The 121,896-nt window shown below is 42.2% G+C and overlaps 3 protein-coding genes across 3 annotated transcripts; 1 reads left to right on the top strand and 2 right to left on the bottom strand.

Annotated features, from left to right (window-relative positions):
* Positions 1 to 46,683: 46,683 nt before the first annotated feature.
* LOC145341178 (extracellular calcium-sensing receptor-like) lies at positions 46,684 to 68,356 on the top strand. Its single transcript, XM_080186100.1, has 6 exons — positions 46,684 to 46,823; positions 51,580 to 51,865; positions 56,866 to 57,672; positions 60,605 to 60,832; positions 62,020 to 62,143; positions 67,440 to 68,356. Exons 1-6 carry the CDS (start codon positions 46,798 to 46,800, stop codon positions 68,354 to 68,356), a joined length of 2,388 nt encoding a protein of 795 aa, XP_080042226.1. The 5' UTR covers positions 46,684 to 46,797.
* An 8,903-nt stretch (positions 68,357 to 77,259) lies between these two features.
* On the bottom strand, positions 77,260 to 92,900 carry LOC145341287 (extracellular calcium-sensing receptor-like). Its single transcript, XM_080186210.1, has 6 exons — positions 92,764 to 92,900; positions 85,917 to 86,208; positions 83,928 to 84,764; positions 83,405 to 83,632; positions 79,424 to 79,547; positions 77,260 to 78,161 (listed from the first exon to the last, which is right to left on the bottom strand). The coding sequence occupies exons 2-6, from the start codon at positions 86,172 to 86,174 to the stop codon at positions 77,260 to 77,262; spliced, it is 2,349 nt and encodes a 782-aa protein (XP_080042336.1). The 5' UTR covers positions 86,175 to 86,208; positions 92,764 to 92,900.
* A 10,348-nt stretch (positions 92,901 to 103,248) lies between these two features.
* Positions 103,249 to 115,683, bottom strand: LOC145341180 (extracellular calcium-sensing receptor-like). The gene is made up of 5 exons (XM_080186102.1): positions 115,399 to 115,683; positions 107,613 to 108,449; positions 107,085 to 107,312; positions 106,264 to 106,387; positions 103,249 to 104,156 (listed from the first exon to the last, which is right to left on the bottom strand). Exons 1-5 carry the CDS (start codon positions 115,654 to 115,656, stop codon positions 103,249 to 103,251), a joined length of 2,355 nt encoding a protein of 784 aa, XP_080042228.1. The 5' UTR covers positions 115,657 to 115,683.
* Between the last annotated feature and the right edge of the window lie 6,213 nt (positions 115,684 to 121,896).

The following is a 121,896-nucleotide window of genomic DNA, read 5'->3' on the forward strand; positions in this document are numbered from 1 at the left end:
TTTTCTTTGTTTTATTTATTTTATTTAAATGATTTATTTTCATCCAGTTTAAAATGTTGAGTTTGAATGAAAGAGAAATGTTGCAGAATGAATGTTGGAAGCTTCCACGTGTGACTGAGTGTTTAATAAAGTGGTTGTGTACATGTTTTTGTTGTTGTTCGTTTTAATGTTCTTCTCTTAATTGTGATTTTAAAATAATGGGTTTGATACAGAGTTTAAATAATAATTGGAAATTTGATTGGATTAAATTGATTTTTTTTTAATTCTTTGACCTTTCAACATAATCAAAGGCCATGATTATGCTGTGGTGATATAGGATATGTATATATAATATGTATGTAGAAAGTAATTTTGATTTTTTTCTGGAAAGGAGAGTGAAATTTTAAAATCAAGGTACATAAATTGGAGTTTGAAATAACAAATTTGAATTTTGAACGATCTAGGATTCAAATTGTGACAAGAAAGGATTTAAAATTTACAGGGAACCATGTGCTCCTTTCTTTTCCTTGAAGAAACCATGACATCATCAGACTTGAATGTGTTTTGTTTCTTGTATTTTCTTAACTTTCAGAGATTTCACCATTTCTGTTCCTAATTTGGTGAATAAGAATTTATATACATTGGGGATCGTGAATTTTATTTTCATTTTTGTTTTTAACTCGACAGAAATTTCGAGCCCAAGACCAAATTAACTCATTTGGCTCCAAGCCAAATTTTTTTTTTTTTGCATTTTGTTTTAAATAGATGGCTCGTGAATAACAAGTCTGGCAACTTCAAGATTTTATATCACAACCGGGTGATGAATGAGATCTGAAGAGTTTGGCTCATTCCGATTTTTTTAATTGTTACCTTTTTAATTAAAGTGATTGGTTTTAAGCATTATAATTTCTGACATTTAATTGATTGAGTAAGTTGAGTGCATAAAACAAGCAACTCATAAATGGGGAGGTACCTAAATTCTAAAGGGGTAAATAAGATTAATGTGGATAAATAATGGTTTATGTTGTTAGCATTTGAATCTGGAATAATTTTACAAAGTTTGTTTGTTTTGTGAGTTTTTTATATTGATTAATGTTATGTAAGATAATGCACATGTTCACATATAAAGTCCGTTTGATTCAATATACCTAAATGCTAATAAGTTGGGAGATAATTTTCTGTGAAAAATTAAGGGCTCTGGAGAGTGTCAATGGCATTACAACATATGACAGGATTTCTCCTAGTGTTCATTTATGTAAGGTTATGGAAGATAAAATGCTTAGAAGAGGGACAAATAAACAATTTGTGTAAATCATGTTTTTCATAAATAAAAATTGGTTGAAGTGATGGAGGAGTTTCTTCTGTAAGTTGTTAAACTGTTAGAAAATATTTTGAACAACTTCATACTTGTACTTTGGGAACATTGGGTTAATCAAGCTGTAAAAGAGTACGGCATGTGCACAAGTTTTCCTATAAATTTATACCAATTGTATTGGATTCCACTAAAATACGTTTACCAGATCGGTATCCCGGTCAACTTTGGATTTTTTTATTTTATTTAACAGAGAGTTTGTTAAATCAAGAAGTGACAAATGAGGCGTAAGAATAATTTTCTGGTTTAAGGTCACTAGGGGAGGTCGTTAACGAATGATTTAAAGCTGCTATAAAGAGGTAATGTTCACAGTTAATACTGTTGATTTTCAAATCTGGACATTAAAACTCAAAAGTTAATCAGGCCAATTAAGACAATTTAAATTGCACAATGAAAGTTAAACATCCAGATACAGACATTATTAAAGTAGATACTGTTTAGTGTTTAATTTGTAAGATGGCAAGGAAAAATGATGCAACAGTTGCATATCAAATGTTGTTATTAAATAAAAATATTGTTAATTGTAAATAAACATTTGTAGCATGTTAATAGTTTGGCTGGATTTTGATACGACCTGGGTTGAGAAAGAGTTTGGTCACGGTCTGTGATCCATTTCACTATACACCCCAGCACTAGGAGGAGGGGATGTGGACAGAGAAAGAATGGCTACAACAATGATTTAACAACAATAATGGCAATAGTGACTGAAAATGGCTATTCTGGTTGAAAGCTAAGCATGCTGGGAATTTTGGTCAACTTTAAAACCAGATTCAAGTTTTAACGAGGCCCTCGTCTGGGAGCTGTGATGTGAACCTCCTCAGATAAAGGAATTTGTTTACATTAATCGAGACACCATAGCTCTAGTTTTTATGGCTACTATGTTGGGAATGTAAAATGAACTAAGCATCATGTCATCATTCAAAAGTGACTTGACTGGATGTTCAAGCCACGTGATCAATTCATTGGCTGAATGACACAGAATCTTCCAGAAGCAAGTGGTGAATTATGGATAAAAGACATGTGAATTATTTGTTTAGCAGCAATAACTCCAGGAGACCAACCATCGCAACAAAGTTTGTATTCTGAAGGATACTTCACAGAGAAGATATATTCTACATCGAGGATATTTCTTGGCCAACGTTTTCCTAAACTCGGTAGTATCTATTTTCAGTTAAATAGTTAAACTTGAAGTTCAGTTAGAGTTACATGGGTTGCAACTGTTTAACTTTGAGTTGATACTAGAAGTAAAAATAAAGAAATTACTAAATTACTGTCCTTGTTTGTCTCATTCAACTGGATTACTCGGTAGGTTTTCAAATTAAAGCTGCATAGCATAATATACCAGACACGGACCGCCCACAGAAATTCAGATTTAATTTGTACACTTTGCAAGTAGGGATGCTGCTAATAAATCAACTAATTTCATCCATGTGGATTGATTTTTGGTCATGAAGTAAGGCCACCACTTAAGTTGATCAAGGAGAAGTTGGAGAATCAGCGTTCTGAGACTACATTTTTGGGCAATAGTTATACAATTACAGAAGATTAACTAGGGCTGGAAAGTTGGATAGACAGAATTTGTAGCTGGCATAACGTGTGATTTAGAAAAAAGTAATGAGAATAAAAATTCCTAATTTGTTAGTGGGGAGAAAGTGTTAGTATTATTAGCTGTGGTAGTTGAACACTTTAAATCAAGATTTAGCAGGTCCTATCAAATCGAAAGTAATTTGAGTGAGGTGAAACATCTGGTAGGAATGCCAAATTATCAGGAAAGTCACAGGATGTGTCATGTTACTATGTTGATGAGCTGTTTTGATAGGAAAGAAAAGCAGAAGGCTTTGTTTTCGTTGTTGCAACTCAGGATGAAGAAACAAATCCAGCTTATTATGAACTTGACATTTCTCAATTTAGTTTGGACAATGAGGAAGTTATAGAAACATAAGAACATAAGAAATAGGAGAAGCAGAAGGCCATTTGGCCCATCGACACTGCTCCACCATTCATTAAGATCATGACTGATCGTCCAACTCAACAGCTTAATCCAGCTTTTTCCTTTTTTCCCTCTTTGATTCCATCCGCCCCAATTGCTATCACATACATGTAATTCTAAGACTAGTTTCTCAGATAAGACAAAATCAAAAGGGATAAACCATTTATCAGCGGCAGGAACGGTCCTGTCTAGGAGAAGAACAACTGACAAGAGCGAAGGTCGCAGCCACACCCAGCTGGAAATAGAGCTCTTCCAAAAACAAGCTTTGGTCCTGAATACTGTGTTTTTAAACCTCAGACATCCTCCCTGATTTACTCTATTCTTCATTCACGAGACATGGACGTTGCTAACTGACCAGCATTTATTTCCCATCTGTAGTAATCCAAGGACAGTTGAGAGTCAATCGCATTGCTGTGGCTCGGGAATTGTGAAAGTACATCGATTAAGATTGCGGTCAATTCAAGGAAACAGTGTACGTAGCATTATTGTAATTGATGGAAACTTGCTATGTTTTTGCCATTGCTGTGGAATGTTTTACACTTTAATGGTTTCTATTTTGAAAGATTCCAACAAGACACACATTCCCTCTCTTCCTCTCATTACATCAAATTGGTACATAAACAATTGGGGACTGGCGTTCTAAGATATGAGATATGAGATACTACAGCATGTGACATCAGCGAGACTCTTAGCAAAATCGATGAATCCTCTTACAGTTGATGTCACCCATCGCCCCGCCGACCCCACCCTGCTCCACCGCCACCACCACCCCCACCGCCCCTCACACCGCCCCACCCCCACCCCCAAAACCCTGTACTAGTGCAGCTATTTGGTGAGGTAATAGTGCTGAATACTCTTAAATAACTCAGTAATAATGATGGCGACTACATCATCTATCAGATGTGTATTTTGTCGAATGGTAATGTCAACAGTTTGCTGCAATCGCAATCCCCTTCTTGGGCAGTTAATTATAATTACAAAAAATGACAGCGCATTGGAAATGTTGCAGTTGATGATTTAGCAGCAGCGCATTCCAACACTGAATAGAATGTAAGATAAATGATTAATACGTTTCTCACACAGCGCAGTGCAGCTTGCAGAAACTTCCTTATGATGTTGTTGAGCCTTGAAATTGTAACAAGACGTGCGTTTCTATTTGAACACACTCACTCGCAATTTCTACCATTCAAATGACGCATCTTAAAAATTATAATTTTGCAAGTATTTGATTGTTTGATGAAAACAGGAAGTGGTGCAGTAAGGTTTGGTTTCTCCAATATGAAGGCGACTACTTCGGGAGCAGCGATTAGAATTGACCAAATTGAAAGAAGTGCAAGTGAAACTCTGTTTCACATAACGTAGAGAGGGTGATCGCTTTGCTGAGCACAGGACCCTGACCTTCCCTTTGCTTGCTGTTTTAACACACGGTCCTGCTCCCATGCCCATATGTCTGTCCTTGGCTTGTTGCAACGTTCCAGTGAGGCTCAAGGCAAACTGAAGGAACAGCATCTCATCTTCAGGCTAGGCACGCTACAGCCTTTCGGTCTCAACATCGAATTCAATAACTTCAGATGATTAGGCATTGAGCCAATATTTCTCTTCGGTGTTCACGCAGGGGGACATGGATATAGCTGAGGAGGACACTGGGTTGCAGGGGAGTAGAATTGACAGTGTTACAGTTGATAAGGAGGATGTGCTGGATATTCTGGAGGGTCTGAAAATAGATAAGTTCCCTGGTCCGGATGGGATTTACCCCAGGATTCTCTGGGAGACAAGAGAAGTGATTGCAGAGCCTCTGGCTCTGATCTTCAGGTCGTCGTTGGCCTCTGGTATAGTACCGGAAGATTGGAGGTTAGCGAATGTTGTCCCATTGTTTAAGAAGGGGAACAGAGACTTCCCCGGGAATTATAGACCGGTGAGTCTCACTTCTGTTGTGGGCAAGGTTTTAGAAAAAATTATTAGGGATAGGATTTATAGTTATTTGGAGAGTAATGAATTGATTGGAGATAGTCAGCATGGTTTTGTGGCGGGTAGGTCGTGCCTTACTAACCTTATTGAGTTTTTTGAGAAAGTGACCAAAGAGGTGGATGGGGGTAAGGCAGTGGACGTGGTGTATATGGATTTTAGTAAGGCGTTTGATAAGGTTCACCATGGTAGGCTTCTGCACAAAATGCAGATGTATGGGATTGGGGGTGATCTAGGGAATTGGATCAGGAATTGGCTAGCAGATAGGAGACAGAGGGTGATGGCTGATGGTAAATATTCATCATGGAGTTCGGTTACAAGTGGTGTGCCTCAGGGAACTGTTTTGGGGCCACTGCTGTTTGTAATTTTTATTAATGATCTGGATGAGGGTATAGTTGGGTGGATTAGTGAATTTGCTGATGACACCAAAGTCGGAGGTGTGGTAGATAGTGAGGAAGGGTGTCATAGTTTGCAGGAAGACTTAGACAGGTGGCAGAGCTGGGCCGAGAGGTGGCGGATGGAGTTTAAAGCGGAGAAGTGTGAGGTAATTCACTTTGGTAGGAATAACAGATGTGTCGAGTATAGGGCTAACGGGAGGACTTTGAATAGTGTGGATGAGCAGAGGGATCTAGGTGTATGTGTACATAGATCCCTGAAAGTTGGGAATCAAGTAGATAAGGTTGTTAAGAAGGCATACGGTGTCTTGGCGTTTATTGGTAGGGGGATTGAATTTAGGAGTCGCAGCGTTATGTTGCAACTGTACACAACTCTGGTGCGGCCGCACTTGGAGTATTGTGTGCAGTTCTGGTCCCCACATTACAGGAAGGATGTGGAGGCTTTGGAGAGGGTGCAGAGGAGGTTTACCAGGATGTTGCCTGGTATGGAGGGGAGGTCCTATGAGGAGAGGCTGAGGGATTTGGGGTTGTTTTCGCTGGAAAGAAGGCGGCTAAGAGGGGATCTTATTGAAACATATAAGATGATTAGAGGTTTCGATAGGGTGGATAGTGATAGCCTTTTTCCTCTGATGGAGAAATCTAGCACGAGGGGGCATGGCTTTAAATTAAGGGGGGGTAGTTATAGGACGGATGTCAGGGGTAGGTTCTTTACCCAGAGGGTGGTGAGGGATTGGAATGCCCTGCCTGCTGCAGTTGTAAATGCGCCTAGTTTGGGGGCGTTTAAGAGATCCGTGGATAGGTTTATGAACGAAAAGGGATTGGTTTAGGTTAGTGGGTCATTGTTCTGTAACTGGTCGGCGCATCATCGTGGGCCGAAGGGCCTGTTCTGCGCTGTAATGTTCTATGTTCTATGTTCTATGTTCTAGTTCTACCCCAACGCGACCCCTTTGTGTTCATTTTATTTTAACTGTTCTCTCCCTTTTATTTCTTTATTGTCTTTCTTTATTTTTTCTTTCACCCCCGCTCTTTCCCCGTATTTACCTCCTTCTTACCTTTCCTCTCCCTTTGCTACACTTCCCCTTTCTCTCTATTTTAATTCTTTTCCATCCATTCCACTTTCCCCTCACTTCTTCATCTGCCATAGTTTACCCTTTGATTTCAATTTCTCTGCAATTTAACCCCTCACACTTCCAATTCTCTCTGCAGAATTCATTAGCACCTGTTAGCCTTTCCCCTTGTTTTGGTGACTATGGCATAGCTTCCATTCCCTCACCTTACAGTATTAAAATCTCCCACTTTCTATGCCTTTAGACTCGAAACTTTAGTTTTGTTTTCATTGAAGATGCTGCCGGACCTGCTGAGATTTTCCAGCATTTTCTCTTTTGATTTCAGCTCATATTTGTCCAGGTTTAATTTCATCTGCTATCTTTTTTCCACGATTCCAGCAAACTAATATGCTGTTGTGTCCTCTGACAATCCTCCTCACTATTCGTTACTCCCCCAATTTTTGTATCTTCTGCAGATTTGCTCATCAAATCACCTATGCTTTCCTCCAAATCATCGATATTTATTACAAACAACAAAGGCCCCAGCACTGATCCTTGGGAAACACTGGTTGTCACAGATATCCAGTTTAAAAGGTACCCTTCTACTGCTCTCTGCTTTCTATGCCCAAGTCAGTTGTGCATCCATTTTACGAGCTCATCTCGGATCCCATATGACTTCAACTTCTGTATCATCCTGCCATGGTAAACTTTATAGAAGTCCATGCATACGACATCCACTGCCCTGCCCAGAACAATTTTTCTTGTCACTTCCTCAAAGAACTCAATCAGGTTTGTGAGACACGGCGTTCCCTTCACAACACCGTGCTGCCTATCGCTAATAAGCCTATTGTCTCCTGATGTAAGTACATCTTGTCACTAAGAATGTCCTCCAATAATTTCCCCATCACTGATGTAAGGCTCACAGGCCTGCAATTTCCAGGATGGTCTGTTCTGCTCTTCTTAAATAGAGGAGTAATGTGAGCTGCTCTCCAATCCTCTGAAACCTCGCCCCTAGCTAAAGAGGATGCAAAGACTTTGGCCAAGGCCTCAGCAATTTCTTCCATCTCCTCTCTCAGTATTTCGGGATAGATCCTATTTGACCCACAGGACTTAGCGTCTTTCAAACTTCCAATACCTCCACCCTTTTTACCTCAAGGTGTTCTAGACTGTAAACATCCTCCTTTCTCCACTCACTATCCATCACTTTGGGAATGCCAATGCAAAGTACTCGTTAAGGACCTCACCCACCTCATCTGGCTGCACACACAAATTTCCCCCACTATCCTTTAGTGAATCCATCATTTCCTTAGTTACCTTCTTCCTCATAACATACACATGAAGAGTTTTGGGAGTTTTCTTAATCCGCCTGTTAAGGACATATTATGGCCTCTTTTTTGCCGACTGTCTTCCTGTTTAAGCTCTTTGCCGCTATTTTTGTATTTCTCAAGAGCCTTATCCGTTTTCAATTTCCGCAAGTTTATGTATACTTCCTTCTTTTTCAATAAGTTCGCAATCTCTTTTGTCGTCCAGAGTCCCTGAATCTTCCCATCATTATCCTTCATTATTACAGGGACATACTTGTCCTGAATTGCTAACAACTGAACTTTTAAAGACTCCCACATATCGGTTGTGGACTTACTGCCCCCAGTCTCCATTCCCTAGCTTCCGCCTAATGCTGTCATAGCATCAAATTCAGTACTTTCACGCGGACTACTTCTATCCTTTTCCACAATTATCTTGAAACTTATAGAATCAAGAAGATAAAACTATTGGCTCGTTCAAGGAAAAAGACTTATTTTACAACAGGAACAACGACAGCTATGTCGCCGAAGCCCAGAGAAGTCCGCGTGATTAGGACTTCTTTAAAAAAAAGGGTTATTATTATTCGAGATGCATTAAGTTTTCTACATTTTATGAGTTGCTTATTCTTATAGATATTTACACCCTGTCTATTTCGCGAAGGAAAAAATATCACCATTAGGAAATGTCTTGCAGGAAAATAGCCGCCTCAGTAATTACTACCCAAGAAATCCAAATGAAAAATTACTCCAGGGCCTCGAGATCGGCATCACTGTTCAAACCATATTGGCATCGTACTTTGACACAGTATTAAGGGCCTGAGAATCGACCCATTCTGTCTACTTTTTTGTTTGTTCAAGGGATGTAATTGTGTATCAACGACTGGTAGGGGAGAAGGGAGTTTCTCTTCGTGGGCCATTGACATCGTGGGGAATAGAGGGAAAGTGAGGACTATGTCTTTGCGATGGATTATATTTGAACAATGCTGTGACAAAACTTCTTGCAAACCGCATACCTAGAGAACGAGGGAGCGCTGTGAACACTATATAAGGCATGGCCCTGGAGATGGGATAAGTAGGCATCCACAACAACAGGATACTACCGTGTTGCAAGGCAATACTTAGGTAATGATTTCCAGAGTGTGACAGGAAGGGAAGGAGTGTCCAAACATAAAGCAACAAATAGGGTGTAGCAGGGAAGGATTTTGCAGTCGTTTTTTAAGTGAGGCCATGCATTTTGGAAGGTCTAATATGGATAGAAGATATACAGTAAATAACAGAACCTTTAAGAATATTGATAGGCAGAGGGATCTGTGTGTACAAGTACACAAGTCACTGAAAGTGGCAATGCAGGTGGAGAAAGTAGTCAAGAAGGCATATAACATGCTTGCCTTCGTCGGCCAGGGCATTGAATTTTTAAAATGGCCAGTCATGTTGCAGATTGATAAAACCTTACTTCGGCCGCACTTGAAATATAGTGCTCAATTTTGGTTGCCACATTACCAGAAGGACATGGAGGCTTTGGAGAGAGTACAAAAAAGATGTGTCATGATGTTGCCTGGTATGGAGGACACTCGCTATGAGGAGAGGTTGAAAAAAAAACTTGATTTGTTCTCACTGGAACGATGGAGTTTGAGGGGCGACCTGATCGACGTCGAAAATATTATGAGGGGCATGGACAGAATGGATTATCAGAAGCTTTTTTTCCCAGGGTGGAAGAATCAATTGCTAGGGGGCATAGGTTTAAGGTGCGAGGGGCAAGGTTTAAAGGAGATGTACGATGCAAGTTTTGTTTACACAGTGGGTGGTGGGTGCCTGGAGCTCGCTGCCTGAGAAGGTAATGGAAGCAGATACGATGGTGACCTTTAAAGGACGTTTTAGCAAATACATGAATAGGACGGGAATAGAGGGATATGACCTCCGGAAAGGAAGAGTGTTTAGTTAAGTCGGGAGTATGGTTGGTACAGGCTTGGAGGGCCGAAGGGTCTGTTCCTGTGCTGTAATTTTCTTTTTGTTTTGCTCTTTGTTCCCCACAAGCATATTCCTCGAGTACGTTCCTCACTTGTTAATCAATCACTTATCCTTCTTTGCTAAATTCGATATTGTTCCCAATCCTCAGGTCTGTTTTTTTTGGCCAATTTGTATATTCGTCATTGGATCCAATACAAGCTCTAATTTACCTTTAAGCCATGATTTGGTCATCCTTCCCGCTTAAATTTTGTGCCTGACAGGAATATATAGTTGTCCCAGTTCACGCATAGAAACTGAAACCTGTGTTCCTTGAATGCTTACCATTGCCTATCAACTGCCTTTAAATAATGTTTTAGATCCATCATAGCCATTTCACACCTCATGCCATTGAAATTTACTTTATTAAGATTTAAGACTCAGGTCTCAGAATTGAATATGCCACGATCCATCTTGATGAATAATTATATGATATTATAGTCACTCATCCCATGAACTCGCGCAGCACCAAATGCCCATTTATTGCCTTCTCATCACAGAATGCCCAGCCCTGAAATTACCTGTCTTTTCCCTATTTCCTGTTTTGCTGTCATCCAGTTCTCTGACACTTCTCTTCTGGCTAGATTGGAATTGACAGTTGTGCCAGAGCTCCTGCAATTTTCTGCCTTGCTTCCAATCTAGGCACTAGGCACATCTCATCTGCACCAGTGGCTGTACACAACTTTAAACTGCTAGAAGCGGTAACACATCCTCCCTCTCGATTCTAATATCTTCAATTATATTACACTCGCTCTCCCTGATCTCTGTATCTACATTGTCTACCCTCATAGTCACAACAGAGGCAAAATTATATTTGATACATCATTTACACTTTTTCAGCTCCACACCAGAGTAAGATTTTGGCCCTTAATGGGCTCTACTCGTTCCCTGATTACCCCCTTGCCCTTAATATAAGAACATAAGAACATAAGAAGTAGGAGAAGGAGTAGGTCATCTAGCCCTTCGAGCCTGCCCCGCCATTCAATAAGGTCATGGCTGATCTGAAGTGGATCAGTTCCACTTTCCCGCTTTCTCCCCATAACCCTTAATTCCCTTGTCTATCAGAAACCTATCTACCCGTGACTTAAATATATTCAGTGAGGTAGCCTCCACGGGCAGAGAATTCCAGAGATTCACCACCCTTTAAGTGAAGAATTCCCTCCTCAACTCCGATGTAAACTGCCCCCCTCCCTTATCTTGAGGCTGTGTCCTCGAGTCCTGCTATACTTTCTAAGCAGGAAGAATCTCTCTACCTCTACCCTATCTATCCCCTTCATTATCTTATACGTCTCTATAAGATCCCCCCTCAGCCTTCTAAACTCCAACGAGTACAGACCCAGTCTATTTAGTCTCTCTTCATAGGCCAGCCCCCTCATCTCCCGTATCAGCCTAGTGAACCTCCTCTGCGCTCCCTCCAAGGCCAATATATCATTCCGCAAGTGCGGCGACCAAAACTGCACACAGTACTCCAGTTGCGGCCTCACCAGTGCCTTGTACAGTTGCAGCAAGACCTCCCTACTTTTATATTCTATCCTCCTCGCTATAAAGGCCAACATTCCATCCGCCTTCTTGATCGCCTGCTGCACCTGCGGACTGGGATTTTGCGATTCGTGCACAAGGACCCACAGGTCCCTCTGCACTGTAGCATGCTGCAGTTTTTCGCCTTTTAAATAATAATCCTTCCTACTATTATTTCTACCAAAGTGGATAACCTCACACTTGCTAACGTTATACTCCATCTGCCAGGTCCTCGCCCACTCGCTCAGCCTATCCAGATCTCTCTGCAGACTTTCCACACCCTCCACGCAATTTGCTTTTCCACTCATCTTCGTGTCATCAGCAAGTTTCGTCACCCTACACTCAGCCCCCTCCTCCAGATCATCTATGTAAATGGTAAACAGTTGAGGCCCCAGCACCGATCCCTGCGGCACTCCACTAGTCACCAATGCCAACCAGAATAGCACCCACTGATTCCAACTCTCTGCTTCCTATTAGACACCCAATCCTCTATCCACGCTAACACCTTACCCCCAACTCCGTGCACCCAAACCTTCTGCAGCAATATATACTTATCAAATACCTTGAGCTTTTCTTTTATTGCTGCATGGCAGTGGTGATTTTCATGCCCCATCTTTGCTCGCCTAATTTATATTTTAAGTGTCCGCTGCGCTTTCAACAGCTCCGAGCATCAAGTATTTTGAGCTCCCTCAACTTCCATCAGTCTCATTTCCTTTCCGTCGTCAAATCCTGCATATGCCTTGCCTTCCAGAGTCCAGTGGACTCTTTGGTCCCCCTTTACCTTTACTGGATGATGTTGTCCCTGGTTCCGGCTATCTGTTGGTACTTTTCCTGAATCGAATGAAAATTGAAAATTAAAGCTAATGCGTCCACTACCTATTCCGGACATTATTTAAAGTGTCTAGAGCTATGTCAGTCACGACGTCAGGTTCTAGTCCTAATAATTTGTGAAGTACCCATTTCTTGTAAGTTCACCTTCTCATTCACCTTCTGATTCATAATTATATTTGGCGTGTTATTCGTACCATTTACTATGAAGAGAAACACAAACCACGGGTTCAGTTTAATCGCTACTTCATTATTTCCACTATTTTGCCTCCGTTTTCACACTCTCAATTAAAAACGTTAACTTTTCTAATATTATTCCCTTTTTAAATTTGGGTAGAAATATTATTTTTGTATTTATGCTTTTCTTTTGAACTACAATTTCTCCATCCTGATTAAGCATTTTATTCGCTCTTTCCTGTTCTTCATATCCCACCAAATCCTTTGACCTGCTAATCGTCTTCGAGATAATATCTCGTTTTCTTTCACTTTCTAATTATTTTGAAGTAACCATAGATTGCGTCTTTCCCTTAGAATCATTGCTTTCTCAATTTAATGTAGGTCAGCTGAGTGGTATGACGTTTCTCCTTCAATGTCTGACGCTGCATTGTTAATAATGTAGCCCATACCCTATCTGACCAGTTCACTTTGGTTAGCTGTGCTTCCACGCCCCGAAAATATCCCTTATTTGAACTTAAGTAGCAATCTTGCAAGCTCTTCTCCCTCGCTCGAACTGAAGTGAAATTCTGTCATACCATAGCCACTGCTGTCATGTGGCACATTCCTCTGAGATCAATCTTCGTCATTGCATATTCCTGGATCTAGTTTTGTTTTCTGCCTGCTGTCATGGTGGAAGAACTACGACACAATATGAGATTCGGGATTCCGTTGAAAAGTAACGAAGAAGAACATAAGAACATAAGAAATAGGAGCAGGAGTAGGCCATCTAAGAAGAAACGCATATGTCTCCAAGAGCGTAGTTTATCCTGGGTAACGATACAGTTGGATCACAGGTGGGAGCGGGCATATGACGGAAGGTCATCCAGACTCGAAACTTCGGCCCTACGCTCTCTCCACTGACGCTGTGAGACCTGCAGAGGTTTTCCAACTCCACCTTCTGTTGTGAAATGCTTCGCTCAATGTTCTTTACAAAGGCTGTTTTCACGGTTGCTTAATTACAATGTTAATGTGAGCCTACTTGTGACATTAATAAATAAACTTATAAACTTAAACTTAACCGAGGTTTCATACAGCGGCAACATGATTTCCCAACTCTTGTACTCAATGCCCTGGCTGATGAAGGCAAGCAGCCCATATAGCTCCTTAACCACCTTAGCCACAAGTGTTGCTACTTTAAAGGAATTATGGACCTACATGCCCAAACGCAACAAACTCATGTGGTGAAACTTATTTTATTGACTAAATTGACTTGAAACAGATGAAGGTGAAATGCATAATGCTATGCATTCAATTAGAAACTCGGGTGATAGGCCCAATTTACTGATCACTTCTTAATGTAAGTCAGTACAAAAAGGAAATATTTTAACTCAAGCAATAGCCAATCTATTCAAGGAATTAAAATGAATACCACACTTTGTTTTTAAAAGCATTATCGGTAGATCAGCAGAAATTGAAACAATTAGTAATTCTGCAAATTGTGGTCGCCTTTCTGAGGCATTACTTTCAGATCAGTATTAGTAGCAAAATGGTGTTGTAGGTAGAAGGAGGGATGGGGATTTAAAGCAGGAATTTAGGAAACTAGGTTGGAAACTGAAAGCGAGGACAAAGCATATTGACATATCTAGTTTGTTGCGGGTGCCACGTGCTAGTGAGTTGAGGAACAGGGAGAGAGTGCAGATTAACAAGTGGCTGCCGGGATGGTGTAGGAGGGAGGGTTTCATTTGCTTGGATAATTGGAGCACATTCTGGGGAAGGTGAGACCTGTACAAACAGAACGGTTTGGACCTGAACCAGAGAGGCACTAATACCCTGGGAGGGAAATTTGCATCTGCTCTTCGCAAGGTGTGGGGGGGGCGGGGAGGGATAAACTAATTTGTTAGGGGGATTGGAAAATAAGATAGAACATAGAACATAGAACACTACAGCACAAACAGGCCCTTCGGCCCACAAGTTGCGCCGATCACATCACCTACCTACCTACAGACCTATCTATAACCCTCAATCTCATTAAACCCCATATACTCATCCAGAAGTCTTTTAAAAGACCCCAGCGAGTTCGCCTCCACCACCACTGACGGCAGCCGATTCCATTCACTCACCACCCTCTGAGTGAAAAACTTACCCCTAACATCACTTCTGAACCTCCCTCCCCGCACCTTAAATCTGTGTCCTCTCGTAGCGACCATTTCAAACCGGGGAAATAGCCTCTGAGAGTCCACCCTATCTATTCCTCTCAACATTTTGTAAACTTCTATCAGGTCGCCTCTCAACCTTCGTCTCTCCAGGGAAAAGAGTCCCAGCTCCCTCAACCTAACTTCATAAGGCATGCCTCCCAGTCCAGGCAACATCCTTGTAAATCTCCTCTGCACCCTCTCAATAGCTTCTACATCTTTCCTATAGTGAGGCGACCAGAACTGCGCACAATACTCCAAATGAGGCCTGACAAGGGTCTTATAAAGTTCCAGCATTACCTCCCGACTCCTAAACTCAATCCCTCGATTAATGAAGGCCAGTACACCATACGCCTTCTTGACCACCTCCTCCACCTGCGAGGCCGATTTAAGAGTCCTGTGGACCCGGACCCCAAGATCCTTCTGCTCCTCAACACTACTCAGACTTCTGCCCTTGATAGTGTACTCGTTCATCCCGTTGGTTCTGCCAAAATGGACGACTACACATTTATCCGCGTTGAAGTCCATCTGCCACTTCTCCGCCCAGTCCTGCATCCTATCTATGTCCTGCTGCAACTTTTGCCATCCTTCCAGATCATCCACAACACCACCGACCTTTGTGTCATCAGCGAACTTACTTACCCATCCCTCCACTTCCTCATCCAGGTCATTTATGAAAATGACAAACAACAAGGGTCCCAGAACAGATCCTTGAGGCACTCCGCTGGTGACTGACCTCCATTCAGAAAAAGCCCCATCCACAACCACTCTCTGCCTTCTGCAGGCAAGCCAGTTCTGGATCCACAAGGCCAAAGGCCCTTGGATCCCATGCCCTCTCACCTTCTCAAGAAGTCTTGCATGGGGGACCTTATCAAACGCCTTGCTGAAGTCCATGTACACTACGTCCACGGCACTTCCTTCGTCAATGTGTTCAGTCACATTATCGAAGAACTCAACTAGGCTTGTAAGGCACGACCTGCCCTTGACAAATCCATGCTGACTATTCCTGATCATGTCAAACCTCTCCAAATGTTCGTAAATCTTGTCCCTCAGAAGCCTCTCCATGAGCTTACCAACCACTGAGGTCAGACTCACCGGTCGGTAATTTCCCGGGCTATCTCTGTTCCCTTTCTTAAAAATAGGAACTACATCCGCAATCCTCCAATCCTCTGGAACCTCTCCCGTCTCCATTGACGACGCAAAGATCATCGCCAGGGGCTCTGCAATCTCTTCCCTCGCCTCCCACAGTATCCTGGGGTACATCCCATCTGGTCCCGGCGACTTATCTACCTTGATAGAATTCAAAAGTTCCAACACATCCTCCTCCTTAATATTCACGTACTCAATCCTTTCCATCTGCTGCAAATCCATAACAAAATCTCCCAGATCGGCTTCCACCGTGAATACTGAGGCGAAGTACTCGTTAAGCACCTCCGCCATTTCTTCTGGTTCCACACAAACCTTTCCCCCCTCACCTTTTATAGGTCCTATCCCTTCTCTTCTTATCCTTTTACCTTTCACATATTTATAGAAGGCCTTGGGATTCTCCTTAATCTTACCCGCCAAGGTCTTCTCATGACCCCTTCTGGCTCTCCTAATTTCCCTTTTAAGTTCCCTCCTACAGTCCTTATACTCCTCAAAATCTTTAACATCTCCTAATTCCCTGAACCTCTTGTACACCTTCCTTTTCTTCCTGACTAGGTTCAACACATCCTTTGTGCACCACGGTTCCCTCGACCCACCAAAACCCCCTCGTCTCATCGGAACGTTGTCATTCAGAGCTCCAGACACACATTCCTTGAATATCTGCCACCTTCCTTCGGTACCTTTCTCTAAGAACGCCTCCTTCCAGTTTATTTGTCCAAGTAACTTCCTGACTTCTTCGTATCTCCCCTTACCCCAGACAAACACCTTCCTAGCCTGCCTGATCCTATCTCGTTCCAACGCAATTGTGAAGGAGATAGAATTATGGTCACCATATCCAAGATGCTCTCCTACCGAAAGATCCATCACCTGCCCTGGTTCATTCGCCAGTACCAGGTCAAGTACAGCCTCTCCCCTCGTAGGCTTGTCCACATACTGCGTCAGGAAACCCTCCTGAACACACCTAACAAACTCCTCCCCATCTATACCCCTTACCCTAGGGATATTCCAGTCGATGTTTGGGAAATTGAAGTCTCCCATCACGACAACTCTGTTATTAAAACATCTCTCCAGAATCTGTTTCCCTATTTGCACTTCAACTTCCCTGTCACTATTGGGCGGCCTATAGATTACACCCAGCAAAGTTTTCGACCCTTTGCTGTTCCTAACTTCCACCCACAGAGATTCTGTAGACAATCCCTCCTCGACATCCTCTTTCTCTGTAGCCATGACACTATCCCTGATCAACAGTGCCACGCCACCACCCCTTCTGCCACCCTCCCTGTCCTTCCTGAAGCACCTGAAGCCTGGCACCTGAAGTACCCAGTCCTGTCCCTGAGACATCCAAGTCTCCGTAATGGCCACCACATCACAATCCCAAACAGCTATCCACGCCCTAAGCTCATCTACCTTATTCACTATACTCCTTGCATTAAAATATATACACTTCAGCCCCTCAGTCTGGGCATTTCCCATCTCCACCACCTGTCTAACTTCCCTCCCATACTGCCTGCGGTCCTCCCCTACCTGGGAGCGAACCTCCTCCGTCCCAGTTTCCCCAACACAGTTCCCTCCCCCCATCCTTACTAGTTTAAAGTCCCCCCAGTAGCCTTAGCCAGTCTTCCCGCCAAGATACTAGTCCCCCTGGTATTTAAGTGCCACCCGTCCCTACTATAGAGGTCCCACCTACCCCTAAAGAGGTCCCAGTGATCTAGGAACCGAAATCCCTGCCCTCTACACCAGTCCCTCAGCCGCGCATTCACCCTCCACCTCATTTCATTTCTTCCCTCATTCTCCCTTGGCACAGATGTAGCCCAAAAGCCAGTGTTGAGGGTCGCGAGGTACTGAGGAAGGTACCAAGAGCGCAGTAGTGTACAGGCAGCCAGGATAGTGGGTCGAAGTGTATCTACTTCAATGCAAAGAGCATCAGGAATAAGGTGAACTTGGAGTATGGATTGGTACTTGGTACTATGATGTTGTGGCCATTATGGAGGCATGGTTAGAACAGGGACAGGAATGGTTGCTGGCAGTTCCAGGGTACAGATGTTTCAGTAAGAGTAGGGTAGGGAAGGCGGTAAAAAGGTGGAGAAAAAGCATTGTTAATCAAGGATAGTTTAACGGCTGCTGAAAGGCATTTCGAGGGTGATCTGCCTACTGAGGTAATATGGGTTGAAGTTAGAAATAGGAAAGGATCGGTCATATTGTTAGGAGTTTTCTATAGGGCCCCAAATAGTAATAGAGATGTGGAGGAGGAAATGGCAAAGCAGATTATGGATAGGTGTGGAGGTCACAGGGTAGTTATCATGGGTGACGTTAACTTTCCAAATATTGGTTGGAACCTTTATAGGTTGAATAGTTCAGATGGGGCACTTTTTGTACAGTGTGTGCAGAAGAGTTCCCTGACACAGTATGTGGATAAGCCAACAAGCGGTGGGGCAACATTGGACTTAGTACTGGGTAATGAACTGGGCCAAGTATTAGATTTGTTTGTGGGAGAACACTTTGGAGATAGTGACCACAATTCGGTGTCCTTCATTATTGCAATGGAGAGGGATAGGGTCACACGACAGGGCAAGGTTTATAATTGGGGCAGGGGTAATTATAGTGCGATTAAGCAAGAATTAGGGAGCATAAGATGGGAGCAGAAACTGTTAGGTATGGGCACAAATGAAAAGTGGAGCTTTTTCAAGGAATCAATACTGCGTGTCCTTGAGAGGAAAGTCCCTGGCAGGCAGGGGGAAAATGGCCGAGTGAGGGAACTATGGTTCAGAAAGGAGGTTGAATGTCTTGTCAAGAGGAAAAATGAAATGTATGTAAGGATGAAAAAACAAGGTTCACAAATGTGATTGAATTATTTGAGGAGGTAACTAAGTGTGTAGATGAAGGTTGATGTCATATACATGGACTTTAGTCAGGCATTTGATAAGGCTCCCCACGGTCGGCTCATGAAGAAGATAAGGATGTGTGGGATAGAAGGATGTTTGGCCAATTGGATAAGTAACTGGCTGTCTCATAGAAGACAGAGGGTGGTGGTAGAGGAACAATTTTCAGACTGGAGGCCATTTACCAGCAGTGTACCACAGGGGACAATGCTCGGTCCTCTGATTTTTGTGATATTTATAAATGACTTGGAAGGGGGGAGCTGAAGGATGGGTTAGTAAATTTGCTGATGACACCAAGATTGGTGGAGTAGTGGATGAGGTGGAGGGCTCTTGCAGGCTGCAAAGTGATATTGATAGGATGCAGAGCTGGGCCGAAAAGTGGCAGATGGAATTTAACCCTGATGATGTGAGGTGATTAATTTTGGTAGGACAAACTTGAATGCGGATTACAGGGTCAACGGTGGGGTTCTAAGGAATGTGGAGGAACAGAGAGACTTGGGGTTCATATCCACAGATCTCTGTAGGTTGCCACTCAATTGGATAGAGCTGTGAAGAAGGTTTATAGTATGTTAGCGTTTATTAACAGGGGATTTGAGTTTAAGAGCTGTGAGGTTATGCTGCAACTGTACCGGACGTTGGTGAGACCACATTTGGAATATTGTGTGCAGTTCTGGTCACCTCACTATAAGAAGGATGTGGAAGCATTGGAAAGAGTGCAGAGGAGATTCACCAGGTTGCTGCCTGGATTGGAGAGTAGGTCTTATGAGGAAAGTTTGAGAGAGCTGGAGCTTTTCTCTTTGGAGCGGAAGAGGATGAGAGGCGACTTAATAGAGGTTTACAAGATGATGAGAGGAATTGATTGAGTGGACGTGCAGAGATTATTTCCTCGGGTGGATGTAGATGTTACTAGGGGGCATAACTATAAGGTTCATGGTGGGAGATATAGGAGGGATGTCTTATTCTTCACTCAGACAGTGGTTGGGATGTGGAATAGACTGCCTGCTGTGATCGTGGAGTTGGACACTTTAGGAACTTTCAAGCGGTTATTGGATAGGCACATGGAGCACTTCAGAATTATAGGGAGGTGATAGCTTGATCGTGGGATTGGACATAGCTCGGCACAACATCGAGGGCTGAAAGGCCTGTACTGTGCTGTAATGTTCTATGTTTCTATGTATTGCAACAAAATGAATGTTGAACAAACCATTGTCAAGCGAGTGTAAAATATTGTAGCCTAAGCAAGACCGGATATACCTTGAGTCTGGAAGCTCTAAATTAAAGTGTGATTACACCGTAAAAATAGGTTCCTGCAGCTTTAACACGCGGAAAATATCTTTTCATGATTTTGCGTCTCATTCCTCAGAATAAAGCATTTCAACGGTGTGAATGCTATTTTTCACGCTCTGATCAACATCATTGACATTTTTACTTCATCCGGATTGGTAAGGCATTGAAGCACGATTCAGATTTATGAACTATCCTTTTTTGGATTTCTGATCGAGAACGGAAAGACAAATTATATATTGCTCAACGTGGCACACTCAAAAGCGTATCACTGTTCGAACCGAATATCTCCACCGCTGCAAAGCCCGTAGGCCTCATTCTATGGCTTGATCTCAGCAACATCAAGTTTAATTATTTTCGTCATCAAGTAAATACGAACATCTTCGGTTTCCATTCTTTAAACAAGCGTGTAGTTAAAATATCCAGATAGATACCGATATCCTGCGCAAACCTCTTTTTTGTTTATTGACATTGTAGAGGCGAAATAAATAATTGTGTTTTCATTGCTCAGGTGTAGAAGAGTCTTTAACAATAAAGGAAAATTGTCAGTAAGATACAAGATATCCGAACAAAGGATGTAGTCGTAGTCTGAGGGGAACAAGGTGCGATCATAACCCCAGGATAGGGCACGAACTCTGATACGAGATTTGCAGGAGGGAGGGACATTGACAGAAACTTTCCATTTAATTTGCTTCAGAACATTCCGCTTGTCCGTAATGGTGATATCTCCATCTGAAACAAGGTAAAGAACGTTATCGCCCTGTGCGTCAGCAAATAAAAATATGCAGATGTAACTTGCTCTGACCCACTGTGGCCCAGGTGCAAAATTATGTGTTTTCTCTGAACTGCCTTTTGAATGAAACGAGGAAGCCGTTTTCTCTGAACTTCCTGTTGAACTACAGGAGGAAGCCGTTGCGTTCTTTCAAGCCACTTGAGAACAACTGAAAAAGAGTAAATTGGATGTTCAACCCAATACCAAATCACACAGCAGAATGAGAAAAGGCAAAAACCGTCCAGAAGACTCTGCAAAGTGTTCTTTAATATCAGGTGGGAGCTTATGCCACAATTGGGAAAAACAAGTCAATACAACTCAAGTAACATTCTGACAAATCACGCCTTTGAATCAATGTTCAAACGCTTCTACTACCATTCCGGGATATGTCCGGATCTTGGTGAGACATATGAATACTGGAATTTGGAGCAGAAGAGTATGCCACCCATTCTCCGAGCCTGATGACCGATGATCAGATTATAAGCCCAAACCCACATTCGTGCGTTTCCCAGATAACCTCTCAATCGCTTCTTGATAAAACTCCATAAGGCTAGGCCTTCAAATTATTTCTTCCACTGTCTTTTCAGGAAGAGAGCTCCAGAGAGGCATGGTCACCTGGGAGAAAAAAGAATCTCGAGCAGAAGTAAACCATTTGGGTCACAGTTCTTGTCTTAAACGGGCGATTTCCATATTTTCAACATTGAATGCAATTCTAGATTCTACAAGCGGAATCATCCTTTACACACCACCCTGGCAATTTTCCTCAGATTCTTAAACTGTTCAATCAAAACTTTAAGTGTGAGCTTAAGTGCTTTAAGTGTGAGTCCCCAACTAAAACGAAGTGATTGACTTTTAAATGCCCTCTAACGTACCGAGGGAGTCACACAATTATACCTAACCGCGACAGAAATACTGAAACAAAATTGAACGGTACAGAAGAGCAGACATCGAAAAAGACATTGGAAAGGCAGCACACATTCATCCTTGTCTACAATGCAAGTCCCCCCTAGTGATATCTGGGAACTCACGTCAAAATTGGGAGGTCAAGCATCTCAGTCCCCCGACATTGCTGTTCAGAAGGGAGTTCCAGGATTGAAACACTTCGTCAGTAGAGTGAGGGAGATACAAGTCAGTTTAATATGTGCTTAGAGAAAGTGATGGTATTCTGATATTCTTGTCCATTGATATAATGGAAGTTGCGTTCCTGGAGGATGCGGCTGGAGGCGTGGTCGTGCGTTGCTGCAATGCATCTTGTCGGTTTTACAGCCTGCTTCCACTATGCGTCGGAGAGAATGCACTTTCAAAGGGTTATACAGGGGGCTAATCAAACTGTTTGGATGGTGTCAAGCTTCTTGAGTGCTTCTGGAACAGCGTTTATCCCGAGAGATGCAAAGCATTCCGTTACATGCCCGCCTTGAGCCTTGCATATTATGGATATGCTTAGGCGATTCAGGAGATGAGTAACTTGTCAAAGAATCCCACCTTCTGATCTTTCCTTGTAACTACAATCGCTATGTTATATTTAGTTTGTCCTTTAAGGTTTTAATGGAGTGGATGTTGATGGACTTAAGTTAAGTGATTGGAATTCCATCGAAAGACAAGGGATGATGGTTAAATTCTATCATTATCTGGTACTTGTGTAACAAGGGCGTCAGTCGCCATCATCAGCACATCCCCGAAAATGGGTGTGGTTTGATGAAAATGAAACAGGCTGATTCGTTATCGAGGGGTTATCAATAATGAACATTGCACAGTCTGCCTCAAATAACCCATTTCTGCAATCATCAGAGAGGGAAGGTCCATAAAGATGCAGCTAAAGGTAGTTGGACGCAGGCCGGTACCTGACGAACTGCTGTAATGATGTCCTAAAACTGAAATTATTGACTAGCAACATTCGCAGTCTTCATTTTTTGACAACAATCTGTGAAGAGTTTCCCCAATGTTCCAATGACACCAGTTATTCCAGGGTCCTTTGATGCCACAATTGGTAAAGTCTTATCTTGACGTCAAGAGCAGTCACTCTCACCTCACATCTTAATTTCAGGTCTTTTGTCCATGTTTGGAACATTCTCTAATGAGACGAGTAGACTGCCCCTGGCGGAGCCCAAGCTGCGTGCCGCTGATCAGGCGGCACGGTAGCACAGTGGTTAGGACTACTGCGTTACAGCTCCAGCGATTCCCGGCTTGGGTCACTGTCTGTGCAGAGTTTGCACATTCTCCTTGTGTCTGCGTGGGTTTCCTCCGGGTGCTCCGGTTTTCTTCCATAGTCCAAAGATGTGCGGGGTAGGTTGATTAGCCAAGCTAAATTTGGGCTTAGTGTCCTGAGATGCGTAGATTAGAGGGATTATGGGATAAATATGTCGAGATATGGGAGTAGGGCCAGGCTGGATTGTTCTCGGTGCAGTCTCGATGGGCTGAATAGCCTGTTTCTGTACTGCAGGGTTTCTATGATTTCTATGAGTTGTGGCAATGAACTGATACGAATAAGACATCAAGGTCAAAAAGGGCATTAAGAGTTCTGTGAATTAAAATTTCATCTACAATCTTGCTCTCGTTGATTCACGCTTTATTTTGCATTTAGAGAACAACGATCCAATAAACAACGTAATTACCAACTGACAACAAGAAAACTGAATTCCTTTTAAACCAACATCAAAATTTAAATTTTCAGGTCGGCAAATGTATGACATGTTGCAGAAGATGTAATAGCAAACCAATCACCTCCACCCTGAAAAGTAACTGAACATGACCAGTTGGTCAGTAATAAGCAAATATTAGGATAGCGCACTATGACAAGGCACATTTGCAGAATCCGGCGTTATGTTTTTATGGCTCCTAAAAACGTAGGCAATAATGAATAAATTATGAGAAAACTAGGCAAAAATGAAGTCGGGATGGCAATTAAAAACAGCGTAACATAATATCTAAGCAAAGAGAGGAAAACATTCAATAGTGGGTATTGCTGGAGACATCAGGAAATGATTATGGTTCTTCTATTCCGGCAATAGTCTCGTTCCATCTGGGAAGTAAATGCAGTCATTGACTTGATACCTAGTCATAAGCGCTGAATCTTCCATCTGCAGTAGCCTGATATGGCAGGATTAAATTGTCCCTAAATCAGTTTTCCCTCAATCTGGATGGCCATAAAACATTAGATAGGGGTCATGGGTAGAGAGGTGGTGTTGAGATGGCAGCGTGGGCTCGATGGGCCGAAGGGCCTGTTTCCCAGGCTGATTTTGTTATTTGTTCTTATATGCACTGAATTGCAATTTGAGAAAAAAAACAGAATCATATCAGTCCGCAGAGCAGCCGCAAGAAGTTTACCGCTGTCCTGAGCAATTTATATGCTGCTCACACTGACAATGAACCACACCCGTAGTCTTTACGCCCCACATATTGACAATGAACCACACGCGAAGCCTAAGGAGACAGATAACACGTAACTTCACATAAATGAGCAAGCAGCCAACAAAGGAAGTTTGACACAACGTTGTGGGTACAGTTGAGTGAGTTATTTATGGTTTGATGTGCATTTGCAGATCGGACTGGAAAGTTATTTCCAACACCACGTTTTACATAGTATCATTGTTTCGTAAGTCATAGAGTCATAGAGCTTCACAGCATGGAAGTAGCTCCTTCGACGGAACATGCCCACGCCACCGTTTTTTTAACCAATAATAATCTACTCCCAATTGCCCGCGCTTGGCCCAAACCTTCAATGGCATCTTAACCATCTAACTGCCTAAACGCTTTTTCAAAGACGAAATTGTTCTGCATCTACTACTACCGCTGACAGGTCTTTCCAGACACTCCGCACACTCTGTGTGAAAAACTGCCTCTCTGGAGCTTTTCGCATCTCTCCCCTTTTACCTTAAACCTTAGCCCTCTAGTTATGGAATCCCCTACATTTGGGAAAATAAATTGACTATGTAGCTGATCTATGCCCCTCATTCTTTTATAGACCTCTACAAGATCGCCCCTCAGCTTTCTACGCTCCAGAGAAAAGAATTCCCAGACTATCCAGCCTCTCCTTATAACTCAATCCATCAAGTCCCTGTAACATTCTTATAAATCTTTTCTGGAGTCTTTATAGTTTAATAATATCCTTTCTATAATAGGATGACCAAAACTGTGCACATATTCCAGTGTGGCCTTATTAATATCTTGCATAACATCAAGAAGACGTCTCAATTCCTGTATTCAGTGTTCTGACCAATGAAATCAATCATGCCGAATATCTTCTTCACCACCCTATCTACCTGTGAATCCACTTTCAATGAGTCATAAGAAACATAAGAAATAGGAGCAGGAGTAGGCCATCTAGCCCTTCGAGCCTGCTCGAACCATGAACCATGCTCGAACCATGCTCGAGTCATGAACCTGTAATCCTAGATCCCTTTATTCTATAATTCGCCCCAACGCCCGACCATTAACTAAGTAAGACCTGCCCTGATATCATCTAACAAAATACATCATCTCGCATTTATCTATTTGCCATTCATCAACCCACTGGTCCAGTTGATCAAGATTCTGTTGCAAGCCTAGATAACCTTCTTCACTCTCCACTATGCCACCAATCCTGGTGTCATCTGCAAACTTAATAACCATGCCTTCTAAATTCTCATCCAAATCATTAATATAAGTGACAAATAACAGTGAACCCAGCATCAATCCCTGAGGTACACTACTGATCACAAGTCGCTAGTGTGAAAAATAACCATCTACACAGCACTGTGTCTTCTGACATTAAAGCAATTTGTATCCAATTGGCTACCTCACCGTGGATGCCATGAGATATAACCTTATGCAACAACTTATCGTATGATATTTTGGAAAAGGTCTTGCTAAAGTCAAAGAAAACAGTAGCAATTACATGGCCCTGACCTACCGTCTTGGTTATCCCTTCAAAACACTAAATCAAATTCGTGAGACATGATTTTCAACTTACAAAGCCACGCTAACACCCCTTAGTCAGTCCTTGCCTCTCTAAATGCCCGTAAGTCCTGCCTCTCTAAATACCATCTAACAACTTCTTTGCTGATGACACCAAGATTGGTTCCTAATGACACCAAGATTGGTGGAGTACTGGAGGAGATGGAGGGCTCTTGCAGGCTGCAAAGTGACATTGATAGGATGCAGAGCTGCGCCGATAAGTGGCAAATGGAGTTTAACCCTGATAAGTGCGAGGTGATTCATTTTGGTAGGACAAACTTGAATGCAGATTACAGGGTCAATGGCAGGGTTCTGAGGAATGTGAAGGAACAGAGAGATCTTGGGGTTCATATTCACAGATCTCTGAAGGTTGCTGCTCAAGTGGATAGAGCAGTGAAGAAGGCTTATTGTGTGTTAGCGTTTATTAACAGGGGGTTTGAGTTTAAGAGCCGTGGGGTTATGCTGCAACTATACCAGACGTTGGTGAAACCACATTTGGAATATTGTGTTCCGTTCTGGTCACCTCACTATAAGAAGGATGTGGAAGCATTGGAGAGAGCGCAGAGCAGATTTACCAGAATACTGTCTGGTGTGGAGGGTAGGTCTTTTGAGTAAAGGTTGAGGGAGCTGGAGCTTTTCTCTTCAGAGTGGAGGAGAATGAGAGGCGACTGAACAGAGGTTTATAAGATAATGAGGGGAATAGATCGAGTGGACATGCAGAGACCATTTCCTCGGGTGGATGTAGCTGTTGGTAGGGGGAATAACTATAAGGTTCATGGTGGGAGGTGTAGGAGGGATGTCCAAGGTAGATTCTTCACTCAGAGAGTGGGTGGAGTGAGGAATACACTGCCTGCTGTGATAGTGGAACCGGACACTTTAGGATATTTTAGGATATTTTCCTATATGAAAGATGTCTGAGGTAGATTCTTCACTCAGAGGGTGGTTGAGATGTGGAATGGACTGTCTGCTGTGATAGTGGACTTCAGGGACTTTCAAGCGGTTATTGGATAGGCACATGGAGCACAATAGAATTGTAGGGAGTGGGATAGCTTGATCTGGGGATTGGACACAGCTCGGCACAACACTGAGGGCTGAAGGGCCTGTTCTGTACTGTACTGTTCTATGTTCTATGTTCTAACTTACCGACTACAGAGGTTAGACAACCAGCTTGTAGCTCCCTGATTTCTTCTTTGCAACCCTTCTTAAACAAAGCCATAACTTTCACCACCCGCCAATCTTCATCCACCTCACCTGTGGCTGTCGATGGATCAAATATTTCTGCTAGGGGACCCGCAATTTCCTCCCTAACCTCCCACAGCGTATTGGTATACACTTCATCAGGCCTCGGATTTTCTCCACCTTGATGTCCTTTAAGGATTCTAGCACCTCATTTTCTGTAACATGCCAAATCCTCAAGCTATCACGATTTATTTCCCCAACTTCCCTAGCATCTATGCCTTTCTCAACAGTGAATACTGACGGGGAGTATTAATTTAGGATCTCATCTATTTCTTGTGGATCCGCAGCTAAATGACCTTGTTGATTCTTTAAAGTCCCTGCACTGTCCCTAGATACTCTTTTGCCCTTTAAGTATTTGTAGAATCTCTTTGGATTCTCCTTTGCCTTATCTGCCAAAGGAGTCTTGTGTTCCCTTTTTGCCTCTTGATTTCTTCCTTAACTATACTCCTACACCCTCTATACACTTCAAGGAATCCACTTGATCCCAGCTGCCGATGCATGTCACGTGTCTCCTCCCTCTTTTTGACAAGGGTCTCAATATGCCGAATCATCCAGGGGCCCCTATTTCTACCAGCTTTGCTCTTCGGTCTAAGAGGAACGTGCTTATCTTGAACACTGGTTAACACACTTTTGGAAAATCTCCCACTTATTAGACGTCCCTTTGCTTGCCAACAGACTTCCCGAATCAACTTTTGAAAGTTCCTTTCTAATGCCATCAAAACTCGCTTTGCCCCGATTGAGAATTTTAGCTTTGGGGCCAGGCTGATCGTTTTCCACAGCTATCTTAAAACTAATGGAATGATGGCCACTGATCCCAAATTGATCACTCATTAACACTTCTGTCCCCCTGCCCTTCCGCATTTCCCGAGAGGTGAAATTTTGCCCCTTCTTTAGTCGGGCCATCGACATTATGAATAAGAAACTCCTCCTGAATATACTGAAAAAATTTATTTCCATCCAAGCCTTGAACACCATAGCTGCCCCAATCAATGTTGGGAAAGTTAAAGTCTGCTACTATTACCACCCTATTTTTTTTGCAGTAATCTGTAATTTTATATATATATATGTGTTCCTTATTTTCCACGAGACTGTTTGGGGGCCTATAATATAATCCTATCGATGTATTTCCCCCTTCTTATTTCTCAGTTCTACCCATATAGACCCAGTGGAGGAACCCTCACAAATATTCCCTCTCAGCACTGCTGTCATGTTTTCCCTAAACAAAAAGGCAACCACCTCCCCACCCCCGTTATCTTGTGTTTTGTCTTTCCCAGAGCATCTGGAACATTTAGCTGCCAGTCCTGACTCTCTCTTATTCATGTTTCAATAATAGTTATAATATCCCAGTCCCGTGTGCTCATCAGTTCCATGAGTTTATCTGTCTTACCCCGTCAGGCCCCATGCATTGAAATAAATGAAGTTTAATCCGAACTTCCCTAGTTGACTGTGCTGCTTTTACCTGACCTGTCTATTACTAGGATTACCAACACTGCCTTTACTATTTAATATTCGCTCTTTAACTTCCGTGCTGCCCTCTACGCTCTCTTCTTTGTTCCTATTGCTTTAAGTCCCCCACCCACCACCCGCCATCCACCTTTCGTTTACAACACGCGAGTGGTTCCAGAAAATCTCCTTGTCAGAGTATTAGTCCCATCCAGTTCAGGTGTAACCCGTCTTTCTTGAACCCCAGAAGAGATCCCAACGACAGACAAATCTAAATGCCACCTCCCCCCGCCCTCCGCACCAGCGCTCAAACCACGCATTCATCTGGCTAATCCCTATTCCCACTCTTACAGAGGGTCGAGAACGCAACACAAAAGTTTGTGGTTCAATTACAGATAACGAGGATAATGATAGAATGAGAAAAAACTTGTAGCAACAGATAGTACGCAAAAGGACAGAGAGGTAGCAGATATTTGGGGAGATACAGTCGACGGGAGCGGGAGATAGATAACTCCCCGGGGTGGGGGGGGGGTGTAGTAATCGTGTTGGAGAAAGATTCTGACGTTGTAAAAAAACGCATAATTTCTCATTCAGTTGAGTCTGAGATGGAGAACGAGGAGAATACTTCTGGTTTACTTACAGCTCACTTTCCCAAACGCTCCATCACCGCCCACTGCATCCTCGCACACACGCAGTTTCTACTACGGGTTCGGTAGTAGTGCCCAACAGACTTGCCTCCGTGAAAATGATGAAATATGACAGACAAACACGCTATCGTATCTGTCAACGGTTAAATGTTCTAGAATGGTAATGCCAGCTGATTTCTGGAGTCCCGGAGCACTTAATTGTAACCATTTTGAAACATCAAAATGCATTGGAAATGTTGCAATTGTTGGCGGTTTGACAGTACTAAATTCCAATACTGAACCTACTGCGCAATGCTTGATCAAGGAGTTTTCCTTTACAGAACAGCGGAACTTGGAGAAACTTGATTATCGTGTTATTCAGCCTTGAATCCCAACAAAATGTCTATTTCTTGACGAACGGGCTTCATGTAAATCAGTAACATGATGCATTTCAAGCTTGCAACGCTGCAAGTGTTCTGGGTGATTGTCACAAACTTGAATTAGCGCGATAAACATGATAGAGAGGGCGCAAAAGGAAATGTGCTGCCCAGTGCACAACATTCCATCAATAAAACAAATTTAGGAACTCATTCAAAGCCATAACCATCTACAAAGACAACAGGACCGACAATATCCCTGTGCCAAAAGTTTTGCGTGACTATGACATTCCAGAGCTCCCAGGCACAGCCAAGTTGTTCGAATTCACGTTCCTTTATGGGAATACCTGGAGAGCTGCAGCACTATCAAACAAAATAAACCTGCCAATATGCCTCTGCAGTTCGTTTGTAGGGGGCGTCACTTATTTTGTTGGACGCGTCTGGAAGCTAAAACCACTGCTCGTCGGTTTACCACCGGTCGGAGGAAGGGAAATTAAATAATTGTCGTGTTCAAGGAAAAGTATATTCATTGTGCAACCGAAACGATGTCAGCAAAATCTCCATCAGACTATGCATGGGGATGTCATCAGCTGGAGAAGTCCCCGTGATTCAGATTGTACTTAAACGCTCGTTCATCCTTATCAAAGATATATTCAGCTTTATGTACTTTTTAAGCGTTGTGTCAGTAATATTTACACCCAGCCTCTATGTGTCATAGTCAGAATGTCGCCGTACGTTTAGATCAAAATATATTCTGTTTCTTGTCAAAGGGAATGTCTTCCAGAAAAGTGCCTACTCGATAGCGAGTCACCATGTCATCCAATTGAAGAATTAGCGGTTGGACATCATCTTCATTGATTAAAACAGAATGGAATATTTGTTCGACAAACAGGATGAAGACGCCGAATTCCAGGGCTCGGCAGCACATTTCCATTGTAAATGTGTCAGAGAATTTCAGTGATTGAAGTTCCAGTGAGGCGCATGAAGAGAACAGGATATCAAACAAAAGCGTTTGTTAATATCCTGCGAACCATGATGATGTGACAGTAAGCATCCATTGCAACAGCTTGGAAACTGACTAAACATTTGTGTCGAAATGGATGTAGTGAGGGTTTTAAACTAAATAGAGTGCTGGTTGCGTCTGGAAGGCTAATATCATCGCTTGAAATTTGGTTGGTTCTGGAGTGGTGATCCCGAGGTTCTTTGGTTCTAGAGTGGGGATCCGGAGGCTTATCAAATAAACTGATAGGGCAACTTGGCATGGCAGCTACACAAGTAATAATACCCAGGGGGTACCAGGGAGGGACAGAGTAAGCAAACAATTTTTAAAACACAAATAGTTTGAAGGGGAAATATGTTGAATTTAATGGCTATAAATGCACGAATTATTCGGCACATAATAAAAGAATTAACGGCACAAATTGAGACTGATTGGGCTGCCCGCTCATTCAGTTACAAGATCAGAAGTGGGAACTAAATAATAACGTGTCTGTGACTATCCGTCAGGAAAACGGGAAGGAAAAGATAGTAGGGTAGGTTTGATTGTACAATAGTAATAATGTATCTTGGATCGGAAGATGTCCAATTCATATGGCTGGAGGTAAATTATAATAAGGGGAAGAAGACACCGAGGCTGAAGTCTGTAGATATCATAACTTTAGGTATGCTGTAAATTGGAGCGTAAATCAGGACATAATTAGGGTTGGAGCAAGGCAGCACTTTACTCATTGATGAAATTTGACTTCATGTGTATCGAGAAAATCATATTGGCAGAATGGCCATGAAGTAGAAGTCACAGTGTGGAGACGAGACAGTTTTCTGGAACAAGCTTTTTCTCAGAGTGTAAGAGTCAGGTTTAAGGTGAGAGGAGCAAGGTTTAAATGAAATATACATGGCAGATTTTTTTTACACAAAGAGCAGTGGGCGCCTGGAATTTGTTGCCGGGGGAGGTAATGGAAACGGATACAATAGTGACTTTTAAGGGGCATCTTGACAAATCCATGAATAGGATGGGAATAGAAAGATATGGTCCCCGGAAGGGTAGAGAGTTTTAGTTCAATCGGGAAGCATGTTCGATGCAGGCTTGGAGGGCCGAAAGGCCTGTTCTTGTGCTATAATTTTCTTTGTTCTTTGTTATTTTAATATGCATCGGGCCAACCAGCGATCCGACTATTTTGGATCTGCTAATCCGTAATGCAAAAAGGTTTAGTAAACAACATCAGAGCCGAGTATGCTCTAGGAAACTAAGCATATCATGCTAGAAATTCGCGTTCCATTTGAGAAGGAGGAACTTCAGTTCCGAACAGCTTACTAAACTCTCATAAGGGTAATTATAATGGAACGACGGCAAGTTTGACTGGGAATGGATCACAGAAGAATTTTCACATAAAAGGCAGTTGGTTAGTAATGGCAGTTGTTCATGGCTCACGACAAAGTTATATCCCAAAGAGGAAGAAAGATCCTAGGAAGCACATTAGGCGCCGTGCTTACCCAAGGAAATAAAGGGTAGCACGAAACAAAAAAAAAAATTCCTACAACATGACAAATGTTAATGGCATGACCGAGGATTGAAACGATTTAAATTTTTTTAAATGGCCAAATTAACAAAAAGGGTGTAGGTAACGGATAAAATTAGACTGTAAACTAAAATCAAAAATGTGGTCCTTTTAAATAGATGAATGGAGAGAGACAAATATGCGTATGTCTTTTAGAGAAAAGTGCTCGGGAAATATTAGTCATAAGCCAAGAAACGGCAGAGGAGATAAACAAATATGGTGTGTCAGTCTTCACAGTTGAAAACACTAAAGGCATTCCAAAGATACTAAATATCTAAGAGATATTACGGGATGAATTTCTAGTTGTATTTGAATTTTCGTTCCTCTCAAGCACTCAGACAAAGCCATGGAGTAGTTTTACCAAGAATGTATTGCAGGACTATAGCTATAGGACTCTGAATGAAGGCATTTGACCATTCAGAGTGAAAAACTCAGAAACACATGGGCAATTATAGTTCAAATTTGATTACAAGTAATTAGCTTATGCCAGTAAACTTGGAGCTTTCCTTACCCACTTACTTTCATTGATTAAGGTTACATAATCTAAAAAGCATAATTTCAAAACTAATCACAATCACCTTACCCTTGCTAACTATAATATCCAATAGGCGTGAGATTTCTAATTGCATTAACTAGGTTTTTTTTACAACTATCTTTAAGTATCTAAACCATGTCTGAATGTTAGGACATGAATCAGGTCCTTTTGCAACACATGGTTTAAAGCCCTTTCCCAGTTTTCTTATCTGAAGGTCAGGTGACTGGATATAGCTGTTTACTGTTCTACAGTTAAACATTGAGTAGTCATTTGTGATTTATCTCCATTAACGCTTTCACTGGGCATTGTTATTCATATAGCTACTAATTTCCTCCGTAACTATTAGCATGGGTATTATTCCCCTTTAGCAAAAGTACACAGGATGGAGTGAGGGAAAAGGGAGATAACAACAATGACCATCAATAGAGAAAAAAGTAATAGAAGTTTTGGAAACTGCCAGTGTAACATACTTATTCAAAATGGAAGAGAAATAAATACAGATAAGAGCAGGCAAGTTAGCATAACATCTAACATTCGGCAAATGTGAAAATGCATTAAAAATAATGTAATAGCAGTACTTCTAGAATCCTACATAACATAATGAAGTAGAATCAATATGTCTTCTAGAGGGGGCATCGTGCCTGAAAAATGTATCAGAAGTCTTGCAAGTGGTAACGACTAGAAAAGGTAAAAAGGAAGCATTTGATGTTGCCTGGTTAGATTTCCAAAAACGTCCAATAATACAGCACAAGAAGGCCTAGAGATAAGAACCCACGGGGAGTAAGGTAGTGGGATAGGCAGTCGAATAAAGATGGAGAGTTTGGAAAATAGGACCATTTAAAGAAACAGAGAATCATGCAGTGTAGAAGAGGCCGTTCGGCCTATCGAGTCTGCATCAACATGTGTGAAACACTTGACCTCCCGCCGAATCCAATTTACCAGCATTTGGTCCATCGCCTTGAGCGTTATGTCGTGCCGAGTGTTCATCCAAGTACTTTCCAAAGGTTGTGTGGAAACTCGCCTCTACCACCCTCCTTTGCAGCGCATTCCAGTCGGTCACTACCCTCTGAATAAAAAATATTACCCCACATTCCAGTCGATACCCCCTGAACTTGCATCCCTCGTGAATGAAGTAAGTAATAAGGTCAATTTAGGTCAGACTGCCAGCACATGTTAAAAACTTTAGATAATTAATATTTTAGAAATTCAAAACTAAACTATTTCACTTGATAAGGTTAATGGCTTCTGATCTTCTGTTTCGCATAAACAAGATTTTTTTTTCTATTCTGTACATATTATATCTGTGAAACTGACTGCCGTGATTTCCAGATTCTGCTCTATATGGAAAATCCTAGACCATCCTGTCAAACTGATCGTGTGCACCGGAGTCAGCGTGATAGAACCAGCCTTAGCGTCCCCATTACCTTCACTCCATCAGTGCATCCCTACTCCGTAAAGTGCCATCGCGCGGAAAAGTAGAAAGGGTAGAGCGATGGGGATTAGCATATAACACATATTTGATTATAAGAGAGGTCTACAATTATGGACGTTCTTTCATGAGAGGAAACTGATCATTTAATTGTGTTTAAATGCTGGAACTCCGATGTGGTTCTTTATGTTAACTGATGGAAAGCTTCCAGGCCAGTTCCAGTTCAGCCATATTATTATGAACAAAGAACAGGTGCGGAGGTAAAAACAACTGTTGTACGGATTAACTGAAGTTTGCAATGTATCCTTATAATCTGGGCCGCTGTCACTTTTGAACTAACGTTTGCAACATAGAACATAGAACATAGAACATAGAACATTACAGCGCAGAACAGGCCCTTCGGCCCACGATGTTGCGCCGACCAGTTACAAAAACAATGACCCACTAGCCTATACCAATCCCTTTTCGTCCATAAACCTATCCAGAGATCTCTTAAACGCCCCCAAACTAGACGCATTTACAACTGCAGCAGGCAGGGCATTCCAATCCCTCACCACCCGCTGGGTAAAGAACCTACCCCTGACATCCGTCCTGTAGCTACCCCCCCTTAATTTAAAGCCATGCCCCCTCGTGCTAGCTTTCTCCATCCGAGGAAAAAGGCTATCACTATCCACCCTATCTAAACCTCTAATCATCTTATATGTTTCAATAAGATCCCCTCTTAGCCGCCTTCTTTCCAACGAAAACAACCCTAAATCCCTCAGTCTCTCCTCATAGGACCTCCCCACCATACCAGGCAACATCCTAGTAAACCTCCTCTGCACCCTCTCCAACGCCTCCACATCCTTCTTGTAATGCGGGGACCAGAACTGCACACAGTACTCCAAGTGCGGCCGCACTAGAGTAGGGTACAGTTGCAACATTACACTGCGACTCCTAAATTCAATCCCCCTACCAATAAACGCCAAGACACCGTACGCCTTCTTGACAACCTTATCTACTTGATTCCCAACTTTCAGGGATCTATGTACACACACACCTAGATCCCTCTGTTCATCCACACTATTCAAAGTCCTCCCGTTAGCCCTATACTCGACACATCTGTTGCTCCTACCAAAGTGAATTACCTCACACTTCTCCGCATTAAATTCCATCCGCCACCTCTCGGCCCAGCTCTGCAACCTATCTAAGTCTCCCTGCAGACTATGACACCCTTCCTCACAATCTACCACACCTCCAACTTTGGTGTTATCAGCAAATTTACTAATCCACCCAACTATACCCTCATCCAGATCATTAATAAAAATTACAAACAACAGTGGCCCCAAAACAGATCCCTGAGGCACACCACTCGTAACTGCACTCCATGATGAATATTTACCATCCACCACCACCCTCTGTCTCCTATCTGATAGCCAATTCCTGATCCAACTTCCTAGATTACCCACAATCCCATACATCTGCATTTTCTGCAGAAGCCTACCATGGTGAACCTTATCGAACGCCTTACTAAAATCCATGTATACCACGTCAACTGCCTTACCCCCATCCACCTCTTTGGTCACCTTCTCAAAAAACTCAATAAGGTTAGTAAGGCACGACCTACCTGCTACAAAACCATGCTGACTATTTCTAATCAATTCATTACACTCCAAATAACTATAAATCCTATCCCTAATAATTTTTTCTAAAACCTTGCCCACAACAGAAGTAAGACTCACCGGTCTATAATTCCCGGCAAAGTCTCTGTTCCCCTTCTTAAACAATGGGACAACATTCGCTATCCTCCAATCCTCCGGGACTACACCAGAGACCAATGACGACCTGAAGATCTGAGCCAGAGGCTCTGCAATCACCTCTCTAGCCTCCCAGAGAATCCGAGGGTAGATCCCATCCGGACCAGGGGACTTATCTATTTTCAGCCCCTCAAGAATTTCCAGCACATCCTCTTTATCAACCGTAATACTGTCTATTTTACACCCCTGCAACCCAATGTCCTCCTCAGCTATATTCATGTCCCCCTGCGTGAACACCGAAGAGAAATATTGGTTCAATACTTCTCCAATCTCCTCCGGTTCCACACACAACTTCCCCCTGCTGTCTGTAACTGGCCCTAATCTTGCCCTGACCAACCTTCTGTTCTTGACATACTTATAGAACGCCTTAGGATTCTCCTTAATCCTATCAGCCAAAGTCTTCTCATGTCCTCTTTTAGCCCTTCTCAACTCACTCTTCAACTCCCTCCTAGCCAATCTAAAGCTTTCTAGTGCACTATCTGAGCCCTCCAATCTCATCCGAACATAAGCCTCCTTTTTCTTTTTAACCATCGACTCAACTCTTTTAGTGCACCACGGTTCCCTAGATCTACCAAATCCACCATGCCTGACAGGGACATACCTATCAAGGACTCGCAGTAGCTGCTCCTTGAAAAAACTCCACATTTCAGACGTTCCCAGTCCCTGTAATCCCCTAATCCAATCCATGCTTCCTAATTCACTCCTGATAGCCTCATAATCGCCCTTACCCCAGCTAAAATTGCTGACCCGAGGTTCATGCCTATCTCTTCCCATCACTAAGGTGAACGTAACCGAATTGTGGTCACTATCACCAAAATGCACACCAACTTCCAAGTCTAGCACCTGGTCTGGCTCATTTCCCAGCACCAAATCCAATATAGCCTCACCTCTAGTTGGCCTGTCTACATACTGAGACAAAAAACCTTCCTGCACGCTTTGTACAAACACTGACCCCTCTAGCGAGCTAGAACTATAGCAACTCCAATCAATATTCGTAAAGTTAAAGTCCCCCATAAAAATTACCCTATTACTTTCACTCCTAACCAGGATTGTCTCCGCAATCCTTTCCTCAACCTCTCTAGAACTTTTAGGAGGTCTATAAAAGACTCCCAACAGGGTGACCTCTCCTCCTATTTCTAATCTCCGCCCATACTACCTCAACTGACAAGTCCTCATCAAACTTTCTCTCCGACACTGTGATACAGTCCTTGACTAGCAATGCTACCCCACCCCCCCTTCTACCTTCTTCTCTACTCCGACTAAAGCATTTGTACCCCGGAACCTGCAACATCCATTCCTGACCCTGCTCTATCCATGTCTCAGAAATGGCCACAACATCAAAGTCCCAGGTACTGATCCACGCTGCAAGTTCATCCACTTTATTGCGAATACTCCTCGCATTAAAGTACACGCATTTCAAACCCTGCTCCGCCCCACCCCCACTATGCCGTGCCTTGCATTCCCCAACTATGCCCCCCTCACTTTCACCCCCTTTCCTCACTATCCCTCCCCCCCTCCGAATCAGTTTAAACCTTCCTGCATCGGAACGGGACCGCCGAGACTTACTACTGTTGTAGTTTCAGTAAACTTCTATGTAATTTTGATAGGCCCATTTTGATGTTTTAACTCAATTGCAAACGAGACAGACCGTCCATTTTAGATAAGAGCCTTGATTATAACGTTAATCTTTCTATCGATCCGAATTGCTATCAGAGTCAATTCGAATTATCCATCACCCTGGTGCCATTATGGTATCAGATTTTTACGCTCGAGTGGAGGACGACACTGTCAATCTTATGGTCTGAATGCCACCGCCTCAACGCAAAAAAAAAATCAGTCATTGGTTTCGGACTATACAGCTGCATTTAAGAACTTGTAAAGTGCATTATCTTGTTTAATGCGGTAATTGTACTTATTTTAGCATCTCAGTACATAATAAGAGCTGAATTTGCTGCGCCCCAGAGTATAGAACCAAAATTTATTTTAGCCAATATCAAAATGAAACCCCACGCTACGTAGCGATCGGTGCGAATTGCATTCCTGTTCTCTGAAAGATAGTGAGCTCCATTGTTATTCAGCTGAGTCGTCATCCTCCTCTCTGCCCTTCACATAGGATGAATTCAATTGCTGATAGAGCTCGGCAGATTGTGGTAAATCTTGAATAACAAGCTGACAATCAAAATAATGATTATGAAATGATCACAATGTAGAATGGTTGATCAAGTTACTTCATTTTATTTATGTTTCATAAAATTCCGAAAACACCTAGGCCGAGTTCCCCCTCAATGCGCAAGTACCGAATAAAATAAATTCTATAGTGTTTGCAGTACAGAGTCACATGATCCAGCTGGAAACTACGATTCACAAGGTTCTCCTCCATTTCCATCTCACCTATTGGCTCATACCTCCATTCCTTTATTTTCTTGTGTCTTTTTAATTTGCGGTTACGATTGAAGATGTATTATGGGCAAATAACTCATATGTTTAAGGCACTCAGGTAAACAAGGACATTTAGTGAGCTGGCAATTACATCTTCACCAAACAAATTGTGTTTTTTTTATCAGAACGCTTTGTTTTGTGTTCAGAAACGAACGCGGTAGAAACTAATCATATTGCAGAAGACTCAACAGCTGATAGATGAGCGCAACAGAAAATGGTCAGTAATAAACCAATCTTGAGATAATGTACTACGCTGAGATGCGTACATAAAATGGCTAACTACATGCATATAACTCTTCACAAAAAGGCGAATAATAAAACAAATATGAAAAAGTAAGATTTGCGTGCTAAAAATAAATGTGAGACTGCAAACAAAGACAATAAATCGTATCTTAATGAAAAATGGAAGAAAATATTCAGGCAGAAATATTGCGTGAATCATCGAAAAATAATTATTGATTTTTTTATTGAATCTCATCCTCCCACTGAACTCGTCGCAGCCAATGGCTACAGATATAATTACAAACGCTCAATCTTCGACCTGCAGTAAAATGAAATGAAATAAATTGCAAATTTTGCTATATTGTTTACAAATAAAAATGACATCAATCTCCCAAAGTAGCTGCAAGAATTTTAACTCTGTCATGCGAAGTTTTTCGTCCGCACACACTGACATTGAGCCGCATGCAAGGCCAAGAGAGTCAGAGAACATCTGACGTTACATTTATGAGCAAGAATCCAATCAGAAGGTTTTGACACAATATTACGCTTACAGTTGAGTGGGTTATTTTTTAGTCTGATGTGCGTATGAAAGTAGAAAGTTTTTTCCTACCCTGATTCTTACAGAAGTATGTTTATCCTAAGTGGAGTCAGATGCGCCACACAAACAATTGCTCTTAACTGGACTAACGCTGGCATATAAAAACAAAGTGCAGCAGCCAGCGCGTAGGTCAGCCCATTAGGATTAGAAATAAAGATTTGGGATGATATAGGAAGAGGACAGTTAGTGGTTCAGGAAAGAAACAGTTGGGTTAGAGAAAGATTCCCTTGAAATTTAAGGAAAGCTTTGCTTCATTTCTCATTTCGGCGGGAAATCTGCCAATGAGGTGAAAAGTTCCAAGCACCGCCAGCCATCCCTACCCTACCCTCTCACCAGTGGCGGATTAGCCATTAGGCTGAGCAGTCTTAAGCCTACTGGTTAAGGGAGGGGGCCGGAGAGAAAAAAAAAGTTTAACCCTTTTAAAGGCGAATAAATTTTCATAAATATACACCGTGGGTGATCTAATATAACAAGTACTTATAAATAGAGGAGCTTCACCCCTGGACTTGTACTACACGCAAAAAATACAAAATAGATGCTGCAAAGAGTTTATTGTCATGCTATAGCATGTATATATACTTATTTTAGTGCACACTTTGTTACATATAGTACTTTTTTACAACATTCACCCTTACATAGCATTAGTCTCACAACACAGCACGATGACTGTCACCACTGCCCCCCGCGCTATCATCAAATTCACGATCATCATCTGATAATTCACCAGTATCAACATCAAAATCCTCGGCATCTAAATCATTCCCGCTAACATCACTGCATAATCCATCATCAAAACTGTTGTTGAACGCATTTACCGCCTGTGAAAAAGTCAAAACAGACTTTGATTTGCGCGCCGCCATTGTTGTTTACAATGTGACAAATGACTCGTTGTCACCACTCACCAGCCAAAGAGTTCTAATTCATTATCATATTGCATTAATAACACGGAAGAGGATCAAAATCCGTTTACGCTCAACAGTGTGCGATGAGAAACTTAGACATCTGGTACTCATGCACATTGAATCAGGCATGATTCGACCTGTTGATTTACATGCTGTTGTCGACACTTTTGTCATCCAAAAAACACGGAAGCTTTTTGAAGTACAAATGTAAAGTAAATGAGAAATAAATGAATAAAAGGGTTGTAATTGATTCAAATAACTTTATGATGTTATACATGTTATCCATTATACAAGGATATAAATTATCTAACGTCACTTAACGTCCACTTTATTCTATTCAACGAAGAGTGGGGCAGGGGGCAAGGTCAGGAGGCCTTACTAAAGCTCAGCCTAGGGGTCCGGGTGGTAGTTAATCCGCCACAGCCCTCACATGCACATTGCCGGTTAGTTATTTACCCCAGCTATACTTATTCATTGAGTGATGCCGGTGAAATGTACGCGATGGACGGGCTAATTACCCCGTCGGAATTTTGTATAATGCTCAATGATTTTCCGGGGCCACAATCTCCTTCTGGAACATTTAATTATAACCACATTGAAATATGGAAGCGTATTGGAATGATTGCAGTTGTTGCTGGTTTGACAGCACTAAGTTCCAGTCCTGAATCATTTCACAACAATTGTCTAAGAAATTTTACCCTACAGAAAAATGGAAGTTGGAGAAACTTCAGTTTCATATTATTCAGCCTTGGAATCGCAACAAAAATGTTTACTTGACGAACGCACATCCCGTAAAGCAGTGACAGAATGCATTTCAAATATAACTATGTTGCAAGTATTTCCGTTGATTGACCAAAACCCGAGGTAGAGCGAGGCGTCTGTAATAAACATGATAGGGGAGTCAAAAGGAACTGTGCGATCATGTCCCTAACTCTCCACAAATAGAGTGCATTTAGAATACATTCAACGCCATTAACATCGATTAAGGAAGCCGGACTGACTCTATCTCAGGCGACCAACTCCTTGCGTGAGTATGATATTCTAAAGACCCCAAGCATGGACAGCTTGACCAAATTCACCTTCAAGTATAGGGTTACCGGGAGAGCTGCAACACCTTGTGCCAATACAAATGATCGGGGAATCTCTTCAATTCGCTTGAACGGGTCATCATTTTCATTGCTGGATGCGACTGGAACGCTAATACCGATCTTTATAAGCTTATCACCGCTGGCGGAAAAGGAAATAAAATCTTTGGCTAGTTGAAGGAAAAAACAATTTGTTCTGAATCAGAAACAATGACAGCACTGTCTTTAAAAGCTGAGGCATGGGGAAGCCATCGAGTGGAGAAGTCACCATGTTTAAGACGGTTTTTAAAAGTTAAATAATACTTATTATTGGTACTTTAAGTTTTCTGTGTGTTGCGAGCTGTGTCAGTGATATTTACACCCAGACTTTTCGTATCATAGGAGGAATATCGCCAAAAGTTTAGTTGATGACGACCCTCTGTTACATTTCATAAGGAATGTCTTGCAGGAAAATAGCTGCCTCGATAATCACTCAATGGATATTTCACTGAAGAAATAGCAGCTGGACCCCATCTTCTGCCATATCACTGCATACACCATAATGGCATCATACTTGGAAGAACAGCAAGAAAAGACAGATCTTCAGGGCATTGCTAACGTGCCAGAGAGGTTTCGACTGCTTGATGCACTGAGCATAAGGGAAGGTGAGGTGCAGGGAGCTGAAGCAATGGGCGGAGTGGTCAATCCGCAGGAATTAGGTGAAGGACCATCAGAGGCAGAGAAGCCGAGACCCTATTTCTCAGGGATTCCGTCTTCTAGAGAAGCTCAAAAATATAAGCGTGCAACAGAGACAACTTTTAGGCAAGTGGTTCAGAATATGGAAGAATGGGAGAAGAAGCTGTCTTTCATCGCTCTTAAATTGGACGAAGTGTGTTGTGATCTGAAGGAAGAAATGGAGACTGTGAATCAACAAAAACATCCGGGCCATCAAGGTCCGAAGAGCAGCTCCTAAAAACATTATTATCTTTCATCTGACAATCAGCGAGTGATGTGTTGAACTGAACAGTTTCACGAAGCTGCAATAAACCGGTTTGAGAGGATTCGGTCTTCAGTGATTTTGACTGGATTCTTCAATAAAAAAGATTGTGCGGCGGTCTGATCGAAGCATTTAAAATGCTAAACGCATTCGATCGGGTTGGTATAGATGAATATTTCCGAGGTGGGAGAGTCCAAATCAATGGGGCATCAACTTAAAATTGCAGCTAGGACATTCATACTAGAAACGAGGAAGCACATTTAGAAAAGGGGAATTTAATTCTGGAAACTGCACCCTTCAAATTTTCAAGAGTTAGGTCAGGGTATCGGAGGATAATGATCAAAAGCGAGCAAATTAAATTGTGTAGCTGATCAGCTATTGCATGTTTGAATAAGGAGCATATTTATTCGTAGGAATGGGATCCACCTGTCCTCATGATCATTCGAATAGGTCATCCAAGCCTTTGTGAACATTAGCTGGCTGCAAAGGTGTATGCAGATGTCATGTAATCTTTGGAGCATCACATGGAACTCGCTGCTTTAAGATCTTTCCAATGCTTCCAAAAGAGGAATGCATGTTTTGCATCCATCTTCCTGAAAGCATGGAAACTGTGTGTTCCTTTGGGCAGCTGCTGCTATCAGATAAGCCTCATTTCAAATTTTTAAAGCTACTGAGACCCTCACTAGCGCCACTGCCTATATTACCTAACTCAGAAACACCATTTTGGAGCAGTGGATGTGAAATACGTGCACATAAGCTCGTTTTCTCAAATGATAGGTACAATATTTTAAAAAAAACTTTTAGTGCAGATTATTACCATGAACCGGCGGGTTGTTTTGTGAGAAAAGGTTAGATAGGGGGATGAAAAGTGTTAGGCTGTCGCCGGGAATGCAGAGTTGAGATTAAAAGCAGATCAACCAAGGTCGTAATGAACGGTGGAGCACGCACCAGGGTGGATGCTTAATTATGCCCCTAATTAAAATGTTCATAAATTCGTATGTTTGCATATTAGAGTGGATTTCGGAGCATTTATTGGCCTCGAAAATAAACCAAGAGTTCTGTACATAAGGCTGAGTAATTACTGTATCTTTAGAATTTTGTATGAATAAACTTGTCAAAAAAACTGAATCAACAAGCGGTATGTTGCTGGTTGAGTTATTGGCAATTAGATGAATTAGATATGGTTTCTGCATTTTGTTTTTTGTGGTTCTTTTCTTCCTTCAGCTGATATTTTCTTCCGTGATTATGTTCTGGCAGTTTTCCCTTCCTTCAGTCCTGCCCGACACCTCTACATAGCTGTCTACCGTTATTCAACTGAATATTCCTCAGCTGAATATTCCTCTTACCTTCACTCTGTGATTACAGTATTAAGCGTTCAGGTTGGATTGTGTTGTTTTTTACGACGACACTCCATAGCCTCAAAGGATCATAGAATTATTACCCTCCTTGTTGAACTACTTTTTTTGACCCATTCAATTACCTTTTAATATATTGGAGGTTAAGTGATTGGAAGTTATAATCGTTTTGGAAGACAACGCAAAATGAATTATATTGTACCAGCCGACTGAAGCACACATGTCCGGCCTTTCAGTTCTATTGAGTTACTTGAAAAGGAATTACAGAAGAGGTATAGAACGGCTGGCGAACGTGAAATCAACATTTTCACTCTATTGCCAAGATACACATTTTTTGTAAAGAAATAAAAAAACATTTTTTCAACAATAATGTTTCCTCCTGTTGTGTATGTGTAACAAACTCCATCTTTCGCTGCATATCGGCCATTGAAAATCTAAATGCGATTTCCAATTGCCATTATTTACGTATATAAGTCAAGGAAATAGACAGTGCAGTTTATTTTTCCTGAAGAAAATGAATGAACTAGTAAGGTCTCCACGAAGAGTTCTTCAATTCGGACGCTAGCCTGTATATTCAGTATAGGGCACGCAAAATCAGATCTTATACGTCATGCAGGCATTGAAGCCATCCTCGCCAGCCTGCGTACAACAGCAACAGACGCATTCCGGAAGAGTCCACCTGACTTCCAGCCCTCTCTATACTCCAACCACATGCTTCGCCCACAGATGTTTTCTGGATACTTGGGCCACTTTTCATGTTAGTGTTTGGGAATGGTAGTCACATCAAGAGATCTCTCTCTTGCTCTCTCATTTATGAACCATATCATGCAGCTGCTTCCAAACTAAAATACAGCTAATTAGAACATAGAACACTACAGCACAAACAGGCCATTCGGCCCACGAGTCGCGCCGAACACATCAACACCTACCAATCCGTAGACCTATCTATAACCCCCAATCCCATTAAATCCCATATACTCATCCAGAAGTCTTTTAAAAGACCCCAGCGAGTTCGCCTCCACCACCACCGACGGCAGCCGATTCCATTCACTCACCACCCTCTGAGTGAAAAACTTACCCCTAACATCACTTCTCTACTTGCCTCCCCACATCTTCAATCTGTGTCCTCTCGTAGCGACCATTTCAACTCGGGGAAATAGCCTCTGAGAATCCACCCTATCTATTCCTCTCAACATTTTATAAACTTCTATCAGGTCGCCTCTCAACCTTCGTCTCTCCAGGGAAAAGAGTCCCAGCTCCCTCAACCTAACTTCATAAGGCATGCCTCCCAATCCAGCCAACATCCTTGTAAATCTCCTCTGTACCCTTTCAATAGCTTCAACGTCCTTCCTATAGTGAGGCAACCAGAACTGCGCACATTACTCCAAATGAGGCCTGACAAGGGTCTTATAAAGTTGCAGCATTACCTCCCAATTCCTAAACTCAATCCCTCGATTAATGAAGGCCAGTACACCATACGCCTTCTTGACCACATCCTCCACCTGGGAGGCCGATTTAAGAGTCCTGTAGACCCGGACCCCAAGATCCTTCTGCTCTTCAACACTACTAAGACTCCTGCCCTTGATAGTGTACCCGTTCATCCCATTGGTTCTGCCAAAATGGACGACTACACATTTATCCGCGTTGAAGTCCATCTGCCACTTCTCCGCCCAGCCCTGCATCCTATTTATGTCCTGCTGCAACTTTTGACATCCTTCCAGATCATCCACAACACCACCGACCTTTGTGTCATCAGCAAACTTACTTTTGGCGGCGCGGGCTCGTTGGGCCGAAGGGCCTGTTTCCCGTGCTGGGTTGTTCTTTGTTGTTCTTTATCCATCCCTCTACTTCCTCATCTAGGTCATTTATGAAAATGACAAACAGCAAGGGTCCTAGAACAGATCCCTGGGGCAATCCACTGGTGACTGACCTCCATGCCGAAAAAGACCCATCCACAACCACTCTCTGCCTTCTGCAGGCAAGCCAGTTCTGGATCCACAAGGCCAAAGGCCCTTGGATCCCATGCCCTTTCACCTTCTCAAGAATTCTTGCATGGGGGACCTTATCAAACGCCTTGCTGAAGTTCATGTACACCACGTCCACTGCACTTCCTTCGTCAATGTGTTCAGTCACATTTTCGAAGAACTCAACTAGGCTCGTAAGGCACGACCTGCCCTTGACAAAACCATGCTGACTATTCCTGATCATGTCAAACCTCTCCAAATGCTCGTAAATCTTTTCCCTCAGAAGCCTCTCCATGAGCTTACCAACCACTGAGGTCAGACTCACCGGTCGGTAATTTCCCGGGCTATCTCTGTTCCCTTTCTTGAAAATAGGAACTACATCCGCAATCCTCCAATCTTCCGGAACCTCTCCCGTCTCCATTGACGACGCAAAGATCATCGCCAGGGGCTCTGCAATCACTTCCCTCGCCTCCCACAGTATCCTGGAGTACATCCCATCTGGTCCCGGCAATTTATCTATCTTGATAGAATTCAAAAGTTCTAACACATCCTCCTCCTTAATGTCCACATACTCAATCTTTTCCATCTGCTGCAAATCCGTAGCAAAATCTCCCAGATCAGTTTCCAGTGTGAATACTGAGGCAAAGTACTCATTAAGCACCTCTGCCATTTCTTCTGGTTCCACACAGGTCTTTCCCCCTTCACCTTTTATAGGTCCTATCCCTTCTCTTCTCATCCTTTTTGACTGTCCAACTTTGTGACCCCCTTCTACCATCCTTAGTTGAACGACAAGAATCCATCTGGCCATTAACTGGACACTCTGGGGGGTCAATTAATAACTGTCTCTCGCAGTGCAGGCATCTGACCGCAAATGGGGCCTATCCGCATGAATCAAAAAGCCCGTCGGAAACATCCTGCCCCTCCACCATTCCTTTAAGTATTTCGAATTTAAACAATTGTGCCTACTCGAAACAGTTGTCATGCCATCCCACTATTTCTCTGATTAGATCAAGAAATCGGCCAAGGATCTTTTGAATGATAACTTTATTTCATAATTTGCATTCATGCTGCCTGGTTTGAGTTCCATTGCTTGCTCCTGAATAGTTAATTAATCTTCTTTCACTGATGTTCCCATCTCCCTGGATAATTGTGTTCAATCACAACACCGCCAGTATGAAGTCAATTGAGAATATGATACGTCTTAATTAATATTTTGTGCAACTATTAGCCTTCGGCGGCAAATAACGTTTATATAGATGCTGCATTGAATTATCAGATCATTGTTGAGTATAGATGCGGCTGCACTTTTTCAAAATGCGTTCCAGATTCGTTCTTTTTTACCTCTTGTGTACCTATGTTCTTGGGAACGTTAACACTGTTTGCAAAATAGAAAGGAAGTTTAATTTGCCCAAATTGGTAAATAATAGGGTAATAACAATTGGGGGACTGTTCCCCGTTCACTTCAGAGTTGCCAAGCCCGATTTGACATTTAAAACCATGCCGGAATCTTTGCATTGTGAAGGGTGAGTCGCAATTTACTGCACCTGAATGGAAGCAAAGTGTCATCATGTTAAACTTGAGACAGAATTATTAGCTGGCTCACGACAATCTCGACTACTTCATAACTGGAATTTATATCTTAGCGTGGTTAGTCATTAAAATGTAATCTAATCAATTGGGTAATTCGCCAGATCAGCATCGTCTGTCGCAATCTATGGGATGGTAGGTGCTGGAATCAGACTTCTTTCCAGCAATGTTGTTTTTTCTTATTTTAAACCAAAAATGAAAGGGCATCTCGTAAACTGTTTCTAGTTCTATGAGGATGTGTCTAGGGCAGTGGATAGAGGAGAGCCGGTGGATGTGGTCTTTCTTGATTTTCAGAAGGCATTTGACAAAGTACCTCACAAGAGGTTATTGCAGAAGGTCGAGGGGCATGGAGTTGGGGGTAGGGTGTTAGCGTGGATAGAGGATTGGTTGTCAAATAGGAGGCAGAGAGTGGGGGTCAATGGGTACTATTCGGATTGGCGGTTGGTGACTAGTGGAGTACCTCAGGGGTCGGTGCTGCGGCCTCGGCTATTTACCTTTTATATAGATGATCTGGAGGAGGGAACCGAGTGTCTGGTGTCGAAATTTGCTGATGACATCAAGATTGGAGGAACGGCAAATTGTGCGGAGGGTGTGGAGAGTCTGCAGAAGGATCTAGATAGGCTGGGCGAATGGGCCAGGAACTGGCAAATGGAATTTAATGTTGGCAAGTGCGAGGTGGTCCACTTTGGTAGAAATAATGGTAGGAAGGATTATTATTTACATGGAGAAAAACTGCAGCAGGCGACGGTGCAGAGGGACCGCGGGGTCCTTGTGCATGAGTCGCAAAAACCCAGCTTGCAGGTGCAGCAGGTGTTCAGGAAGGCGAATGGGATGCTGGTCTTCATAGCGAGGGGGATTGAATATAAAAGTAGGGAGGTCTTGCTGCGGCTGTATAGGGCATTGGTGAGGCCGCAGCTGGAGTACTGTGTGCAGTTTTGGGCGCCGTACTCATGCAAGGATATTTTGGCCTTGGAGGGAGTGCAGAGGAGGTTTACTAGGCTGATGCCGGAGTTGAGGGGTTGAGCTATGAGGAGAGGCTGAATAAACTAGGCTTGTACTCGTTAGAGTTTAGAAGAATGAGGGGAGGTCTCATTGGGGCATATAATATGATGAATGGGATGGATAGGATGGAGGTGGAAAGACTCTTCCCGCTCAGAAAGGACAGTAGGACTATGGGGCACTGCCTCAAGATAAAGGGGGGGGCGGTTTAGAACGGAGTTGAGGAAGAACTTCTTCACTCAAAGGGTGGTGAATCTCTGGAATTCTCTGCCCGTTGAAGTGGTGGAGGCTACCTCGCTAAATATTTTTAAGACGCGGGTTGATGGGTTTCTGATAAGAGAGGGGATTAAGGGTTATGGGGAGAGGGCGGGAATGTGGAACCGAGCCACGACAGATCAGCCATGATCTTATTGAATGGCGGGGCAGGGTCGAAGGGCCAGATGGCCTACTCCTGCTCCTATTTCTTATGTTCTTACGTTCTTATGTTCTTATGTGTTGAAGATTGCTCTCGTGGATCCCTGAAGGTAACTTTAGCATTTAAAATTCGGAAGGTTATTGATGTGATCTAGGGTTCGAGGAATTAAGATGCAGAATATTTATGACCTTGTAATTGGAGTGCATAGAAACAAGAACGACAGTTAATTGAGCGCTACCTCAAGAAGTTTGCGGTGAGATATTCTAGTATTACTGAAATGAGTGCTGAACATATGAGGAACCGCACAATGTAGATAAATATTGAAGGCTCAGGATGAAACGATTAGACCATCAGAAAATTATTTTCCTACATCCTAGTCTTTAACTGCAGAAACACATGAGATTAATTTATTGGACAGCTAGATACTAAAACGGTTCAGAATGGGAATTCAATAGAACATGCTGAGCGTACTCAGCGTGTCGTCCTGTATTTCTGGGGAGAATATATGGGCGGGATTTAACGGCCTCGCTCGTCCCGAAACCATATAATCCGGCCCGAGGTCAATGGACCTTTCCTCGATTCCCCAGGCGGGTGGGACTCTTAGATGTACTCAGCTCATTCGAGTTGGATGGCATTCATCTGTTTACCATGCATGATTCATGTTGAAAGTTGTGATAATATTTCAACAGCTGTCCATATACAAAATGCGTATAGAACATGTCCTGCTGATTATTGAATCGTGAATAATTTTACTTCACGGAAAATCAGGCGGTTTCTATGACGAAGAGACGCCTCCCGGTGGCAGCAAATATACGAAAGACAAGTTGAAATTTTGCATGGCTGGTCTTTGTTAAGCCTTTCCGAAATCTGCGCTTCGCTGGACAGTTGCCTTTAATATAATGGTGATGAGCTGCTTTATTGTACAGGTGGGAAAGTTGCGGTGTAGGCACACCCATATTGTTGTTAGGAAGGGAGTTCCAGGGCTTTGATCCAGTAACAATGAAGAAATGGCGATATATTTCCACGTTAGGATGGTGGAGTAACTTGGAGGGGAATCTCCTCGTTGTGATGCTCCCAGGAATCTGTTGCATTTATCCGTCTAGATGGTACCAGACAAGAGTTTCCAACGTGCTTTCTCAGGAATCTTGATGAATTTCCGCAGTGTATCTTGTAGATGGTACACACGACTGTCACTGTTGGTTGGGGATGGAATGAGTGAATGTTTATGGTATTCGCGGATTGGTGAACGATAATCGTGAAAAATGATTTTCAACTCCGATGGCGTGTTGTCAGATTCCTTATTAATGAATACTTAATATTAATTTAAAATTTCTTATAGTCAGTATTTAGAAATTAACGTATTAAATTTTCTGTATTGAATCGAGGAAAAACAAGTTCGATAATTTAATGTGTACAGTTAACATGTGAGCAACTGTCCGTTGGAAGATATTTCCTTGCAGTTTTTGGCAGTAGATTGCTCAAATAATTCATACGTTACTCAATGGTACGATCACAAAGATTGTCCAGATCCACTCCTGTATCATTCCCCGACGACGCCTCAGCTCAGCTGGTGCCGAAACGCGATCCAGGTATCTGTTAGTTGTCCAAATGATATGTGCAACAGACGTCTGGTCAACCTTCCGTCTTGAATCGTTTCTAAGCTAAAACCCATCAAAAACGCCACTTTGTCCAGACTTTATTCCAACATAATTGGCGACAATTCCTCTAACTGCGGATAAGATCATGCGACCATCAGGCGTAGGAGCAGAATTAGGTCACTCAGCCCATCGAGTCTGCTCTGCCATTCAATCGTGGCTGATATTGTAATAAATTTCCTTCTTGAAGACGCTGAGCGGAGGGAACGGGAATTGCAGCGGGCGAGGGGCAGACCATGAAAATGACCGATGAACTCGCGCGGGATTTTGTGGTTTGGAACCGAGCCAGGCCGCAAAATCTATTGAACAAACTCGTGATCAACCACCCGAATACTGCCCACCTGTTTCCGTGACAAAATCTGTTTGATAATGCCCCTGTGAAATGTCGCTGCACCAAGAGAGTACTGAAATTGCTGATATATCCAACTTTCAACCTTTGCCGAAATTCTGTCGATGCTTAGAGGGATAGACATAGTGGTAGGCATTAGTGCGTAGCATTGTGATTCCAGGCCTTAGAATATTGGTACAAACTGAGTCAACTCTAATGCTAAACTAAACTGGAAGAGACGAGAAGTCCAAAACATAAATTTATCATATTCCCTATTTCTTGCTAAAGAAAAACGAATATATTTCAAACTTAGCATTCGATCTTTGGAAAACTGGAATGCGGCTTCCGTCTATTGTAGAACTGGTCCAATTTTCCTCTCTATAAAGTTCGGTAGCGAATTGATAACGCTCGTTGTTTTGCAAGAGGTACACTTTAAAGCCACTCTCCACCATCTTGCAGTTAATCATTACCACCCAGCCCAGCCCCAGCACGATAGCATTTTTTTCATTGGGCACCAGATGTTTTGTAGATTCTTTGCCGATTTTGATGCTAACGGAAAATTGAGAGGCTGCCGGCCTACCTCCTGCTGTAAGACGTGCCCGATTTTAATTTCGATTTAGCTCTATGCCGCCTCTTTTTAATTATATACCTAACTAATCGGCAAAATTCCTGGGCAGGAGAACAGCAATCGAACAATAAAGAAAGGTGCAATAAATAATGCAATCCATACGGTGGTAAATCATCAGTTTGATATCTGGATTTGCATTGTTATTAATGATCGTTGGAATATCACTAGAACTCCGTATTTACGACGGAAGTGGTAATCCGGCGTTGCCCTTAACGAAGGATAACATCAAATTTGCGGGTTGGCAGTTTACAAATTAACTAACTCAGCATCACTGTAAAAGTTACCTACAAAATCTGATTCGTTGGACATGTTCAAAGTGAACAATCAGTAAACCTTCATTTGAACAGTGTGCATTGGAAGCCCAAGTCTAGTTATTCGATCTCGACTTGTTGTCCCTCCATCTTCGTCTCCTATATTAAAAACTCTACTAAATTCCTTCCGTACCTTACATTAACAAATCAGCCCTGCTTTAGTTTTTCTAACGGTCAACCTTATTTTTTCAACGAATATAGAGGCTACTTCTTTCAAAGGAGACAATTGATTCTGCGTAAAATGGTACTTGTGTTTATTTTATTGTGAGAAACATTTAGTGGACAGCGACCATATTCAATCATTTTGTGTTTTCGAACCAATCTGAATAAATACTCAGGTGGAATGTGTTGATTAGTTTCAATTTCAGAGCATTTCGGTGGGTGCAGACAATGATATTTACTATAGATGAAATAAATAGAGACGAAAAACTACTTCCAAATATAACTCTCGGTTATCGGATCTTCGACTCCTGCGACACACACTTCCAGGCCCTCCGAGCTGCTGTTACACTCATCAACGGGCAAGAAGAATCGGTGAATGGTAACGACTGTATTCCTTCAACACTTGCCATCATAGGAGACTCTGGATCAACCCAGTCCATGGTAGTAACACGAATGCTTGGGCTTTTCAGAATTCCACTGGTACAGTATTTCTAATGTATTTACAATATGTAATTGACTTTCAATCTAACAAGTTAACAGCTAATGATAGGTGAATATAATTCATGCCAGAACTTCCTGATCCAACACAATAATGCTTCAAAAATTAGCTTCTAATTTTGTTGATGGGTAAGCCGGAGTGAGGCTATTATATTTTACTTCAGTATCTCTTGGCTAAGGAAAGTGACAGAAAATATAGGCGGGTGGTTGTCTATGGAACCTGACTTCAGGTTGATCAAAAGTTGTCTCAGTTGTAATACTCCCCATGCTACCTTCATCTATCTACCTATCGATCTATCTATCTATCTGTCTCTGTTTGTCTGTCTTCCTGTCTATCCATCTACCTGTCTGTTTGTCTATCTATTAGTTTCACACGTGAAGAATGGTACTTCCTTGATCAGTCAGCCCTTGTAAATGAAATCCAGCATTTACCACCGCCTTTAAAAAAGGGTGAATGGCGCATTTAAAGCCAAACTATATTTTAGCTGAAATCTTGAATGACAGCTTTTCCTGTTTAACTGATGTGTAAGAATAAAGGTTAATGTGGTAAATTTTCAATTTCCAGCCTGCGCATAAAATTGTCTCTCTTGTTCGACAGGTCATGAGAAGAGACATGCGATTATCTAGTCCATTGATGTTAATAGAATTAAGATTGTTTGACCTTGAAAGCTAGCGTTCTTCCTGCAAAGTTTTTTTTCCTCCAGAGCCACGTCCAAAATTAAAAGCATTCTTTGGCAGTCGTCCTATCATTCTGTTTTTCTAATGAGAGTTTAAAATGCAAAGGGTATCGCATGGATAGCCTGCTGCAGGTCTGTCTAATTTCACGCTCCATTGAAGTCATGGATCCCTAACAAGTAGCGGTATACGGAATATACATGTGTGGGTACAAGAAATGTTACTATTGCCAATTGACCCATGAAGTGGAAAAGGAGAATTAATCCCTTCGTGAAACTGCCCGTTCAACCGTTTGATTTAAATGTCCTCATCAGTATTGGGATAAAATCTTTTACGAAAATACTGTTGTGGGAATAGGCTGAAGCAAAAAAGGACTGAAATCCTAAGATACTGGTCAGAGCATAAATTCTGGCCAAACGTTTTTCTTCTGAATCGTTAACTTTCTTCAAAAATGGCTCTTGGCTTGTTGATTATTTTCAGCACATTTTTTCTTAATTTCCAGTATCTTCAATATTTTATTCTCGTACTAAAAATCGGGCTCCATTTAATTCATGAAAACAACATCTCCTCCACAAATGTTAAAAACGGGCCTACGTTTGAAAGTAGGATGACTTCCATAATGGCGATGCTTCTTGAAAACAACCCTCTCTAAATTAATATTAAGTAGCAACTTTTTTCTTACGACGTATCTTAATTCCACAATTTACCTTATGAATATAATCACGGGGTGGAGCTAAACTTTGGAGATCAGGTTCAGACGGTGATGCATGTTGGCATTCAGCAATTGCGAAAGCTTTAAGGGCTTTCTTTTTGAACACTCTGGTTCTTCTAGGTTGACTGTGTATGATGACGTTGATGGACAAAGTATGCAGCCACGCGGATATTCCTAATTTCCGTCGCTTGAGAAAAACGGGGATTTACCTAAACTTATTTCTGAATAGTCCAACAAGGATTCACGGAAACTTACCTGAACCCCGTCATTTGCACGGTGTTTTCCTTTGCGCACGGAGTCCATTCGTTATTCGTTACAGTATACGGTCAAACTGCTTGGCACATCCAATGAAGTCTGTTACTTTTTTTAAAAATATGGATAATATTCTCCACCAGCATCAACCATACACCCATATGCACAGTTGAGGCATTGGGGTCAGGGATTGAGCGCCTTTATACATGTCTCCCGATTTTCAGGTGGAGGTACAGTCCTTCTTATGACGCTGCAAAAATTTGAATTACTGCCGTTGATTATAAAAATTGGGCTCGATTTAATTCATTTAAGCACGTTGTGTTCCAAAACAGTTCAAAATGGGCTCACGATTGGAAGTAAGATGAGGTCCATCATGCCCGGTCTTATTTGTGTCAGAAAAGAAATAGGCGGCTGATAATTCTGCTGCGTTACCAAGCAAGCTTAATTACATGCATTGGGTGCGGAAACTTGATAGTCCCAGGATATATTATTGAAGGTTATTATTCGTTCAGTGACTCAAACAAAGGTGGTCAAACAATTGTCTTAACATACCAAGACGTCAAATTGTCCTGTTAAGTGGAACAAATTGGCCGCATTTCTCGTTAGATTTACATTTGAGTACTGTTAAACCAAAAGCAAATTATATAAAAGAAAAGCCTGGCCAGGTGATCGAAGTTTCAGTAGGAGAGCATTTCGGGAATACTAATCATAATTCGGTAAGTTTTCACGTGCTTGGGGATAAAGGCAAGGTGGTCCTCAGGCGAAGGTGTTAAATTGAGGGAAGACGAGCTACAAAATCATTAGGCAGGATCTGGAGAGTGCGAATTGCAGGAGGCTACTTGTGGGTAAATCAAGATCTGATATGTGGGAGTTTTTCAAATATTTGGAATTCAGAACTGGAATTCATCCTGTGAGGATGGAGGATAAGTGTGGCAGGTATTTGGAACTGTGGAATGTGAGGGATATTGTGAGCATTGTCAGAAAGGAAAATGAAGGATTAGTAAGGTCTAAAAGGCTTAGAACAGATGAAGCCCTTGAAGAATACAAAGAACGCCCAAAAGAACAAAAGGAAAGAGTTAGGGAACTAAAACGGGTCATAAAAAAATTCTTGGCAAACAGGATTAAGGGTAATCCTAAAGTTTTTTACAGTATGTAAAGAGCAAGATAGTAGCCAGGGAAAAGGCTGTTCACTCAAGCAAAGTGCAGGAAATCTATGCATGGAACCAGAGGAAATGGGCAAGATAGTAAATGTATATTTTGCCTCAGTATTCACCAAATAGAGGGACATGACATATTCTACACCCCCTAGAATAGCGGGTGTAGATATTCTGGGTCATATCGATATCAAAAAACATGCAGTGTTGGGTGTATTAAAAACCATTAAAGTAGATAGGCCTCCAGGGCTTCATGGGATCTACCCAAGCAAGGGTGGATATTGAAAGGGCATTGACAGAAATCTTTATATTCTCTTGGTGGGAGGTAAAGTTCTGAAGGACTGTAGGATAGCCAATGTTGTTCCGTTGTTTAAGAAGGACAGCAGGAATAATCCAGGAAATTATAGGCCGGTGAGCCTTACATCAATGATAGGGAAATATTTGGAAAATATTCTTACGGACAGGATTTATTCACATTTGGAAACCAATTGACTTATTAGTGATAGCACGGTTTTGTGAAGGGGAGATAATGCCTCACAAACTTGCTCGAGTTTTTCGAGGAAGATAGATGACTGAAAGGCTGTGGATGTTGTATACATGGACTTCAGTAAAACCTGTGACAAAGTACCTCATGGTAGACTGGTGTGAAAGGTGAAGTCACATGGGATCAGAAGAGAGCTGGTAAGATTGATACAGAACTGGCTTGGCCATAGAAGACAGAGGGTAGCAGTGGTGGGCTACTATTTTGAATGGAGGGCTATGACTAGCGTTGATCCACAGGAATCAGTTGTGGAACCTTTGCTATTCGTAGTATATAGAAATGATTTGGAGGAAAACGTAGCTGGCCTCATTAGCAAGTTCACAGATGACACAAAAATTGGTGAAGTTCCAGATAGTGAACAGGATTGTCAGCGGATATAACAAGACATAGACCAGTTGAACACTAGGGTGGAGAAATGGCAGAAGGAGTTTAATTCGGACAAGTGTCCGATAATACATTTTGGAACGTTCAATGCGGAATTATAAAGTAAATGGTAGAACCCTAGGAATATTGACAGGCAAAGAGATCTGAGCGCACATGTTCACTGATCACTGAAATTGGAAATGCACGTGGATAAGTTGGTGAAGAAGGCATACAGCGTGCTTGTCGGCATTGGTCAGGATATTGAGAATAAAAATTCGCAGGACATGCTGCAGCTCTACAGAACCTTAGTTAAGCCTCATTTAGAATATTGTGCACAATTCTGCTCACCACACTACCAGAAGGATGTGGATGCTTTGGAGGGGATACAAAAGAGGTTTACTAGTTTGTTGTCTGGTTGGGGGGGTATTATCTATGAAGAGAGGTTGGATAAACTCGGCTTGTTCTCACTGGAACGGCGGAGTTTGAGGGGTCACCTGACAGAGGTTTACAAGGTTATGAGAGGCATGGACAAAATGGACAGCCAGGTATTCTTTCCTAGGATGGAAAAGGTATGTACTAGGGGACATATGCTTAAGGTGCGTGGGGAAAAGTTTCGAGAACATGTGCCAGGCAAGTTCTTTTACACAGAGGGTGGTGAATGCCTGGAATGCACTGCCTGGAAAGGTGGTGGGAGCAGGTAAGACAGCAGCATTTAAAGGGCGACTAGACGAAAATATGGATAGGCTGGGAATAGAAGGATATGGACTCCGTAAGTACATGCCGTAATAGTTCAGGTAGACATCGTGACGCAGGCTTGGAGGGCCGAAGGGCCTCTTCTTGTATTGCTCTGTTCTTTGCTCTTTGTTCTATTGCCGAAGCTGGACAGCTGAACAAGAAACAACAAATACGAGAATTATTCAACAAGGCGGGCAGCATCTTTGGAGCAGGAAATGTAACCCAGGTCAATAATTCCACAAACGTCCTTTCGCTCCATCGATTGACGGACTGAGAACTTTTAGCATTTTCCGCATTTTTTAGTTTAATTGATGAGTGTATTGTTGGGAACATTAATTTATCATTTCACTTATTTTGTGGCTTAATTTTTCAAAAGGGAAATATCATTAATATCAATTCTGTAGAAGGGTGACGTGGACTCGGAACGGTAACTCTTTCTCTCTCCACAGATGCCCCTTGGCCCGCTGGGTTTATCCAGCATTTTCTGTTCTTATCTCATTGATGTGAAGTTTCGTAGGGACCAATAGATTGTAAATTTGGTCTTCTGCAGGTGAGCTACTTTTCTACTTGTGCCTGTCTGAGTGACAAAGCAGAGTACCCGGCCTTTCTTCGAACAGTCCCAAGTGATTACTTTCAAGTCAGAGCTTTGGCCCAGCTTGTGAAACATTTTGGATGGAGCTGGGTGGGAACAATCGCGGGAGATGATGACTACGGTCGATATGGCGTTCAGATGTTCAGTGAACAAATTGAGGCTCTCGGAATGTGCATTGCTTTCTCTCACACGATTCCAAAAGTGAGCACCAAGGAGAAGATTGAAGCGATTGTCAACTCCATCCGAAAAAGCCGTGCCAGGGTCATACTTGTCTTCGCCATTGAACAAGACACTGACACCCTTCTGCAGGAAGTAACGCGGCAAAATATTACCGGAATACAATGGCTCGCGAGCGAGGCCTGGGTAACGTCAGCCATGCTATCCAGCCAGCAAAATTCAATTTTGATTGGCACCCTCGGATTTGCACTCCGTCGGGCACAGATACCAGGTCTTCAGCAATTCCTGCAGAAGATCAGCCCATTCACAGCTTCTCAAAATGCTTTGGTAACAGAGTTTTGGGAAACGTTATTTCATTGTTCGTTACAAACTTCGGCAAATGGCACAAGTCAATGCACAGGATCAGAGGACATAGAGAGCGGCGTAAACATCTATTCTGATGTATCACAACTCAGAGTATCGTATAATGTATACAATGGAATCTATGCAATAGCTCACGCCCTTCACGACCTCTCCTCTTGTGAAGGTGGGAAAGGACCGTTTGAAAATGACACTTGTGCCAGCAGCGTGGATATTAAACCATGGCAGGTAAGAGATCGGTGACTGCATGCTAAAAAAAATTCAAAGTCCCGTTGAGTGGCAACTAAATTTCAAATACTCAAGACAAGGATATCTTATGTAAAGCGAGACAACTTTGCCATTTAACAATTTATACCTGTTGTGAAAGACAAAAGAACAGCCTGGAAAATTTGATGAACTAAGTGTTAGAGGACAGAGGGGAACTAAAATGTAAACAATATTAAGGGCAAATTTATTGGATTAAATCAACTGAGTAAAACCTGACCAATTTCACCCGCACATCTTTGGACTGTGGGAGGAAACCGGAGGGAAGGATTGTCTTGTGAGGAGAGATTCAAAGGACAAAAACAGTCCGGGAAACAGGCCGTTCGGCCCAACGAGCCTGCGCCGCCATTTCAACAACACCAGTCCCCCTCTCCACCCACGACACTTGTCTAATGTTTTATGGCCATCCAGATTGAGGGAAACTGATTTAGGGACAAGTTATTACTGCCAATCAGCCTAACAGCACATCTTGGGGTTTGGGAGGAAACCGAAGCACCCAGAGAAAACCCACGCAAGCACAGGGAGAATGCGGTCTTCACGGAGGAGGACGTGAATAGTTTGCCGGGTGTTAGCGATGGAAAGATGGTAGGAGTGGAGGGCCTGAATGACATTATTGTTACTAGACAGGCAGTGCTCAACAGACTGGAGGGACTGATTGTGGACAAGCCCCCAGGACCGGATGGAATGCATCCAAGGGTTCTGAAAGAAATGGCGGAGGTGATAGTGGGTGCCTTGGTGATTATTTTCCAAACCTCGTTGGATTCCACGGAAGTGCCGGAAGATTGGAAAACGGCTAATGTTACGCCGTTGTTTAAGAAGGGTGGCAGGCAAAAGGCAGGGAATTATAGGCCGGTTAGTTTAACAGCTGTTGTAGGTAAAATGTTAGAATCCGTGATCAAGGAGAAAATAGCGAGGCATCTTGAGGAGAATTGTTTGATAGAGCAGACGCAGCACAGTTTCGTTAAGGGGAAGTCGTGTCTGATGAATTTATTGGAGTTCTATGAGGATGTGTCTCGGGCAGTGGATAGAGGAGAGCCGGTGGATGTGGTGTTCCTTGATTTTCAGAAGGCGTTTGATAAGGTGCCTCACAAGAGGTTATTACAGAAGGTTAGGGGGCATGGAGTTGGGTGTAGGGTGTTAGCGTGGATAGGGGATTGGCTGTCAAATAGGAGGCAGAGAGTGGGGGTCAATGGGTGCTATTCGGATTGGCAGTTGGTGACTAGTGGAGTGCCCCAGGGGTCGGTGCTGCGGCCTCAGCTATTTACTTTTTATATAGATGATCTGGAGGAGGGAACCGAGTGTATGGTGTCGAAATTTGCTGATGACACCAAGATTGGTGGAACGGCAAATTGTGCGGAGGGTGTGGAAAGTCTGCAGAAGGATCCAGATAGGCTGGGCGAATGGGCCAGGAAATGGCAAATGGAATTTAATGTTAGCAAGTGTGAAGTTTCCCACTTTGGTAGGAATAATGGTAGGAAGGACTATTACTTACATGGCAAAAAAACTGCAGCATGCGACGGTGCAGAGGGACCTCGGGGTCCTTGTGCATGAGTTGCAAAAACCCAGCTTGCAGGTGCAGCAGGTGGTCAGGAAGGCGAATGGGATGCTGGCCTTCATAGCGAGGGGGATTGAATATAAAAGTAGTGGGGTCTTGCTGCAACTGTACAGGGCACTGGTGAGGCCGCAGCTGGAGTACTGTGTGCAGTTTTGGTCGCCGCACTTACGCAAGGATATTTTGGCCTTGGAGGGAGTGCAGAGGAGGTTTACTAGGCTGATACCGGAGTTGAAGGAATTGAACTATGAGGAGAGGCTGAATAAACTAGGCTTGTACTCGTTAGAGTTTAGAAGAATGAGGGGAGATCTCATTGAGACATATAAGATGATGAATGGGATGGATAGGATAGAGGTGGAGAGACTCTTCCCGCTCAGAAAGGACAGTAGGACTAGAGGGCACAGCCTCAAAATAAAGGGGGGGCAGTTTAGAACGGAGTTGAGGAGGAACTTCTTCACTCAAAGGGTGGTGAATCTCTGGAATTCTCTGCCGGTTGAAGTAGTGGAGGCTGCCTCGCTAAATATATTTAAGACGCGGGTTGATAGGTTTTTGATAGGCAAGGGGATTAAGGGTTATGGGGAGAGGGCGGGGAAGTGGAACTGAGCCACGACAGATCAGCCATGATCTTATTGAATGGCGGGGCAGGCTCGAAGGGCTCGATGGCCTACTCCTGCTCCTATTTCTTATGTTCTTATGCGCAAACTCCCGCACACACCGGCCCAAATCCATGTGTCTGCACAGCAATCAGTGATGGTCACTGAGCTGTCATCTTGCCCAGTATCTGGTCCAGTTTAGGCACGCACGAACGACGTGAAGCACTAGGCCAATCTCGAACAACCAAGAGCAGCCCCAGTACGACCCATCGCGTGTATGTCCCTTGTTGGACACAAGGCGGACCGACTTAAAACCTGTGAATCAAAACGAAAAAAGACGATTCATATTCTTTGGAGTACAGAAAACTGAAACGTTTAAAATTGTTGGAGTGTTTGGTCGCTGCACAAACTGGGAGGGTCCCATTGGCTGAATAGCCCAGAACATCAGTCTCAGAAGTAATCCAATTAAGATTACAATTAAATGAAATGTCTTTACTCCGGAGCTGAGACACCTGAGCATTCTGCATGCCAGTCGGGCAGGGTTAGTCAATCATTTACTGTATCCAAGATTATGAGAGATGCGCTTTTGGTAAATAAGGGAATTTAAAAAATGGAAATTGGCAGATAAGCAGAATTAAGTACAAATTCAGAAAATATGTAATTGAAAGTTGGAGCAAGCTCAAATGGTCAGACGGCTTTTTGCTGTTTTCGTTCGTTTTTATGTTTAATATGTTTCCTTTCCTTCACGCAGCTTTTGCACTACCTGAAACACGTTCACTTTACAAACAGATTGGGAGATGAAGTAATGTTTGATGAAAATGGAGATCCCAATCCATCCTATGACTTAATCAACTGGAGGGAAAATGTCGACGGTTCCGTCAGTTATGTGACCGTAGGTCGGTTTGATGGTTCGTTTAATTCAAATTACAAGCTTCAAATTGATGAGAATGCAATTGTTTGGAATAACGGTAAGAAAGAGGTAAGTCCACTTTCTGCCTTGATTCAACATCGTCATCCTGTTCAGTTGGCAAGTGGGCAATACAATAGTGTAAATACACGTAAATTACCTTTCTTATGGTAGCACCATTTTAAACCACGAAAGTGGATCCCCTCTGTTTTTTTTTGCTAAGTGTTTTTTTGCTGAGCTGGATACTGGTCATTCCGTTCCTCATTTCATGGTTTGGAAAAATAAGGAGGACATTTTTGCACAACACAGAAATAAAGTGATCATTAATTTGTTATTTGTAACTCGCAAAGGCACGCAATTAACTAGCAGGAAACAGCGAGAAGGGATAAATTCATCTTTTCTCCGGTTCGAAAGAGTTAACGAGTGGTTTGCCACAAGGAACAGTGCTGGAGCCTCAACATACTGCGATTGATAAAATGACTTGGGTGAAAGGACCAACGATATTGTTATTAAGGATGCTAATGACACAAAGGTAGAGAGGAAAGTAAGTGCATTGGACACTAAGCATATTCAAGACTAGACACCACGGGCACCCCGTGAAGATCAGCAGATTCAGGGGACTCGACGGTTCCTATGATATATCCTTGGCCATATTTTTATGACCTTGCATTTTCATGAATGCAAACCCTTTGGTGAGGTACTGATACAGAAAAATGTGTCGAAGAGCAGGCCATCAGGGACATTATAACTTCCAAAAATAACTGCGCATTTTCAAATACGAGAAGTTGCTGACCAGTTCACTGCAAAATAACAATGAGCGCTGTGGCCACTTAATTATTTATACTCCAAAATCCTGACCTGTTGACATAAGAACATAAATAGGTTTGCCAGGTCTAACCCTGCAGCGCTAATCAACAGCAAGAGCCTTTCGTTAAACATGAGACATTAAAGTGTAACAACTTGAAGGCAAAGACATCGAAAATCGAATGAGGCGTACCATGGGGACCGGTTACAACGTCGCTTGCTGTTCAATCTTCCCATCAGTTAGATAAAAACCCACTAATTCGAATGTATCTGACAAATCGAATGTGACCACATGTAGAGTTTAGATGTTATGCTGGTGTTCTCACCATTTCCTCTCGGAATTGAGATCATGATACGGAGAGCACCAGCAAACTCCAGACCATCTCACTTCTGTGCCAAAAAGAAATTCTTCATAACTATTGTGTAAATAATACACTTTTACATTTTTTCCACAGATTCCTCAGTCAACATGTAGTACGGCCTGCGTAAGAGGGACAAGGAAAGCTGTTAGGCAAGGGCAACCTGCTTGTTGCTTTGATTGTGTATCATGTGCAGACGGCGAGATTAGTAATCAGACCGGTGAGCAACTAAAACATAGAACATAGAACATAGAACATTACAGCGCGGAACAGGCCCTTCGGCCCACAATGTTGCGCCGACCAGTCTTATTTTTAAAAAAAAACATTGACCCACTAATCTAAACCAATCCCTTTTCGTCCATAAACCTATCCACCAATCTCTTAAACGCCCCCAAACTAGGCGCATTCACAACTGCAGCAGGCAGGGCATTCCAGTCCCTCACCACCCTCTGGGTAAAGAACCTGCCCCTGACATCCGTCCTATAACTACCCCCCCCCCCCCTTAATTTAAAGCCATGCCCCCTCGTGCTAGATTTCTCCATCCGAGGAAACAGGCTATCACCATCCACCCTATCTAAACCTCTAATCATCTTATATGTTTCTATAAGATCCCCTCTTAGCCGCCTTCTTTCCAGTGAAAACAACCCCAAATCCCTCAGTCTCTCCTCATAGGATCTCCCCTGCATACCAGGCAACATCCTGGTAAACCTCCTCTGCACCCTCTCCAAAGCCTCCACATCCTTCCTGTAATGTGGGGACCAGAACTGCACACAGTACTCCAAGTGCGGCCGCACCAGAGTTGTGTACAGTTGCAACATGACGCTGCGACTCCTAAATTCAATCCCCCTACCAATAAACGCCAAGACACCGTACGCCTTCTTAACAACCTTATCTACTTGATTCCCAACTTTCAGGGATCTATGTACACATACACCTAGATCCCTCTGCTCCTCCACTCTATTCAAAGTCCTCCCGTTAGCCCTATACTCAACACATCTGTTATTCCTACCGAAATGGATTACCTCACACTTCTCCGCATTAAACTCCATCCGCCACCTCGCGGCCCAGCTCTGCAACCTGTCCAAGTCACCCTGCAAACTTCGACACCCTTCCTCACAATCTACCACACCTCCGACTTTGGTGTCATCAGCAAACTTACTAATCCACCCAACTATACCCTCATCCAGATCATTAATAAAGATTACGAACAGCAGTGGCCCCAAAACAGATCCCTGAGGCACACCACTCGTAACCGAACTCCATGATGAATAATTACCATCAACCACCACCCTCTGTCTCCTATCTGCTAACCAATTCCTGATCCAAGTACCTAAATTACCACCAATCCCATACATCTGCATTTTCTGCAGAAGCATACCATGGTGAACCTTATCAAACACCTTACTAAAATCCATATATACCACATCTACTGCCTTACCCCTATCCACCTCTTTGGTCACCTTCTCAAAGAACTCAATAAGGTTAGTAAGGCACGACCTTCCCGCTACAAAACCATGCTGACTATCTCTAATCAATTCATTACTCTCCAAATAACTATAAATCCTATCCCTAATAATTCTTTCTAAAACCTTGCCCACTACAGAAGTAAGACTCACTGGTCTATAATTTCCAGGGAAGTCTCTGCTCCCCTTCTTAAACAATGGGACAACATTCGCTGTCCTCCAATCTTCCGGTACTATACCAGAGACCAACGACGACCTGAAGATCAGAGCCAGTGGCTCTGCAATCACCTCTCTTGCCTCCCATAGGATCCTAGGGTAAATCCCGTCTGGACCAGGGGACTTATCTATTTTCAACCCATCTAGAATATCCAACACATCCTCTGTATCAACTACAATACTTTCTATTTTACACCCCTTCACCCCAGTGACCTCCTCAGCTACATTCATATCGTCCTGCGTGAACACCGAAGAGAAATAATGGTTCAATGCCTCTCCAATCTCTTCCGGTTCCACACACAACTTCCCCCTACTGTCTGTAACTGGCCCTAATCTTGCCCTGACCAACCTTCTATTCTTGACATACCTATAGAACGCCTTAGGATTCTCCTTAATCCTATCAGCCAAAGTCATCTCATGCCCTCTTCTAGCCCTTCTTAACTCCCTCTTCAACTCCCTCCTAGCCAATCTAAAGCTTTCTTACACTTGCACCATTACTTGCTACACTCAATATGAAGCAGTTTAGAGCATTTCTAGTATATCTAACTTTCTGAGCTTTACATCAATAGAATTATCTCCGTCATTAATGTTTCACATTTCGCCGCGACTGGAAATGTGAACGTTATGTTAATTGACTACTAATGCTGAAGATTGCACCAATAAAGCAGAGAGGTGAGTTCGCAAACTTCTACAGCAGTTTCGGAATTTGAATAGCATATTAGATAACAATACGAAATTGAAAAACTGCCTACAATTGAAGTCACCATGACGCAATCGGTTCACAAATGTCCGAGAACAAAGAATCATGGCGTTTTATCTTGTTAGACCTATTGACATTTTCAGCCAGAGTACTGTGATTCCAATTTCGCACAGCAAGTTAATTATCTGGTTAATCAACGAATACAGATAACAGGGATAATGCTCCGGGTGAAACAGATGCTGGCTACATAACACTGGTCAAAGTTGTTGTTGGGCAAACCTACAGATGGAAACCGGGGAAGGTTAAATATGGACATTTCTATAAGTAAGGAGTATATAATGGTAAGGCAATCGGCCGAATCTTGTTAAATGATGCAACAAGGAAAAGTCACAGGGGACTGAATGGTTTACTCCTATAGTTATGGTTACAGTTACCTCAGGTCAATGAAATATGGTCAAAATCCAATCGTAGAATACGTGCATCTTAATCAAAGTTCCGAGGTGCTTACATTTAACGATTCCGTGTTTTGCAGTAGGTTGGACAAAATAACGGTTTTAAGATACGTGTTCTAGTATGTAAATCACTCTGTTGCCGTACACTAAAGTCTCTCTATAACATGTTTCAACCAATCAAAAAACATTCTGAAAGCGCTATCTTCCTCCAGTACTAGCACATTGTAGACACCCCCCTTTTCGTTGTTCCATAATTGCCGACCGGCATATATTTAGGCTCTAAACTCTGTAATCCCTTTCCTACCTTTTTATGCCTCTCATGCTTCTGAGAACCTTCCCCAAAGCCTAAATTTACCAATCATTCTGTGCTAAGCTGGATTTGCTATCTGTAACTTCAATGGCTGGAAGGGCTCTCACTCTACAATTAGAATCGGGACAGCTGATCGGTTATGTTCAGTGAGACCTACAGAAAAGCTTGCCAGCGCAGTAGCAGGGAAAATTGAAAATGCCCGGTGAAGATAAAACGCTGGACTACAAGCATGCTGAACGTCAGACGGAGTATGCTATGGAAGGAGCTAAGCAATGTCACAAGAAATTGATCAAAATGAAGTTATCTAGACTTGCTACATCCAATCCCAAATGAAGGAAGACTGTTAAATATCTAAGCGAAATAGGATTCTCGATGAACATCCCCATTCTCAATCAGACTGAACCCAATATAGATCGGTCAGAGGTCTCCAAAAGATGCTTGATCTCTAATTTCATCCTCAGATCCCCACAGTAGGCCAGTCTTCAGATAAACTCCAAATGGTGTCAAAACAATCTACTGAGGGTACTGGATACAGAAATGATGTGTGACCTTCACAACGTCCGGCTTCAAGTGCTGAAGACTTGTACTCTGGAACGAGGTTTACCTCTAGCGACACGGTTCTAATAGCGATGGCAGCGACAAGATGCGAAATTTCCTCGTTATGTCTTTTCAACAACAATCAGAACAAATCTAATTTTGTTAGATGCCACTCATCTATCCACTCAAACGAATCAGCACCAATAACGCTCAGCTTGGGTGTTGGCAGGACCACATGGTATAACAGATCGACCTGAATCTGAGAACATAAGAACATAAGAAATAGGAGCAGGAGTAGGCCATCTAGCCCTTCGAGCCTGCACCGCCATTCAATAAGATCATTGCTGATCTGAAGTGGCTCAGTTCCACTTTCCCGCTTTCTCCCCATAACCCTTAATTCCCTTGCCTACCAAAAACCTATGTATCCGTGTCTTAAATATATTTAGCGAGGTAGACTCCACCACACCGACGAGCGGAGAATTCCAGAGATTCACCATCCTTTGAGTGAAGAAGTTCCTCCTCAACCCTTCAACATCACATTCTCAACAGTGAGAATGTGATGACACCGGTTGATGTCGCTCCGGATGGACCAGGTAGACTCTAAGATGGAAGTTGGTTTGATAGATGTTAACTTGTTTCTGTTCCAAGGCCTGGATAAACAGATTCACAGGACTGCGTGTTAACGTATAGTAAAATTTCAAAACATTTATTAAACAAGATAAATTATAATATTCCTTCACCCAACTATAACTTCACAGATATATACAGAATTGTAAGGCTAACAGAAGTTATGAAATTTATCGTGTACTTTAGCGTTCTCTGTACGTACACAATCTTTGCAATCCACTAGACCAACTGTGGTCAAATACTCCAGACTCCCAAACCAAGTAATATTGCCAACCGAAACAAGTTATGTGGGTTTCACATCAAATGCTTGTTATACTGTGAGACAGCTGATTTCATTCAAACTCTGCGTTTCATGGGAGTATTTCCAAACTTCACCCTCGAAGAATGCGACTTGAGATAATCTCCCAAACAATGTTTTCTCTCTCGATGTTTTCACTAAGGATCCATCGAGGATTTCAACACTTCTTCCCGGTACTCCTTTGGCTTGGATTGGAATGTGCATTCAGCCATCACAAAATAATCAGCGATGCAGCCACGCCAACAGTACATCACAACACAAGAACATAAAAAAAAGTAGCAAGAATAGCCCGCCCCGCCATTCAGTATAATCATGGCTGATCTCCGCCAGCCCCCGCTCCTTTTCTGTGCCACTTACCCATATCCAGTTTCCTCCCACATTCTGAAAGACGTGGTGATTAGGTGCACTGGCCATTCTAAATTCTCCCTCGGTGTACTTGATCAGGCGCCACAGTGTATAGAGTAGGGGATTTTCACAGTAACTTCATTGCAGAGTTAATGTAAGCCTATTTGTGACACTAAGAAATAAACTTTAAAGTTAAATAAACTCTCAGCTAACAATCTTCAAAGTTCCACAATGAAAACTGAAGTAATGGAGAATCTGGAATTTCCGTAGGAATTCTTCTATCTTTCTGAAATAAATTGGCATCAGATTGGTGCAAAAAAGCAGAAAAGTGCAACATTCTATCCGGAGTTTCAATTATATTCTGACAAGGCTAACACTGGAAACGCTCCTGTGTGTTCACAATGAGAAGGAAAAGAATCACCAATCATCAGGCAGTGCGTGGGAATCACTCAAGTTTTCAATAGAGTGGAGCGAAAATGCATAGCTGGATGTGTATCCAATAAATTACTGCATTGATTATTGTTCCATTGTTAATGAAACATTTATCTTGGTTTTTCCTCATTTGCAGACTCAATCGAATGCATTAAATGTCATTTAGACTACTGGCCGAATTCCCAAAAAGATCAATGTCTTCTGAAAGAAATTGAGTTTCTCTCCTTTGAGGATCCATTGGGAGTCTCACTAGTGACAACTGCCCTTTGTGGGGCTTCACTCACTATTGGTGTTGCAGCAGTCTTCACCTATTACAGGAACACCCCAATTGTCAAAGCTAATAACTCCGAATTAAGTTTTCTCATTCTGTTTTCCTTAGTGTTGTGCTTCCTATGCTCTCTAACTTTTATTGGCAAGCCCACAATATGGAGTTGCATGCTCCGACACACTCTCTTTTCCATTAGTTTTGTTCTCTGTATTTCTTGCATTTTGGGGAAAACAATTGTCGTGTTAATGGCTTTTAGGGCTAAACAGCCGAAGAATGATAGAATGAAATGGTTCGGACCTGTGCCACAAAGAACAATAATATTTTTATGTACCTGTTTGCAAATTATAACCTGTATCCTCTGGCTAACCACATCGCCACCGTTACCGGTGAAAAACACAAAGTACCAGAATGCAAGAATTATTCTTGAATGTGATGTCGGCTCAGTCAAGGCATTTGCAATTGTTTTGGGTTATATCGGCATTTTATCATCTTCCTGCTTTTTGCTGGCTTTTTTCGCCCGTAAGCTGCCAGATAATTTTAATGAAGCGAAATTTATAACATTCAGCATGCTTATATTTTTTGCAGTTTGGGTAACGTTCATCCCCGCTTATGCGAGCACTTCTGGAAAATATACTGTCGCTGTGGAAATATTTGCCATTTTGGCGTCAAGCTTTGGACTTCTGTCCTGCATATTTGTTCCCAAATGTTACATTATCCTATTGAAACCTGAAAAAAACACCAAAAAGCATCTTATGGGCCGGAGATCGGCGAATAAAAACCTTTGAATGTTCCTTTTAAAAATGCTCTGCATATTTTTAAAGTATCTTCGTTTTACTAATTTCAGGCAGCAATTCCACATCGGCTAAGCAAGAGATATCAATCTTCCCGTTAGAAGTCCCTCTGATACTCAGTAGAATTAAATATCAGGCTGATCACTTAATGGACTACAACAGAAGACAGTGTATTCACAATTATTTGCTTTACGTACCTTCCTGTACTATTATGCGGCACGGTAGCACGGTGAGGAACAATGTTGCTTCACAGCGCCAGGGACCTTAGTTCAATTCCCTGATTGGTTCACTGCCAATGTGGAGTTTGTATGCTCTCCCCGTGTCTGCGGGGGTTTCCACCGGGTGCTGAAAGACGTGCTGGTTAGGTACATTGACCCGAACAGGCGCCAGACTGTGGTGACCAGAGGAATTTCATAGTAAGTTCATTGCAATGTTAATGTAAGCCTTACTTGTGATAAATAAAATAAATAAAAATATATTGTGTCCATTGGGAAGCTTTGACAGGACTGGTGGGCTAATTATCGGCCAGCTTCCAGTGTCAGGAAACTGCTTTCTGCGGCCGTCAAATTCTGGGGTGAGGATTGAAACAAGATAATTCTGGCTCAATGACAACGGTCCTCCCGACTAAGCCAGAAATTCCCTCATCCCAATTTATATCTCGTTTCATTGAAACAACGCATTTAAACAAGACCGTTAAGGGTGATCATTAAACCGCTTGAGATCTTTAGAACAGATCCAATAGAATTGGCGAAGAGTTCAGCGTGCCATCGGAACAACATTTCTACCGTCTCCTCTGAAGTTCCTCATGGCATCGCGATTGGCTACCTAACAGTGGTATTTCGGAGTGATAACACGTCATGGGTAAGCCGTGGGAATGTGTGTCATCAGATGATTTTATCATGATTCAGGAGCCGATATCTGGCTACAGTAATCTAACATACCTCTTCGCAACCCATGGACTGAATAGCAATTTAATGAAATATGACTCTAAGTAAAACTGTAAAGTAAAACAAAGCCGGATATTGTTACTGAATTGGCATCGGCATTGGAAACTGCAATGGACTGTGGCGGAGGCCTGTCATAATGACGAATACAACTTTAACAGCACAAATCCGTATTACACACGGTCTCGATATTTGAATAACAAAGTTTTAAGCTGCTAATCTTTTAAACTTTTCTCAATAGTTCAGAAATAAAATTGACATTGCCTTGTCAAATTAATTCTTGATCGATATCCGTCAATTTCTGACATTCATCCACTGACCCATCAGGACATTCATTCCACTTGATTTATGATTCTTTTTTAAATTGATATGCACTTAAGACATGAAAGTTGACACTGAAGACCGACCAGAAAATGACATAGTTTAAGAATACTCAATATTAAGTTTAAGCAAACAGCGAGCGCACTTTCCCGTTTCTTTGCTCCATTTATTATACCATCTCAGTTAGGACAAATATCTGTTGTTAAATTACTTCATAGTGTTCAGGTCACTTTTTTTTAAATAACAAAGCACGATAGTACTGTACACATAGTTGCATTTTTAAAGGCCACGAACCGAATTCAAATGTTAGGCATTCGTAAAGAGCAGAGTAGCCAAGTATTTAGGGTCGGTTGTGCCTGAGTTTTCCCGAAACCCTGCCTCGTGGGGAGGGATGGTAGGAGTTGTACCTTTGAATGGGCTGTTTCAAAGTTCATAAAACTTTAAAAAGCAGACAGTAGTGATATTTCCTTCACTGTAAGGAGGGAACTATGGCCGCAACGAGCGAAGCAGTGAATGTAACAATGCAAGTGATGAAACCCTGTCATGATGGAAGAAATACTTTCTTAGAAAAAATCAAAATACAAGTTTCAGCAGGATGCTGACAGAAAAACTGACCTTGAGCATGGCCACACACAAGTGGGGTAGTAACCACGCTGACGTTTTGATTACCTGCCTGGTGTCCATTGGCCAGAATAATTTCAATAGATGATGGACAGTGGATACGCTGCCAGCCCCCAAAGGGTATGTTTGCGGAGGAACTGCTAAGGGCTGCACTGCTGCTGCTGAGTTCCTATGGAGATCGCAGTGTACTACGGCCTTCTTCAGATGCACCGGAGAGAGAGGATAAAGGTCCGTAGAATTATAGTCCAACTACATGGAGATCAACATCCTTTGCATTGGCACGTGGTTAGCACTACAGCTTCACAGCGTCAGGGACCTGGGTTCGATCCCCCGCTGGGGCCACTGCGTAGAGTTTGCACGTTCTCCCCCTGTCTGTGAGGGTTTCATCCGGGTACTTCCGTTTCCTCCCACATTCTAAAAAACATGCTGGTTCGGTGCATTGACATGAATAGACGCCGGGCTCTGGAGACTAGGGGAACTTCACAGTAACTTCATTGCAATGGTAAGGTTAGCCTTATTTGTGACTGATAAATACACCATATGCACACCAGGATCAGTTTAAAGTTTATTTCCCAACTGTTGTATATATTTTCGTATATATTGTCGTATATATTTTCTGCTGAATTAGTTATGCATCATACCTAAATTTCTGTTTCTTAATAAACTTAATAAATAATCTGAAAATTATCTTTCACGAGTCGACTGCCTAATTAGGTTCCTGGGACAACCGAGCACCGAAACCTTGCACAAGGTTGAGAGGCCAGAATATTGTCTGTCTAACAAGAAGCAGATAGCAAAGATAGACTGAAAGGAAAAGAGGTGGTGTACTAGTGAATAAATGAGTCAGTGCTGTAATGACAAATGACATAAGCACGGAGATCAAGGTGTGGAATTAGTCTGGGTAGAAATCAGAAAATAACAAAGGAAAGAAGTACTTGGTAGGAGCAATTTAGAGATGTCCAAGCAGTAGTTCCGCAGTGGGGGACAGTATAAACCAGGAAATAATTGGGGGCTTGCAAGAAAGGAACGGCAATAATAATGAGTAATTTTAATATGCACATAGATTGGAAGAATCAAATTGACAAGGGTAATCTGGAGGCAGAGTTCATTGAGTGTATTAGAGATTGTTTCTTGTTCAATATGTTGTGGAACCAACCAGGAAGCAGGCCACTCTAGATTTGGTATTGTGTAATGAGGGGGGATTAATTGATGACCTCATAGTCAAGGATCCTCTAGAGAGTAGTGACCGTGGTATGATAGAATTCAAAATTCAGTTTGCGAGTGAGAAAGTGGAGTCTCACAGTAGCGTTCTGGAATTAAACAAAGGAAAATACATAGACATGAGTGCAGATTTGGCCCGAATAGTGTGGGCAGGAAGGCTAAAATATAGGACTGCGGATGAGCAGTTGGGGTTGTTTAAGAAGATATTCAAGTCCTCAAAACTAAAATATATCCCAGTGAGGTAGAAAGATGGTAACGGGTGTAAAAAAAAATCCATGGCTAAGTAAGGAGGCCATGGACAATATAAAGACAAAACCTAAGGTATACCATATTGCAAAGGCCAATGGCCAGCTGGAAGATTGGGAAACTTTCAAAGATAAACAACGAGGTACTAAAGAAGTAATACAAAGAGCTAAGGTAAAATACAAAGGAAAACTGGCACAAAATAACAAGAAGAATAGCAAAAGTTTCTATATGTATATAAAAGGGAAGAGAATCGCTAGGTTGAATGTTGGGCTCTTGGAAGATGAAACACTGAAATGGCAGAGATGCAAAATCAATACTTCGCGTCAGGTTTCATGGTGGAGGACACTAGTACAATTCCTATAGGAACGGGCAAGTGACAGCTAATAGAAAGGGTAGAACTTATAAACATCAATATTGATTGGGAGAAGGCAAACTATGGGATTGAAGGCGAATAGGGCCCCCAGGCCTGATGGCCTACATCCTATGGTATTAACAGGAGGGCCAGCAAAGAGAGCGGATCTTTTACTTATAATACTCCAATATTGAATGGATACAGGAAATGTTCTAATGGATTGGGAAAATGTCAATGTAATGACCTTATTCAGAAAGGGAGAGAGGTAGGCTGTGAAAAATTACAAACCAGTTAATTTAACATTTGCTGTTGGAAAAGTGTTAAAATCAATGATCAAGGCTGCAATGTCAGGACATCTGGAAAGTCTAAACACTATCCATCAGAGTCAGCATGGTTTTATGAAAGGCAAATCCTATTTGATTAATTTGCTCGAATTCTTTAAGGATGTAACAAGCAAAGTGGATAATGGGGATCCTGCAGATGTGGTATATCTGGACTTCCAGAAGTCATAAGAACATAAGAACATAAGGACATAAGAAATAGGAGCAGGAGTAGGCCATCTGGCCCTTCGAGCCTGCCCCGCCATTCAATAAGATCATGGCTGATCTGTCGTGGCTCAGTTCCACTTTCCCGCCCTCTCCCCATAACCCTTAATCCCCTCTCTTATCAAAAACCCATCAACCCGCTTCTTAAAAATATTTAGCGAGGCAGCCTCCACCACTTCAACGGGCAGAGAATTCCAGATATTCACCACCCTTTGAGTGAAGAAGTTCCTCCTCAACTCCGTTCTAAACCTCCCCCCCTTTATCTTGAGGCTGTGCCCCCTAGTCCTACTGTCTTTTTTGAGCGGGAAGAGTCTCTCCACCTCTATCCTATCCATCCCATTCATCATCTTATATGTCTCAATGAGATCTCCCCTCATTCTTCTAAACTCTAACGAGTACAAGCCTAGTTTATTCAGCCTCTCCTCATAGCTCAACCCCCTCAACTCCGGTATCATCCTAGTAAACCTCCTCTGCACTCCCTCCAAGGCCAAAATATCCTTGCGCAGGTGCGGCGCCCAAAACTGCACACAGTACTCCAGCTGCGGCCTCACCAATGCCCTATACAGCTGCAGCAAGACCTCCCTACTTTTATATTCAATCCCCCTTGCTATGAAGGCCAGCACCCCATTCGCCTTCCTGACCACCTGCTGCACCTGCAGGCTGGGTTTTTGCGACTCATGCACAAGGTAACTGCGCAAAAGGCTAATTCACAAGGTTGGATCATATGGGATGGTTTATGAGATTGGAAAGGTGTCTGGCTGATGGATGGAAGACAGAAAGTCGGGATGAAAAGTTTTTTTTTCTGGACAGCAAGAAGTAAATACTGGAGTGCCACAGGGCATCTGCTATTTACAACCTATATAATGATTAGATACAGGGACAGAAGGCTCTATAGCCTTATGGATGACACAAAAATAGGCGGGACAATAAGTTGCAGCGAGGAAATAAGAACCTTTCAAATGTATAGAGATAGGTTAGGAGAATGGGCCAAAATGTGGCAGATAGAGTTTATCATAGATAAGAGTGAGGTCATCTATTTTGGTCACAAAAATGGGAAGGCGACTTTTTATCTAAATGGGTTGAGACTTTGGAGTGCTCTGGTTTCGAGGGATCTGAGTGCCCTCGTTCATGAGTCATAGAAAACTAGCATGAATGTACAGCGATAATAAAGGAAGCAAATGGAATGTCGGCATTTGTAGCTGAAGGAGTAGGATATAAAGATATGGAAGTATTGTTGAAATATACAAGGCATTGGTGAGGCCGTACCATGAGTATTGTGAACAGTTTTGGTTCCCTTATTTGAGGAATGATATTGTGACATTGGAGGCAGTTCAGAGAAGGTTCACTACATTGATTCCAAAGATGAGGGGTTTGTCGTATGAAGAGAGATAGAACAGTTTAGGCCTATACTCTCTGGAATTTAAAACAATAAGAGGTGATCAAATTGAGGTTTACAAGATGATAAAAGATATGGATAAGGTAAATGTGAAGTGGATGCTTCCGCTGGTGGGGCATTCTAGGACGAGAGGTCATAGTCTGAGTATAGGGGGTAGCAAATTTAAAACAGAGTTGAACAGAAAGTACTTCTCCCAAAGGGTTGTGAATCTGTGGAATTCGCTACTCCAAAGTGCTGTGGATGCTGGGAGAATAAGCAAATTTGAGGAGGAGTTAGACAGATTTTTAATTGGTAATGGGTTGAGGGATTCTTGGGAGAATGCCAGAAAATGGGGATGAGGAGCATATCAGCCATGGTCTACTGGTGGAGCAGATTTGATGGGCCAAATGATCTAATTCTGCTCCGACATCTTATGAAATTACGAACTTAAGAAGTAGGCATAAATGGTTCTTTCCATGTTGACAAATGTAACTAGTGGTGTGACGCAGAGATCTGTAGTGAGACCTGAACTGTTTGCAATCTATATGAATGTCCTGGATCGAGGAAATGACAGGATGGTTGCCAAATTTGCTTTTGACACAAAAATGGATGGGATAGTAAATTATGAAAGGACAGAATGATCTAAGTATCCTCCCTGTCCATGTGATTTATGTTCGTATAATGCTGGAAAGTAAATGTTATTCTCCAGGAAGGCAATGCTGCCAACAGGCCAAGAAAGTATTCTGCTAACCACACAAATTCAAGTTTTGACATTATCTACTGGGGAGGTGGGTGATACAATGGTATTGTCACTGGACTGATTACCCAGAGTCCCAGGGCAATGCTCTGGGATCAAATTCCGCGATGTGGAGATACCGGTGTTGGGCGGTGGTAAACACAGTAAGAAGTCTCACAACACCAGGTTAAAGTCCAACAGGTATATTTGGTAGCACAAGCCACTAACCTTCGGAGCGCCGCCCTTTCATCAGGTAAGTGGGAGTTCTGTTCACAAACAAGGCATACAAAGACACAAACTCAATTTACAAAATAGTGGTTGGAATACAAGTCTTAGAATTACTCGCAATCCAACCATTATTTTGTAAATTGAGTTTGTGACTTTATGTGCCCTGTTTGCGAACAGAACTCTCACTTACCTGATGAAGGGGCGGCGGTCCAAAAGCTACCAAATAAACCTGATGGACTTTAATCGAGTGTTGTGAGACTTCTTGTTGAATTCCACTACAGCAGAGGAAAAAATCTGGAACTTAAAACAAATCTAATGATGACCATGAAGCCATTGTAATTTGTTGTAAAACAAACATATGATTCACTAATTACTCCCGCCTGGCCCACATGTGACAGCAGACCCACAGCAACGTGACACTCAAAGCCGTCAATTAAAGAACAATTAAGGATAGCTAATGGTTGCTAGTGCAGCCTGCACTACACAGATCCCATGATTGAATTAAAAAAAACTCTAGCCATATAGAAACAGGTGACGTGGCCTATCAAATCTGAAGCAGATTGTGTTTCTCCTATTCTATTTTGTTTCAGGGTATCACTGCAGGCCCAACCAACTTCTGCTGCTTCACCTTCCTCCCATCATAATGTTTGAGACGGGAATGTTCTTTGAAGAACATTCGAACATAGAACATTGCAGCACAGATGTGGCCTCACCAACGCCCTATACAATTGCAGCAAAGCATCCTTATCCCTATATACAAATCCTCTCACTACGAAGGCCAACTTATCATTTGCCTTCTCTAATGCCTGCTGCATCTGCGCACTTACTTTCAGCGACTGATGCACGAGGACTCCAAGATGCCCTTGTGTATCCACTCTCTCAATTTACACCCATTCAAGTAATAATCTGTCTTCCTATTATTGCTACCAAAGTGGATAACCTCACATTTATCCTCATTATACTGCAACTGCCATGCACATGCCCACACACTCAGCATGTCCAAATCGCGCCGAAGCATCTCTGCATCCTCCTCACAGTCTTGTACATTTTCCCTGTGTCTGCATGCGTTTCCTATGGGTGGTGCAGTTTCCTCCCATGGTCCAAAGATGAGCAGTTTAGGTGGATTATGCGGGGTTAAAAAGATACAGCTTGGGTAATGTTTTTCTGTCGGAGAGTTGGTGCAGGCTCAGTGAGTTAAACGGTCTCCTTTTGCAGGGTAGGGGCTCAATGACTGTAAGAACTGCAGCCTGGCCTTGAATGTTTCCAAAAGGAAATACATTAACTCATAGCTGGCCAGCCAAAATGCCAGGTCTCATATACTTTGTAGGAGATCTGGAATATATTGATCACTTCAGGTAGCTTCGCAGCTCCTGCTCTCACAAGGCCACAACTGAGGAGAAGACTTTCAACATGACGTTACTTATTAGTAGCATTTATTTAAACGTAGATTTCTAATGTACATGTACTTTTCAGATACATACAGTTTGGTAAATATTATAATGCATCACATTTCATCCACTCGTGGTTAAGAGTTTCAAAGTCGTTTCTCGTTTTGAATCAGGATAAATGTAATGATTGAATAGCCTGGCTGTTTCACTATTTCGACTGAAACCGTGTATTATTTTTCAGAGTAAAATACATTGAATACAGTTGGGAACATTAATGCAAAACACCTTGGATGCCGAAAGGAGCAAAACGATGAGAATATCATGATAAATAGGCTGGGTAGCTTTTTTAGGTTTCCGAATTGTTTTGCCCGTCAGAAAGATGCAACCCTTGGCCGAAAAATTGTGGGTTAAATAGGATGAGGGTAGAAGTGACATGATCGTGCCGAGGTTTGCGAAAATCTCCAAAGCCAGAATATTTCTACATAATTATCCCGCTCGCCTGTAGCACCCTAAGGCTTAAAATTAGTGTGATCTGGAAACACTTTACAAAACCTCGTCCACAATTTTCATTAGGTGGGTAGGATGCTATTGGCGACATTTATGCTTTTAAGTTAACTTCATTTGTCACAAGTAGGTGTACATTCACACTGCAGTGAAGTTACTGTGAAAATCCCCACAGTCCTGTTCGGGTACACTGAGGAAGAATTTAGCCGATTCACCTAACTGCACATCTTTGGACTTTGGGGTGAAGCTGGAGCACCCGGAGAAAACCCATGCAGCCGCGGGGAGAATGTGCAAACTCCACACACGTAGTGACCCAAGCTAGGAATCGAACGCGGGTCTTTGGCACTGTGAGGTAGCAATGCTAATCACTGTGCCATCTAGCCGACCCGCGGTGCCTGATTTAATTTATCCCATTTCTATCTGGTTTGACGGTTCGGGGTTTTCCGGGTGTTCTCTTCCGGTTTTAACAATATAATATAACATTTTGGAGCAAAGATACAGATCAACAACCCAAAGCTCGATGCTAAAATTGCGAATATTTCCACAGCCACTGTATATTTTCCAGGAGTGCTCACGTAAGCGGGGATGAAAGTTACCCAAACTGCAAAAAAGATGAGCATACTGAAAGTTATAAATTTAGCTTCATTGAACCTGTCCGGTAAAGCACGGGCCAAAAAAGCCAAAACAAAACACATGCAAGCTAAGATCCCGATGTAACCTAATACACAGGAGAAAGCAACTATGGAGCCAACATCACACTCGAGGATAATTTTAGAGCTTTGATACTTGGTGTTTTTAACTGGAACTGGGGGAGATGTCACCAACCAGATCACACAGATTATAATTTGAATCAATGTGCAGAGAAAGACAATTGATCGTTGTTGTTTGGGTCCAAACCATTTCATCACATTACTGGATGGTAGGGTTGCTTTAAATGCCATCAGGACCACTAGAGTTTTACTGAGAATACAGGAAATACACAGAACAAAGCTAATCCCAAACACAGTGTGACGCACCATACATGACCATGGCGATGGCTGTCCAATGAATGCAATGGAGCAGAGAAAGCAGAGTATTAATGAGATTAACAGAAGGAAACTCAATTCCGAATTGTTAGCCCTTACAATAGGAGTGTTTATGAAATAAAAGAAAACTGCTGCAACAGCTCCTGCGATACAAGCTCCAAACAGTGAAACCGCCGCCAGTGTTATTCCGATTTCGTCCTGAAAGGAGAGGTACTCATTTTCTCTTGGCACACATTCATTTTTTTCATAATTCGACCATTGTTCTGCTGAGCATCTCAAGCATTCAATAGAATCTGTAAAGGGACATAAAGAAATTTAAATACTTGAAAATTAGTTTCCTTTTTTGTATGATCTATATCGCTGGCTTTCAAATCAAGCTCGTTCAAAAGCTTACGGTATTTAACCAATCAATAATTATATACGCTGCTCAAAGTTCCATTCAATTTCCATGCTAAAGAAACATCAGAAAATTTGCACAACGATCACTCGATTGACTCCCGACAATTTTCTGCCCGATAAAGTGGAATTTTACTCACTGGCAAAACTTTTCTACGATGCACATGATAAAATTTCAACTTGCTGTGTGCTATTTCCATGATGTGTTTGTTACCATCTGTTGAAGCTACCAGAGTTACATGAAGCACAAGAGTGAATGTTTCTGTATTGGAATCCCCATCCCACTTCATGTCTATGTGTTACAAATCAATCATCCGGATTGTCTGGTAGACTTTAATTCCTGCACTTCATCTACCAGTGATCGATGAGCGTAGGTCTGATAGGCTGTGTCATCTAGCCTGTAGGCAATAAAGGGTGTTTGGGCACTGCTACGGCTACTGGAGTTTTCTGAGAATCTTATGGCAGGGAAATGGGAATTCAGCAGGAGTGGCTATTACGTTTTGCGATGGTGCCCAAAAGACTGCTGATCGTCCAATACAATAAATATTTTACATTTAGCTTTGGAAGGCTGCATGTATATCCAGACTGGTTTCAAATTGGCAAACTGGCGACACGATTTTCTCTCTTCGTCGCCAGTAAAAACGCAGTCAAAAACGAATCCTGATTTGAATATGTTAATGAGCTTCTACCTACTTATGGCGGAAGCCTTAGCGGACAAAACGCAGTAAAAGGTTACAATGACTACTAAAGCGGATATAGCAAGCAAAGGGCAATAAGACAAAACGCTTGATTTGCAACCTACTCTGGTCCACGCCACTTTAACTGACTTGAGTGATTAGGGCTCGCTGCTGCCATGAGACTTTTGAATGGACCTATCTAATATTAAGCTGATCTTTCTCTACACCCTAGCTATGACTGCGACACTACGTTCTGCAGTCTCTCCTTTCCTTCTATGAACGGAATGCTTTGTCGGTATAGCGCGCAAGAAATAATAGTGTTGACTGTACATTCTAACAATAATAAATCAATCCAATCAAGGCAGTAGAAGGGTTTTCATGCTCACAGAAGGAGAAATTAGCATAGCTGATGATACAGTCTTCATCTTTAATATAATGTGTTTAATACTGTGTTAAAATGTAAGTCGGTCAATATTGGATACCTGTTTCATTACTAATTTCCCCATCAGCACATGGCAAACAATCAAAGCAGCAAATTGGCTGGCCTTTCCGCGCTGCTTTCCTTGTACCTGTTGGACAGCTGAAACTGCAAACTGACAATGGTACCTGCGGAGACAAAGAAACTGTTTTTAACGCTGTTTTATTCCACGCAATCCCAATGTGTATGGTGGTTCAGAATGTGATTGTATCGTGAGCTATTCAGTGTTCTTAAAAACATTTCTGTCCACAGATTAAGGCCGCACGGTAGCACAGCGGTTAGCACTGCTGCTTCACAGCTCCAGGGACCTGGGTTCGATTCCCGGCTTGGGTCACTGTCTGTGTGGAGATTGCACATTTTCCTCGTGTCTGCGTGGGTTTCCTTCGGTTGCCCCGGTTTCCTCCCACGGTCCAAAGATGTGCGGGTTAGGTTGATTGGCTTGCTAAAAAAATTGCCCTTAGGGTCCTGAGAGGTGTAGGTTCGAGGGGTTAGTGGGTAAATATGTAGGGATATGGGGGTAGGGCCTGGGTGGAATTGTGTTCGGTGCAGACTCGATGGGCGGAATGGCCTCTTTCTGTACTGTTGTGTTTCTATGAGATTAGCGTTTTCATTCCACTTCGCGAAATTTTTTTTGTAACAACTTCCGCTTTTCTGGACTTGGATTGGATGCTTTTAAAAGGCAACCATATTGGAGTTTGCACGTTCTCACCGTCCCTGCGTGTGTTTCATCCGGTACTCCGGTTTGCTTCCAAAGTTCAGCAATGTGCAGTGTAAGTGGTTTGGCCATGCTAAATGCGCGGCGTAACGGGGATAGGGCGGGAAAGCCTGGGTAAGATGCTCTTTCGAAAAGTGGGTGGGTGCAGAATCAATTGGCCGAATGGCTTCTGTATGGGTTCTGTGAAAGTTCCTAAATCATCAAGTCGAACTAGCTGCAGTCCAAAATATTGCCATATTTCATCAAATCTCTGCACTGCAGAAGGAGACGCGTCGAGACTGCAGCGACTCTCCGACAGAGCACCTTACCCAGGCTCTATCCATGTAATCCCACGTATTTATCCCGCTGAACCCTCTAACCTCCACATATTGGGTCACGGAGGGCCAATTTAGCATGACTCTATCCACATAAACTAACTATGACCACTGCTTTCTAGGATCTATCTTAATTAAATAGAGTTGCGTGCCCATGGGTAATATTTCAAACTTTACAGCTGACAGTAAACGTGAAAGGATTGTGATTGGTGAGAAGAATAGTGATTGACACCAAGAGGACACAGACAAGCTAACTCGGTGGGCCGACGGGCGCCAAATGAAAATTAACACAGGGAAATGTGTAGTAATATATTTTGGTGGGAAGTACGAGGGAAAACATTTAAATTAATATAAACAATTCTAAAGAGGATGAAAGAGCAGATGGATCTGGTTTCATATGTGTTGACAACGTAGTTTGAGAGCACCGCGAACGAAAAAATATGGGAACCTGCGCTTTATAAATAAAGGCAAACAGTGCAGAAACAAGGAAGTGAATGTTTACAAACCACATCATACGTCTCAACTAGGAAACTATGCCCCATCCTGAGCATTTCGGAAAGATGGGAGGCATTAGGTAGGGTACAGGAAAGATTTACAGGAATGATTTTAGGTAAGAGTGACTACAGTTATGTCGGTAGATTGGTGAAGCTGGCAGTGGCGATTTTTGAAGAAGGCAAGTCCGCAAACCAATCTGATAGGAAATGCTTGGACAGAGTAGATGTGTTAAAATGCCCCCACTGATGGACAGATGAAGAACTAGAGAACACCTATTTAGCGCAGTTTGCAGAAGAACCGGAAGAGATTTGAGAAATCCAACCACACATCACGAATGTAGATAAGTTAGAATTTTTCAACATTAGCACTGGATATTGGCAATAACTTTTTCATCTCCTCAAACTGAGTAACAGTCAAACATTAAAAATTAAGCACAGGGTTTGGTATTATAGGAAAAACGAATGGCAGTCCAGGAAATAATGGTAAGCTACTATTGTTTTAAAACGTGATATTGAGTTCATTATAATGAACAGAATGAACTTTGGCTCCTGCTCAAATGTTCCGCCTTCCAAATTGTTGGCTCTGGGAAGTTTTCTGGTCCAACACCAAAGCTTTGAAGGAAGCTGCAACTCAGAACCCCGCAGTTAAAAGAAATGCCTTCAAAAACCAATTTCAACAATATAACTTAAATAGTTCGCTGTTTCATATAGAAACTTGTTGAGGGTGTCAGTTATATCCTATGGAATATTTAACAGTATGGGATGGCATGTTCATTATGTTTGTGTTAAGTGTGAATCTGAAGATTTAGAGGGCTCTACGCAAATTTGTTACTACCTTCGGGCCATCTTAATTTGTTTTATTCCCAATGCCAATAGCTGCTGTAGTAATCGGCAACTACAAAATCACGATTGCAGAGGATACGAGCTTTCATCTATGAACTTTGATTTATGGGGAATCGAATACTAAATGCCAAGAATCTTTGGTTTGCCAGCTGCTTTTCTAGTCTCGTTTAACGCAGTTCTATTGCTACTACAAGACACTGTAGACCATCATCTCAATTTCGGTGACGTGGCCACACAAACTAGCGTAAAACAGCGTAAATGTAATTAATATTGTCTCTGCTTCTATTCTCATGTTCGGTAAAACATCCGGGTATTTCATCCTTTCTTGAAAACCCAGAATTGATTACCAAGGCACTTCTAAGATCACTTCGAGAAAGAAAGTGCTTCCTCAAACTGTATTTAATTTTTCAAAAATGCCGAAATGGTAGAAGGCAGGACGGGTGAAGGGATTGAATATGGGAAATGAATGGCGGAGTGGGATAACTTGCACAACACATTGATTTCACCACGGTGAGCTGGGGGGGGAGGAGAGGCGGAGAGAGGTGGAGGGGGACGGAAAGATTAAATTCGTGTAAGTGAACTTTAGACAGAACGGGAGATATTTGGGAGCTATATTGCCAGTGCAATCTTGATAAACCAAACGGACAGAAGTGCAAGACGAATAGGAATTGGGAGGCAAGGTGAAGGAGGAATCAGCAATGAGCAGCACATTCTTCCAGTTTCTTCTTCACCACCTCAAGGCACATTTTCGGATTTGCTCGAGTTAATTGGTCATTAGAATGCGCTGAGAGGTACGTTTTTTGGAAGAAAAAAACAGGCTGTCATTGAGACATGTTTCGATGCAGTAAATGCCATTTAGGTGATCAGTTTACCACTGGACTTAAAAATGCATGAGCTCTTTGAAACCACTGCAGACTGGACATGACGCTGGGGTACACTTAATAGATGAAAATGAAATCCCAGAATGGAGCAACTTGAAGCGAAAACTGTCTTGGCGATGGACAATGTAACAGTTAACTCCAGATTCCAGAATTTTAGGAAAAACCAACATTAAGAACAGGACAGGGCCGCGCAAGGTGACAGGAAATTCCTCTCCTTGCGCTGAGGCAAACAGTAGCAAGTTTTCAAGAGAATCTATGCTGGAGTTAAATAGATTAAATGGACTGCCCCTGAAACATTCCGCAGGGTGTTGCTAGGAAGAACCAGGCACAAATGATAGCCTGTATTGCAGTTAATGGAAAATCAGGCGCTTTGGCGGGCACATTGGTGAAATAGCGATAATTATACGGTGAAAACCATATGTAAATAATTTAAGGGCTTACTATGTTCGGTATTCTTCTGAAAAGACTGAATTCTAATAGTGCAAGGAATAAAAAAGTCACGTCGACGCAAACGCTTTGTATTTTGAAGGTTGGAGACGAGGTGCAATGCTGACGTAGATTATAACATGCTGGTCGCTTCTTGTTGATACAACTGTCTGCAACACCAAATCCCTCCGTTTTCAATACAGATGCTACAAAAAAATGTCTTTTTATTTGCTCGGGAACTGAAATCAAACATGGTCTGCAGAGACAAAAAAATGTAGCAAATTCACGCTTAAAGCTTGAAAAGAGACTTGCCGAGTTTTGGCCTCCATGCCAGAAGATGGCGCTTTCATCCAACATGAGACTTTGCCCTTCTGGTCGTGCTGCATCATACAAGCCAACCTTCACAAAATCAACTGTGCCATCAGCGCGCCTCTGCCAGTTGATCAGGTCATATGAGGCGATCGGATCTCCGTTACTATCAAAGCTTATTTCTTCACCAAATTTGTTCGTAAACTTGACTTCTTTCAGATAGTGTAAAAGCTTAACAAAGACAAAACGTGAAACCTTTGTGAATTTTACAATTATTTTTAATAATTAGACGAATGAATGTGAAAGGTCGAAATCGTAAAAGAACAACACAATCTTAACTGTGTACCAGAGGAAATAGTCAGTAACCATTACCCATAAAGTCGGGGACTGGCAGAATGAACCACAAATTATTATTTGAATTTCTACTTCACAGCTAGAGGCTCTGTCAGATTTGTCAATAATTTGTTGTGATGAATTATTTTTGCTGCATCCCATTTTATTAGAGAAGGAAGAAAATGTATCTTACCTGCCAAGGTACGATGTTTGATTTTTGACCACATGTTTTGTTGATAAATGGGCCTTTCCCATTTTCACACGATTGTAAATTATGAAGGGCGTGTGCTACAGCATATACTGCTTTATAAACGTTGTAGGAAACCCTGAGCTGCGACACATCGGTGTATATGTTCTTACTTGAGTTCAAACTCTCTGAACCTGTACATGGCTTGTTGGGAAATAGCCATTTTTTTCGCCCTGTTCTTTTGCCTCGTGAGTTTATCTTGCAATCAAAAACCTCTTGCCAGAATTCCTCCACAAACGGGTTATCTGGTGATGTGGAAGGATGAAGTTTGACTAAAAACTCTCTGAGTCCAGGAATTTCTGCTTTCCTGATTCCAAAGCCAATTGTTCCAGTCAAAATTTCCTGGCTTTCCTCTGTCCAAATCAGAGATGAGGTGACCCAGGCTTCACTTGCTATCAGCTGGATGTCGGTAATGTTTCTTAGTCTGAGTTCTTTAATCAAAGCAAACGTGTCGCTCTCTCCACAAAACAATATGATCACTTTTGCCGATGATTTTGTGATTGTATCTACAATCTGTGACATTCTGACATTGGCACGACCGGCAGGGATAAATTCGATGTAGGCGATGCAGACATTAGAATTCCAGATTTCCTCAGCGAACGATTGAATACCAAACCGGCCATAGTCGCTATCAACAGCAACGACACCAACCCAACTCCATTTGAAATATTTTACAAGGCTCAGCAGAGCTTTGATTTGGACGGCGTCACTTGGAACTGTTCGGAGAAAAGTTGGGAACTCATTCTTGTTGCTTAGACAAGCACAGGAGGCAAAATAACTGACCTGTAACGTGAGTAGATGTGAATTAACACTGACATGAAGTAAGGAAGCATGTTATTATATAGTTCAAATTCACGAACGGAAGGAGTTTGAAAAAAACAGGGCCACGAAAATCCAACCATTGAAAGATGAATTGATTGTCTTTAAGTAAATGTCTTAAAGTCTTAACAAATGGATAGCAGATATCACAAAATCATGGAAACGCAAAACAGTTACAGCCAAAAGGAGGCCATTCGACGCATCGCCTTCCTGTCTAATCTCTTCAAGAGTGACTCGGTTAATCCTACACCCCGCAGCTTGCCCTTGAACCCAAATTTAGCTTTCTGTATTAAGTTTATTATCAAATTCCTTTTTAAAAGACAGGATTAAATATTCCTTCTCCACACCCGTAGGCAGTACATTCCAAATCCTAATCAAGCAGTCCGCGATATAAAACGAGATTTATTTTCTCATGTAACCTGATTCTAGGAACTTAGTCGGGAACAATCGTGGAGGAAGTGGCATCTCAAGGGTCGATTACAGCTGTAACACTCTAAAAGGGAAGGGTATGTGCGTAGAATTTATGATTCTTAAAATGGAATCGCGGGCGAAATTTAAAGAGTACGGGAATCCAGGCAATAGTAAATGAAAATCGTGATAGTAGTCATGTGCTATGCATTGGTTAAGCTATATTGCGTTTGAATTTGATATTTCAATGTGGGGAGGACCTACGAGGTTTGCAAAGCTAAAATAAGAAAGAAAATACTACGAAATATGCAAAGTTAAAAGAGGATGTCACAGAGGTTTTATAACTAAGAAAGTGATTCAGGCCAGAGGGCAAATAGTCAAAAATCGATTCGATAATAAGTTGGAGAATGAATAGGCCATTACTCCCCTCGAACACACCCTTCACTTTAATGTTAGAACAAAGTGACCCAGAAAATTACCATGAGGCAAAATGTACCGATGTTAAAGGTTTTTGTTTCCTTCAGCTTTGTTAGAGGAAGACATATTCCATCAACTGACTATTGCCGAAGAATCAACAATTAGCTAATAATTTGCTATAACTAGACATGGGGATAGTGCAGGAAATTGGATTCGGGCACATAGAACAATGAGCAGTTAAAGAACCGACATCAGCAAAGTTCCATTATGCTGAAACGTCCTGATTCTTACCAAGGGAATTCCAAAAAGTCCCAAAATTCTTGACACGGCGGCAGATCGTGAAGATCCCGCATCACCTATTATAAGGGGCACCGAAGAGAAACCATGACAGGTGTCACGCAAATGAGCATTTTCATTGCCATTCAATATCTGAAAAGTTCCTTTAAGGGCTTCGGAGGGTACGTCACAACTGTCCATAATCATGTAACCTAACGTTGTGTTCGGAAGGAGAAATGGATCTCTGTTTATTTCCTCAATTGTGAAAATCATTGTTTGGACCCAACGCAATGCACGAAGGTTGAACCTAGAACACAAACATAATTAGCTCTACGTTGATGTATCCACCAACATTGCTATTTTTGGCTTTTTCACGAAACATGCATTTCTGATCCAAGTCATAACTACAGTAGGTCTGAGTAATATATTGCAAATAATCACAAATGATCACTCTCAAGAGAGAGTAAAGAGATTTACTAGAATGGTATCAGGATTGTGGATTTTTAGACTTTCTAGTCTCAAGTAGACTTGCATTAACACTGCAATGAAGTTACTGCGAAATAGGAAAGATTAGGGAAATTTGGTTCATTCTTCTTGGAGCAAAGAAGGTTAAGTGGTGACCTTACTGAGGCGTTCAAAACTATGATCAATTTTGACAAGATAAAGAAGGATATTCTGTTTCCACCAGTTGGTATGTCAGTGACTTGGGGTCAGCGAGACAGCATGCAGTGAGAAGAGAAAAAACTGCTTCCTTCATGGAGTTGTTGGAATTTGTAATGTGCTACTTGGGAGAATGATAAGAACATGATGGAGGCGGAGTCCACAGGAGGTTTCAAAAGAGAGAATGATACATTCTTGAAACTGATTAACTTAAAGGGCAACAGAAAGAGGGTTGAAGGATGGGACTCGCTGGGTAGAACTTTCGGGAGCCGGAACAAGTATGATGGGCAGAAAGGCCTGTTTGTGTACTGTAAATTCTATTCTACTATATCCCAGAGAGGGGTGAGATATTTTAATGTTAATTGATCTTTTCCATTTTGATACTTCCAGCAAAGCTCTGAACAAAGTCCTGTTGTCATTATGCGAGAGTTAATATTAATTCGTTCAATTACAAGTCCACGTTTCAAGAATCTGCCATTTGATTATCACATTGACTTTAACGTCTAGAGTTGAGATTATATAAAAACGCAACCGAAAATCCTGTGTGAGATGAGCAGTGGAACAAAATTATTTACTATATTTGGAAACAAAAATTGTGCATCAAGGAAAATCATGGCGCATATTGCGTCAATCCACATGAGTTTGCCTCCAATATCCGATTAATATCGCTTTGCTCAATGAATAAGTTGCGCATGAAAACATTCCAGAATGGGAGAGACGGAATCAAAGTCGTTCCATTATCTACTCAGCCGTCCAATATAAACAGATACAAATATTTACCGCAAGTATCGTTGGATAGTTGTTGGAAGGTAACCTGTGCCACTTCAACCTATTTGAGATCACTTACAGCGGAGTCAGTTGAAGCACCTGGCTGAGATACACCAGTGAATACATGCGGTTTACTTAATCAAACCATTAGAGGCGGCATTTCAACCTCCGCTACAGGTGTAAAACGGGAGATATCAGATTGGCCATCAAAGTGTATTTCTCCTCGCCATTTTCTTTGAGCCGAGAAAGTGGAGTTTTATTCAATCGTTTTATTACTGAATTGAAGAACGGGATCGAGGGGACTTATGGCCTATTCGCTCTTTCTTCTCTTTTAAGCAATTATTCGATCGTGAAAGACGACTAATCAGATGTCTCCCGTTTTATACCCTGTTTAAGTTAAACATTTTGACGCAGAACCGACGAAACTTTACGTTTGCAGTATTGTAGGTTGTGTTTATAAATTGTCACACAAAGTAAAACCGTCTTTTAAAACATTGATCCTGCGGGTCAACCTCGGTGTGGAAGTACAGCGACCTGTAGAAAAAAGCTGCGCACTCTGGATAGCAGAAAGGGACGTTCAATCTCATTTTATCAGTCATACAGTCCCACCTAAGTTTGTCCCATAATATCATCGGACCAGTAATCCAGGTACATCGACTCATCGTCCGATGAATGAGTTGATCTGTCGCCATGGCAGTTCCTGTATTTTTATCCACTTTAGACAACACGATAGTATCGGTAAATATGACAAGAACTGTTGGAATATCTTAAAAACCGAGTTGGTTCGCAAATACCCGTGAAGCAGTGCAATCAGAATTCCAAACCTGAGTTTGCTTGTGCACAACTCTATCCCACAACAAAGTGGCCAGCAAAACCCTCCGTGGTACCAGAAACCTGCAGTCGATCAAGAAGCAGAGCGATCATTTCACTTAGGTGACAGACGGAGATAGATGATGCATGCTGACCTTAACAGCACGCCAAAATCTTGAAAATTAACGGATTGTAACTCAATGCCGCTCGTTAGCTTAATGTAATAGAAACATTGAATGGAATTGACATAATACTTGATGCATTGTTAACACTGCTTTCTCACATTGTTAAGCGTTAGAACCGGTGCATCTTTGTCAGTATCAAAATGTTGTTTCTACGGTGGGGTTTCTGTATGTACAACAAATACCTTGAATTTTCTCTGATTCATAACACATAATGCTAACAAATTCAGTAAAACCAGTAATTATTAATATTGTCATGTTGAATGAATAAAGGGCTGATATATTTAAATACACTCAATCAGAAGGTCCATGGAACCATGGAACCCCTAAAGTGTAGAAGAAGGGGGTCGTTCAGCCCACCGAGTCCGCACAGAATCACCGAAAGAGCATCCCAAAGTGCAAAACCTCTGAGAACAGTGTTCATCTACACTTGTAGAGGCAATGATTCATCGAAGATAGTCAGCATGGCTTTGTCAGGAGAAATGGTTTCCAATAAATTTGATTCAATTTTTCGAGAAGGTAACTCAGTGTTTAGATGAGGCCAGTGCAGTTGTTGTAGACTACTTAGACTTCAGTACGTTTGAGAAGGTCCCACATGGGAGACTAATCAAGAAGGATAACGTGACAAATTGGATCCAAAATTTCCTTAATGTAGAAGGCAGAGGATGTCAATCGATGTAATGTCTGACAGTGTGTGTCCAGTGGTGTACTGCAAGGATCGCTGATGCCGCCCGCCCCCCCCCCCCCCCCCCAGCCCCCGGTGTTAGAAATGTACATTAATGATCTAGAGGTGAATGTGGGAGTTATGATGTGTAACGTCGCAGATAACACGAAAATTGATGGTGTGAAAAATAGCAAAGGGGCAAAGCCTTAGATAACAGGCGATATAGGTGGACTGCTCAGTTGGGCATTATGGTGGCAAATGGAATTAAACCCAGAAAAGTGTGGGTGATGCATTTTGGGAGGAAGAAAAAGGCAAGGGAATATACAGTGATCGTTAGGATGCTAGGCAGTCCAGCAGGACAGATAGATAAAGTGGTGAAGAAAGCATACAGTGTACTTGTCTTCATTAGCCGAGGCACAGAATGTAGGAACAGACAGGTTATGACGGAGCTGAATAAAACGCTCGTTCGGCCACAGCTAAATGAATGTATAATTCTTGTCGCCACACGATAGTAAGCATGTGATTGCATTAGAGAAGGTGCAGGGGTAATTCTCCAGGATGTTGCTGTGTCAGAGCGTTCCCGCTCGGGAGAGGGGCCAGATGGCTGGGGCTGTTTTCCTCAGAGCAAAGAAAACTGAGGAAGGCTAATATGAGATGTACACACAACCATGAGGAAATATAGATAGCGCAGACAGGAAGGTTGTTGCCCCTCTGTAGAGGAGTCAATAACCAGAGGACAGATTTAGGGTAAGGGGCAGGATATTTACAGCGGATTTGAGGACAGAATTCTTCATAAAGAGGGTGGTGGGAATACGGAATTCACTGCCTGAAAGTGTGGTAGAGGCAGGTAGCAGCACACAAGGCAGCGGATTAAGTGTTGGAAAATTGTATAACTGCTTGATAGTCGACAGACATTTCTGTAAAATTGTATGACTCGAATTTTGTTTGCAAATATTAACTTTTTATTCTTAATGTTATAGTATTGTTACTCCCACTCAGCAGTCATAGGATGACAATATAGCTGATGAACACAGCATGGTTATTAATTGCAGACAAACATTTTATGCATTCGAAAGAGCACAATTTGTAATATTACTTATTGTAATTCAGAGTTGTTGCACACTTTCAGCTTCACACACAGACGTGTTACTCACTATCAGCCACTTTTAATTAAGGGCATAACACACGACCCGCCGAATCAGAATGTTGCTGATTCCAGCTCTACCTGAGCATAAAATCATGTTTGAAACTTGCAATGTATCAACGAAATTGAGGTCAAATGGATGCGGAGGAAACTTGCCATTAACTGGCGTCATACTAGCATAACGGAATATGGTTGAGGCTGTTTGTTGTCATCACCACAATCTGGAGGTATGGTTGGTGGAGTTCCTCAGAATAGAAACCTATCCCAAACATCATCAATGATATTCACTTCCTCATTAGGTCAGAAATTTGATATTCACTAATAATTTTAGAGTATTCTGCACTATTCGTAATTCCTTAGGTACTGAAGCAGTCCGTACGTGTCCATATGTATCACAGCATGGATCACATTCAGGCCTAGACAGTAGCATTCACACCACACAAGTGATAGGTGGTGTCTCATTACAACAAGAGAAAATCTAACCATCTCCCGTGATGTAAGACTATCTATAGAATTTATGTGTTATAAGCCCAGGTCAGAGGTTGGGAATTGTGCAGTGAGTAACTCACCTCCTGACTCACCAGAGCCTGTCCACTATCGACAAAGCACAAGCTGCACTGTGATCGAATAAGCTCCACTTGCCTGGATGAGTGCAGCTCCAGAAACGTTCAAAGAGCACGTCAAAGAACAAAGAGCAAAGAAAGTTACACCACAGAAACAGGCCCTTTGGCCCTCAAAGCCTGCACCGACCATGCTGTTCGACCGAACTGAAGCACCCTACTATTCCGGGGACCATATCCCTCCATTCCCATCCTATTCATGTATTTCTCCAGATGCCGCTTAAAAGTCACTACCGTATCTGCTTCCACTACCTGCCCCGGCAACGAGTTCCAGGCATCCACCACCGTCTGTGTAAAAAAAATTGCCTCTTACATCTCTTTAAACATTGCCCCTCGCAATTCAAACCTATGGTCCCTAGTAATTGATCTTCCACCCTGGGAAAAAGCTTCTGATTATCTTCTTTGCCCGTGTCCTTCATAATCTTGTAGACTTCTAACAGGTCACCCCTCAACCTTTGTCGTTCCAGTAAGAACAAACCAAGTTTCTCCAACCACTCCTCATAGCCAATCCCATCCATACCAGGCAACATTCTGGTAAAGCTTTACTTTACCCCCTCCAAGCCTCCACATCCTTTTAGTGGTGTGGCGAGCAGAATTGAACACTATATTCGAAGTGTGGCCTAACTAAGGTTCTATAAAGCTGCGACATGACTTGCCAATTTTTAAACTCAATGCCCGGCTGATGAAGGCAGCATGCCATATGCCTTCTTGACTACCTTGTCCACCTGTGTTGCCACTTTCAGTGACCTGTGTATTGATGATTGATGAGGGTAGGACAGTGGATGTTGTCTACATGGACTTCAGTAAGTCCCTGACAAGGTCCCTCATGGCACACTGGTGCAGAAGGTGAAGTCGCATAGGATCAGAGGCAAGTTAGCAAGGTGAATAAAGAACTGGCTCTGTCATCGAAGACAGAGGGTAGCAGTAGGAGGGTGCGTTTCTGAATGGAGGGCTGTGACGAGTGACAATCCTCAGCGGATCAGTTCTTGGGCCATTGCTGTTCGGAATATATAAAAATGATTTAGAGGAAAATATAACTGGTTTGATTAGTAAGTTTGCAGATGATGCAAAGATTGGTTGATTTGTGGATAGCGCTGAGAACCATCAGAAGATGCAACAGGATATAAATTGGCTGGAGGCTTGAGCAGAGAGATGGGAGGTGGAGTTTAAACCGGACCAATGTGAGATAATGCATTTTGGAAGGTCTAATGCAGTTAGGAAATATACAGTAAATGGCAGACAACTTCCAGGACAAAGCAACCTACTAGATTGGTGCCCTTTCTACAACTAACGATTCCACCTCCGCCCCCCCGCCCCCACCAACCCACCCCCTCCCCCCGCCAACTGACGTACAGTGGCCTCAGTCTGCACTATTTACAAGACGCATTGCAGAAATTCACAAAAGTTCCTTAGGCAGCCCCTCGAAACACACGACCACAAACATCTGGATTCAAATGAGGCCATCCATGACCAAGCAACCTACTTGAATTCACAGTTTCCACGAGTGTGCACCATCTGCAAGATGCACTGCGGCGATTATTAACTCTCCTTCGACAGTATCGTCCCAACTCGCGATGGAAAGACAAAGGGGAGCAGATACACGAGCGCCTGCAAGCTCCTGTCCAATCCACACAATATCCGGATTTGGAACTATATCGTTGCTGAACTGTTGCTGGGCCAAACCCGAACTTTGGGCGTATCTACGCCAGATGGATTGCAGCGGTTTAAAAACAGCTGACCACCATCTTTGTATGGGCAATGAAGGATGGGCAATAAATGCTGGCCGAGCCAGCGGTGCCCGCATCCCATGAAAGAGCTTGAAGAAAAGGAAAACGGATCATCCGATCGTTTCCACGTTTCTCTTTGTTGGAGCTTGCTTCGCTCCGCCCAAATGCAGCGGTTGGTGCAGCCCAACAGCGAGGATGCAAAAGCTGTCTGGAACGTTCAGTTTTACTTTGTTTCATACAGAAAGTTCTCACTGAAACAGGGCAGCAAAAAATGGATTAATACTCACTCCCGGCATTGCACCTCCTCTGGTTTGGACTGTAATGAATTATTCAAGGGAATTGTTCTGAAATGGACGATGAATAACCCACCCAGAATAACGTCCCCATCCTGTGTCAATCCGCGAGTGGTAAACTTGTCTTGAGGTCTACAGAACGGTTCAGCAACAGAAAGACTTTGCCTAAGTAGTATTAACAACCAAAGCCCCGTCACAGTTGTAAATCGCATCTTACGGAATCCGCTCAAATACCGACTGATGATCGCTTGAAGTAACTATTTATCTCCTGGCTGCCGAAGAAAACAGTATTTATGTGCTTGATAGACCTGGAATATGCAGATATCATCGTTTTCACCCAGAGGAGTTCCACAGATTATCTCCAGTGCCCTGGGAAGCTGTTGCATCAGGGGTTGTATTTCCATTGCTCAGAGCTAGTACAATTATGTTGGGAATACGGCCTATTAATATAAATTCAGCGTGAGATTCCGGCTGATCCTGAAAAGGTCTCCACCTGCCGATTTTAACGAGCCTGGAGAATGCGCTGAGCATTGAGTTTATTTGCTTAAAGTGAAAACAAAGTTACTGAAGATTTGCTGCTTCTCTCGTTTTCCACAGTCGGTTGTGCTAACATTTCCTATAAAAGTGGCGGTTTCAGTCACCTTAATTTACGTTCTTAGTACCTTCCACCACAGGAATAGCCACTCGGTCTATCGTAGGTGTACCAGCTTTACGACCTCTTAATTAGCCCTATTCTCTAGTGCTCTCCACACAACATTCCAACTGTTTCCTTTTTCAGTACACTTGTAATTAATCTTTGAAAGGCTGTATTTAACTATCTTCCAAAGCCCTTTGTGTTCCAGATCACGTTCTGATTTTGTCCAGACGTAGGATTAGATCATTCATCCACTCGAGCGTGTTCTGCTATTTAATTAGGTCTGCTAGTACCGTGAAACCTAAATGCTACCTATCCCAATAACTTATCACTTCACTTCTTAGCACGAATCTATACACCTCTGCGTTAAAAGTATTCAAAGGCTGCTTCCACAATGTATTAAGGAAGAGAGTGCCGAAGACTCACAACCTTTTGTGGTTCCGGATGTCGGCTCAATCCTGGATAGGAATTTGTATTGGGAAGTGGAGGATCCAGTGCTCATGGTCCAGGGAGATAGTAGTAACATAGGTAAGACTAGGAAAGAAATGCTTGCATAGAGAGAACAAGGAGCTAGGTACTAAACATAAAAGCAAAAATTTTAAGATATTCACGATTGGCAGGCGGTAAATAAAATTAGAGCAATTCATATGTAGATCAAAGACTGGAGTGGTAGAAGTGAGTTGTGCTTCAGGGACACTGCGACAACTGGGTACTCAGATAAATAGTTCAGATAATCTACATCCGGGCTCTGTGGAGAAGAGCCACATATTTGGACAAAATAGATTGGGTTTTCAAGTAAATACTGCGGGCAAGGGATAAAATTCGAGAAATCGGAGTAGAGACATGTAAGAACGAAAGATACTACGATGGAAAATGGTAGAGAGTGCAAATCATGGAGCAAATCAGCAGATGAGGCTTGAGCTTTCTTTAAAAAAACTAACAAAATGGCAAAATGAAAGGTTTTGTATCCGGATTCCTGTAGCATTGGGAACAAAGCAAATTTACTGATAGCAAATTAAAATAATAAACCATGACCCGACAACGATTACAGAGATAGCATGGCATCAATTGGGAGCGAATATTAAAGCGTACATGACATTGAGGAGGTCGGGAAGCCAGAAACAAGGGGAGGGAAAGTTCTGTTCATTAATGGTGACTTTATCACAATGGAGATAAATGGCCTACGTTCAGGAAACTCAGATATAGAAGTAGTTTCAGTAGAGATCTGAAGTGATAATGGCAAGAAGTCACTTATGAAATTCATGTACAGAGGCCTAATGGGAAGATAGTAGGACCTGGTGTAAAGGAAGTAATAATGGAAGCTCGTCAGAAGGAAATGGTAATGATCATAGCGGAGCATTATCTATATAGGGATTGGAAAAACTCGATGAGCAAAAGTAGCATAGATGAGGAACTCAAAGAAGGTTTTCTGGACAGATTCTTAGAACAACATGCTCTGGGATCAATCAGAGAGCAGGCTGTACCAGACCTGCTATTATGCAATAAGACATGATTAACTCATGACATCATAGTGAAGGTCGCTATGATCATATGATTGAATTTTACATTTGATTTGTGGGAGAGAAGATTGGCTCTAAGACTAGTGTTTTAAACATGTTAAAATTGAGGGCAATTTTATGAGGGCATGAAAGTAAAGCGATGTAAAGTCAACCAAAAAATTAGGTTAAGGGATAAGAGATACCAGCGATAAGGAAGGACTGTAGGAAACGAGATAATCAGCCATGCATATCTAAGGAAATAAAAGAGAGTATCAAATTGAAAGGAAATGCAAAGATCAATAGGAAACTAGAGTATTAGGAAGTCTTTACAGGTCAACAGAGGCACGAGAAAAGCTATAAATAAAAGGAAGGTGGATTATGAGAGTAAACTAGCTCAGAATATAAAAACAGACAACAAACGTTTCTATAAATATATAAGACGAAAAAGATTGGCTAAAGTAAGAATTGGTCCCTTAGGGGATGAGAAGCAAGATGTGATAACTGGAAATGAAGAAATGGCTGAGGTATTGAAAAGGTATTTTGTATCAGTTTTAACAGTGGAAGACAAAACAACATGATAAAACTTGATGACAGGAAGGCTACAGCAGGTGAGGACCTAAAAACTCTCATTACCATGAAAGAGGTAGTATTGGGCAAGCTAATGGGGTTAAAGGCTTACAAAGCTCCTGGCCCTGATGGATGCATCACAGGGTACTAAAAGAGATGGTGAGTGAAATAGCAAATGCACTAGCGGCAATTTACCAAAGTTTGCTGGACTTTGGGGTGGTTTCCCCAGATTGGAAAACAGCAAATGTGATGCCACTGTTTAAAAAGGAAGGTAGACAAAAGGCAGCTAACTACAGGTTGATTAGCTTAACTTTTATAGTAGGGAGAATGCTTGTATCTATCATCAAGGAAGAAATAGCGAGACATCGGGATATAAATTTTCCCATTGGGGAGACACCGCATGGGTTCATGTTTGACTAATTTGGTGGAATTCTTTGAGAACATTGCACCCACAGTGGACAATGGACAACCTGTGGATGTGTTGTATCTGGATTTCCAGAAGGCATCTGACAAGGTGCTGCACCAAAGGCCACAGCATAAGATAAAGATGCACAGTGTTATGGGTAATGTATTGGCATAGATAGAAAATTGGTCAACTAACAGAAAGCAAAGAGTGGGAGTAAATGGTTGCTTTTCTTGTTGGTGATCAGTGACTAGTCGTGTGCCGCAGGGATCAGGTTGGGTCCACAATTTTTCATGATTTACCTAGATGATTTGGAGTTGGGGACCAAGTGTAGTGTATCAAAATTTGCAGATGACACGAAGATGAGTGGCAGAGCGAAGTGTGCTGAGGACACTGAAAGCCTGAAAAGGAATATAGGTAGTCTAAATGAGTGGGCTACTGTCTGGCACATGGAATGCAATGTTGGTTAATGTGAGATCATCCATTTTGGTAGGAACAACAGCAAAATGGACAATTATTTAAATGGTAAAAAAATTGCAGCGTGCTGCTGTGCAGAGGGGCCTCTGTCATTGTGCATGAATCACAAAAGGTTGGTTTGCAGGTGCAGCAGTTAATTAAGAAGGCAAATGGAATTCTGTCCTTCATTGCCAGAAAGATGGATTTTAAAAACAGTGAGGTCATGTTGCAGCTGTGTAAGTTGCTGGTGAGGCCACCCCTAGAGTACTGTATACAGTTTTAGCCTACTTACTTAAGAAAGAATATACTGGCACAGGATGGGGTGCAGAGGAGATTCACTAGGTTGGCTCCGGAGTTGAGAGTGTTGACTTATGAGAAGAAACTGAGTAGACTGAGGCTATCCTCATTGGAATTCAGAAGCATGGGGGGAGATCTTACAGAAACAGAAAAGATTATGAAGGGAATAGGTAAGAAAGAAGCAGGGAAGTTGTACCTATTGGCAAGCGAAAGTAAAATTAGGAGTCATGGCCTTAAAATAATGGGAAGCAGATTTAAGACTGAGTTGAGGAGGAACTTCATCACACAAAGGTGTGTGGATCTGTAGAATTCTCTGCCCAGTGAAGCAGTTGAGGCTACCTCATTGAATGTTTTTAAGGCAGGGATAGATAACTTTTTGAACAGTAAAGGAATTAATGGTTATGGTCAGCGGGTGGATAAGAGGAGCTGAGTCCATGAAAAGATCAGCCAGGATCTTATTGAATGGCAGAGTAGGTTCGAGGGGCTGGATGGCCTGCTCCTGCTCGTAGTTCTTATGTTCATATGTTCTTATGCCCTTACTTAGTCTGGCCTACATGTGACACTAGAGCTACAGTTGTTGACTCTCAACAGCCCTAGAAGGGCAACTAGTGATGGGCAATAAATGCTGGCTAGTCAGCAGCACCCATGACCCATGAATGAATTAAAAAAGATATATTCTAAGGTATACAATGTATACATTCAAATTAGAATGACAATTTCCAACGAGAGGACCAACACTCTAAATTGTTAGTTGAAAATTGAAAATAGTATCAAACTTAAAGAAAACAAAATATGATTGTGCAAACATGAGTTGTAGGCCAGAAACTAGAAAGAGAGATGATCATAAGCTTAGATGTTTACAGCATGGAAATGGGCCATTCGGCCCAACTTATCCATGCCATCCAGTTTTTACCATTAAGCTTGTCCAAATTGCTCACATTTAGCCCATATCCCTCTATAACAGTCTTATCCATGTAACTGTCTAACCGCTTTTTAAAAGCCAAAATTGTACCGGCCTCTACTTCTACCAGTGGCAGCTCATTCCAGACACTCACACTATCGATGTGAAAAAAATGCCCCTCTGGAACCTTTCGTGTCTCTCGCCTCTCACCTTAAAACTCTGTCCTCTACTCTTCGACCCAGTTACATTTTAGGAAACGATGTTGACTATCTACCTGATCTATGCCACTCATTATTTCACATTACTTCGCATTTATCTAAACTAAAATTCAACTGTTATTCATTAGCCCAATTGTTCCAGATGCCGTTGCAATCCTAGATAACTTTATTCACTGTCCACTATGCCACCAATCTTGATGTCATCTGCAAACTTACTAAACATGGCTCCTAAGTCCTCATCCAAGTCATTCATGTCAATAACAAATAATAGTGACTCAGCACTGGTTCCTGAAGCACATCTCAGGTCACAGGCCTCCAGCTTGAAAAACAACCCTCTGCAACCACTCTGTCTTCTGTCATCAACACCAACTTAAATTCCAACAGGTTTATTTGGTAGCAAAAGCCACTAGCTTTCGGAGTGCCGCCCCTTTGTCAGGTAAGTGGGAGTTCTGATGCATGCATCACATACATTCTTGGACACATGCATCTCCATCAAGGACGGTCACCTCACTGTTCTGCAAGCCCACGGATAACCTCACGACACTCCACTTCTCCAGGTTCCACCCTAAACACATTAAATAAGCTATTCCCTTCGGATAAGCCCTCCATATACATGGGATCTGCTCAGATGAGGAGGATCGCAACAGGCAACTCCAGACGCTGAAAGATGCGCTCACAAGAACAGGATATGATGCTTGACTCATCGATCGACAGTTCCGACGAACCACAGTGAAAAACTGCACCGGCCTCCTCAAAAGACAAACACTGGACATGGTGGAAAGAGTACCCTTTGTCGTCCAATACTTCTCCGGAGCAGAGAAGCTATGACATCTTTTCCGGAGTCTTCAATAAATCATTGATGAAGATGAACATCTTGCCAACACCATCCCCACACCCCCATTTCTGGCCTTCAAACAACGGCACAACCTCAAACAGACCATTGTCAGCAGCAAACTACCCAGCCTTCAGGAGAACATTAACCACAACACCACACAACCCTGCCACAGCAATCTCTGTAAGACGTGCTGGACCATCGACATGGGTGCCATCAACTCATGTGAGAACACCATCCAACAGGCACACGGTGGATACTCTTGCAACTCTGCCAAAGTTGTCTACCTGATACACTGCAGGAAAAGATGTTCCAAGGCATGGTACATTAGGGAGACCATGCAGACGCTACGACAATGGATGAATGAACACCACTCAACAATCACCAGGCATGAGTGTTCTCTTCCTGTTGGGGAATATTTCAGCAGTCACGGGCACTGGGCCTCTGATCTTCGGGTAAGCGTTCTCCAAAGCAGCCTTCATGATACACGACAATGCAGAGTCACTGAGCAGAGACTGATAGCCAAGTTCTGAACACATGAGGATGGCCTCAGCCGGGGCCTTGGGTTCATGTCACATTATCTGTGACCCCCACAACTTGTCTGGGCTTGCAAAATCTCACTAACTGTCTTGTCTGGAGACAATACACATCTCTTTAACCTATGCTCAACGCTCTCTCCACTCTCATTATCTGTACCTTTAAGACTTGATTACCTGAAAAGATGCACATTCCAACTATTATTCTGTAAATTGAGTTTGTGTCTTTATATGCCCTGTTTGTGAACAGGAATCCCGCTTACCTGATGAAGGAGCACCACTCCGAAAACTATTGGCTTTTGCTACCAAAGAAACCTGTTGGACCTTAACCTGGTTTTGTGAGACTTCTTACTGTGTTTACCACAGTCCAACGCCAGCATCTCCACATTCTGTCATCAAGTCAATTTTGCATCCAATTGGCTATCTCAACCTGTATCTCATAAGATTGAACCATATGCAGCAACTACCAAGCCATTCCCTGTCAAAGACGTTGCTAATGCCCATGTCGATTGAACTGCCCTCATCTACATTCTTAAGTAATTAAGAGTTTGTATTGGTATATTTAAAAAGAATGGTTAACTAATTGTACATTGGACCAATGGCAAGTGTTTCTGTAGAATTAATAATAAATCATAGAATCAGAGACCACATGACAGGGAGACAAACCCTTTGGCTCAAACTGGTCAAGGTCGACCGAAAAGCCCATCTAAGCTAATTCCATTTGACTGCATTTGACCCATATCCCCCTAAACTTTTCCTGTCACTGTATCTGCCCAAATGCCTTTTGTTGACGTCCCTGTATCAACCACTTTCTTCAGTACGTCCTTCCACGTAGGTACCACCCTCTGTGTAAAAAAGTTGCTTCTTGCATTCTGATTAATTCTTCCCCCCTTAACTTAGGCCTATGCCCACTAGTTGTCAATTCCCCAACACTGCGGAAAAAAAATTGAATACATTCACCCCATCCATGCCTCTCATGTACTTATACACCTCAATGAGATCACTCTTCAGTCTCATAAGGTCCAAAGAAAGAAGTCTTAGTCTGCCCAATATCTCCCTATAACTTAATCCCTTGAGCCCCTAGCAACATTGTTGTAAATCTCTTCTGCACTCTCGCCAGTTTAATATCATTTTTCTTTGGAAGGTGACCAAAATGGAACACAATGCTCCAGGTGCAGCCTCACCAACATCCCACACAACTGCAACATAACGTCATAAAATCTATGGTGAGATCTCTGATTGATAAGGCCAGCATGCTAAAATCCTTCACTGCCCTATCTAGCTTTGACTCCACCTTTAAAGAACCATGCATCTGAACTCTAAGGTCCCTGTGTCCCTTGATACTTCCGAAGGTCCAACCATTCACCATAAAGTCATACCTTGATTTAACTTTCCAAAATGCAACATCTCACACTTTCATTTACTGAACTACATTTGCCATTTCTCTGCCCGCTTCCCATCCTGATCGGTGGGGACCTGATCCTGCTGCGGATAATCTTCCTCACTATCTGCAAAAACACCTATTTTAGTGTCATCTGCAAATTTACTTATCATGCCTTATACATTCTATCCAATTGTTGATTCAGATAACAAACAGCAATGACCCCAACACTGACCCCAGAGGCACACCATTAGTCACAGGCCTCCAGCCCATCAAGCATGCTTCCACCATAACTTTCGGCTTCCTATCATAAAGCCAACTGCATATCTAATTTGCCAGATCTCCCTGTTTTCCATATGATCTAAATTTCCAGAGCAGCCTATCATGTGGAAATATACCACTTATTGAAGTCCATATAGACTACATCTACTGCCCTTCCCTCATCTACATTCCTGGTCACTTCATCAAAGAACTCCATCAAATTTGGAAAATGTACTGATTACTCCTAATCAAGCATATCTTTTCAAATACTGTATATATTATCCCTCAGAATCTTCTCCTGTAACTTACCCACAGAGATGTTAGGGTTACCGACCTATAATTCCCAGGTTGGTTTTTCCCAGCTCTTTTTAAATCAGGGCGCAATATTTGTTAACTTCCAGTCTTCTGGTCACATACATGTGGCTAACGATGATGCAATTATCTCAACCAGGGCTCTGCAATTTCTTTTCTAGTCTCATGCTTTTTCGTTACACCTGATCAGGGCCAGGAGATTTATCCACCTTCATACATTTTAATATGTTCATCACCTCCTCTACTGTAATGTTAACTGCCCCCAATATATCATCACTAACTTTCCCAGGTTCCTAAGTCTTTGTGTCTTTCTCCTCAGTAAGCATAAAGGAGAAATATTCATTGAGAACCTCACCCAACTCTTGTGTTTTCACACTTATTCCACATGACATCTCCAACACTCCGTGGCCTGGACCTTGGCATCTCCCTCTGCGATTCGGTCCTGAACTTTCTAACTCACAGACCACAATCAATAAGGATAGGAAACAACACCTTCTCCACGATCATCCTCAACATTGATGCCCCACAGGGCTGCGTTCTCAGGCCTCTACTATACTCCTTATACACCTATGACTGTGCAGCCAAATTCCCCTCCAATTCGATTTTCAAGTTTGCTGACGACAGCATCGTAGTGGGTCGTACCTCAAACAATAACGAGACAAAATATAGGGATGACATAGAGAATCTGGTGAACTGGTGTGGCAACATTAATTTCTCCCTCAATGTCAAGAAAAAGACGGAGATTGTCATCGACTTCAGAAAGCGTAAAGGAGAACATGCCCCTGTCTACATCAATGTGGACGAAGTAGAAAGAGTCGAGAGCTTCAAGTTTTTAGTGTCCAGATCACCAAAAACCTATCATTCCCCCCATTCAGACACTGTACTTAAGAAAGTACACCAATGCCTCTACTTTCTCAGAAGGCTAAGGAAATTTGGCATTTCATCAACGACTCTCACCAACTTTTAAAGATGCACCATAGAAAGCATTCTTTCTGGTTGTATCACAGCTTGGCATGGGCTCCTGCTCTGCCCAAGACTGCAAGAAACTACAAAAGGTCCTGAATCGAGTGTAGGGTGTCGAAATTTGCTGATGACACCAAGATTGGGGGAACGGCAAATTGTGCGGAGGGTGTGGAGAGTCTGCAGAAGGATCTAGATAGGCTGGGCGAATGGGCCAGGAAATGGCAAATGGAATTTAATGTTGGCAAGTGTGAGGTGGTCCACTTTGGTAGGAATAATGGTAGGAAGGATTATTACTTACGTGGCAAAAAACTGCAGCAGGCGACGGTGCAGAGGGACCTCGGGGTCCTTGTGCATGAGTCGCAAAAACCCAGCTTGCAGGTGCAGCAGGTGGTCAGGAAGGCGAATGCGATGCTGGCCTTCATAGCGAGGGGGATTGAATATAAAAGTAGGGAGGTCTTGCTGCAGCTGTATAGGGCATTGGTGAGGCCGCAGCTGGAGTACTGTGTGCAGTTTTGGGCGCCGCACCTGCGCAAAGATATTTTGGCCTTGGAGGGAGTGCAGAGGAGGTTTACTAGACTGATACCGGAGTTGAGGGGGTTGAGCTATGAGGAGAGGCTGAATAAACCAAGCTTGTACTCGTTAGAGTTTAGAAGAATGAGGGGAGATCTCATTGAGACGTATAAGATGATGAATGGGATGGATAGGATAGAGGTGGAGAGACTCTTCCCGCTCAAAAAAGACAGTAGGACTAGGGGGCACAGCCTCAAGATAAAGGGGGGGCGGTTTAGAACAGAGTTGAGGAGGAACTTCTTCACTCAAAGGGTGGTGAATCTCTGGAATTCTCTGCCCGTTGAAGTGGTGGAGGCTGCCTCGCTAAATATTTTTAAGACGCGGGTTGATGGGTTTTTGATAAGAGAGGGGATTAAGGGTTATGGGGAGAGGGCGGGAAAGTGGAACTGAGCCACGACAGATCAGCCATGATCTTATTGAATGGCGGGGCAGGCTCGAAGGGCTAGATGGCCTACTCCTGCTCCTATTTCTTATGTTCTTATGTTCTTATTCCAGAAATCTGGTTGACTTCTAAGGCTGCAACTGGGGTAGGGTGTATTTTAAAGAAATAGTACAACAATAATTGAACTAAGTAAATGAAATCTGCAGCAGCAATTTAATTAATATCAATTTTCCTAGGCCATTAATTGTGTTCTGTCATTTAAATCACTCAGTTTGCATCCGCTTTACACATCAACTGTTTTTTGGTATTCTCTTCTGGTCTTAACAACATAATATAACATTTTGGTGCAAAAATACAGCTCAGCAACCCAAGGCTCGACGCCAAGATAGCAAATATTTCCACAGCGACCGTATATTTTCCAGGAGTGCTCACATAGGCGGGAATGAAAGTTATCCAAACTGCAAAAAAGATGAGCATACTGAACGTTATGAATTTAGCTTCATTGAACTTGTCCGGTAAGGCCCGGGCCAAGAAGGCTAAAAGTAAACATATACCCGCTAAGAGCCCGATGTAACCTAACACACAGCTGAAAGCAACTGTGGAACCGACATCACATTCGAGGATAATTTTTGCGCTTTGATACTTGGTATTTTTAACTGGGACTGGGGGGGATGTCACCAACCAGATCACACATATTATAATTTGAATCAATGTGCAAAGAAAGACAATTGATCGTTGTTGTTTGGGTCCAAACCATTTCATCACATTACTGGATGGTAGAGTTGCTTTAAATGCCATCAGCACCACTAGAGTTTTACTGAGAATACAGGAAATACACAGAACAAAGCTAATCCCAAACACAGTGTGACGCACCATACATGACCATGGTGATGGCTGTCCAATGAATGCAATGGAGCAGAGAAAGCAGAGTATTAATGAGATTAACAGGAGGAAACTTAATTCTGAATTGTTGGCCCTTACAATGGGAGTGTTTATGAAATAAAAGAAAACCACTGCAACAGCTCCTGTGATACAAGCTCCAAACAGTGAAACCGCCGCTAGTACTTTTCCCATACTCTCTTGAAAGGAGAGGAATTCAACATATTTTGCAATGCATTGATCCCTTCGTTCATTGGACCACTGTTCTAACGGGCAGATTAGGCACTCTATCGAATCTGCAGAAGAGACAAGAATATTGTTAGCTGCAAGTTTTCGTGTGACATCTGAAATTCTAGATGTTTGCCTTTGCAAGTTAATTAACACATGCGCAGACAACTTAGTTGCATTGATTTATATTGAAAGACGGTGTTGCCTCTTAATTTTAGATGTTGCTTGAATCATGTTAAGCGTTTTGATGGATATGCTCTATCTAATTAAGATACCATCTACTTCCTACTTGAAGAGCTTCGAACTGTGACCAGTCGGAAATTAGCCTTTTCCTAACTGGATCCTGTGTCTCCTTAATTTGCCCTCAGAATCTGGTTCGCCATAACAAGTCAGATTTTGATCTCAACTTTTGCATTCTGCCACTAGATAAGATCTTAAATACCTCCTTTCTAAAATGAAATAACACTGTGGCTTGTTGTTGCGTGTGAACAAATTTAAAAAATCAAATGTTTAATTAGTCTTTCAGAGCTAGAGGCATTGTTCCACAGTCATTAAAACTTAGTGTGACCTTAAGCGCAGTGATATCTCATTCAGCAAGATGACAAATTCCAGGCTAAAAGACTAGTCAAACATGAATTCAAGTGATTTTTTTAAAATAAAATTACAGTTTTGAGGACTTGAGCAATGCATCTTGTGACGTAACAGTAAATCACTGGAAGAGCCTTGTGAGTATTTGCCTGTAACTGAACATCTTATGTCGCATTTTATTGCCATTTTTTTCGCAGAGTTCGACCTCCATCATTGTTTTTTTCTCTTTCTCTGTCATTCCATCCGCGAAATTCAGGCCAATTTATGTTATTTGATTCCAAACAACAAGATGAATATTTAGCCCTCATCTTCTTCCGATCTCTTTTGTAACTGTTTCAGTATCGTATTTGAATGCGTGTATTGCGCAAGTTTCCTTCCTCAGTGAAACACTTCACAACGGTCAGCCTGATGCTTTCTCTGCATTTGTTCTATCAGAGTAAACATGATTTGCCACTTATCGTCAATCCTTTGTTATCACCTTCTGGTGTTACTAATTTTCATAGTGTTTCGGAATATAAGGAAGGGATGTAAACTACGTAAAATTGTGCTTCTCAGGCTGTGCCAGTAAGGACGAATATCGAAAACATACATCTTGATATTGGCCCTACGACAATAGGACCTGGGTGAGGATGGGCCGAATGGCCTCCTTCTGTACTGTAGGGATTCTATGATTCGATGCTCCGCTAAGAAGAGTAATTTTTACTGCACATTGACCAGTATTGTGCACTTTTGTAAAATTCAACCTTAGCATGCACCGATTTACTTTGGACCTGTGCCTCTTCATATGAAACTTTGTCGCTTTTTTTTATTTTTGGAAATCTGGGGAGAGGCGTGAGAAGATTTTCCTCATTATTGCCACGTTACCAGTTTCTCGAAGAGTTCGCTGAAACTGGTAAAACTAAGCTTTCCCGAAAGTCTAGCTGAGAGCAATTTATGATGTGTTTTGTATACAGATCACCATGGAACTTGATCTTGATAAACGCTTCAAATGCTTGGCACGGATGTGAGGCAAGATTAATGGAGTTGATATTGGCACTCAGTGGTTGCACGCAGTGAGTTCTGCATAAAACTAACTGTCGCTTTCCTCTGATCCCTTTCACCTGATGACCAATATCACCCAATAGTTCAATGTGTCAGCTTTAGGAGAATTTGATTCTACATTTAAAAATGTACTGTGGCCATTCTGATACCCAGCAAAGCTTTGATGTTTGCCACAATCACTCCAAATTTCTCTCCAGTCTCTCTCTAAATTACTTTTTTAAAAGGATAAAACATCCCTGGAAGTTCGTAGGTTTTCAAACACTTAAGCATTTCCTTCCACTAATTACATCAATTTGACCTGACTAATTCGCTCAGCCTTGTGAATACGTGGAGAAAATAACTATTCAGAAAACCAGCATCCAGTCCGTTTATGTTGCTATATTGTTCTTGTACCTTCTCTGAATTTGCCCCTACCAACCTGACCGTGTTTTGCTGTTAAGCAATGATTCCGGAAATACAAATGATTTCTCCACTTTTTAAATAGGCCTCAATTATAGGTCGATAAGGATTGCAAGAATTAACAAGCGCTGGTATTGCATAGCATACCTGTTTGATTACTAATCGTTCCTTCAGCACAGGGAACACAATCAAAGCAACAAATCGCTTGACCTTTTTGAGCCGCTTTTCTAGTCCCTGCAAGGCAGCTTTGGCTACACATTGAGATTGGTACCTGCGGAAAGAACACACTACCAGTAAACGACAACAACAAAAAAAAGATCGGTTCCCGTTAACAATACAATTCGTTCACAAATGTCTTCCATGAAAGGAAATGGACGGCACGTTGCCACAGTGGTTAGAGCTGCTGTCTCACAGCACCAGGGACCTGCGTTCGATTCCTGGCTTGGGTCACTGTCTGTGCAGTGTCCACACGTTTCCCCGTGTCTGCGTGTGTTACCTCCAGGAGCGGTGGTTTCCTCCCGCAGTTCGAAAGTTGTGCTAGTTAGATGCATTGACTATGCTAAATTCCCCCTCAGTATACTTGAACAGGCGCCCGAGTTTGGCGACTAAGACACTTTCATAGTAACTTCATTGCAATGTTAATGTAAGCCTGCTTGTGACACTAATAAATGAACATTAAACTTACCACGCCGGACGTATGGATGCGTCAGGATGTATATCAGGGTGGATTGCAATTAATTATCGTCTGAAATAACTCAGCAAGTCACCGTTCCTAATGTTTGACAAATAAAGCCCACTACCAACACCTAAAGGCAACAGTGAATGAGTAACCAATCCAGCCTGTCAGCAATGCCCAGGTTGGAGACTAGTTTTTCTGTTTTTGCTAAATAAAGTCTATTCATTCAAAATAGTTTAGTATCTGAGGTTAACCCCAAAAGGTGAAATACATAGATATAAAAAATCCTTACTCTGTTATTTCCTTGATGCCAAATGATTCGATTTTTATCCACGTGGAGTTCCTTTCGAGGCGGCAATGCTGCATTGTAATAACCAACTTCAACAAACTCAACTGTCCCATCAGCACGCTGCTGCCAGTTTAGCAGATCATAAGAAGCGACTGGATCGCCATTCTCATCAAAGCTAACTTCTTCGCCAAAATCATTGATAAATGCCACCTCCTTTATATAGTGCAAAAGCTTTAAAAGATGATGGAATTCCGTTAATAAAACGTACAGTTACCTCACAAATGAACAGGAGTAAGCTATTCAGCCCATGGACCCTGTTCTACAATTCAATTGAATCATGGTTGACCTATAAAAATCTCAAGATTAGCTGTAACTTTATTTATTTGTAAGATTTCTGTTACAATAGAAATCTTCAGAAAAAAGAAATTCTGAGGGTAAGTTTTAATTTCAACTTCACAACGCTATTGTCCCGTCTTTCATGCATCTCAGACACAGAATGTATTTAATTATTTAATTAAATTATTATCCTACCTGCCAAGGCACAATATTTGACTTTTCACCACAGGTTTTGTTGACAAACGGACCTTTACCATTTTCACACAATTGCAGATTATGCAGGGCATGAGCCACCGCGTATACAGCTTTGTGAACATTATAGGAACCCCGTAACTCCGACACATCGGCGTATGTAGTCTCAGTTGTCTCTAAGTTCTCTGAGCCTGTGCAAGGTTTGAAAGAAGGTGGTGATATATTTTCGGCCAGCGTATGATTTGAGATTGTTATACTGCAGCCAAAAACTTCTCGCCAGAGTTCTTCGACAAACGGGTTGTGGGGTTCTTTGGAAGGATGAAGTTTCACCAGAAACTCTTTCAGTCCTGGAATTCCCACTCTCCTGATGCCAAATCCAATTGTTCCCGACAATATTTTCAGAGTTTCTGCTGTCCATAGTTGGTCTGATGTGACCCAGGCTTCACTCGCTATCAGCTGGATATCAGTAACATTATGCAGGAGGAGTTCTTTCACCAAAGCAGCGACGAACCTCTCTGCACAGAACATCACCATCACCTTAGCAGATGATTTTTTAATTGTCTCCACGACTTCCGGCAATCTCTCTGCAGTACCAACAGGTGAGATAAACTCAATAAAAGCAACACAGATCTCAAACTTGGCAATCTCTTTAATAAATGCCATCATTCCAAATCGTCCATAATCATTGTCTTGTGCGACGACTCCAACCCAAGTCCATTTGAAATGTTGTACAAGGCTAACTAATGCTTTGATCTGAACAGCATCGCTGGGAATGGTTCTGAAAAATGTTGGAAACTCGCGCTTGTCACTGAGACAGATGCAGGAAGAAAAGTAACTGATCTGTAAAAGGAATCGCCCAAGAATATATAATGTAGAAGACTCAAAAGTGCCAGAGTTATAAATATCCAGTATCTTAATTTCGTTGTTTTTCTTTTTATTTAATTCATTGGTGATATATTATTTTGTAGCTTAAAGCGACCATAGCTGTCGAAGCACTGTTGATTCCTGTTTCTAAATAGGTATGTGTTGATTGCTTCGTGGTAAAAGTTTAGACTAAGAGAAGCCTATTCCTCTCCTGCACTGTTACTGCCATTGATCTCTAAATTTAATATATTTGCAAAATTTGAATAGTGTAATTTGATAATTGTTGCTCAATCGTTCATGGGATCTGGGCGCCGTTGGCTGGGTCAGCGTTTATTGCCCCTCCCTGAGGGTATTTATTAGCCAATCACATTGTTGTGGACCGGGAGTCACATATAGGCCAGACTAGGTAAGGACGACAGATTTCCTTAATTGGTTATTTGATGTAATGTATTGAAATGGAGAGAGACCTGGTTGGCAGACATGAAACAAGTACTTCAAAATAGCAGGCACTGGCTAATGGGATAGTGCAGGTATCAGTGGTAGGACCACCGGTATTCACACTACCTTGCTGATATTAATAAAGGAACTTAATGTAATTTCTGCAATTTGCAGTTGTCACGAAACTGGGAGGGAGGATGAGCTGTGAGAAGGATGCAGCGATGCTTCAGAGTGATTTGGACAAGCTGAGTGCGTGGGCTAATGCATGGCAGATGAAGTATGTTATGGGTAAATGTAGAGTCACCCATTTTGATAGCAAGAAGAGGAAGAAAGATTATCATCTGAGTGACTATAAATTAAAGGAGCGGGATGTGCAATCGTCGCTAAAGACGCAGCAGGCAATAAAGCAGGCAAATTTGGGTGTGCTGGCCTTCACAGAAAGACGGATCAATTGCAGGAGCAGGGATGCCTTGCTGCAATCTTATAGGGTCTTAGTGAGGCTACACATGGAATATTGTGTGTAGTTTTGGATTCCAAATACAAGGAAGGATGTTCTTGCTCTAGAAGGGGTGCAGAGGAGATTTATCAGGCTGATTCCTTCAATGGCTGGAATGTCGTAGGAGAAATTGAATCGGTTATAATCATATTCGCGGGAGCTTAGAAGAATGGGGGGTGGAGGCTGGGGGTGGGTATCATAGATTCTATAGCAATCTAACAAGACTAGACAGAGTAGTTGCAGGAAGGATGTTCCCGGTGGTGGGGCTGCCCAGATCCAGAGATCATGGACTAAGGAAACGAGGTAAACAATTTAGGACTGAAACCAGGAGAAATTTCTTCACCCAGAGAGTGGTAAACCTTTGAAATTCTCTATGTTTCTCTGGGACATTGGTGAGCCAGATCGGTTTTTACGGCAATGGCTTCATGGTCATCATTAAACATTTAATTCCATATTTTTACTGTATTCAAATTTCACCATCTGCCACGGTGGAATTTGAGCCCGAGTTCCTAATGCATTACTTTGGGTCATAAGAACATAAGAACATAAGAACATAAGAAATAGGAGCAGGAGTAGGCCATCTAGCCCTTCGAGCCTGCCCCACCATTCAATAAGATCATGGCTGATCTGTTGTGGCTCAGTTCCACTTTCCCGCCCTCTCCCCATAACCCTTAATCCCCTCTCTTATCAAGAACCCATCAACCCGCTTCTTAAAAATATTTAGCGAGGCAGCCTCCACCACTTCAACGGGCAGAGAATTCCAGAGATTCACCACCCTTTGAGTGAAGAAGTTCCTCCTCAACTCCGTTCTAAACCGCCTCCCCTTTATCTTGAGGCTGTGCCCCCTAGTCCTACTGTCTTTTTTGAGCGGGAAGAGTCTCTCCACCTCTATCCTATCCATCCCATTCATCATCTTATACGTCTCAATGAGATCTCCCCTCATTCTTCTAAACTCTAACGAGTACAAGCCTAGTTTATTCAGCCTCTCCTCATAGCTCAATCCCCTCAACTCCGGTATCAGCCTAGTAAACCTCCTCTGCACTCCCTCCAGGGCCAAAATATCCTTGCGCAGGTGCGGCGCCCAAAACTGCACACAGTACTCCAGCTGCGGCCTCACCAATGCCCTATACAGCTGCAGCAAGACCTCCCTACTTTTATATTCAATCCCCCTCGCTATGAAGGCCAGCATCCCATTCGCCTTCCTGACCACCTGCTGCACCTGCAAGCTGGGTTTTTGCGACTCATGCACAAGGACCCCGAGGTCCCTCTGCACCGTCGCCTGCTGCAGTTTTTCGCCACGTAAGTAATAGTCCTTCCTACCATTCTTCCTACCAAAGTGGACCACCTCACACTTGCCAACATTAAATTCCATTTGCCATTTCCTGGCCCATTCGCCCAGCCTATCTAGATCCTTCTGCAGACTCTCCACACCCTCCGCACAATTTGCCTTTCCCCCAATCTTGGTGTCATCAGCAAATTTCGACACCCTGCACTCGGTTCCCTCCTCCAGATCATCTATATAAATGGTAAATAGTTAGTCCAGTGACAAAACACTAGGCTATGCTCCCCCTCACGTCCCTCACCCTCACAATTATGACAACAAAAACATTAATTATGAAAGAATATTACATGTAATGGAAAAGACGAGTAACATGGGTTCTAATATCTCCACGTTGATAAATCATGACTCAGTATCACAGTACATTGACCATTTTATTTGTACATTCTGTGGGTCGACTGAAATCATTTCAAGTAAAACATAAACGCATCAATGGTACATGGATACTTAGGAGTGTTCATTAGTCTGTCTTATTATTATAAATACCGATATCTTTCAAGTACTAAGAGAATGTATCATTTTTCCCGTAAGCGTTATGGATGTACCTCCCAAATTTACAATCGAAATCAGCCAAATTTTGAAATGTAACGTCAAACATGCAATCATTTTCTAACGTTACCCTCATCCAATTCGACAGCTATTATAACATCGCATGTCTTTTTTTGACCAGATCGTCAAGTTTGTTAATGTCCCAAGTGAGATCATCAAATTCCATCAGCAGCTGACTTGGGACCTGTAAGTTTTGGGGTCAGGTAGACGAAATTTGAAATTCCACATGGAAATTAAGAGGATAAAGCCAGAGATTTCCAAAGTTTTAAACAACCAAAGTGTTGTCTACTATACAAGTCTCAACTTTACAACAATACTATATATTTTATAATCTAACATATTGACGCAATACAAGGTAAACATGAATTAACTAGCACACTGGGGCGGAACACTGCATATTAACTGGCAGTCAAAGCGGGTTGATGGGTTCTTGATAAGAGAGGGGATTAAGGGTTATGGGGAGAGGGCGGGAAAGTGGAACTGAGCCACGACAGATCAGCCATGATCTTATTGAATGGCGGGGCAGGCTCGAAGGGCTAGATGGCCTACTCCTGCTCCTATTTCTTATGTTCTTATGTTTTTAGATCACCTGAATTTCTCAGCAACATCATCCTCCCCCTACACTCATCGCCCCAAAATGCCAGAGACCACTCTGAGTTACAAAATTCGTTAAAGAAATGTCTTCCTACTGAGGTTCTTCAGCTCCATTGTTTTGCAGATTTAGTCATTGATTTCCCTTGAAGGCCACTCCACCCAGACTTGCCCAATTATTGTTTGGCTTCCAGTTGCTCATTCTCCAGACCCATACTACTGGGTGTATCATCATTTCATTAGCACCATGATTGCAGCTTTCTAATTACATCTGACCAGAACGCCACTCATCAGGGGCGTTGCTTTCCACTGTGTGTCAACTTCACGGAGCTGACAATGCCTGGGCCTCTCTGGACCATACCTCCATCAACTACTGTTCCTGTGCCTCTCTCAGTCCCAATCTCCCCACCATCACCAAGCAATTACTACTCCTTGGCCTCTCTGAGCCCAGTTGTAGGGTGCTAACTAATGCAATCAGCTGCATGAAGCTGGCAACCTTCTGCAGCCCCTCCATCTCCAGACTGAAAAATTATCTTTGTTAGTATTAATTCGTGGGATGTGGATGCTGGTGGCAAGGCAAATATTTTTAACCCACCATAATTGTCTTTGAAAAGATGGTGCTGAGCTGTGTTGTTGAACTGCTCCAATCAATGTGTTGTAGGCACACTGGGAGTGCTGCGTTGTTAGGTATTAAGATAGAGAGACTTGCTGCTTTCAGATGGGGGTCTGTACTAAGAGATATGGTGCTTTATATGTTGTAATCTCCAATGGTTTGAAGATTGTATCATAAAGTTCAGTTTAGAAAAGGGGAGATTCTTGAAAAGACAAATTATAGAGGGCGATATTTCATTCCAAATGGATTTCATCTGCACATCTAAAGAAGTTATGTAAGGTATAACTGTGTCACTCCAATGTCACAACAATATTATAATGCATTACAAAAGGGGATAGTATCATAAAACTGGTAAATACTTAATGATAAACATTCATTTAATAAAGGAAATGGTACGCTGAAAGTGGCAATGAAGGTGGAGAAGGTAGTCAAGAAGGCATAAGCATGTTTGCCTTCAACAGCCGGGGTATTGAGTTGAAAAAATGGCAAGTCATGTTGCATCTTTATAGAACCTTAGTTAGGCCACACTTGGAATATAATGTTCAACTCTGTTCGCCACACTACCAGAAGGATGTGGAGGCTTTGGGGAGGATACAGAAAAGATTTACCAGGATGTTGCCTGGTATGGAGGAGGGCATTAGTTATGAGGAGAGGTTGGAGAAACTTGCTTTGTTCTCACCCGAGCGATGGTGGTTGAGGGGAGACCTGATAGAAATCGAAAAGATTATGCGAGGCAAGACAGAGCGGATTGTCAGAAGCTTTTTCCCAGGTTGGAAGAGTCAATTACTAGGGGGCATATGTTTAAGGTGCGAGGGGCAAGGCTTAAAGAAGATGTAGGAGGCAGATTTTTTAAACAGAGAGTGGTAGGTGCCTGAAACTCGATACCAGGGGAGGTAGTGGAAGCCGATATAGTAGTGACTGTTAAAGGCCGTCTTGACAGTACATGAATGGGTTGGGAATAGAAGGATCTGGTTCCTAGAAGGGTAGAGGGTTTTAGTTAAGTCGGGCAGCGTAGTCGCACAGGCTTGGAGGGCCGAAGGGTCTGTTCCTGCGCTGCAATTTTCTTTGTTCTTTATTCTTTGTTCAGGAAACTACAGATAAATCAGCAATCCACTGGTTTCAGGACAGATGATGGAATTCTTGCTCAAAATGTAATTAAAAACCCAGAAGCTGAAGCTGTCAGGAAACTTAGCCAGAATGGCTTTTGAAAGAAAAGGTTATGCTTGATGAACATTATTGAATCTTCAAGAAGTAACTAACATGGTGAAAAAGCATAAAGTAGCAGATTTAATATCTTTGGATTTTCAAAACTCAAGGTTGAAGTCCGAGCATGTAGGATCGAGGATTAAAAGCTGATTGAAGTGGTGGAGGCTGCCTCGCTAAATATTTTTAAGAAGCGGGTTGATGGGTTTTTGATAAGAGAGGGGATTAAGGGTTATGGGGAGAGGGCGGGAAAGTGGAACTGAGCCACGACAGATCAGCCATGATCTTATTGAATGGCGGGGCAGGCTCGAAGGGCCAGATGGCCTACTCCTGCTCCTATTTCTTATGTTCTTATGTTCTTATGAATAGCTAGCTATCTACAGAGCAGAGAATATAGTGCAGGATTGAGGAGTAGTTGTTCAAGCTGACAAAATGTGGCCCACTATGGTCAACAGGGATCAGCGGTGGAACCGTTCTGTATCACTATTTACATTCACCATTTGGACTCTGGAGTCTGAACTTTAATTTGCGGACGACATGAAAATCGAGAATATATTAACAAATTTAAAGAATGGGCGAGTACTTTGTAAATAAATTTCAACATAGCTAATTGTAAGGTAATGATTTCAGTGAAAGAAAGAGGTCACATACTGCTTCAATGATAACAGCCTAAATGGGACAGAAACCTAAGCTTACAGATACAAAAATCAGACTAATTAGCAGGTTAATAAGGGGCGAAACCAACAGCCAGGACTCATTTCCAGATAGTACACGTGAGGAAATGAAAATTATGTTAAATTGCTACTGGATCTTATTTAAATCAAAATTGGAATGCAGTGCTCATTTCTGATCTCCATTTAATAAAAATACATCGAGAACACAGAAGTGTTTCGGGCGGTTTCGGAGGTTGGGGCATTAGTGGTGACAAAGTGTTGCGTTTAGGATTATGAATTGCGTTGAAAGAGAAGACGTGAAAAAAAAGTTTAGATTAATGGGGTGACCAAGTCGAGAACAACATCTATATGATAATTGTTAATACATCAGCTAGGGAGCTGAGGATAAACTTATTTTCACAAAGAGTGGAAGAGCCACCACGAGAAATATTTCAAGGGGTGCCACACACGCAAATAAGTGGAACATGGAGACGCACATCAGGGTGAAAGAAATGAAAGGGAACTCTGATAGGATGAGATGAACAGAAATGGAAGGAGGGTCATATGGAGCATGAACATCAATTTACTTCCATGATGTGGATTCGATGTAACTCAATATACTCTATAAACCATACGACAAACATATCCACCAACTATATATTATTTCATACAGTAGTTATACAATTGGTCACTATGCGTACTGACATGGCAAATACTTCAGTGAATAATTGTTTGGATTTTCCTGCGGAATCGCATTCGGGATGTGAAAAATGACTGAAATCGGAGATGAAGTTGCAAAATTCAATTGTGTTTTGCTCCTTTACCTTCCTAAATATCGATTCCAGAGTCAATATCAGTGGGTAGGGGGCTAAATATGCTTCCAAATGGCTATTATACTTCAGAGTTGCTGCCCAAAATGGATTACACACTCTCCAAACCCTAAAAAGGTTTCAGGAGTGAGAAGCACGAATTCTGTTACGATTTAATGCCTACAATTAATGCCAATAATTTTTTGCCCTTCAACAAATTAATTCTCATCTTACCATGCCAACGCTGAAAGGGGCCACCATCCTAGCCACTACGACAGATTGCGATGATCCTCCATCGCCAATGATGACGGGTACGGATGGAAACCCAACACATGCGTAATTGGAAACGGCTTCATCCTGCTCGTTAAGTAATTGGAGGGCTCCTTTAATTCCCTCCGAGGGTGTGCCGCAGCTGTCGAGGATCTTGTAACCTAGGGTTATGTTCGGAAGCAACTCTTCGTTTCTGTTTATTTCTTCTATGGAAAAGACCATGGTTTGGGCTAAGCGAAGTCCTCTTTGGCTGAAACTGACACAAGGTTATTTTTCAATTTCAAGTATTACTGGTTAGCAATATTTTAATTACTCTTGAAAAGGATCTGAGAATTTTCCAGATCTATGCTGCTTCATTAATGATTTTTTAGAGCTTATTTCCCTAAAGTAAAACAATTTTAATGTTTACATCACGCAGCCCATAACTGAAGCAGCCCAACTCAATCACACCAGTATGAAGGAAGGAAAGATTGCAAAATAATATTTGATTCGTACAGTTGGTCCCACACTGGCACACTGTAATTTAAATTCAACATCTACCCTCTCTTCCCTTCTCACCCAACCCCACCTCGCCCGCCAGCAGCTCGGATGTTTTTAAGTATAAAATAAACGACACAAATCTCTTGTTGAAGTAAGCAAACTTCATTTTTACCCACGTCAACAAGCTGACTGGCATTTAATCATAACCAGAACTGTGTTTCTATTGTAGACTGAAAATTAGTAACTGTCGCTCACTGCAAGCATCGTACTGGCGAAGGTTTGCTTTGGAATGAGTTGTAATGCGGAGCTGTTCTTAGATGTAAAGAGAATAATCCGCCCAGAACAACATCTCCATCTTTGAACGCTCCGGAACTGAACTTTTCCCGAATTTTACACAAATGTTCAACTGTAGAAAGCAAAGTTTCGATTGAATTAAGTAAGAAAAGGACCCAAAACGGATGAAGGTGCATCATGATCATGCGTTCCACATTTGAGGGGTAATGGGTGACTTTCAGTGAAAGGCGATATATGCATCATCATGTAAGTAGGCGGTGCCACTGAGATTCATTACCGCAAACTGTTCCCCTCTGAATACTACAAGAGATTGCATTTTCCGACGCAAAGATATTCGTTAATCACTTAAGTTGCCAGTGGGACACCCTGGTTGCATACTTCCAGAGCTAGAGGCGATCGCTTATTACATCAACATGTTAAATTTAATTAGGTTAACTGCATATTTGTAAAATCCGTGGCAATGTATAATTCTATCAACCTGATGTTTTCACTTGAGTGCAGTTGGGAAGTACAGTTTCTAATTTACTCCCAAAGGTGGGTTCTTGCTAGTGAAACATAAACCAAATGCCCGCAGCATAATATTTAATTTGGTTTAAAAATACATTTTAGTGACACTGACATTTAGTGGAATTTGTGCCATCTGTTCCCATTTCATTGTGAAATAATGATTGATCTGTTTCAACCCTGAATAACAATTTTTGTGGAGCTCTTGGGCAGGATTTTTATTTGATAACTCTTGTTACGTTTGGTTATTCTTGTTTCTTGTATATTTCAGCAACCAATGGAGTTCCTGGACTTCTTACCCACTAAATTGAGACCATCCATTCAGTTGCCTCTGCCGGTTAGCTCTCTCATCGAAGCCCACTGAAAAAAAAACTTTCCCTAATGCACCTTCTGACTTCGTCCAAAACAATTCAACTGAATAAACAGCAGAAAGCAACTGAGGAATTCACATCACGCTCAAAGCTAAACTTTACACTTTGATACCTGGTAGTTTGAGCTGGGAAGGCAAGAAATGTCACCGAGCAGGTTGTAATTTGAATTAATGTGCAGAGAGAGGGGTGATTGATCTTTACTGTTTAGGTCCAATCTATTTTGTCACATTGCTGAAGCAAGATCAGAAAATACAGTTGACTCTTCACCACAATATCCTTCATTACAGGACTAGCTGGTAGAGTTATTTTGAATCTCATCAGAACTATTAGAATTTTGCTCAGAAAACAAGAATAGAACAGAACAAAGATAACGGCAACGACAGTGTGACTGATCAAACAGGATCATGGTGATTGCTGTCCAATGAAGGCCGTAAAATACTGAAAAACAGTATCACTGAGAGCAACAGGAAACTTCGTTCCGAATTCTTGGCTCTTACGAAGGAAATTTGGGGTGAATGTGTTCAAAGGTTATGGGGAGAAATCAGGATTAGGCTATTGAGTTGGACGATCAGCCATGATCGTAATGAATGGTGGAGCAGGCTCGAAGGGCCAAATGGCCTCCTTCTGTTCCTGTCTTCTATGTTTCTATGAAATATTAATTAAATATAATAAAACAGCTGCAGCTGTACCTGCCAATGAAATCGCCGATCATGCAGAAATTCAAGGGTGATCTGATTGCACCCTAATTCAGCTTTGCTGACCGCCACTGTCTGCAATGACCTTTCAATCCCTTGTAGATCAAAAGATGATTAGCAAAGCGTTTACTATATTCAGTAACACAGCATTCACTATCGTCTATTATTAATGATCTGGATGAGGGTATAGTTGGGTGGATCAGTAAGTTTGCTGATGACACCAAAGTCGGAGGTGTGGTAGATAGTGAGGAAGGGTGTCATAGTTTGCAGGGTGACTTAGACAGGTTGCAGAGCTGGGCTGCGAGGTGGCGGATGGAGTTTAATGTGGAGAAGTGTGAGGTAATTCATTTCGGTAGGAATAACAGATGTGTTGAGTATAGGGCTAACGGGAGGACTTTGAATAGTGTGGAGGAGCAGAGGGATCTAGGTGTATGTGTACATAGATCCCTGAAAGTTGGGAATCAAGTAGATAAGGTTGTTAAGAAGGCATACGGTGTCTTGGCGTTTATTGGTAGGGGGATTGAATTTAGGAGTCGCAGCGTCATGATGCAACTGTACACAACTCTGGTGCGGCCGCACTTGGAGTATTGTGTGCAGTTCTGGTCCCCACATTACAGGAAGGATGTAGAGGCTTTGGAGAGGGTGCAGAGGAGGTTTACCAGGATGTTGCCTGGTATGGAGGGGAGATCCTATGAGGAGAGACTGAGAGATTTGGGGTTGTTTTCGCTGGAAAGAAGGCGGCTAAGAGGGGACCTTATTGAAACATATAAGATGATTAGAGGTTTAGACAGGGTAGATAGTGATAGCCTTTTTCCTAGGATGGAGAAAGCTAGCACGAGGGGGCACGACTTTAAATTAAGGGGGGGGTAGTTATAGGACTGATGTCAGGGGTAGGTTCTTTACCCAGAGGGTGGTGAGGGACTGGAATGCCCTGCCAGCTGCAGTTGTAAATGCGCCTAGTTTGGGGGCGTTTAAGAGATCTATGGATAGGTTTATGGACGAAATGGGATTGGTTTAGATTAGTGGGTTAGTGTTGTTGTTTTTTTAAAAAAAGCTGGTCGGCGCAACATCGTGGGCCGAAGGGCCTGTTCTGCGCTGTAATGTTCTATGTTCTATGTTCTATGTCTGAATTTCAAAGGTTAACGGTACTCTGGGGGAATAAATTCATGAGCATCCCCTTCACAAATAAGACACCTGTAATTTTGAAACTATTCCCCGAATTCTAGATTCTCTAAGAGGGAAAACATTCTCGGCATTGCCTTGTCAAGCACTTTCAGAATCCTTTCATCTGATTTGATTTGATTTGATTTATTATTGTCATATGTATTAGTATGCAATAAAAAGTATTGTTTCTTGCGTGCTATACAAACAAAGCATACCGTTCATAGAGAAGACAAGGGGAGGGTGCAGAATATAGTGTTACAGTCATAGCTAGGGTCTAGAGAAAGATCAGCTTAATATAAGTTAGGTCCATTCAAAGAAGCTTATCTTGAGTCGCTTAGTACGTGACCTCAGATTTTTACATCTTTTTCCCTACCGATGAAAGTAGAAGACAGTATGTCCGGGGTGCATGGAGTCCTTGATTATGCTGTTTGCTTTTCCGAGACAGAGTCAATTGATGGAAGGCCGGTTCAGGTGTTGAATCTTACATATTTCAATGAGATCGCTTCTCGTTCTTTTAAAATCCGAGGAACATCGGTTTAAATTATTCAAAATTTCCTCATAAGCCAAATGCTTTTATACCAGGAATCAACCCAGTGAGTATTCTCTGAACTGCTTCCAATGCAACTGTATCTCCCCGAAAATGAGGAGACAAAATCTCTATGTGTTCTCACAAATTCCCTGTACAGATGTAAGACTGCTTCCCTATCTTTATATTCCATTTCAAGAAAGGACAACATTGCATGTGCCTTCCTAAATATTTTCCGCAATTGCATGCTAGCGTATTGTAATCCGTGCATGGAGACGAAGCTCCCTCCCCAACATAGCATTCTGCACTCTCTCTCCATTTGGTTAACATTCCAATTTTCTGTTCTTCTCACCAACGTTGACCAGCACGCAATTTCCCACATCATCCTCCAACTGCCACACTGTTGCATAGTTACTTCATCAACAGATGCTGTTTTGCACATTGTGTGCCCTCTTAACATTTGTCTTGCCTTCCTAACTTTGCATCATCAGCAAATTTGGTTGCAACGCACTCGATATTTGCAACCAGGTCTTACAATCGTAGAATCATAGAAGGGTTACAAACGTGTCTGCACTGGCCTTCTGAAGGAGCTGTTCACCTATCTCCACTTCTATGCCTTTACCTCGTAGCCTAGCATTTTGTTTCATATTCAGATAATGATCCAGTCGTTTTTTAAAAACCTCAGCTGACTTTGTCTCCACCAGATTCTCGGGCACTGCACCACTCCAGGTCTTCACAACTCGCTGTGTAAGAAATCTTTCGTTCAGGTCATCATTGCTTCTTTAGCCAATTAACTTAAACCCGGTCCCTCCGGTTCTCCAGGGAAAACAGTCCCAACTTCGCCGGTGATTCTACGTAACTGAAGATGTTGTAACCACATTACTGTTTCTTGTATCGCTTTCGGAAAATAAGTTTGCCAAGATGAACAAATTACATGCATCTAGGTTCTGTGCATGGAAAATGTGTAACATTCCTTGCTCAAGATCTACGCATGAACTGTGCTTCAGATCTTTGTCAGGGACATTGACGACTTCATATTTGTTGTTTCCTGCTCTCTCCCTGAAATCTCTCGCCTGAAAATGAACGTAAGAACATAAGAAATAGGAGCAGGAGTAGGTTATCTAGCCCTTCGAGTGTCATTGATTTTTTTTTCTAATTTCCACCCTTCCCACAATTCCTTCAATTTATGATACTGCATTGGCTGCTCACCAGCCGCAACAATATGGAGATCAAATGCAGCTGAGTAATCGCTTTGCAGAAAATCTCCATTCAGTCCGCAGCCGAGACGTAAGTTTTCTGGGGCCTATCATTTTGATTAGAGCCATAAGGTTTACAGCATGGAAACAGGCCCTTCAGGCCAACTTGTCTATGCCACCCTTTTGAAACCCCTAACTAATTCAAATTGCCCACATTTGGCCCATATCCCTCTATACCCATCCTACTCATGTAACTGTCTAAGTGCTTTTTAAAAGACAAAATTGTACCTGCTTTTACTACTACCTCTGGCCTTGTTCCACGCACCACCTTGTGTGTGAAAAAAATGCCCCTCTGGATACTTTTGTATGTCTCCCCTCTCACCTTAAACCTATGCCCTCTGGTTTTAGACTCCCCTACATTTGGGAAAATATATCAATGTGTGCCTCATTATTTCATAGATCTCTGTAAGATCTCTGAAGCTTTCTACGCTTCAGAGAAAAAAGCCCGAGTCTATCCAGCTGGATATCTTCTCCTTATAACCCAAACCAACAAGTCCCGGTTGCATCCGAGTCAATCTTTTCTGCGCTCTTTCTAGTTCAATAATGTCCTTTCTATATCAGGGTGACCAGAACTATAAGCAGTAGGTTCTCACGTTTTCTCCCACTCTGAAGGTCTCTGTCCTTTACCTACTACAGGGTTTTGATCAAAATCAGCGCAAAACTTGAGAAACAACATTTCATATTTCCGTTCTGCAATCTACAACTTTGAGTCTCAAAATTTCAGTCATGATTTTTTTCGTTGTAATCTCTGCTTCCATTTGTTTTTTTTTGTAGGACGACAATTAAAGAAGAAAAGCAGGAGCTGAGTATATTGTGGTTTTATGTCAATGAATTAAGTTGTTTCTGGCAGATAGTACATTCGTGTTCTACCGTCTTGGAAGGCGTTAAACGGTTTGATTGTAGCGGTTTGGTTGTCAAAAGGCACCTTTGACAACCTGCGAAACTCAAGGAAGGTCAAAAGGTTCACAAAGTATATAACTCATTCAGATTACCACGTTCATATCAATACAAAAGATGGCAAGCGGATACCCGCATTTCTCTAATTTCCAATAACACTGGAAAGGCAACACCCCAACGCGCTAAACTGATCGCAGTGTAAAAGATAAAGGAAGCATCACTGAACTTGTATAAAAACCTAGGTCAGCCTCAACGAGAGTATTAAATCCAGCGCC

The sequence above is a fragment of the Carcharhinus amblyrhynchos genome, chromosome 3 (genome assembly GCF_965287045.1).
Source record: "Carcharhinus amblyrhynchos chromosome 3, sCarAmb.v2.hapA, whole genome shotgun sequence".
Taxonomy (NCBI): Eukaryota; Metazoa; Chordata; class Chondrichthyes; order Carcharhiniformes; family Carcharhinidae; genus Carcharhinus; species Carcharhinus amblyrhynchos.

Excerpts from the sequence above, each read along its gene's own strand:
- LOC145341178 (XM_080186100.1), top strand. The coding sequence starts at position 46,798 with ATGCCGGAATCTTTGCATTGTGAAGG. Across the intron at positions 60,833-62,019 it reads GGAATAACGGTAAGAAAGAG|ATTCCTCAGTCAACATGTAG; the intron begins GTAAGTCCACTT and ends TTTTTTCCACAG. Across the intron at positions 62,144-67,439 it reads CGAGATTAGTAATCAGACCG|ACTCAATCGAATGCATTAAA; the intron begins GTGAGCAACTAA and ends CCTCATTTGCAG.
- LOC145341287 (XM_080186210.1), bottom strand. The coding sequence starts at position 86,174 with ATGATTTTCACAATTGAGGAAATAAACAGAGATCCATTTCTCCTTCCG. Across the intron at positions 83,633-83,927 it reads CAAACATCGTACCTTGGCAG|CTTTTACACTATCTGAAAGA; the intron begins GTAAGATACATT and ends GTCTTTGTTAAG. Across the intron at positions 78,162-79,423 it reads GGAAATTAGTAATGAAACAG|ATTCTATTGAATGCTTGAGA; the intron begins GTATCCAATATT and ends GTCCCTTTACAG.
- LOC145341180 (XM_080186102.1), bottom strand. The coding sequence starts at position 115,656 with ATGGTCTTTTCCATAGAAGAAATAAACAGAAACGAAGAGTTGCTTCCG. Across the intron at positions 108,450-115,398 it reads CCCCTTTCAGCGTTGGCATG|ATCAGTTACTTTTCTTCCTG; the intron begins GTAAGATGAGAA and ends TTCCTTTTACAG. Across the intron at positions 104,157-106,263 it reads AACGATTAGTAATCAAACAG|ATTCGATAGAGTGCCTAATC; the intron begins GTATGCTATGCA and ends TCTCTTCTGCAG.